We start from the raw sequence: 144,179 nt of genomic DNA, 5'->3' as shown, positions 1-144,179 counted from the left end.
GTGATTGGAACACTTCACGACAGTAATATGTCACAGACTCGTGGGTAGTCCGCATTTTGCATGTTTTGTATATGGCTCGTGTCCCATGTGGCACTTGTATTTTGGAGAGCCATCCACTGTTATGTAATTAGAGTTATGTTATGTAAGCCTTAAACGGATAGACTTGTATATGGCTCTCTTGTTGTAAACAGACATGTATTTATAGATGTGTTTCCGCTATTGATATTTGTCCACTGCACATTGATTTCATGTTATCCGCTGCATAGATGTAGCTTTGAATATCAGGTACATATTATGGGATGTGTACCATATGTTGGTTGAGCAACGAGAAGTCGTGCCACAGCAGATGGACTCATTTATGTTTGTAAAAAAATAAAATGGGTTGTAATAGTAGATGGAATCAGAGCAATTAGCTCTAGAAGTTTTTTAGGAAAAGCGGAAAAGCAGAAGCTTAGGGTTTTGTTAGAGTTTAAGTGTAACAAAAGAGCCTTAAGATTCTAAAAGCTTACAATAATGATAGGAAAAGCTTAAATGAAAATTCTTGTGTGCATTGCATGGATTTTGTAATATATCTGTCTTGAGTGGTGTTGTTTATGTGGCATAACTCTGTGCAGACAAAGCCATGCCGCCTAGACGATGCAGAGTCACACACCAGAATGTGGAAATGGGGTCAGTGAATAAAGTGGTGGTAATGCACCTCCACCTCCACCTCCACCACTTCCTTCGCCTCTTCCTCCTCCACCCATGCTTGACATGTCTCAGTTTTAGGCCTACGCCGCTCAATTCATGATGGGCTTCATGATGAGTTGGATGGCCACTATGCCTAGACAGGGCGAGCGCCATGAAACCACCGGCCATACACTGGCCAACACCTACAGACACAATCCATCTGTTTTTGATAGAGGTGCTGGACCATCGGCAGTGGACTATGCAAGTAAGAAATGGCCACTGCCATTAAGAGCCCTTGCTTCCTCTTCGCCGAAGAATCAATTTTCTAGTTGTGGATCGAGGCTCTTGGGAAAAGGGGATGCCTATGCGAGCCATGATAATGTTAGTGTTCCATAGTGCATCAAGTGTGGAAAGTTACACTTTGGGATATGTTTGTACGGATCGGGGTTGTGCTTTTGGTGTGGTAAACTAGGCCACTTCGTAAGGCGATGCCCCATACTTGCCGCAGTGAGTCAGAGCAGCCCCATCGTTGCAAAGTATAGTAGGTGTGGGAAGACACATCCTGGTGAGTGTCATTGGGAAACGCCTAGAACGTGCTTCAAGTGTGATCTAGTGGACCATTATGCTAGGAATTGCAAACAAGTCACCATTAGACTTCAAGGGTCCCAAGCGGGAAACTTTTAGTCCGGACAAGCTATACTAGTATGGGTGCACTTACTCTCACTGGGCAATATTGGAGTTGGTGCAAATACTGCCAATAGCGCCACAGGTACGATATCCTATTTTGTGGCATTGCTTGTATTTGGTTGATTGGAGTGTTAGCTACTCTTTTGCCTCTTCTACATTTGTGTAACCGTGCACGATGAGCATCGAACAACGAAATGTATGCTTGACCACTCTTGTTGGTGACGCTAAAACCTGTAGCAAATGTAGGGACAGTTGTCCAATAGTTGTAAAAGAAAAGACTCTGCCAGCAAAGCTAGCAGTGTTAGCATGGTGAGCTTTAGTTTGAGTGTTAAGCCCTAGTGTTCTGCATGATTAGCTTAAGTGTCGAGCATGTTTAGTTTTAGTGTCTAGTATAATAGACATTAGTGTTTGGCATGTAGAGCCTCAGTGTTTAACGTCTAGGGCTTTGATGTCATTTTTAAATGAATTGACTAGCAAAGTGTAAAGCGAACATATGTTTGTCGCGAGTTGGAAGTTGCATTCCGATTTCACAGCATAGAAGAGTTACAGTCTTGTGGGTCAAATTTACGAGCTACTCCGCCACTTCTCTCGGATGTTCAAACAATGAAGAGTGTCAAATGGGGTATGCTAGCGTATTTGGTTTATGTTCAAGCCAAGCTCGAGGTTGAGTTTAAGTGGAAAACATTTCGGTAGTGTTCCGCTATCCTAATTTTCTCGCTATAGTCACGAGTCTATGTGGTTGTGCATAGATTATCTCATGCTAAGCCGAGTGACAATCAATCGAAAGTATTCCTTATTGAGAATTGACAATTTGTTCGATCAACTCAAGGGAGCTTTGATTGACCTTTCAAGATGCCATTGACTCTTGGTACAAAAAAAAAAATGTGCCAAAGTCGGTGATCCTAACACAGTATGGCCATTACGAGTTTTCTGTGATACCATTCGGATTGGATAAAGCACCATTGGTAATTATGGACTTGTTGAATCAAGTATTCCATGAGTACTTAGACTTCAGTGTAGTAACGTTTACAAATGACATGTTAGTCTATTTGACTAATCGTGTTGAGCATGAAAGGCACTTAGTGATAGTGTTGGAAGTGCTTGAGGGAAGAAGGTGGTCACCAAACTCATGACACATGAGTTTTGGTTTGTAGTAAGTGTCCTTCTTGGTTAGAGTTGTGAACCAGAACAGATTCGTAGTTGATCTAGCTAAAGTAAAAGCTGTGGATGAATGGGATTAGACCAATGAACGTTAGGGAAAAATCTGAAGTTTCTAAGGTCTAGCGAATTATTATCGAAGTTTCGTCGTGGGATTATTCGCAATTGTTAGGGTCACTCACCGCCCTCACAAGGAAGAATGCCCATATGTTTGGAGTAAAGAATGTGAACCATGCTTCCAAATGTTGAAGCGAAAACTTGTAACTGCACTTGTGTTTACGCTACTCCTAGAATCAGTTAGGTATGTGGTTTACACTAATGCATCACAATAAGGGTTGGGATGCGTCCTTATGCAACAAGGTTGGGATGTGGCCTATGCATTTGGACAACTGGAAATCATGAGCACAGTCCTACTCATGATTTGGAGTTAGCAGCAGCTATCTGAGCCTTAATAACATGTTGGTACTACCTCTACAGTGAAGTGTGTGAGACCCACACTTATCACCCAAGTCTCAATGCGTTTCCGCGCTGAAAGACTAAAACATAAGGTAACGATGATGGCTTGGAGTGTTGGAAGGTCTTGATAGCAAGGTCTTCTATCGTGCAATTTCAGCCAATGTCATGACTAATGCACTAAGTAGGAAATCTCGTGATGGCGAGATTGACTCTAAGTGTACCGGGGGCTATTGGCACAACAAATTGAAATGGCGCAAATCAATGGAGTGCCTGTCTTCATTGTGTTAGACCATGATCCACGGTTCGCTTCAAAGTTTTTGGAAGGGTTGCTGAGCTTCAGTACCGCTCACCATTCGTAAACCAACAGCTAATCCAAGAGAACCGTTTAGACACTCGAGGATATGCTTAGGTTGTGCGTGTTGGACTTCATGGGACGTTGATTGCGATACCCGCCATTAGTTAAGTCTACTTGCAACAGTAGCTTCGAAGCAATTATTGGCATGGCTCTATACGAGGTTGTATGGGCGCAAATGCGGATCGCCACTTCCTTAGGATGAAGTTGGCAAGCGACAGTTAATAAGCCCTAAATTGGTGCATGATTCAGGAGAAGATTGCACGCATTCGAAAGTGGATGCTCACCGCTCAAAGTCGACAGAAAAGCTATACAGATAAGCATCGCCATATCCATGAGGTCGCAGTTGGTGACCTTGTGTACCCCAAGTGTCACCTATGCGAGGCATGTGGCATTTCGGCAACAGGGGTTAGCATAGTTCAAGGTACATAGGATTGATCCTAGTGCTAAACACGTGAACCCATAGTGTACGAGGCCGTGATGGCTCCTAGTTTCGTAGGCATTCATGACATTTTCCATACCTCTCAGTTGCAACAATGTGTTTGTAATCCCTCACATGTGATGAGCCTCTTCGTATTCACACGAACTGAGGACTAAAACCATTCTGTTAATGAAACTCTGTGGTGAAATAAAGTTGTTAAGGAAACCACATGGGAGTTTGATCATTAAATGCAGGAGTGGTTTGCCCATTAATTCGAGTTAACCCGGGTGTGATTGCTTTATCGTACCACCTTCACACATTTATTTTGCACACAACGCATACTCGCATGTGTATTCCTACTAAAATGCATGCTTGTTTGTGTATAAAATGATATAGAGTCCAAATTTCAAGGAAAAAATTTTATAAAGAGGGAGGGATGTAATGTTTGAGACACTACTAGAGTGTTTTAAGATGAAAATTTAAGTAGTTAAATGATTAGGGTTAAATAGATGTCAAGAAAATGCAAGAAAAGACTTAGATGCCGCATCCGAATGGGCACTGAACAAGGTCCGGATGGGAGCCACCGAGAGCAAACATTTTCTTTTTAGAATGGGTATCCGGAAAGCAGCCACAGAGAGGAAAATTTTGCGGTGGAGAATACGTGCGTCGGGATAGCCACTTACTCCGTTCGGACGGCATGTGATATAAAAGTGAAATGAGCGATTTTTGGCTCATTTCTTTGGAATTTTCACCCCTTTACACGATTTTCAATAAGATCCAAGCCTCCAACGTCAAATCTAAATTTGGAAACGTGATCTACGAAGGCCAATCTATGTTTCTACTGATTGGTTTGAGGTATCTTCATAAACTTTTATCCTTTGAGATTTTGGGCTAAATCCTATGATATTAGAGTTTAATCGTTGATATTCTTTAGTATTTGTGTGTTTTGGAGCTTACAAAATATTCCCCCAAGCTTGGGGTAGCATTTGGGTGAATTTTGGTAATTTTCTCAAATCCCCTAGTTTCTGGGTATTTGTCTAGATTGGGGTTTTAGTTGTCTAACCCAAAGTAAATCCTATGGGCTAGTGTTATTTATTGTTGGGTTAGTATTTATGTTAACGGGTAGTTGATTGGAACCCTAGAAATTTTATGAGTTTTCCATTGATTAGCTCTTGGGTAATTTAAGAGCTAAGTGTTGGTCTAATATTAGAAAAAATGTCAAGTATTGTGCAATTTATAGTGGCACATTGCGAGGCATAGTCTAGGAAACCTAGTCGAGCTTGTTATCTGCGCAGCTAAGGTGAGTATTCTACTCACTAGGAAAATGATACTATTCTTATGTTCTTTATAGAAATGCAAATAATATATTGTTTTTCATACCGAACCGACATTATATTAATTATCTGTTTTAGATGTTTTGAGTAGTTTCAATTATCTTGAGATATATTGTAACGCCCCGCCTTTTTACAAAAAGGCGTAAGTGAATTTTTTATTTTTTTTTTACATGACATTACAATCTCATCAGAGTTATAAATTAGCAGCGGAATATATATATATCCAACAAACTTGGAATTAAATAGCACATCATAACTTCTAATTGAAATACCTCAAAATGGATATATAAAGTGTAACTGATTAATTACACATAAGATAGTATTTGTGCCACATAAGACACATATAATTTACAAGCCAAAATAGTTAGAGTTATAATTATTGCACACCAATAGAAATATAAACATCATTTTTGAATATTAACATTGAAAATTGAAATTGACTTCTAAAATAAGACAAGTGTGTGTAAAGTGTGCAACAAAAATAACAATGCGGAAAGTAAACAACACAGATTTTTGTTGACGAAGTGGAAACTCAATCAAGAGAAAAACCACTCCGGGGCAGCCAAACCCAGGAATTCCACTATTTAGAAGACAAAGCTAGATACAAGATAGTAACACTCACATTAACCTGATGCAGTGGTCGTACCTTGCTTTCTGACGTGTAACCCAACACGAATGCTTCTCAACCAGGTCTCCTACCTGAAGGGGTCTTCAATGGAATCCTTTACCTTAGGGCCAACCCCTAAGATAGACTTCAGATGTAGCGTAGCACACTTGTAACGGCTTCAGAGGGATCTTGAACTTCTCTGAGCTTTTGTGGAATTCAATACCGAATTCTTGCAGTTCTCAATGCCCAGGGGCCTCTATTTATAGGCTGAGGTGCAGAATGGACGACTGCTGTAATATGTACGGACGCCGTCCAGACGGTGAACTTGAGCCGTCCAGACGGACAACTGTACGACAGGATTTTCCAAAAATTTCGCTGAAAATCTTTCTTGTTTAAGAGCCACGTCCGGACGGTGAGACACTAATGTCAGAATGGTCGCACGTCCGCTGCAAGTAATTTCGATATAAGGATTCGTGCGTCCGGAACAAGGGGGATGAACGTTCGGACGGCTGAACTTCAACACGCAATTTCCATATTAGTTATGCGCGTGTCCGGACCATGAAGGGCAGGCGTTCGGACGGTTGAAGTCGAATCGGCAATTTCCATATTAGTTGCATGCGCGTCCGGACCAAGTCTAACTGATGTCCGTACCGTGATATTTGAATTGCAATTCTTACCTTATGGAGATGCGCATCCGGACGGGAACCAACATCGTCCGGACGGATGTATCGATCTTCCTTTATTCTGAACTTGGAAAGAATTTGAAGCTGGTCGATCACTAAAGGTCATCCGGATGGGCTGCTGAGACGTCCGAACATATGCAAGCTGGTACAGAAGCTTCTCGATACAGTATAGGGTCTGGGCGGTATGGCACGTCGTCCGGATGGCTGGAACGGTTGATAGATGGGCGTCCAGACGGGATGGCTCGATCGTCCGGACGGCTGACATGGAACTTGAATTCTTCTGACTTGCTGGCAGAATCTTCTGACATCACTCTGAATAGTGGAATCCCTGTTTACAACATCTTTTACATACAAGTGTTTTTGTCTATACACAGAATGAGGCCAATAAAACTAACAAACTCCCCCTTTGGCCATTCTGGAAAAAAACAACTTGAGCGGTTTGGAAATACATTCCCGGTCCAAATCAAAAATTACTTCCCCTTTTTGTCACAAAGGGACAAAGGGTAAAATAGAGTAATAAAATCGAAATATAATAAAATAAAAATTACTCCTCCTAACGGTCTCAGAAAGACCCGGGTAAACAGAGTAATATAGATCCAATTGTTTAACAGAACAACATAAAAATAAACCAAAAAGTCTCAAAAAGAAACAAGAAGTAAAATAAAACAAAGGGAAACTCAAACATCCTCTGCCATAGGTGTAGTCCTAGGAGCTGCAGCCTCATCATCACTGCTATTCGGATGATGGGCTTGGAGGCACTCCTGAATGTCCAAATGGGTCTGCTCCACCCGCTTGTTGATGGACCTCACTTCCAGCTGCATAGACGTGATGGACTGCTGCATGGTGGACATAGTCACCTGCATATTGCTCATCCCCCCTTGAAGGGCAGCAAGGGCCTCCATAATTTGAGAAACATTGACCTCCGACTCAGACGGTGGGACGGAATGAGAGTATGAAGCCATGTCTGGAAAAGCAATTGGCATAGCGGCAGGCATGTCATCATCAGAATCCTCTCTCCGCAGCTGCGCATTTGACTTCATCAATGTCTGTTTGTTGATGGGCTGTTGAATCTTCATCTTGGGCTCTCCAGTAATGTTGATGCCGGACTGAAGAATGATCTGAGTGAGTAGGCAGCCAAATGGGAGACTGGTATGATGCTCATCACGAGCCTCCAACATCACAGTCATAATATGCTTGCACAGGCAGAATGACAAGCGGAGGTGAATGGCATACACAAACTGGGCCTTCTTCAAAGTCAGATCACTGTGCCTAGCAACTGGCCATAGGTTGTGTTGCACTATCTTGGATAGTATGCGATGAGAGGGAGACAATGCGCCGATCCGGATGGTTGTAGCATGCTCTTCTCCTTGTGGAACGGCATGGAAGAACTCTCGAAGCTCATTTAGGGAGGGAGGTAGCACCACCTCATTGTATGGACTGCCAAGTAAATCAAGAACAGGTACCCCAGTGAAGTGACTGATGATTTGGGGATCAACAGTGATAATGTGGCCATCAACAGTGAAGTGTAGTACCACCCCACGGTCATCATCCTGAACCACCTCCATGTTGGGATAGAACAGCCTGACCAGCCTGGTGAGAACAATCCAGGAACAAGTGTAGAGGTAGCCCCAGTGATAGGTCTGGATAGTCTCATAGATACTATCCAATGGAGGCACCATGATGTTGGCACGGACCACATTCCGCTTAGCAATGACATTGCGGTCCATGATCTTGGCTTGGACTGCACTTCTTTCTTCCTCTGTCCTCTGTCAAACCCTTTGCTAGGAACTGATTGCAGACATGATGCTGCAAAAGAGCCAACAAGAATTTTGCCAAAAACAAATAATCCAAAAAATATTCTTGTTAGGTAAAAATTGTACAGAGTAACAGCAGTTTAAAGAACTTGCATAACAATAAGATCATAAAAATCAAAATGTAGTCCTAAAAACATCAACACAAATAAACCCAATATGGCAGATCTAAGCTCTTTATAGACACAAATATTCCTAAAGAAACCAACATTCTAACAATTTAAAAAAATTGAAGAGAAAAAGGTTAAAAGAAATACCTGGAATGAGAAATAATCCCCAAAAAGACAAAGAGCAACAAAAAGTTAAAAAGCTCACAAAAATTTCGCACTAGTTGCCAAAAAGAGAGATTGTGTGGGTTATGGAGGAGAAAGCAGCGAACTGGGCCTTTTATAGTCACTGTGGGGTCCCCGTCCCGACGGTGAATTAATGCGGTCCGAACGTGCGCTGCCTCGGAAAGGAGCAGACTGGTCGCGCGCGTCTGGACAATTTAAAGTAATCTTCCGCACGATGATAGCCGCGCACGTCCGGACGTAAAACAATTCCTGTCCGGACGTCTAGGCTCCATATAGGTTTGGACTTTGAGGGAATACCTTCAACACTACCATGCTCCACCCGTCCAGAAGCCAAGAGAGACCGTCCGGACGCTCCACACTGAAACACCAGAAAAACTGAGGAAAATTTTGCAGAATCAAATTTTCTCAAGTCAGTGTCAGAACTCGCATGTATAATCAACTGATAACACAATCAGAGAACATCTCAATAACTAAACAGAGATATAAAGGAGAGTTGAGATTTCAATTAGCACAAACATTTTTCCTGATCACAGAAAATTCAAATAGACAACTCAACCTATGCAATGCGTGTGTGTGTGAAGACTTAAACCACAAGGTATGACTTTCAATGACATGACAAAGAGCAACCAGATTTCCTAGATAAGAGAGAAAATCTGCAACAGATTAGCCAAAAGTCAAACCTTATAACTTACTAGGGCCTAGCCACCCTCATCTGATACACTCCCCCTAAGATGCAGCACCTAATTGTTTTACTTGTACCATGAAGGACAAGATAAATTTTACTTGCACATAGAGGGAAAGGCATTTGCATATTCAGCACAAAAGCAGTAAATAGACAATTCAAAGCACAAAATTCATATGAATAACTGTTTGATTCTTATGGAGCTGAAACCTAGAGAGAATGCTAGAGTTTTTAGGTTCGAGGTTCAACTAGCATGTGGTCAATTTGGCCATCTTATCAAGAACCCCTTCTCTTATCCAGAATCTCTTGAAACAAAAGTCAGAGAAGGAAAGATGTACCTTTAGGGAGTCTCGGTTAGTGCACTTTTTCATCGCATGAGGAAAGAAGCTATCCTACTTTTGCATAAACAAGAAAAACACTTGGCCAATATAGTCATAAAACTCTCAAATATATCTAAGCACAGTAAATTAATGCTCACAGAATTGAGATATCAGGTGAAGATACATACAATATCTAATAGACCAAGAGAAAAAAAAATCCTGCAAATTCTCCCAATTTTTTTTTTTTTTTTTTTAAAAAAAAAAAAAAAAAAAGAAGAAAACAAACAAAACAATCAAAACATGCAATATGGAAATGACATCATATGCAAAGGCAAGATCAAACCTGTGGATGCTCGATGATGCCAATATAGAAAAACAGTCGCTCGACCTGCTTTTTCTGTCTTCCCCAAAAAATACCTGCAAAGTTTTCTAAAGAGACATAGGGGGCAAACACAACTGGTTCCTAGATTGCATATAAAGACGTATCAAGTTAAGATAAGCAATCAAACCTAATTCCATAGGATTAGGAACCAAATCCTAGGCATAAACACCCGAATCTGCTAGGTGCGTTGGTTCCCCCTAATGGGGTGACTGTCCTTCTCGACCCAAGCCTACCTTCCAGTGGGTGGTTGCTGGCAGGACTGCATCATCCACTCCTTCATGTTCTGCATCCAGATAGGAGGCTCACTGGAGGTCTAGTGCCATAATGAGCTTGGGTTTGCTCTTGTAGGTGCCACTGTGATTGGCTAGTACCAACCGCTGCTGAGGCCACTAATGCTGAGGAGCATGAGACCAAGGGGCATGATACTGATGCCTTGGTGCTTGTCCCCATGGTGCTTGGTAAGACGCCTGATGCCATGGAGTCTGATGCTGGACTACAGGTCTAGTGACATAATGAGCTTGTCTGGGTACTTCTTTCTTGGGTTTGGCCTTTTGTGCTTTCGGGAGGGAGCACTAAGGGCGAACATGCCCACTGAGACCGCATTGATGGCAAATGGGAGGTCTTCTGATGGAATGAGGCTCCTGAGTGCCTGGAACATCATCGTTGACCTTTTCCTTCTTTTTATCTTCAACAGTGGGAGGAGGCTCTGGGACTGTAGGTTTCACAAAGACAGTCTTTGAGGAAGAAGGAACATCAGAAGAGGGAGCCACATACCCGAGGTCAGTCTTGTCATTTGGGCTCTTCTGGATAGACAGCATACGAGTCAACTTCTCCTCAGTGACTCTCTCTAGCTGGAGCTGCGTCTCTAATAGCTTTTCCTCGAGCTCTTGTACTTTGAGCAGCAATGAACTCTTCTCGGTCTGCAAACTATTCAGATCATTAAGGTGATGCTTTGGCCTTCCCTCAGCTTCTCATACTCTATGTAGAGTGTCTTGTAGGCCTCCTTGAGCTCTTCCTCATTATCGCTATGCTCCGAGTAATACGAGTCTTCTTCTTCAACATGTGGGGCTACAATGGCCAGAAATTTTTTAGACTTTGGAGTTTCTTCTTCTGATCATCACTGAGAGTCACATTGTATGCTTTCCCCTTGCCCTTTTTAAGATTCCTGCAATCGGCCTGGATATGCCCAAAGCCTGAGCATTCAAAACATCGGGGTCCTCTGGGATCTTTCTTATCTTCTTCCTCTGGTTCAGCTTCTCTGGGAGATTTCTTTACTCTTTCAGAAAACTTCTTCTTGAACCGATCATCTTTTATCAGTCTTCTGAAATTTTTGGCTAACATAGCCACAGCCTTTTCTTCATCCTCAGAGTCATCTTCAGATGATGCTTCTACCTTCTTCTTGGAAGCCTTTAGAGCAATAGTCTTCAACTTCTTGACCGGGGGCAAAGACAGCTCATATGTTTGAATAGATCCCACTAGCTCTTCAATCTTCATCTCCTTAAGATCCTTGCTTTCTTCAATGGTGGTCACCTTGATTCTGAAACGCTCTGGCAAAGATCTTAGAATCTTTCGGATGAGTTTTAAATCCAAGATAGGTTTCCCAAGACTCACCATGGAGTTCCTCAGGTCACTTATCTTGGAGTAAAACTCTCCAAAGGTCTCTTCTTCCAACATCTTAATTTCTTCAAATCTTGAAATCAACATTTGAAGTTTGGCAGATTTAACAAGTTTCGTGCCTTCATATGTTGTTTTCAAGATTTTCCATACTTCTTTGGCTGATTTGCAGTTTGAAATTTTGGCGAATTCAAAAGGAGAAAGTGCTTGGCATAGAGCATGGAGGGCTTTATCATTGGAAAGTCGGGCATTTTTCAGAGGGACTGTCGTGAAGGTTGTATCCTCTGGTTTAGTCCAACCAGTTTCAACAATATTCCAACAGTCAATAGATTTTAAAAAGAACCGCATCCGAGCTTTCCAATTGCCATAGTTTGTACCATCAAAGGTAGGAACAGAATTAAGAGTTCGAGACATAGTAGCAAGTAGAAGTCAAAAAATAAATGACACTCAAGAATTTAATCTTTACGGAGTGTACCAAGCTCTGATACCAATTGAAAATTGAAATTGACTTCTAAAATAAGACAAGTGTGTGTAAAGTGTGCAACAAAAATAACAATGTGGAAAGTAAACAACACACATATTTTTGTTGACGAAGCGGAAACTCAATCAAGAGAAAAACCACTATGGGGCAGCCAAACCCCGGAATTCCACTATTCAGAAGACAAAGCTAGATACAAGATAATAACACTCACATTAACCCGATGCAGTGGTCGTACCTTGCTCTCTGACGTGTAACCCAACACGAATGCTTCCCAACTAGGTCTCCTACCTAAAGGGGTCTTCAATGGAATCCTTTACCTTAGGGCCAACCCCTAAGATAGACTTCAAATGTAGCGCAGCACACTTGTAACAGCTTCAGAGGGATCTTGAACTTCTCTGAGTTTTTGTGGAATTCAATACCGAATTCTTGCAGTTCTCAATGCCCAGGGTCCTCTATTTATAGGCTAAGGTGCAGAATGGGCGAATGCTGTAATATGTACGGACGCCGTCCGGACGGACAACTGTACGACAGGATTTTCCAAAAATTTCACTGAAAATCTTTCCTGTTTAAGAGCTGTGTCCAGACGGTGAGACACTGACGTCCGGACGGTCGCACGTCCGCTGGAAGTAATTTCCATATAATGCTTCACGCGTCCGGACCAAGGGGGATGAACGTCCAGACGGCTGAACTTCAACACGCAATTTCCATATTAGTTATGGGCGCGTCCGGACCATGAAGGGCAGGTGTCCAGACAGTTGAAGTCGAATCGGCAATTTCCATATTAGTTGCACGTGCGTCCGGACCAAGGCTGACTGACGTTCAGACCGTGATATTTGAATTGCGATTCTTGCCTTATGGAGATGCGCGTCCGGACAGTACACCAACATCGTCCAGACGGATGTATCGATCTTCCCTTATTCTGAACTTGGAAAGAATCTGAAGCTGGTCGATCATTGAAGGTCGTCCGGACGGGCTGCTGAGACGTCCGGACGTATGCAAGCTGGTACAGAAGCTTCTTGATACAGTATAGGGTCCGGACGGTGTGGCACGTCGTCCGGACGGCTGGAACAGTTGACAGATGGGCGTCCGGATGGGATGGCTCGATTGTCCAGACGGCTGACAGAGAACTTGAATTCTTCTGACTTGCAGGCAGAATCTTCTGACATCACTCTGAATAGTGGAATCCCTGTTTACAACATCTTTTCCATACAAGTGTTTTTGTCCATACACAGAATGAGGCCAATAAAACTAACAAACATAATGAACTACAACATAGTAGTTCACAAAAGGGAGGCAATTTAGCCTCAAATACTAATTTCAGGATCCATCTAAGGGTCTGGATAATCCTGATATTCCTCATCTTCATAACCTGTATTCATCATTAATACAGAGAAAACAACAATACAAAATACTTAAGTGAGTCCGCTGTTTCCCATAATATTAAATGTTGATTTATTTATGAAATGCAACACAATGTATATGACTTTATAATCACATGTATATGCAATATATAATCCATGTCACGAATCATAGACTTAAATTGAATATAGACATAATTATAAAGCAATAGTATGATAGATTTATATGCAAGGTTTAATTATCATCTTTTGCACTCCTCTCGTGATGGAACCAACGGTCTGGATTAGCGTTTTGCTGGCAGCCATCTCTCCCCCTGCTGCATAACAATTTTGTTATTAAATGACAGCCATCTCTCCCCCTGCTGCTCACCATTTTTCTCACTTAACAGTTTATTTGTTTGTTGTTGGAATCCAAAGGTCCCAGTAGACTAAAAGCCAAAGGTCTTAGCCTGTTTATTTATTTATTTAATGTTACGGGAGCTAAGGGTCCCACTGGCAGCCATCTCTCCCCCTGCTGCTCACCAGCTTTGTTTTTAACCAATTTAGTTAAAGTATAAAATATGTAAAATCACATACGCAAACAAATAAATAAAACAGTAAACACAATATTATGGAAAAATCCACCAGCTTCATCCTCAGTAAGTATAGAAATACTTATCGTTTCTACGTCAAAATATGTCCACAGAAATATTGACTGCATAATTATATACATACAGTAATAAATTAGTGTAAGTTGCTAAAAGGATATTTGTTTTTATTATTACTACTACTAATCATTATCTAATTAGATATCACAACAACTATATATTTAAATATAACAATTATGTATCAAATCACGAAGATACTATCATTTCTTTATATTCATTTATATTAAGCAAATAGATAAAATAATTTAATTGACGTTAATAATATTTTTAAATAGAAATGGACGGAACAACGGCATAAATATTGATATATATATATATAGATTGGACAAAATTACGGAATTAATAAATTAAATACCTATTAGTATTTAAAATATTTAGACAGTGTAATGGCGTTACAAAAATTTTTCATTTTTTTTTTGAATTAATATATATATATATATATATACACTAAAAACATGACTACATAACACATAATATATATATATATATATATATATATATATATATATATATATATATATATATATATATATATATATATATATATATATATATATAATTTACTATCACTAATAACACATATTTTGTTCCACAGCACCCACGTTTTATCACACACACTAATCTATGCTTTCCACACCACACAAATATCTATGCTTTCCACACCACACACCCAATTGAAACCTAATAGCATCATTTAGGATGGTCTTGCAAGTTTATTTGACCGGTTGAAGTTTATATATATATATATATATACATATTTAAAAGTAAACAAACAAAGGTGTCTTTTGTTCTTTTTTTTTTATTTTTTATTTTATTTAAGGAACGATGAAACAGACACAAGAAGAAAAGAGAATCATAAGGTAGAGGGAAGGGCTTACTGTCTTCTTCTAGATTGAATGCTAGCAAAGTGGGACAATATACCTGTTTTACAAAGGAAGCAGTGAAATAAAAGAGGTAAAGCTTTCATCATCTCTTTAATGGAAGAACCAAATTTTCTAGAGATAAAAGATGAAACTTACTTCCAAAGTTTCCCTTTTTGATCTCTTAGAAAGATTTATCCTCTCTTCTATCTTTTATTATCCTTTCTTTCTTAATAGTAGTTGAATAGGAAAGGTAGTGTGATTTTGGCTATAGAGAAAGCAAATGCAGAGATTTTGAGAGGATAAATTCTGATTTTCTGCACTGAAAAGTGTTCACAGCTGGGTTCTTATAGATTTCTCGAACCGTTAGATATATGTCAGTACATACCTGATCGATGGTTGGGCGTTAAGCGAATTTGAAGAGTTGGATTTTTGGCGAATGTTCATAGATCAAGGGCAGGGATGAAGGTACAAGTAGGCAGCAACGGTACTAATAAAGATATCTCAAATCTTAAGTAATTCATTGCTATGTACACCCCTTAAAGCTGATTTTATTTTAACTAAATTCCTTCATTGTTTCTGGGTCGTTCTTACAGATCTAAAGCAAGGCAAGTTTCAGGCCCAAAATGCGTGTGGTTTGGGCTAGGCACTAAATATGTGATTAGAAGGAGCGTTAATCATGGACCATGAAAAGACTATATTATTTTTTTTTTGAATAAAAACATGGTTTTGAAATAACCTATGTCTTCAAAAAAATTGTTATCCATTCTTAGGATTATTATTTTGAATTTCCCTAAAACAAATCATTAACGGAAAATATGATTTTTGCTAAAAATTAGCAAAAATCATTAACAACTTAATTATTATTATTATTATTATTATTATTATTATTATTATTATTATTATTATTATTATCTCCGAGTGTTACATATATCAATGATCTTTATGAGAACTTAGAGTTGATTGTAAAATATGACTTGAATATTGTTTTAGTGAGTTTTACGGCTTGCTGTTGTTGGGATTTAAATTGAGAAATTGACATATTGAATTGGTTACTGTTTTATGTGAATATTGTTTATCAAAGAGCATGATCATGAATTTGGGAGAAATACATATATTGTTTTGGAGCATATAGCATAGGGCATGAACACGACAAACTATAACAATAGGTCCAGGGTTCAAGTCTCGCGCCATTGGCAATTGAGATGTGGGGTTACACGGCCCACGGTCTCGAAAAACAATAAATGGAATGTGGGTTACATGGCCCACGGTCTTGGAAAACAAAAAACGAAAAATGGTGATAAGCGGCCCACGATCTCGAAAAACAATAAACGGAATGTGGGGTTACACGGCCCACGGTCTTAGAAAACAATAAACGGAATGTGGGATTACCCGGCTCACGGTCTCGAAAAAAAATGAACAGAACGTAGGGTTACGCTACCCATGGTCTCGGAAAACAATAAATGGAACGTGGGGTTACATGGCCCACAGTCTCAATAAACAATAAACAAAAAACAAAAAATAGCAACGGAAATCGAAAACTGGATATAGCGCATATGTATATGTTTATGGCTAGATTGCATAATTGTTTTAAAAAGCATTGAGCTGAGACGTACATAGATATTTACGCTACCAGATTAGGTAATGCAAGTGTCTTCAAGTAGGTAGGTGGATTGCCATTTGGTTCCCAGTATAGGCATACTTGTTTATTAGAGCTTCGCTCAAGTGCATGTATGACTAAGCCGATGGATCAAAGGCACTAAGCTGTAATGCACTTAAACATGGAGTTATCTATATTTGGAAATGTTGTCTTTGTATAGCTGAGCAAGAAGCCATTGTTTTGAGCTTCAATGTACTTGGATATTTATGCTTCCAGATTTGGTATTGCAAGTGTCTTCGAGTAGGTAGGCGGACTGTCATTTGTTCTTTAGCAGAGATGTGCTTGCATGCTAGAGCCTCACTCATGTGCATGCATGATCGAAATAACACATCAATGGCACGAAGCTATAATGCACTTAGACATGGAGTTGCCTATATTTGGAAATGCTGATGTCTCTGTATAACTGAGCTACTGATTATAAAAGTAATATATTGTAGATGGGTCTATATGTAGATGCTTCCAAGGAGGGATGACTGGAACTTCTTCATGTGTTCTCAGCTGCATAGTATGCTTTCAAGTGTTTCTTCAATGTCGGTATTTACTTTATCAGCTACGTTGTGTTTTTACAAAATAAATGTTTATAAAATGGGTAGCTATTATTGTAAATGTAAGGCTAAAAGAAATGCCGGTTCTTTACGAAAACTTAGTGAGTTTTTTATCCTAATGAAACCTTAGTAATTTATTGTTGAGGTGGTGAACTCATACTTTCACCTGTGAGGATGTGGTTAACCCCACAACCATGCAGATATTGATGCTTTGACTGCAAGTTCCGCGGATGTAGATGATGACCCATTTGCTTACACTACAAAAAAAAAGGTCCTTTTGAGCCGTTTTTGTTGGAGCCGTTTTGAGATAAAACAACTCTAATTAGAGCCTTTTTCCTAAAACGGCTCTAATTGGAGTCATTTCTACAAAAGCGACTCAAAATGGAGCCGTTTTTAAAAAAACGACTCAACCTTTAGTCGTTTTAAGAAAACGCCTCCAAATGGAGTCGTTTTAATAAAAACCGTACCAATTTGGGCCGTTTTGTTTAAAATGGTTGCAATTAGAGCTGTTTTTCTAAAACGGCTCAAATTCGAGGCGTTTTTTAAAATGACTCCACTTGGAGCCATTTTATATAAATGGCTCTAATTAGTACTATTTAAATAGCAAACGGCTCTAGTTTGAGTCGTTTTCTTAAAGCGGCTCCACTTTATGTTGTTTTACAGAGCTTTTTTGTTAAAACGCATCCAATTAGATCCATTTCTGTTAAAATTCCTCCAATTGGTGTCATTTTAACAAAAAAGGGCTCCAATTTAAAATGTTTTTCTTAATGGACTCCATTTATAATAACCCTAACCATATATATATACTATAGACATTAAACTAACCAAAATTTTTATAAACTCTAAACATGTACATTAGATACTATATATAGTACTAATTAATATATATAAACCAAGATATATATAGCATTATATAAATTGTATTTAGGGTTGTCAATATATCAAACTTTATTCTAATTAAGTGCTGGTTAGATCTATTATGACAAGATCATAGCTGGGATCGATAGATCATCTAATCTATCAAAGTGTTTTACTTCAATCAATACCAATAAACATCTGGTCGAACCTATGCATTATTAATCATAATAGAAATGGTCCAATTGATCATGATAGAATCATAGTTAGGATCGATAGATCATCTAATTATTTGATCAAAGTGTATTACTTCAATAAATCAAACATCCGATCAAACCTATAGCTATTGCATTAGTCTGATTAATCATGATAGAGTTCGATCGATCATACTTGACACATGCAGTGAAGGTTCGATCGAACCTCCGATAGATCCTAGTCTAGTCGTCTAATCGATCATGATAGAATAATATAATCGATTGATCATCCGATTGATCTAAGTGCATTAGTCCGATCTATGAAATGTGTGTTTAAGCTAATTGTATTTGAGTTCATAAACTAATTATTGGTATATGTATAATTTTTCAATCTCATACTAAAGCCGATCTATGAAATGTATGTTTAAGCTCGGCTCGATCATTTAAAACTCGAGCGAGTATGAACTCGAGTTCATAAACTAATGGTATAGTGTACGTATAGCGTTCTAGCTAAGTCTAATATATTCTCTCTATACACACACAATATATGTCATACAATATATGTATATACAATATATGTTATATATATATATGATATTAGTATATAGTTATAAAATATATGTTATTATATACTAAGTATATATTAATAACTAACTATTTATCTATATGTATATATATAGAGCAAAAATTTAAAATAATTGGATTTGTTTTAAGACTAAAACGGCTCTCATATTCCATCTTATCTAGTTGAAACAATCATTGATTCCACATGGTTTCAAGAATCATTTTTTAGCATTTCAAAACACAAAAGAAGGCTCAGGCAGCTTTGGTTTTTCTTTCTCCATGTCCAAGTCTTAAGAGCATCCACATATTTTGCTAGCCCCGTTGTAAATTTGGGTGACTTATAACCACTCACATCTGGCTAGGTATTTTAGCAAACAGATTGCCGAGCTGTTACAGTGCTCACCAATCAAACGTAGTTATATATATATATCATTCCCTCTGCTCTCAATTTGTTTTTTTGTTGCTATATTTTCTCCTCTACTCTCCGCTTTATTTCTTTTTCTCCTTTGAAGCATACTCTCACTCTCTACACAAATTTTTAAATATTTGATCCTTAGAACTCTTAGGTTTTTTTTTTTTTTTTTTCCGGTGTAGAATATTTTTTATCGGAGGATATTTTCAGTAGAAAATCATTATAGTTGCTAGTTATATATTTGTAACCATTTTGTGTATTATAATGTAGTAAGCTAAATATGGGCAAGAGTTGGATGACGAAGTGGAGAGGCTCGAGGGAGTATATGGAAGGGGCCAAAGTGTTCGTGAAGTAGGCAGTTACGAACTCTAGAAATAAAAATTCAATTGTGTGCCCATGCAGGAAGTGTGGCTTGAATAGGAGCCTACGGTCAAAAGAAGTATATGACCATTTGACCAGTGGAAGGGGAATTATGCCTAATTACACTGAGTGGATTTGGCATGGGGAGAAGATTATGGCTCCTGTACCTAATAGTGTACCTATTGTTAAATCTCCCAAGCCGGCTCTGGCTGCAGATAATGTACCAATACCTGATGAGTCAAGAATGATGCAGTCCATACTGCAAGATGTTTTTGGCATGCATAATATTTGGGTAAACGATGGTGAGTGTCAAGTGGAAGTGCAAAGTATACTACGTCCATGATGACAGGAACCCAGACTGGTGTTGCGTAGTAAGAACTAAACCAATAAATGTGTATGATGTTGGTGAGGGGGAAGGGAACAATGATGAAGATCTCAACTACCATGAGAGTGAGCCATTGAACTTGAACGTTAATCAGGATCCAAATGATGTTGACTACGGTGAAGACCTTCACTATGCCCGTAGCGATATACCTGCATTCTAAGTAGTACAACCGCAATAAAAGTAGCATGCATGTATGACTTTTTTTTTTTTTCAATAATCTTAAACTGATATCAAATTACATGAAATATTTTTTGTATTTTGTTGACTGATATGGTAGACAAGCCACCTCAAAGGAAGAAATTGTTTTTGTGGATCCCAATACGACTCTTTTCAAAGTCTAAACCTAATGTAGAGACATCTCAGCATGTAGGCGAGATGGAACATGAGGACCGCCAATCTTCTTCGAGTGCATTCGTGGTTGAGGAGCCCTTACAGGACAACATACGTACGTCGTCGGATACGGCTGGTGGGTTTGCAGAGTCTTTTGATGATGATCTTGATTCTACGACATTGGCACAAGAGTCTGAGAGGGAATGAGCTCCAGCACAAGAGTCCGAGAAGGAACCAGCTGCCAATACTAGCGTGTTACTGGATAGTCGACAAGTCCGTACAATAGGTATGTATGTTACACTTGATATATATATAGTCTAGGCTCCAAAGATTTTACTTGAACATGCTGCAAGAAACTTTATATTCTATTTAACTTATATACACATATAATATTTTAACTATTTTTTTTTTTTTGGATTCGTTTAATTAATACAGATACGGATAACAATTTTCACATCAGAGATGTTGGCTCTCCAATCACCTTCTGGACAATACCCACAGGCAAAAAGGTTGTCGTCAGTTTTAATGCTACGCAGCCAGTTGGCACGAGTGGCCTGAAATTTAGTCGGCTAGGAGCGAAATAAGTTCAGTGTGGGAAGTTTGTGGGGCTAAACACCCCAAACTGGAGGAAGATACCACCCCAGGTTAAGGAAGAGTTATATGGACCGCCTTAATGGTATGTAAAGCATGTTATTTATAGATTTATTGTGTTGAACACAGATTACAACATGTGCATAGTATATAATTGATTTTTTTTTTTTTTTACTAATTTGCAGCAAAAAATTTACATCATGTCTGATGCACTGATGAATGACATCAAACGGATAGTAATAAATGACTTCGGGCATAAGTGAAAAAATTTCAAGTATAGGGTGAAGAAGGCTATTAATATACAAGCCAATGATACTCGAGAGAGAATTATTGAGACGACGCCCAACATCACAGAGTTCGATGCTAAGGACATGGAGATAGCCATTGACACATGGTTGACTCTGGAAGATAAGGTAACTATATCAAGAAATGTCATTATTTTTAAAGTACATATGTCTCTAAACTTTCAACAATGCATGATACCTTATTTTTTATAACAATTGCATAGGCAAGGGCTGAGAAGAATAGACAAATATCCAAAAGTGTTAATAAGATAATTCACACATCTGGCTCGAAGAGTTACGCCGGAGTCGCAAAAGAGCTGATACATTGATTTCATTCACAAGAATATATAATTATAGGACTTCTAATTTATCAAGTGTGTGTAATAATGTGCAACAAAATATCACAATGCGGAAAATTAAGAGACATATATTTTGTTGACGAAGTGGAAACTCAATTAAGAGAAAAACCACTTCAGGGCAGCCAAACCCAGGATATCCACTATTCAGAAGACAAAGCTAGTACATAGACAGTAACACTCACATACCCGATGCAGTGGTTGTATCTAGCACTCTGACGTGTAACCCAACACGAATGCTTTCCAACCAAGTCACTTACTTGAAGGGGTCTTCAATGGAATACTTTACCTTAGGGCCAACCCCTAAGATAGACTTCAGTTCAGCACAGCAACAACACTTGGCAATAGCTTCAGAGAGGACGCTTCAGCACAATAACCCTTACAATAAACTCTCTAAGTTTCTACAGAATTCACTACCGAATTCTTACAATTAACATGCTTAGGGGCCTCTATTTATAGGCTACAAAAGACCTAAATCGGGTCTGATTAGGTTTTCCTAGGCACCGTCCGGACGGTAGACATATGGCGTCCGGAAAACTATGAGATCGGCTTTCCAAATTCCCTGAAATTCTTTCCTGAATTGAGCCGCATCCAGACGCTGTTGCCCTAGTGTTCGGACTGTTGCACTTTAGCTGCACGCATTTTCCATATTAAGGCTTTGAGCATCCGAACCATGAGGACTAACGTCCGGATGGTTGAACTGATGCACGCAATTTCCATGTATGAAGCTTGAGCATTCGGATCATGAAGACTGACGTCCGGATGATTGAACTTTGTATGAACGACTTGCCTTATCAGGGATAGCATTCGGATGGGAACACACATCGTCCAGACGGTTGCAGCTGTATTCCCATATATGTGTTTTGGAAAGAAATCTTTCAAATTGTCGAAAACTAAAAGGCGTCCGGAAGTGTTCCTGAAAAGTCCGGACGGATGCAAGCTGGAACAGTTCGAAGGTTCTCGACACAAAGGAAGGTACGGATGGACTTCTAAATTTAACAATGTGTGTGAACAGTGTGCAACAAAATATTAAATGCGGAATTTAAAGGAGACAAATATTTTGTTGACGAAGTGGAAACTCAATTAAGAGAAAAACCACTCCAGGGCAGCCAAGCCCAGGATATCTACTATTCAGAAGACAAAGCTAGATACAAAGCAGTAACACTCACATACCCCTGATGCAGTGGTCGTACCTTGCTATTTGACGTGTAACCCAACACGAACGCTTCCCAACCAGGTTCACCTACCAGAAGGGGTCTTCAATGGAATTCTTTACCTTAGGGCAAACCCCTAAGATAGACTTCATAGCTGATCAAATCACACACTTGGCAAGGCTTTAGAGGAAATATCACGTCTCTAAGCTGTAGAGAATTCACACCGAATTATATGTTGAAAGCATGCCTCAAGCCTCTTATTTATAGGCTTAGGAAACCCAAAATCGACTCAAAAATGGATTCTAAGACACGCGCGTCCGGACGGGAGCCAGGGCCGTCCGGACGGGCCAAGTTTTTCTTGTACGGAATGAAATTCTGGAATTTTCTGCAGGGCCGTCCGGACGGGCAAATCTTTTCGCCCGGACGGAGGCCGTCTGGATGCTCAAATTACAGCATTTTTTCTAAGCTTTCTAATGAAGCCTATTTCGTCCCAATCCGATATTTGAGTAAAAAGTTATGACCAAAATACCCGAGGGTGTCCGGACGGCTTGACCGAGCGTCCGAATGGTCAACTGCAACCGCCTCTCCAAGATAGCGTTGAAAGCTTCCATAACAAGGCCACGTCCGTATGGTGTTGCCCTAGCATCTGGACAGTTGCACTTTGGCTGCACAAAATTACCATAATAAGGCTTGGAGCATCTGGACCTTAAAGGCTAACGTCCGGACGGTTGAACTGGTGCACGCAATTTCCATATATGAAGCTTGATCGTTTGGACCATGAAGGCTGATGTCCGGATGGTTGAACTTGGTATGCACGTTCTTCCCTTATAGAGGACATCGTCCGGACGGGATCACACATCGTCCGGACGGTAGCAGCCGTCTTCCCATAACTGTGTCTTGAGGCAGAAACCCTATTTCTTGTCAAACATTGAATGGCGTCCGGACGGTATAACCACGTCGTCCAGACGGATGCGCTGGAACACTGGGATTTTCTCGAACTCTGAAGAGCGTCCTGACGATTTGCCATTACGTCCGGACGGATGCAATCTTGAACTGTTCGAAGCTTCTAGACACTGATGGGCGTCCGGACGGAAAGATCTCGTCTTCCGGACGGATGTTGTTGACTGATGAGCGTCCGGACGGAATACCATGTCGTCCGGACGGCTGACAGGGAACCGAAATAAATCCTTGTAAACTTCACAGAATCTTCTCGAAGAACATAGCTGAAGAGTAGACTCTGGATAAATCAGCATCCCTGTGAAAGCAGCAACATTACATAGAAGTGATTTTGTCCAATAAAATGCAGCCAACACAAAAACTAACAAACTCCCCCTTTGGCCATTGTGGGACAAAAATCACTTGACCGGTTAAAAATACAATACCGTCCAAATCAAAAATTACTCCCCCTTTTTGTCACAAAGGGACAAAGGGTAAAACAGAGTAATGAGAAAAACCACACAACAATTACACCCTCTCAATGTCTCAGAAGTACAAGGGTAAACAGAGTAATAATATCCACAGACAAAAAACTTTCTAAAATCCAAAGCAATAGGAGAATAGAGAAAAGTCTGCAAGTGGCCCAAAAGAGAGGAATAGAAATCCTCCAAGTTTCAAATCCCAAGACCTTTGGAAATTGAACATCTGACTTCAACAATAGTCAGTTTTCCAAAGGATGCATCTGTCAATCACTGTGCTGGGAGCCGCTGGATGTCGTATTCTTGGAAAACCAATCAGAAATATCTCCAAAAATACCATTAGATCCTGTTAGTTCCAAACATAATGTGGTATTTAAGACGGCTGTCAAATGGATGCCAAAGAGAAATATAAGCAATGCAACTATTCATAAGGCATAAAAGATCAGCCTAGCACACAGACAGAAAAGGGTTTTCATGCACAATATCTCAAGAAAAATATCCTAACAAATATTCCAATATTCTAAAAGCACAAAGACTTAAAAGAATAACGGAAGACATAATGAAGATCATGGGATGAGAAGAGATGTGCACAAAATGCCAAAATCTCGGGAGAAATCCACAAGAAAAACACACAAGATGCCATGATAAATCAATAAAAATGCAAAGATGTGTGTATGGCAGAGAAAGAGAAGCAAGTCTTAAACCTATAGAGATCCTTACCGGATGAGCAATTGCTAGGTCAGCATATGGCAAGACTGCTCTCGTTTTGGACGTAAGAATAAGTCTGTCCACACACTTCACACTGAAAATCTGAAACTTGAGGAAAATTTGCAGAAAAATAATTTTTCCAAAGTCAGTTTCAGAACACGCATGTATAATCCATTGATAACACAATCAGGGAGCATCTCAAAACTAAGCAGAGATATAAAAGAGAGTTGAGAGTTCAATCAGCACAAACATTTTCCTGGACATAGAAAATTCAAATAGACAACTCAACTCATGCAATGTGTGTGTGTGTGAAGACTTAACCCACAAGGTATGACTATCACAGAAATGACAAAGAGCAACCAGATTTTCTAGACAAGAGAGAAAATCTGTGATAGATTAGCCAAAAGTCAAACCTTATAACTTACTAGGGCCTAGCCACCCTCATCTGATACACTCCCCCTGAGATGCAACACCGAATTGTTTTACTTGTACCATGAAGGACAAAGTAAATTTTTACTTGCACGTAGAGGGCAAGGCATATAGCAAATTCAGCACAAAAGCAGTGAATAGACAATTTAAAGCACAAAATTCATATGAATAACTGCTTAATTCTTATGGTGCTACAATCTAGAGGGAATGCTAGAGTTTTTAGGTTCTAGGTTCAACTAGCATGTGGTCAATTTGGCCATCTTATCAAAAACATCTTCTCTTATCCAAAAATTCTTAGAAAGACAAAGTCAGAGAAGGAAAGATGTACCTTTAGGGGAGTCATGGATAGTGCACATTTTTCATCGCATGAGAAAAGAAGCTATCCTACTTTTGCATATACAGGAAAACACTTGGCAAATTATAGTCAGAAACTCTCAAATATATCTAAGCAAAGTAAATTAATACCCAAATAATTGAGATATCATGAGAAAATACATCCAATATCTGATATGCCAAAAAAATATCTTGCAAATTCTCCCTAATATTTTTTTTTTTATTTATTAAAAACAAATGCAATATGGAAAGAAAACGTCATATGCATGGCAAGATCAAACCTGATGATGCCAATACAGAAAATAACAGTTGCTCGACCTGCTTTTTCTGTCTTCCCCAAACAGTACCTGCAATGCGCTCTCAAGAGAATAGGGGGCACAACAAACTAGTTCCTAGATTGCATAGTAAGCACACAAATATAACAAGTAAATGTGCAAGCAATCAAACCTGATGCCTTAGGATTAGGAACCGAATCCTAGGCATGAACACCTTCTCTTGCTAGGTGCGTTCGTTCCCCCTCATGGGATGAATGGTCTCATCACTCTTGACCCATACCTGCTTGACTCGAGGCGGTGGCTTGCAGGTCTTGTCCATGTTGTCCATTCTCCTTAGCATACCTTGCATTAGGCTAAGCAATCCTTCATAGCCATGGCTGCCATTAGGCTTTTGCAGCTTTCTCTTGTAGCGCCTTTATTTGTTCTTCTTTGGTTTGCCACTCTGATTGGCAGGAACAAACCTTTGCTGATGCTGCGGAGCCTGAAGTGCCGTAGGAAGTAGGGTGCCTGATGTATCTTTTGTTGGCAGCTCCTTCTGAACCTTCGACTTTTGAGCCTGGAGATGTGGACAATTGGGTCGGATGTGACCGGTGATGCCGCAGTGATGGCAGATAGGCAAGCTTCTTTTGTTTGAATGTTTCTTTGTATTCTCTGCAAAATTATGGTTAGCATTCTTACAAATAACATTGCCCTTACCTTTTATATGTCTCCTATGCGGAGGGACATATTTTGATGAGGAAGAATCATCAACTTCACTTTTCCTCATAGCATCCTGCTTAATCCAAGGCCTGTGGGATTTCAACAAATAACAATTTGGCCTAATATGACCAATTTTCCCACAATTATGACAAGTAGAAACAAACTTACATTGTGTTCCTGATTCCTTAGGCTTGGGCATCACACAATCATTCAAGCAAGAATTATCCGAACAAGCAGTGTCTACTATCACAAGCTTAATACTAATGGAATCTAATTCAGAATCAGCAACATGTGAAGTAGAAGCACTCAAGTCATCAACAACTAAATCAGGCTTGTTGGAAATATCTGAATGAATACAAAGCATGCTTTTCAAATTATCACTAGAGAATTTTTCCAATTTCTTCTCATGTGAATCAATAATGTCAAATAGCATGGTATTCTCAGATCTCAAAGAGTCAATCAAAGCATGTGATTCAGACAATTGAACAATCAAAGACTTTTTTTATTGCTTCACCTTTTTAAGCTCTTTATGAAAAATTTTAGAATGTTGAGCATTCTTCAATTTATTAAAAACCTTAAAGAGCATAATATGAGAATCCTCACCAGATAACAGAGAAGAATTCATGATAAAAGGTGTAAAAAAAAAGAAGTCACAAAAGATGAGGATCACACTCAAAAAAATAAATCCTAAACAGAGTGTGCGTGCTCTGTTACCAATTGAAAAATAAATGGACTTCTAAATTTAACTGTGTGTGAATAGTGTGCAACAAAATATTAAATGCGGAATTTAAAGGAGACAAATATTTTGTTGACGAAGTGGAAACTCAATTAAGAGAAAAACCACTCCAAGGCAGCCAAACCCAGGATATCCACTATTCAGAAGACAAAGCTAGATACAAAGCAGTAACACTCACATACCCCTGATGCAGTGGTCGTACCTTGCTCTTTGACGTGTAACCCAACACGAATGCTTCCCAACAAGGTTCACCTACCTGAAGGGGTCTTCAATAGAATTCTTTACCTTAGGGCCAACCCCTAAGATAGACTTCACAGCTGATCAAATAACACACTTGGTAAGGCTTTAGAGGAAATATCACATCTCTAAGCTGTAGAGAATTCACCACCGAATTCTATGTTGAAAGCATGCCTCAAGCCTCTTATTTATAGGCTTAGGAAACTCAAAATCGACTCAAAAATGGATTCTGAGACTCGCGCGTCTGGACGGGAGCCAGGGCCATTCGGAAGGGCCAAGTTTTTCTTGTCTGGAAAGTAATTCTGGAATTTTCTGCAGGGCGTCTGGATGGTGGCCATCCAGACGCTTCTAGGGTCCGTCCGGACACTCAAATTATAGCATTTTTTCTAAGCTTTCCAATGAAGCCAATTTCGTCACAATCTGATATTTGAGTAAAAGTTACAACCAAAATACCTGAGGGTGTCCGGACGGCTTGACCGAGCGTCCGGACGGTCAACTGCAACAGCCTCTCCAAGATAGCGCTGAAAGCTTCCATAACAAGGCCGCGTCCGGACGGTGTTGCCCTAGCGTCCGGACGGTTGCACTTCGGCTGCACGAAATTACCATAATAAGGCTTGGAGCGTCCGGACCTTGAAGGCTAACGCCCGGACGGTTGAACTGGTGAACGCAATTTTCATATATGAAGCTTGATCGTCCGGACCATGAAGGCTGACATCCGGACGGTTGAACTTGGTATGCACGTTCTTACCTTATAGAGGACATCGTCCGGAAGGGATCACACATCGTCCGGACGGTAGCAGCCGTCTTCCCATAACTGTGTCTTGAGGCAGAAACCCTATTTCTTGTCAAACACTGAATGGCGTCCGGACGGTATAACCACGTCGTCCAGACGGATGCGCTGGAACACTGGGATTTTCTCGAACTCTGAAGAGTGTCTGGAAGATTTGCCATTACATTTGGACGGATGCAATCTTGAACTGTTCAAAGCTTCTAGACACTGATGGGCGTCCGGACGGAAAGATCTCGTCGTCCCGACGGATGTTGCTGACTGATGAGCGTCCGGACGGAATACCACGTCGTCCAGATAGTTGACAGGGAACCGAAATAAATCCTTGAAAACTTCACAGAATCTTCTCGAAGAACATAGCTGAAGAGTAGACTCTGGATAAAGCAGCAACCCTGTGAAAGCAGCAACATTACATAGAAGTGATTTTTCCAACATAATGCAACCAACACAAAAACTAATAGAATTCAATACCGAATTCTTGCAGTTCTCAATGCCCAGGGCCTCTATTTATAGGCTGAGGTTCAAATGGGCGATTGTTGTAAAATATATGGGCGCCGTCCGGACGGTGGACATGGGCTGTCCGGACGGTCGCATGTCCACTGCATGTAATTTCCATATGAGGCTTCGCGCGTCAGGACCATGGGGGATGGCCATCTGGACGGTTAATCTTCAACATGCAATTTCAATATTTACTGCGCGTGGGTCTGGACCATGAAAAGCAGGCGTCCGGACTGTTGAAGTCGAATCTACAATTTCCATATCTGTTGAATGTGCGTCCAAACCATGCTGATAGACGTCCGAACGGTTGAATTTGAATTGCGATTCTTGCCTTAAGGAGAAGCACGTCCGGACGGTTGCAGCAATCTTCACATATATAATTTTGGAAAGAATCAGAAGCTTGATCGAATATTGAAGGGCGTCCGGATGGGCTGCTTAGTCATCCGGACGGATGCAACCTGCAACAAAAGCTACTCGATACAGTGAAGGGTCCGGACAGAAATACACGTCGTCCGGATAGATGGACGTCCAGACGGGATGGCATGGTCGTCCAGACGGCTGACAGGGAACCGATTCTTCTGACTTCTACACAATGCAGATTTTCTGAAACACTTCTGAATAGTGGAATCCCAGTTAAAAAGCACCTTTACAAACAAGTGATTTTGTCCAACCAGAATGAAGCCAATTACAACCTAACAAAAACGACTCCAAAATTTTATTTTATTTATTTTATAATTTAGAGCCGCTTTTGTAAAAGGGCTCAAATAGGTTTGAGCCGCTTTTATTAAAGTGGCTCAAGTTAGAACTGTTTTTTAGAAAAACGGATCAATCCGAGTCTTTAATGCTAGATGTGTTGACCCGTTGTCAAAATGGTTCAAAAAAAAATGGCTCAAATTGTTTAGAGCCATTTTTAGGGCTTAAAACGACTCTAAAAAACCGGCTCAAAACACTTGTTTTTTTTTTTTGTAGTGTTAGTATGTGGGATGATATGATTGGAGCACTTCATGACAGTCATATGCCATAGACTCGCATATTTCACTCTTCACATACGGATGACAATCATTTCCGAATGGGTAGTCCTTATTTTGTATGTTTCGTATTCCATGTGACACTTGTATTTTGGAGAGCCATCCATTGTTATGTAATTAGAGTAATGTTTTGTAAGTCTTAAACAAATAGACTAGTGTATGAGACTAGTGTGTGGCTCTCTTGTTGTAAACATATATGTATTTATAGATGTGTTTCATCTATTGATATGTGTTTGCCGCACATTGATTTCATGTTAACCGCTGCATAGATGTAACTCTGAATATCAAGTACATATTGTGGGATGTGTACCATATGTTGGCTAAGCGACAAGTAGTCGTTTGATAAGTGCTGAATGTTACACATTTAAGCCCTTAATTTACATATGTTAAGTTCTTAGTTTTATTATAGCTTGATGTTCTGTTTTGTTTTTATGTTTTCTTGTATTTTACAGGTTTTGGAAGAAAATCCATCAAATTCCAAGATTATAACAAAGTCGGCAAACTCACTTTTGGAAAGATTCAACTCCAAATCAATTTTGAATTTAAGAAAAGAGAAGTCGGCAAAAATTCGTTATTTTTGGAAAGAATCCAAAATGAGCACGTCTCTGTAGTTTAATCATAACTTTCGGCTTATGTATCGTATTGCGACGAAATGGCGTTGGAAAGGTAATAAAAAATAGAACAAATTTGTCAAAAATAGGTTTTTCCTAATTTGGACATTTATTATGCCAAAATCGTCCCAAAATAAAGGACAACAAATCTGTATGAATTTGGAATCCTTTTACTATTTGGATTGGAATTTCAGAAAGGGAAAAGACTTGTACTAATCCTATTTGGACTAGGAGACCTATTTACAATTTTTCTAGGATTCTTAGGGCTTCTAGAGCTTCTCTAATACTTATAAGTAGGCTTCTAAGCTTTGAATAAAAAACACACAAGCTTTGAGGAAGAATTAGAGGCTACTTCAACAAGGATTTTGATTTTTCTTTATTCCTTTATTTATTTTCTGTATGTATATAATTTTAGCATATATTAGTTGTAACTAATACTTTAGTTAGGGCTCTATTGAAGCCTTAATTATGTCTCGTTAAGGTTTTCAATCGGCGCCTTTGCTACAATTCATATATTGATGCTTAACTTGATTATTTCCTATTTTCTAGAATTCCTCACGTGTTTGTGCTTGATCATCCTATGCATGTAGTATGGATTTGTTATTTATATCAATTAGGATGATCGATTCCTGGATATAATAAAGTAACAAAAGAACCCCATCACAGGTTCTTGGATTAATCAACATGAAGGCAACTAGAATAGATACCTTGTCCCAGCCTGAGTGTGTTTACCGATTTCCATAGACTTATGCTTTCTTGAAGAACAACTCTGTAGATACCATGCTCAATCTTTCAAGGAAGAAAAGAGTTAGAGTAGATACCATGCCTAACTCGTGGCTTAGGGAAACCAATGGCTTTAGGAGTAGATACCATGCCCTTGTGTCCGGTAAACATTAACTATCAAGTTATGATTGTAGCATTGGCATTGTGAATCTTAATTGAGTGTGATTAACGGTGGATATCAAAGCCCTACCTTACCTCCTATTATATTTCTTCAATATTTTTGTCTCTTCTCTTATTAGATCTTATTAATATTTTTATTTCTTTTCACTCCTCTCAATTATTTAGGAAATCTTTTTAAGCATAATTTACCAATCCTCGTGGGAATAATCTCGTATTTTCTTACTATACTATCATTTTGATCTTCTGCACTTGCGAGTAAAATGTACAAATATTTATTTATTTATTTAAATAGATATTTGCATAACAAGTTTTTAGCCCTGTTGCTAGGGATTGTGTTAAATTGTACTTTAAAAATTTTCCTTTTATTTTAGTTATTTTTGTTTATGTTAATCTAAAAATAATAATAATAATAATAAAATAAATTCTTACTTGTTTCTGAGTTCTTAGCTGCAGAATTTTGAGTCTGGTCATGCAATCAAGCACACTCGTCACGATTCCAATTTTCCAAGGTTGCATCTCCGGGCTGGTTGTAAGCTTTTATTTTAACTTTAATTTTTGATTTTTATTTCCCTTTTGTTCTTTTAATTTCTTTTTGTTATTTTATTCATGTGGGGAGATATTTCTACATCCCATGGACCATGTTCATATTGCTTTAATCCTTATCATCATGTTAGAGATTGTCCTGAAATGAGACAATTTTCTAACTATCATTATAAGCATATGAACACATCATTCTCTAGACCGGGGAATGACTTCTACTCTGATTCATATAACCCGGCACGGAGGCAACAATCTAATTTCTTGTGGCAAACTCAAACTCATGAAAATCATGCTCCGGCATTGCAAGAATGGCTCCAACAAGCATATCCGCTGTTCTATGATCAATCATACCCCTCTCAATCAACTCCACACCAGCAATGTCAGGCTGAGCCACACCCTCCAAATAGTTTTGACCTTAAAGAATTTGCGCTGGCTATTTTTCAGCCAAATGGAGGCAACTAATCAACAGCTGCGGTCCATCGGCAATAAAGAAGCTCATGACAAGGAGCCATCTCCGATCTTTTGGCCACAACCATACCAAGAGGAGCCATCTCTTCTGTCAGATTAAGACATTTATGATAAAATGTTGAATATTATAAGCGAGATAGAGAAAACTAATCAGACATATACCCAATTCATCACTAAGATAGACACCAAGATGGAAGCTCACGTTGAACAAATCATCAACCACATCAAAAGAGAAAGAGAAGAAGAGCTTCAAAATCAGTTGGTGGCTAATCCTAATGGATATTACATGAAGGATTGGAGTTCTTCCTATCATGAGCAAGCTATCCCCACATTGAGGGGTGAAGAAGTGGTCAAAAATCAGGACGAAGAGGGGAAAGAGGAGCAAATTGAGGTCACACAGAATCTACGTCGGGAAAAAGGCAAGGAAGTGAGCACTGAGGCTTCTTCAGCATCAACTCCTATTCACAATTTACCAAGAGGCCATGAGTGTAGTCAGTTAGGGCTATTAGACGAGCACACTGAGGTCATCGAAGTAGAAAAACTCTCTAAGTATTCTACTCATAGTATTCCAGTTCATGATTCCCTTCCGGATGAGAAACTGTTTACGAATTCTCAAAGTGATCTACCTCGATCTGTGAACATTAGGAACTACTGTTCTATAGATAGAATTCATTCTCTATGGTCCAAGAGAAGAAAAGATTGGTGCTTCAAGTTTAAACTCAAAAGCTACTATCAAAAGCACTCGAGTAGTCCAGAGCTCAAGCGCATCTGCCAGATTAGTGGTAATGAGGCCACTGCATGCACTAAAAATCCATATCGTTTAAAGAATTATGGTTTTATTTTTAATTATAGTTCATTTTATTTTGGTTAATTTTCGTTTCTACTTTCGATTTTTTGATTTTTTTAGTTTTCCTTTCCTTGGTTTTCTTTTTCTAGTTTTGTTTTTCAGAAAAAGTTTGTCTGCATTCAAGTTTGGGGGTATGCTACTAACCATACCTTGTCCAACCAGTTTTCTCATCCCCCGAGTATGATCTTTTCATTCTATCTACACATTAAGGATAATTTTCAATTCAAGTTTGGGGGTATGGGGAACACACACACACACACACTTTATCCAAATTTTTTAAATTGCATATTCATGTTATTTTGAAGACTTTGGTTGATCTAAAAATTGTGATTTGAATTTCATTGGTGAGCTTCGAATGTTGAACACATGATCATTTGAAATTGATTCTAAAGACCTACTACTTATTTTTGGCATCTAAGGATTCACTTGTTTCAATCTAAACTATGAGAAGCACATTAGCATATATATATAAAGAAGATAATAATAATAATAGAAAAACTATTTTTGAAGAATTCATTGAGTAACTGGACTTCTTGCTCATTAAGCATTGAATGTTCACATCAAAAAGTGAAAAATTCGAATTGGTTAAAGTCATGACTAAGTTAGTTCTGTAGCCTTTTTGACTCGAGTTAGTAAGCTCTTAGGGGTGTTTCCACACCTAGTGCCTTAAAGCCATCTAGTTTGGGAGCATTAGCCTAACACTCGTACTTAGGTCAATTAGAAAGCTTAAGAGAACTAAGCATTGCACAGCCTGACCAAAAAAAAAAAAAGAAAAAAAATTAACAAAAGAGGAAAGAGAAAAAAAGGAAAAAATAAAGATCTTGCTTGCTATTATGCCTTGGTTATTCAATTTGATGGGGATCCTAGTGAACTTTGAGATATTGAGTCATTGCACATTGAAATTAATTTGAAGCCTCATGATTATGTGTTAATTCACCTTACACTAAATTAAATTTGTGATGGCTCAGCTTGTCATTTGCAAGTGGTTAAACTTTGGAATTCTATTTCATTTTGAAGATGGAGATTTTCTTTCTAAACTTGCAAATGAATGAGGATCTTAATTTTGGTGATACTTAACTCTTTTGGGTAGCATGAATTTTTGCATAATGTTCGTGGGTATCATTTCGGGCAACCCCTCACGAGACTTTACTCGTCCTCTAGGGAGTCCTAGGGGTTTAAAAGGTTTATTGCATACGCTAAATGCAATCGTGTTTCCCGTAACAGAGGAGGTAGAGTAGTTATTGTTTTAGTTTTCCTTTTATTTTTAGTTTTGTGTTGCTAAGGGACAAGAAATACGTAAGTTTGGAGGTGAAAAATGTAGGACTTCTAATTTATCAAGTGTGTGCAATAGTGTGCAACAAAATATCACAATGCAAAAAATAAAGAGATAGATATTTTGTTGACGAAGTGGAAACTCAATTAAGAGAAAAACCACTCCGGGGCAGCCAAACCCAGGATATCCACTATTCAGAAGACAAAGCTAGTACATAGACAGTAACACTCACATACCCGATGTAGTGATCGTATCTAGCACTCTGACGTGTAACCCACCACGAATGCTTTCTAACCAAGTCACCTACTTGAAGGGATCTTCAATGGAATCCTTTACCTTAGGGCTGACCCCTAAGATAGACTTTAGTTTAGGACATCAACAGCACTTGGCAATGGCTTGAGAGTAAGTGGATCATCACAATAACTCTAAAAATAAACTCTCCAAGCATTATGAAATTCACTACCGAATTCTTACAAAGAACATGCCTAGGGCTTCTATTTATACACTACAGGAATCTAAATTCGCGTCTGACTTGAATTACCCAGGTAGTGTTCGGATGGTAGCTGCGGGCGTTTGGACAGACAACTGTGCGATCGGCTTTCCAAATTCACTTGATATTATTTCCTGAATAGAGCTGCGTCCAGATGGTGTTGACCTAGCGTCTGGCAGGTTGCACTTTAGCTGTAAGCAATTTCCATATCAAGGCTTTGAGCGTCCGGACCATGAAGTATGACATTCAAACGGTTGAACTGATGCACGTAATTTCCATATATAAGGCTTGAACGTCTAGACCATGAAGTCTAATGTCTGGACGGTTGAACTTCTTCTGCATGGCTTGCCTTATTAAGGATAGCGTCCGGACCAGTGCAGCTGTCTTCCCATATCTGTGTTTTGGAAATAAATCTTTCATCTTGTTGAACACTGAAAGGCGTCCGGGCGTGTTGCTGAGAAGTCTAGACGGATGCAAGCTGGAACAGTTCGAAGGTTCTCGACTCAAAGGAAGGTTTGGATGGAAAGTTCTCGTCGTCCGGACGGATGATGCTTGGACAGTTGAGCATCCAGATGGAATATCACATCATCCGAAGGGACGCAAGGGATCCGATTTCTCTGACTTGGAATCTGTGTAGAATCTTCTAGAAGAACTTTGAATAAGAAGACTCTGAAAATAACTAAATCCATGTTTAAAAGCATCATTATATGGAAGTGATTTTGTCCAATAGAAAGCAGCCAAATACAAACCAACAAACTCCCCCTTTGGCCATTTTGGGTAAAAAAACACTTGACCGGTTAAGGATACAATCTTGGTCCAAATAAAAAAAAAATACTCCCCCTTTTTGTCACAAAATGACAAAGGGTAAAATAGAGTATTCAAAAAACCACAAAAAAATTACTCCCCCTAAATATCTTAGCTGGACAAGGGTAAACAGAGTAATAAATATCCAAGAGTTATAATGTTTAACAAATTATCCATAAAAACAGAAAGATAAAATGTCTCAAAATAAATAAAAACGAAAGACAAAAATAAAAATAAAAAATTAAGCAGCCTCAGCCATAGGTGCATCATCCTCGTCAACACTACTACTGCTGGATTGATGATGGTGCTTGAGGCACTCCAAGATGTCTAGCTGGCTCTGCTCCACACAGAGGTTTATAGAGTGAACCTCCTGATGCATAGATGACATTACCTGCTACATAGATGAAACAGTCAGCTATATAGTGCTCATGCCCCCTATAGAGAAGCCAAATCCTCCAAAATCTGTTCATAATCGGCATCCTGTTGCAGAGGCGGCAAAGCAGTCTGAGTCGAAGAAGCAATGTCCGACATCTCAACACGAATAGTAGGTGGTAAAAGGTCATCATCCTGATCATCACGCCTCAGTTGTGCATTGGACTTCATTAAGGTCTGTTTGTGTAGGGGATCGTGGATCTTCATCTTCGGCTCTCTAGCTACATCAATGCCAGATTGCAAGATGATCTAAGTAAGTAGGCAGCCAAAGGGGAGAACGATATTATTCTCATCCCGAGCCTCTAGCATCACACCCATAATATGCTTGCATAGACAAAAAGGCAAGCACAGACAAATAGCATAAACAAACTGTGCCCTCTTTAGAATCAGATTACTCCACCTAACAATAGGCCAGAGATTGTGCTGGATGATCTTTGTAAGCATGCAGTGCGGGGGAGACAGAGCACTAATCTTGATGGAAGTAAATCGCTCCTTACCCTGGGGGGGCAGCATGAAAGAATTCCCGGAGCTCATCCAAGGAAGGAGGCAATACAACCTCATTATAAGGATTGGCAGAGATCTGAAGAACTAGCACTCCAATGATCTAGCTGATAACCTGAGGATCAACCATGATAATATGCCCGACAATGGTAGTAGAACAATCCTATTGTCATCATTCTGTGCCACAAGATTTGCATAAAATTCTCAGACCAGTCTGGTGAGTACAACACAGGCACAGTTTTGAGGTAGCCCCAGTGTAAGTCTGGATAATCTCGTGAATATCATCAAGGGGAGCAACCTTAAGATCAACACGAATGACAATCCTCTCTAGAATGACTGCCCTATTCATAATTCTGGCTTTAACGACTATAATATCTTCTTCTGTCCTTTGACGAACCCTGCATTGTGGACTACCAGCAGACATGATTCTACAAAATTAACCAACAAGATATGCCAACAATATTCTCAAAAATATTAGATTCTTGTTAGTTCCAAAAAAAAATCCGGCATTATAAAGGCAGAAAATGGGACTTTTCCAAAAATTACAAACAGTGAATAGCCCAATGCAGTCCAAACGAATGCTAAAACAAATAATCCCAACACAACAAATATCACAAATATGCATTTTTAATTTCAAACACATTCTCCAAGAAAAATACAATATTTTAACAATTAATAAAACATTGAAAAGAATAAAGAGAAATGAATCATTACCTGGAATGGAGAGAAATATGCACAACAAACAAAAATGACCGAGAAATCGTGAGAGAAGCTTGAGAAAATCACACCCAAAAGAGACAAAGTGAAGAGAAATCAAAAAGAGTTCCGCGGCTAGGGGAGAAAGCGATGTTTTAACCCTGTGGGGTCCCCGTCTGGTCGAATCATTAACTCGTCCAGACGCGTATTGCCACATAAGCATGCAACAGGCCACGCGCGTCCAGACGTGTAACCTGATCGTCCAGCCGTCTAAGCTGCACCTGTCCGGACTCCAGGAGAAATCGATCGGACGCTTCACACTGAAAAACAGAAATTGAAGGAAAATTTGCAGAATTTTTTTTTTCCTTAATGTCAGCTTCAGAACATGCATGTATATTCGAATGATAAGGCAGTCAGATAGCATCTCAAAAATATGCAGAGATATAAAAGAGAGTTCAGAGTTCATTCAGCACAAAAATTCCCTATAGATAGAAATTTTACATAGACTACTTAACTCATGCAATGAGTGTGTGTGTGAAGACTTTCTCAACAAGGTATGAAGTTTACTGATATGGCTTAAAACAATAGGATTTTCTATATAAGAGAGAAAATCAAGAAAAAATAGTCAAAAGTCAAACCTTATTATTTACTAGGGCCTAGCCACCCTCATCCGATACACTCCTCCTAAGATGCAGCACCTAACTGTTTTACTTGTACCATGAAGGACTAGATAAAATTTTACTTGCACCATGAAGGACAAGATATTAAGCTAACTCAGCACAGAAGTAGTGAATATAAGCAAATAACAAGGAATTCAGAAGAATAACTGCTTGTTTCTTTTTGGTGCTGCAACCTAGAGAGAATGCTAGAATTTTTAGGTTCTAGGTTCAACTAGCATATTGGTCAATTTGACCATCTTATCAAAAACATCTCTCTCATAAGAATTTCTAGAAGTAAAAGGTCAGAGAGGAAAAGGATGTACCTTAGGGGATCCTTGGATAGTGCACATTTTCATCGCATGAGAAAAGTAACTGTCGAGCATTTAGATGCATAGGAAAAACTTGGCAAAATATTTAGGCATAAACTCTCAATCATATAAAGGTAGAGTCAATTAATGAGCAATGAACTGAGATATTAGGCCAAAATACATGCAATATCTGACATGCCAAGAAAAGAAAAACATGCTATATGGATAAAAAACATTATATGACTAACATGTAAGGCAAGATCAAACTTGTGAAGGACCAAAATTACCAATATAGAAAAGCAATCACCCGACATGATTTTTCAGTTTTCCCCAAATAGTACCTGCAAAGTTCTCTTAAGAGAAATAGGGGGCAAATAACAATGGTTCCTAAATTGCAAAGCAAACAAAAGATATAACAAGTAAAAAAATCATGCAATGCAATCAAAATTGATGCTCTAGGATTAGAAACCAAACCCTAGGCATGAATATCCTCACCAACTAGGTGAGTCCATTCCCCCTAAAGGGGTGAATGTCTTCCTTCTTCCTGACCCATGCCTGGCTTCCTGTTTGTGGTTATTGGCAGGATTTCATCTAATGATCCATCCACTATATCATGCTCTGCATCCAAATAGGTAGCTCCTTGCAGTATTGATAATCCTCCACATTCTGTGGCCTTTTGAAGTGCTTGGATTTGCCATTTTACTTGGCATGAACAAATCTATGCTGAGGCCGCTGATGTTGAGGAGACTGGCACTGTGGGGCACGATGCCTTGGGACTTGATGCCATGGGGTTTGATATTCAGGAGCTTGATGTCTTGGAGCTTGATTCCATGAAGCCTGATGGGGAGCTTAATGCCTTGGAGCTTGATTCCATGGAGTCTGATACTGGGCCAAAGGTCTTGTGCCGGAATTTCCTTGTCTAGGCACCTTTTTCTTGAACTTCGCTCTCTGAGCTTTGAGAAGGGAACATTATGGTCAGACATGCCAGCTAAATTTGCAATGATGGTATGGGAGATCTTCTGATGGTAGGGAGCTTCTGAGTGACCGGAACATCTCCATTGATTTTGTCCTTCCTTTTATCCTTGACTATGGGTGGAGGCACGGGGACTGTGGGCTTAACAAAGACAGTCCTGGAGGTAGAGCAAATATCAGAAGATGAAGCTACGTACTCGAGTCCAGTCTTGTCTGTTGGGCTTTTCTGAATTGACAGCATATGAGTTAGCTTCTCATCGGTGACCCTCTCTAATTGTAACTGTTTCTCTACTAGCTTCTCTTCTAGTCCCTGTATTTTGAGTAGCAGTGAGCGTTTCTTTGTCTGTAAGCTATTCAGCTCATGAATGTGCTGCTTGCGAGCCTCTCTCAGTTTCTTGAACTCTACATAGAGGATTTTATAAGCCTCTTTGAGTTCTTCTCCATCTTCATCACTGTGCTCTGAGTAGTAAGCATCTTCCTCATCTACATGTGGAGCCACAAAGGCTAGAAATTTCTCTTTGCTCAGGAGCTTTTTCTTCTTCGGACTCACCACTGAGAGTCGCATTGTATGCCTTCCCCTTTCCCTGCTTGAGATTCCCACAGTCAGCTCGTATATGCCCAAACCCTGAGCATTCAAAACATCTTGGGCCTCTGGGATCTTTCTTCTCAGCTTTTGTAGGTTCAGACTCTCCGGGGGCCTTCTTTAGTCTTTTGGAAAATTTCTTTTTTAACCGATCATTCCTCATTAATCTTCCAAAAATTTTGGCCAGCATTGCCACAACTTTTTCTTCATCCTTAGAGTCGTCTTTAGATGAGACTTCGACTTTCTTCTTGGAAGCTTTAAGGGTAATGGTCTTCACCTTTTTGACGAAGTGCAAGGACAACTCATTAGTTTGAAGAGAACCCACCAACTCTTCAATCTTCATCTCTTCCAAGTCTTTGCTTTCTTCAATTGTAGTTACCTTGATTCTAAAATGCTCAGGCAAAGATCTTAGAATTTTACATATGAGTTTTACATCTGAAAGTATTTTCCCAAGACTCACCATTAAGGTTCTTAGGTTGCTCATTTTGGAGTAAAACTCTCCGAATGTCTCATCTTCCAACATCTTAATTTCCTCAAATCTAGAAATCAACATTTGAAGTTTGGCAGATTTAACAAGTTTGGTGCCTTCATACATTGTTTCTAAGATTTCCCATACCTCTTTTGTAGATTCTCTGTTTGAGATTTTTGCAAATTCAAAAGGTGAAAGTGTTTGACATAGAGTATGGAGGGCTTTATCATTGGTAAGTCATGAGTTTTTCTCAGTGATTGCTTTAGGAGTTGCTTCTGCTAGTTTAGTCCAACCAGTTTCAACAATTTTCCAACAGTCAATGGATTTTAAAAAGAATCCCATACGAGCTTTACAATAGCCATAGTTCGTACCATCAAAGGCAGGAACAATATCAAGATTTTGAGACATTGAAGTAAAACTAGAAGTCAAAAGGAAAGATAACACTCAAGAATTAAATCTTAAACAGAGTGTACCAAGCTCTGATACCAATTGAAAAATGTAGGACTTCTAATTTATCAAGTGTGTGCTATAGTGTGCAACAAAATATCATAATGCAGAAAATAAAGTGACAGAAATTTTGTTGACGAAGTGGAAACTCAATTGAAAAATGGAATTGACTTCTAAAATAAGACAAGTGTGTGCTTATCGTGTTAACGAAATTAAACAATGCGAAAAATAAATAACACAAGTATTTTTGTTAACAAAGTGGAAACTCAATTAAGAGAAAAACTACTCTGGGGCAGCCAAACCAAGGATATCCACTATTCAGAAGACAAGACTAGATACAAAGCAGTAACACTCACATACCCCTGATGCAGTGGTACTACCTTACTCTCTAACGTGTAACCCAACACGAACGCCTCCCAACCAGGTCTCCTACATGAAGGGGTCTTCAATGGAATCCTTTATCTTATGGCCAACCCCTAAGATAGACTTCAGTTATAGCGCTGCAACAACACACTTGCAATGGCTTGAGAGAGAACAAATCAGCTCCAATAACCTCACAAAATAACTTTCTAAGCTTTGATGGAATTCAATACTGAATTCTTGCAGTTCTCAATGCCCAGAGGCCTCAATTTATAGGCTAAGGGTTCAAATGGGCGACTGTTGTGATAAGTATGGACGCCGTCCGGATGGTGGACATTGGCCATCCGGACAGACAACTGTGCAATAGAAAATTTCAATATTTTTGCTGAAAATCTTTCCTGTTTAAGAGTTGGGTCTAGACGGTGAGGCATTGTCGTCCGGATAGTCGTACGTCCACTGCAAGTAATTTCCATATAAGGCTTTACGTGTCCGGACCATGGGGGATGGCCGTCCGGACGGTTTATCTTCAACACACAATTTCCATATCTGTTTAGCGCTTGTCCGGACCATGCTGACTGACGTCCAGATGGTTGTATTTCAATTGCGATTCTTGCCTTATGAATGAGTGCATCCGGACGGGAATCCACATCGTCCGGATGGTTGCATCAATCTTCCCTTATTTGACCTTGGAAAGAAAATCTGAAGTTGATTGATCACTGGACGTCGTCCGGACGGGCTGCTGAGACATCTAGACGGATGCAAGCCAGAACAGAAGCTTCACGATATAGTGGAGGGTTCGGACAGAAATCCACGTCGTCCGGACGAATGATACTTGGTCTGTCGGGTGTCCATACGGAATGGTACGTCGTCTGGACAGCTGGAACTGTGGACAGATGAGTGTTCGGACGGGATGGCACGTCGTTTGGACGGTTGTCAGGGACCCGATTTTTCTTGACTTGCACACAATATAGAAACTCTGGAATACTTTTGAATAGCGGAATCCCTGTTAAAAAGCATCTTTACATACAAGTGATTTTGTCCAATCCAAATGAGGCCAGTTGCAAACTAACAAACTCCCCCTTTGGCCATTCTGGGACAAAAATCACTTGACCGGTTCGGAAATACATTCCCGGTCCAAAATTAAAATTACTTCCCCTTTTTGTCACAAAGGGACAAAGGGTAAAACAGAGTAATAAAAAAAAACTGAAATAAAAATTACTCCCCCTAACGGTCTCAGATGGACCAGGGTAAACAGAGTAATATTAGTCCACAAGTTTAACATAGTAAAATATAAACCAAATGTCTCAAACAACAAAAAGACAACAAAACAAAGGAAAAACTTCAAGCATCCTCTGCCACGGGTGCATCCCTAGGCGCATCATCCACATCATCACTGCTGAAAGGATGATGATACTTGAGGTACTCCTTGAGGTCCAGCTGTTTCTGCTCCATACGTTTGTTAATGGAGTGCACCTTCAGCTGCATAGTGGTGATGGACTGCTGCATGGAGGACATAGAAACCTGCATAGTGCTCATCCCCCCTGAATGGTAGCCAGGGCCTCCATGATCTGAGAATAATTGACCTTCGGCTTACATGGCAGGACGGTCTGAGAGGATGAAGCCACATCCGGAAAACCAACAGGCATGGTAGCAGGTATGGGCATCTCATCATCAGAGTCATCCCTCCACAGCTGTGCATTGGACTTCATCAAAGTCTGCTTGCTGATGGGTTCTCCAGTAATGTTGATTCTCGACTGAAGAATGATCTGAGTGAGTAGACAGCCAAAGGGGAGACCGGTATTACCCTCATCAAGGGCCTCCAACATAACGCCTAAAATATGCTTGCACAGGCAGAAAGGCAAGCGGAGATGGATGGCATAAACGAATTGGGCCATCTTCAGAATCAGGTCACTGCTCCTGACAACTGGCCATAGGTTGTGCTGAACTATTTTGGCCAGCAAGCGATGAGAAGGAGACAATGCGCCAATCCAGATGGTGGTAGCACGCTCTTCTCCCTGTGGAACAGCATGGAAAAACTCCCTGAGATCATCCAGAGAAGGAGGGAGTACTACGTCATTATACGGGCTGCCAGGAATCTCGAGCATAGGGACTCAGATGACGTGACTGATGACCTGGGGATCAACAGTGATGATATTGCCTACAGCGGTGGACTGAAGCACCAACCCACGATCATCGTCCTGCACCACCTCTAGGTTGGCATAAAAGAATTTTTCTAGCCTGATGTACACCACACAGGCGCAGGTGTGAAGATATCCCCAATGGTATGTCTGGATAATGTCGTGGATGCTATCCAGAGGTGGCACCATGATGTCAGAGCAGACCATAGTTTTGGCTTGAAGTGCAGCCCGATCTTCCATAGTCCTCTGGCGGACCCTGCGCTGTGGACCGCCTACAGACATGATTCTGCACAACAAAACCAACAAGATTTTGCCAAAAATAATCCAAAAATATTCTTGTTAGGTGATAACAAAAATTGGGCAGAATAACAGCAGTAAAAAGGACTATTTCAAAAATATAGACAGAAATTATCACATTGTAGTCCCAAAAAGTATCACCACAAATAATCCCAATATGGCAAATATATGCATCTCATAATCTCAAAAACATTCCTAAAAAAAAATTAGAAATTCTAACAGTTTAAAAATAAATAAACTGAAAAGAAACAGACTAGAAAAATACCTGAAATGTGAGAGAGATGAAAAAAGACAAAAAGGAGCAAGATAAATCCAAAAGCTCGCAAGAAATAACTCTCAAATATCGGATTGGGACGAAATTGGCTTCATTGGAAAGCTTAGAAAAAATGCTGTAATTTGAGCATTCGGACAGACCCTACAAGTGTCCAGACAGCCTCCGTCCGGACGGAAAGATTTGCCCATCCGGACGGCCCTGGCTCCTGTCTGGACGCGCGTGCCCCATAATCCGTTTTTGACTCAAATTTGGGTTTCAAAAGCCTATAAATAAGAGGCTTGAGGCATGCTTTCAGCATAGAATTCGGTGGTGAATTCTCTACAGCTTAGAGACGTGATATTTCCTCTAAAGCCTTGCCAAGTGTGTGATTTGATCAGTTGTGAAGTCTATCTTAGGGGTTGGCCCTAAGGTAAGTGATTCCATTGAAGACCCCTTCAGGTAGGAGAACTTGGTTGGAAAGCGTTCATGTTGGGTTACACGTTAGAGAGCAAGGTACGACCACTGCATCGGTTCATGTGAGTGTTACTGCTTTGTATCTAGCTTTGTCTTCTTAATAGTGGATATCCTGTGTTTGGCTGCCCCGGAGTGGTTTTTCTCTTAATTGAGTTTCCACTTCGTCAACAAAATATTTGTCTCCTTTAAATTCCGCATTTAATATTTTGTTGCACATTGTTCACACACACTGTAAAAATTAGAAGTCCATTTAATTTTTCAAGCTAGACTGCATAAGATGTTTTATATGCACCAAGCTGGATTGTGCTTAGATACTTGTGTTTCCAAAGATTTGGAAATGTTTGTATCTTTGTATAGTTAGGCATATTGCCACTTGTTTTCTTCTTAGACGTATTTGTATGCTAGTGTTTCCCAAATAGGAATGTTTGTATACGTGTATGGTTGAGTTACTTTGAATAAAAAGTAATATGTTGTAGATGGGCTTGTATATATGCAATTCCCAGCGGCAGATTGAAACGGTCATATACATTGACAGCTACATAGTATACTTTCACATGTTCCTAAAGTATTGGTGTTTACCTTATCAGTTACAATATGTTTTCAAGGGACAGATCTTCATAACTAAAAAGGGTAACTGTTATTGTAAACGATCGATAAAACGAAATGTTGGTTTTATGCGAAAACTCAATAATTATTATACTACTGAAGTGGTGAACTCATACCTCCACCTATGTAGTTGTGGCTAACTCCACAACTGTATAGATGTTGTTCCTTTTGCTACAGGTACATCGGATGTTGATGATGACCCTGTAGCGATGTACTTGGGATATTACAACTAAAGCTCTACGTGACAGTTGTAATGTGTTGGACCATGGCATGTGTCGTTTTGTGACACGTACATGTGATAGCCATTCTTTTGAAATGTAACTAATATTTTGTTAAGCCTTAAACAGATAAACATTGTTATGGCTCTTTTGTATAATTATCAGTTTATGTTTATAGGTGTGGCTTCTGCTCTTCAGATTATGTTTTTTGCTACATATATGTTATTAGATGTTGACTCTAAATATCTGGTACATATTATGGAGTATGTACCATATGTTGGCTTTACGAGAAGTAGTCGTGCCACTATGATGACTCATTTTACATTTGTATAAAAAAAAATTTGGGTTGTCACACATCATGTCAATAGTAGCTGTTATTGTAAAGATACGGTAAGAATGAAAAGGGTTGGCTCATTGTGAAAACCAGTGTGTATTATACTGCTGAGTTGGTGAACTCAGACTTTCACCTATGCGAACGTGGCTACCACCACGATTGTGTAGATGCTGATGCTTTGTTTACAGCTACTGCATACGTCGATGAGGACCCTGTGGCGTTATACTTGAGATACTACGACTGAAGCCGAATGCGACGATTGTAGGTGTTGGACTTGAGGATAGTCCATATTTTGTATAGACAATTTGCATATGGCTTATGTTGCATGTGACATGTGTTTTGTAAAGCCATTCTTTTTATTTAATTAATATTTTAATTAAACCTTAAACAAATAGACAAATGTATGGCTCTGATGTTGTAATTAATACTTGTATGTTTTATTAGATATAGTTTCTGCTGCATATATATTTATCTCTGATGTATCAGGCACATATTATGGGTTGTGTACATTGAGTTGGCTTAACGACTAATCGTCATGCCATTGTGTATAAAAAATAAAAAATAAAAAATTGGTCGTCACACTCAAACTTAACGCAATGCTTGTATGTGTTGGACTTAAGTATAGTCCGTATTTTGTATAGACCTTTATATATGGCTTGTGTCGCATGTGATACTTATTTTGTATATCCATTCTTTAATGTTGTTAATATTTTGATTAAGCTTTAAAGAGATAGACAAATGTAAGGCTCTGATTTTGTAATTAACACTTGTTATTTTATGTGACAAGAGACAGGATAGAGGATCGTCTTAGGGAGTGCCCGCACGACGCTATTTTGAAGTGGAACCTTGTGGAGTGCTTCTATGATGGCCTGACTAAGCCTCATATACCGATGGTGGATGCCTCATGTAGAGGTACTTTATGCTGAAAAGTGAGACTGAAGCATGGACTCTTTTTGAGAATCTCGGTGAGAACGCAATACAAGATGCTTTTTGTAGTCGTAGGATTCCTACTCTTAGAGCTCCTAAGACCGAAGGTCTTTTTGAGGTGAGCAATAAAGTGGATGTGACTACCAAGGTGGACGCATTAGACCAACTCATGGCAAGGGGCATTACTCCTACCATTGCCCCTCACACGCCCATACAGCATGAGGCGTGTTCACTTTGCTCTAGCCCTTCGCACCATGCAAAAGATTGTCCTACAGTAGGATAATTTTTTGACATTTCTCACGAGCATGTGGATGCAGCCTTCTCTAGATCGACGAATGATTCTTACTCCACTTCTTATAACCTTGGATGGAGAAATTAAATTCTCGTGTTGAGCTCAAGGTACCGGAGATTCAGCTCTGCAATCTCATGGACCGCACAATCAAGCATATTCACTGTCCAACAGTCCATCTTACCATCCATCATCCATCTTTTGTCCTCCCCATCAACAATAGCAATTAGCTCCGAATCCTCATAGGAACTCTAGCTTTGAAGATAAAGTGTTGGCTGCTTTTAGCAAACTTGTGTTGGGAGTTGGTTTGCAAAAACATGTTTGCGAAACGAAAAATAAAATTCCCAAGCCAAGATCGAACTTTATGAAAAACAGGTGAAGAGCAGTGCTATTTTAAATAAGTTGCAAAGCAAAAACACTTACATGAAGAATTCAGCCACTCTTTGCTTTTTGGTCAAAACTTTGCTCCTTGCTCCTCAACAAAGAAAACTTATTTTCGAGAGCTGGCTCAAGAATATTAGTTATTAGTAAAAACTAAAGAATTGTTGCAGTCACTTATTTTACAAGAGCTACAGACATATCTATTTATAGGCTCTGAATACTGGGAGAGTGGGAGATATAAGCAATATGGAAGAAGCTTTAGAAATAGTATGGATTAATTCCCTAGCCCATGTGTAATCTGATATCCTCTTGGGCTTAGGTCTTGTCACAAGGCCCAATATCCCCTCTTGCATCTCATGCATAGTTTCTCTCTAGCCCATGTTGTTAATAAATAAAAATAATCAGCCCAACAAATAAAAAGCTTGATCGGGTTAAATTAAATCAGCTAGGTGAGGGACCTAAAGAAAAAAATAAAAAAACTAGCCAAAATAGTTCAGACCCATCAAGTCACTATTTACAATTGATTCCACTAAACAATTGTAATTACACCGTAGTTTATATTTTTTATTAAAAATATAAATCCTTTAAACTTACTTAATATTGACTTGTGATTCCTCACTGAAATCTTCCGTTAAATAATTAAAGCCAAGATACTGTCATTTAAATCTCTACCTCTGAAAAATTAGATGGACTTATAATTTTAACAAGTGTGTGTGAACAGTGTGCAACAAAATATTAAATGCGGAAATTAAAGGAGACAAATATTTTGTTGACGAAGTGGAAACTCAATTAAGAGAAAAACCACTCCGGGGCAGCCAAACCCAGGATATCCACTATTCAGAAGACAAAGCTAGTTACAAAGTAGTAGCACTCACATACCCCTGATGTAGTGGTCGTACCTTGAACTCTAATGTGTAACCCAACATGAACGCCTCCCAGTTAGGTCTCCTACCTGAAGGGGTCTTCAATGGAATCCTTTACCTTAGGGCCAACCTCTAAGATAGTCTTCAGTTTAAGAGCAGCAACAGGACACACAACAATGGTTTCAGAGAGATCAACTCAGCTCAATAGACTCACAATATAGCTCTCTAACCACTAGTGGAATTCAATACCGAATTCTTGCAGTTCTCAAGCCTAGGGGCGTCTATTTATAGGCTGATAGTTTAAATGAGCGTTTGGCTTAATAAAACTGGGTACCGTCCGGACGGTGGTCATAGGCAGTTCGGACGGACAACTGTGTGACCGAAATTTCAAAAATTTTGCTGAAAATATTTCCTATTTGAGAGTCGTGTCCAGACGGTGTTACCCTGTCATCCGGACGGTCGCACTCTTGCTGCAAGTTATTTCCATATAGAGGCTTCGTGCGTCCAGACTGGGAGGATGATTGTCTGGATGGTTGTTTTGATGCACGCAATTTCCTTATTTGATACTCACGCGTCAAGACCATGCTGACTGGTGTCTGGATGTCTAGATTTGAATTGCAATACTTGCCTTATGGATGAGCGCGTCCAGACGAGAATCCACATCGTCTAGACGGTTGCAGTAATCTTCCTATATCTATGTTTTGGAAAGAAATCGTAAAGCTTGATTGAACATTGAGAGTCGTCTGGACGTGCTGCTGAAACATCCGGAAGGATGCAAGCTGGAGCAGTTCGAAGCTTTTCGACTCAGAGGAAGGTTCGGATGGGAGTCCACGTCGTCTAGACGGATGATGCTTTAGTCTGATGTGCGTCCGGACGGCTGACTGTGCAGAATCTTCTGAAAACACTTTTGAATAGCGGATTCCCTGTTAAAAAGCTTCTTTACAAAGAAGTGATTTTATCCAATAGAATGTGGCCAATTACAAACTAACAACCTCTTTATCCTTGGGTCACTGATTTTATCCATTATTCTCGTAGTCATGAAAGACTTAAGGCATGTACATTATATTTTCATATCTCATACCAAATTCCTCTGGCCAGAGACTGAGAATAATCCAAGTCGTAAAATCTATCTCAAAGTAAAATGTCTTATCTTTTTTAATAAAGGACTTAGACTCCTTCTAAAGAAAAGCTCTATGACAATGTTAATTGTGATCACCCAATGCATCGAGAATGTTGACAATCATATTGGTCTCACCCATAAATGCACCAAAGTGATCTACAAGTCACATCTGAGTACACTATCCTCCTAGGATTTAGAATCAATATCATAAGAAGTTTTGCGAGTATGTGTTTTTCCCATCCACAGTATTTTAGTGGAAAAAGAAATCCCATGGTCTATTCAGTGCATAACACCTACACATAAACCCGAAGCCTCCAAATTCACCTAATCATGATAAATCACAAAGATTCGATGGGTAGCAATCTTCGCAAATGGTATGCTGAATTCCATTACTAATTGTTAACTATAAAATTTTAAGAGTACAAGGATTATAGAATAAGACCTTGTGTGATGACCCCGTTACTCACACCATAGACCATATTCAATGTAATCCAAGGGCCTTTCACATGCAAAATATACATAATCATTATTTAGCATGTAACATATCATATGCTTTATGCTCGCAAATAGATCCGTGAATAACAACATTTATTCATAATAAACTTATATATCAACACTACATTAGGATTTAGGGCATAAACCCCAACGACTTGAGGTAGACACTCAATTGCTAAATTCCCACTTCCAATCCATAGCTAAGCTAGAATTCCAATTTGACCAGCTAGTTAATGCACTCAAACGGAGAGAGGAATGGAAGCTTCTAGGTCAACCAGGGGGCAATCCTAAAGGACCCCACATGAATGATGAGAATGCTTCATGTAGTTCTCATCATGAGCAAGTCTAGGCCATCACCATGCTTGGGAGTGGGAGGATGGTCGAGAAAGAGCAGGAGGAAAGTAAGGATGAGCAAAATAAACCCCCAAAAAATCCAAATCCATACTCATCCACTTCCCCTCTTGTTACGGCATATAAGCCCAAAGCTCCACTTCCTCAACATCTCAGAAAGCCAACTGAGAACATGGAAGTAAAGCTCAACATCTTCAATGTCACCTAGCACCCTCCATCTGAGCATGAGTGTTTCTTCCTAGACATCATAAAAGAATTTGTGGAAGACTCACTTCCTAGCATTCTGACAAAGGGTCACTTTTAACTCACATTCATTGATCAAACCCTAGGATGTTAGTTTTGATGTTGAAAAATAAATGACTTCTAATTTGCCGTGTGTGTGTGCACAATGTGTAACAAAATATTGAAAATGCAGAATTTAAAGAAGCACAAATATTTTGTTAATGAGGTGGAAACTCAATTAAGAGAAAAAACTACTCCAGAGCAGCAAAACCTAGGAAATCCACCATCAAAAGACAAAGCTAGTACATAGACAATAACACTCACACACCCGATGCAGCAATCGTATCTAGCACTCTGACACGTAACCCAACTTGAATACCTCCCAACCAAGTCTCCTACTTGAAGGGGTCTTCTATGGATTCCTTTACCTTAGGACTTCTTCCAAAGATAGACTTCAATTATGAGCACAGCAACAGCACAATGGTAATGGCTTGAGAGCTAGCGAATCTTCACAATTTCTCCCTAAAATATACTCTCTAAGCTATGAAGAATTCAATACCGAATTCCGTGTATAATACTTGCCTAAAGGCCTCTATTTATAGGCTCAGCAGACCTAAAACAAGTCTGAAACGGATTTCTCTAGGCTGTGTCCAAACAGTAGCTGAGAGCGTCCGGGCAGACAACTATGCAACCTGCTTTCATAACGTGCTCAACGCAATTCCATTTCAGGGTCGCATCTGAACGGTGTTGCCCTATCGTCTGGACAGTTGCAATCCTGCTCCAAGTAATTACCATAATAAGGACCGTGTTCGGACGATGTTGCCCTGACGTCCGGACTATTGTAATTCTTCTCCACATTTTACCTTATCAAGGATAGCGTCCCGACGGTGTTGCCTTGTCATCCAGATGGATGTAGCTGTCTTCCCGTATATGTGTTTGTGAAGGAAATCTGATTTCTTGTCGAACTCAAAAGAACTTTCGGATGTGTTGCCATGATGTCTGGACGGATGCAAGCTTGAACTATTTGAATGTTCTAGACACCGATGGGCATCTGGAAGCATGACTAGGTCATCCGGACAAAATCTTGGGATCCAACTTCTCTTAATTGGAATCTACACATAATTTTCTTTTGAGCATCTTGAACCACTTTTCTGAAATGAAGACTTTGAAATAAACGACATCCCTGATTATGTAGCAACATTACATAATAGTGATTTTGTCAAACAGAATGCAGTCAATCACAAACTAACAAACTCCCCCTTTGGCCATTCTGGGACAAAAATACTTGACCGGTCTAAAAATACATTCCCAATCCAAAACAAAAAAATACTCCCCCTTTTTATCTCAAAAGGACAAAGGGTAAAAAAAAAAAAAAAAATAGAAAAAACCAGTTAAAAATTATTCCCCCATAATGTTTCAACTAGACAAGGGTAAACAGAGTAAATAAAACCCAGAGTTAGAAAAGTTACAAATATCCAAAACAGGAAAATAATAAAATTGTCTCAAAATAAATCAACAATACACCAAAAATAATAAAAATCAATCCTCGTCTTCAAGGGACGGAAGACGGTGCATGAGACACTCCTGGATGTCAAGCTGGCACTACTCTAGTCATGCGTTGGTAGAACGAACCTCCGGTTGAATATAACTCATACCCCCTGACTAGAATCCAAAGCAGCCAGAATATGAGCAAATCCTACATCATTCTGTGGAGGCGAAAGAATAGTTTGAGAAGAGGAAGCTCCAGTAGGTATCTCAAACTGAACAGGAGGAGGCTGAGGAGCTTCATCTTGACCTTCATGCCTCAGCTGGGCATTTGACTTCATGAGAGTCTGACTGCCAAGGGGTTCCTGTACTCTAATCTTCGGCTCTGCAGAGATGTCCAGCTCAGACTGAAGAATGATCTTTGTGACCAAGCATGCAAAAGGGATCCCTATAGAGTGATCCTCTCTCATCTCCAGCATACGGTTGAGGATGTGCTTACATAAGCAAAAAGGTATCCTCATCACTATAGCATATAGAAATTGAGCCCTCTTCAAGATAAGCTCACTCCTGCGAATAGTGGGCTAGAGATTGTGCTGAACAATCTTTGCAAGTAGACGGTGTGAGGGAGAAAAGGCACCGATTCTGATGTGAGCTTGTGCTCGCTCCTCGCCTTGTGGATGAGCACAAAAGAAATCCCTAAGTTGCTCCAAGGTAGGAGGCTCTGAAACCTCATTGAAAGGATTTGCTGATATGTAAAGTGTTAGTATTTTGGCCTCATTCAGTGTTTGGACAAAATCACTTGTGATTCTATTATTCAGAAATGCTTCAGAGCCAGAAGATTTTCAGTTCCCTGTCAGCCGTCCGGATGATCGAGCCATCCCGTCCGGACGACCATCTACCTGTTCCATCGGTCCGGACAACATGCCATACCGTCCGGACGACGTGTCTCTCCGTCCGGACCCTCCACTGTGTGGAGAAGGTTCTATCCAGCTTACATCCGTCCGGACGTTTCAGCAGAACGTCCGGACGCCTCTCAGTACTCGATCACTGTTCCAACCATCCGGACGATGTGGTATCTTGTCTGGACGCCCATCTCCATAAGGCAAGAATCGCAATTCAAATATCACCATCCGGACGTCTGACAGCTGTGGTCCAGACGCGCGTTCATCAAAAAAGGAAATTGCTGATTCGACTTCAACCGTCCGAACGACTGTCTATCATGGTCTGGACGCGCGCATTGTAGATATGGAAATTGCGTGTTGAAGAATAGCCGTCCTGACGCTCATCCCCCATGGTCCGGACGCGCGAAGCCTTATAAGGAAATTACTTGCAGTGGATGTGCGACCGTCCAGACGATGTGCCATTCCGTTCGGACAAGGCTCTTAAACAGGAAAGATTTCCTCGCAAAATTTTTGGAAAATCTTGTTGCACAGCTGTCCGTCCGGACTGCGCCTCGGTATATTTTGCCTGACGCTAATTTAAGCCCCCAGCCTATAAATAGAGGTCCCTGGGCATTGAGAATTGCAAGAATTCGGTATTGAATTCCACAACTGCTCAGAGACGTGATATTTCCTCTGAAGCCCTATCAAGTGTGTTGTTGTTGTGCTACCGCTGAAGTCTATCTTAGAGGTCGGCTCTAAGATAAAGGATTCCATTGAAGACCCCTTTAGGTAGGAGAACCTGGTTGGGAAGCGTTGGTGTTGGGTTACACGTCAGAGATCAAGATACGGCCACTGCATAGGGTATATGTGAGTGTTACTGTCTTGTATGCCCCGGAGTGTTATTCTGAATAGTGGAATTCCTGAGTTTGGCTGCCCCGGAGTGGATTTTCTCTTAATTGAGTTTCCACTTCGTCAACAAAAATATGTGTGTCATTTATTTTCCACTGTGCTTTAATTTTTGTTGACACTTATGCACACACTTTATTTTTAGAAGTCAATTTCGTTTTTCAATTGGTATCAGAGCTTGGTACACTCTGAGAAGATTAATTTCTTGAGTGCTATTCTGACTTCTATTTTGTCTATGTTGAGTGTGGATAAAATTGCTTCTATTTCACACGATATGTCTAGTCATAAGACCATGTTCATTAAACCTATCATGTCTCATACTCAATCTGTTTGTGAGGGCAAAGGGGATAAACAATCTATACCTACTTGTCATCACTGTGGTATTGTTGGTCATATTTGTCCAAACTGTTTCCAAATTAGGTCTCATAAACCGTGGAAGAAAACCCTTATCCCTAAGAAAGATGAACCAGGTTTTGAAGACGAAGTTAAAATGTTAAGTGATCAAGTTAAACTCATTAGTGAGAAGTTAGCATACCTCACCCCTAATGAGCAAAGATTTGTCCTGGTTAATAATCAAAAAACTTCCAAACAAGTCTGGGTCAAAAAGGAAGATAATCTGTGTTTAGTTTCTCATACTGCACTGAAAATTCTTGATACTTGTTTGTGGTATTTGGATAGTAGTTGTTCTAAACACATGACAGGTGATAAGACTTTGCCAAAAGAAGTTCAAACGGGCAGAGGTGGGCGACTCACATACGAAGATGGGAGTCAATCCACAGTCATTGGTAAAGGGATCATCGACATTCCAGGCCTTGGAACATCTCAAGAAGCTCTGTATGTAGAAGGGCTTAAGGCTCAGCATCAGCCAGTTTTGTGATAATGACTTGGTGGTGCAATTCTCCAAGAAGGAATGCAATATATTTGACAGCAGTGGTAGGTGGCAGGTGGCTCATGGGCGGAGAAAGAACTGCTGAAAATTGTTACGACCTTCCTGGTTTGACTGCAGATCCTCAAATTTTCTGCAACAAAGCAACCATAGATGACAATGAGTTATGGCACCAGAGGTTAGGGCATCTCAATTTCTCCGATATGTTGAAAATTGCAGGCAAAGATGTTGTTAAAGGCTTGCCCAAAATGGAGAAGACTGGAAAAGGAATCTGTGGTCCTTGGCAACTAGGGAAACAGACTCGAGCAGCCCTAAGAAGACCTCAGGTATTCTAACTTCCAAAAACTTGGAATTACTGCACATGGATCTCATGGGTCCCACTAGAACTGCTAGTCTAGGTGGGAAAAGATATATTCTGGTTATTGTTGATGACTTCTCTCGATATACATGGGCTATTCCTATTCGGGAAAAATCTGATGCTTTTGATACAGCTCAACATTTGTTCAAGAAGATTCAAGTTGAGCAAAATTGCCAGATTATGAGAATCCGCAGTGATCATGGAAGAGAATTTGAAAATTCCAAGTTCAAAGAATTCTGTCGCTCATATGGAATCAAGCAGGAATTTTCTTTTCCTATCACTCCTCAGCAGAATGGAGTTGTTGAAAGGAAAAACAGGATAATTCAGGAGATGGCTTGTGTGATGATCCACTCAAAAAATCTTGCTCAACACTTCTGGGGAGAAGCTGTAAACACTGGTTGTCATATCATCAACAGGGTCTACCTTAGGCCTAAAACAAACAAGACTCCCTACGAAATCTGGCGAGGTAAGAAACCCACAGTGAAGTATTTTAAAACTTTTGGAAGTAAATGTTATATACTTCGTGACAGGGAAAATCTGGGGAAATTTGATACCAAGAGTGATGAAGGTATATTCTTGGGATATTCCATAAACAGTCGTGCATACAGAGTCTTCAACAAAAGAACAGAGACTATGATGGAATCGATAAATGTAGTAGTTGATGATGAAGAAGTTCAGAGACCTATTAGCAGGGAGGAAAAACAGCTCGATTCAGCTGAGCCTTCAGCAGCCCCAACTGATATCATTAATCCTTCTTCAAAGGAGTCTCCAAATGAATCTCACTCTTCTCCCACGACTTCGGATTCCACCCTACTACTTCCGAAGATGAGGATACTCCTGCTAATCCTCCTAAGTGATCATGGGTGAAGCATAATCATCCTCTTCAGTAGTTGCTTGGGAACATAGATGAAGGGCATTGGCTGAGAAGTAGAGTCATTCAGGCCACCAGTGAAGTAGCCAATCAAGTCTCTTACAGCTGCTATCTAGCTCAGACAGAACCCAAGAAAGTTGATGAAGCCCTATAGGATGAAGGCTGGGTCTCTGAAATGCATGATGAGCTCCATCAGTTCACCAGAAATGATGTCTGGACCTTGGTTCCCCGTCCTGCAGAATAGAATATTATTGGGACCAAATGGATCTTCAAGAATAAAACAGATGAACATGGTACTGTGGTTCGAAATAAAGCTCGTCTTCTTGCACAAGGATATACTCAGATAGAGGGAATAGACTTTGATGAAACATTTGCTCTAGGTTAGAGTCTATCAGAATTATTCTCTCTATTGCTTGTCATCTTGACTTCAAGTTATATCAGATGGATGTAAAGAGTGCCTTTTTAAATGGAGTTCTGCAAGAAGAAGTTTATGTAGAACAGCCAAAGGGCTTTCAAGACCCTCATCATCCCTATCATGTGTACAAGCTGAAAAAGGCACTATATGGGCTTAAGCAGGCTCCTCGGGCATGGTATGAGCGTCTCACCACTTATCTCCTGGCCAAGGGATTCACAAGGGGACAAGCTGATCGAACTCTGTTTATCAGGCAACAAGGTACTCACAAACTCATCGCTCAAATTTATGTTGATGACATTATTTTTGGAGCTACTTTAGACTTTCTTGCCCATGAGTTCTCTGAGGAAATGAAGCAGGAATTTGAGATGAGCATGAGTGGTGAGCTGAACTACTTCCTTGGCCTTCAAGTTAAGCAAACTGCTAAAGGCATCTTCATTTCTCAGTCTAAATATGCTAGGGATCTGGTCAAACGATTTCGGTTGGATGGAAAAAGTGGTGCTCGCACTCCCATGAGCACCAGTGTCAAGATCAGTAGTGATCTTGCAGGTAAATCTGTTGATCCATCTCTTTACAGGAGTATGATATGGAGCCTTCTAAATCTTACAGCCAGTCGGCCATACATTGCTTTCAGTGTCGGTGTTTGTGCTCGTTTCCAAGCAAATCCTAAGGAATCTCACCTCACTACAGTCAAGCGTATCATCAGGTATGTAAATGATACCCTCTCTTATGGCATATGGTATTATAGAGAAACAAATCTTGTTGTTGCAGGATACTCTGATGTAGATTGGGCTGGAAATGCTGATGATAGAAAAAGTACCTCTGGAGGGTGCTTCTATGTGGGGAACAATCTTGTAGCTTGGATGAGCAAGAAACAAGCATCTATTTCTCTCTCCACTGCTGAGGCTGAGTATATTGCTGCGGGTAGTTGTTGTACCCAATTACTGTGGATGAAGACACTACTGGGGGACTACGGATTCTCTCAAGATACTATGATTATCAACTATGATAATAGTAGTGCTATCAATATCTCAAAGAATCCCGTTCAGCACTCTCGGACGAAGCACATCGACATCAAACATCACTTTTTACGTGATCTTGTGGAATCTAAGGTAGTTTCTCTCTCATTCATCCCCACCGAGAATCAATTGGCTGACATTCTTACCAAACCTCTAGATGGTAGCAGGTTTGAGTCTCTTCGAAAAGCCATTGGTGTTTGTGCCATGTCCTAGTCATGATATTCCATGTATCCTCTGATAGCATGATGTTGAAAAAAAGAAGAAGAAAGGAGGAGTCTTCGTAGCAGGGTAAGTCTTTTACAGGGTATGTCAGCCATTTCATGTATTTTTTTGTTTTCTAGTTTGTTGAAGCATTGATGTATTATGTTTACATGTGGGTGAAAACATTAGTCGAACACATACAAAAGTCTTTCCTGCCACTGTCATCATCCTGTACCACCTCTAGGTTCCCATAAAATTCTCTCACCAGCTTGCGAAGCACAATGCAAGCACAACTGTAGAGGTATCCCAGTGATATGTCTAGATAATAGCAGCAACAATATCCAGAGGTGCCACCAAGACATCTGCTTGGACCACATTCTCTCTGGGATAGCTTGCCTATTCTCTATTTTGGCCCTAGTAGCAATTTTGTCCTTTGACGGACTCTACGCTGAGAACTGCTAGCAGACATGGTTCTTTAAAGAATAACCCAAAAGGTTGCCAAAACTAATCCCAATGAAATTTTATTAGTCCAAAAATTTCAGCATTATAACGGCAGTAATTTGGACTTCCAAAAAATTACATACACAATAAATATCCCAAAACAATCCAAATAATTGATAGAACAAATATCCAAATCTACAGTAGAGAAAATAATCAATGTCATGCAATATTTATCTCAAACATATTCCAAAATATATCTTAAGAATCTAACAGTTAAAAAGAACTGAAAAGAATGCAAAAGATAGAGCAAAATAGGAGAGAAAAAGCACAAAATGACAAAAGAGGACGAAAAACTCATGAGAAGGCATGAGAAATCCGCACAAAAAGCCAAAAACTAAAGAGAGAAAACGTGAAAAAGGGCTTGTGCAGCGGTAGGAGAGAAAGAGATGCGGAATTAAACCTGTAGGGTATCCGTCCTGACTACCACTACCAAATCAGCACTCGGCAGAACCGCGCACATCTGGACATGTCACTTAACCATCCGGACAACTAAACCGCACACATTCAGACTCTTCACACTGAAAATATGAAACTGGAGGAAAATTTGCAGAAAAAGATTGTTCCCTAAAGTTATCTTCAGAACAATCATTGTATGATCAACTGGTAAACCAGTCAAATAGCATTTCAAAAATATATAGAGATATAATTGAGAGTTAAGAAATTAATCATGTTGGTTTTTAATTGGCCGCATTCTGTTTGACAAAATCACTTCTTTGTAAAGATGCTTTTTAATAGTGATTCCGCTATTCAGAAGTGTTTCTAGACGATTCTGCACAGTTTGCAAGTCAGAAATTTTGATTACCTACCAGCCATCCGGACAACGTGTCATACCGTTCGGACACACATCAATCTAAATATAGCCTATAAATAGAGGCCCCTAGGCTTGAGAACAGCAAGAATTCGGTATTGAATTCCACTAGTGCTTAGAGAACCATATTGTGAGAATATTGAGCTAAGTCGATCTCTCTGAAGCAGTTGCTGTGTGTGTTGTTGCTGCGCTTAAACTGAAGTCTATCTTAGAGGTTGGCCCTAAGGTAAAGGATTCCATTGAAGACCCATTCAGGTAGGAGACCTGGTTGGGAGGCGTTCGTGTTGGGTTACACGTTAGAGAGCAAGGTACGACCACTGCATCGGGGTATTTGAGTGTTACTACTTTGTATCTAGTCTTCTGAATAGTGGATATCCTGGGTTTGGCTTGCCCGGAGTGGTTTTTCTCATCTTGAGTTTCCACTTCGTGAATAAAAATCTTGTGTTATTTATTTCTGCATTATTTTGTTAACATATTGTGCACACACACACTTGCTTTATTTAGAAGTCAATTTCAATTTTTCAATTGGTATCAGAGATTGGTACACTCTGTCAAGATTCAATTCTTGAGTGTTATTTTTGACTTCTATCTGTTAACATGTCTCAAACTCTTAATACTGTTCCTGCCTTTGACGGTACGAACTACGGCTATTGGAACTGGTTGGACTAAACCAGCGGATACAGCACTCGAACTAGTCCCTCAGAAGAATGCACAACTTTCAAATGATAAAGCCCTCCATGCTCTATGTCAAACACTTTCACAGTCTGAATTTGCAAAAATTTCAAACTGTGAATCTACTCAAGAAGCATGGTAAATCTTGGAAACAACATATGAAGGCACTAAACTTGTAAAATCTGCCAAACTTCAAATGCTGATTTCCAGATTTGAGGAAATTAAGATGTTGGAAGAAGAGACATTTGGAGAGTTTTACTCCAAGATGAGTGACTTGAGAAACTCCATGGTAAGTCTTGGGAAGCCTGTCTCGGATGTAAAACTCATCCGAAAGATTCTAAGATTTTTGCCTGAGCATTTTAGGATGAAGGTGACTACTATTGAAGAAAGCAAAGATCTTGAAGAAATGAAGATTGAAGAGTTGGTGGGATCTCTTCAAACTTATGAGGTCAAGAAACTGAAGACCATTGCCCTGAAGGCTTCCATGAAAAGGCTAGAAGCCTCATCTCGAGATGACTCTAAGGAGGAAGAAAAAGCTGTGGCTATGCTGGACAAAAATTTCAGAAGCCTAATGAGAGATGACCGATTCAAGAAGAAGTTTTCTGAAAAGATGAAGAAAGCTCCTAGAGAATTTGAACCAGAAGAAGAAGAAAAGAAGGATCCTAGAGGTCCAAGATGTTTTGAATGCTCAAAATTTGGGCACATACGGGCTGATTGTGGGAACCTCAAGAAGGGTAAAGGGAAGGCTTACAATGTGACTCTTAGTGATGAGTTAGAAGAAGCTCCTGAGTCTGAAAAATTTCTAACCTTTGTGGCTCTACTTGTTGAAGAAGAGGACTCTTATTACTCGGAGCATAGTGATAATGGGGATGAAGTCAAGGAGGCATACAAAACTCTCTATGTAGACTACGAAAAGCTGAGGGTAGGACGTAAGTTGTACCTTCAAGATCTAAACAGTTTACAGACTGAGAAGAGTTCGTTGCTGCTCAGAATTTAAGAGCTCGAGGAAAAGCTACTAGAGACACAGCTCCAATTAGAAAGAGTCACTGATGAAATACTGACTCGCATGCTGTCCATTCAGAAGAGCCCAACTGACAAGACTGGTCTCAGGTGATGAGTTCCAAATATTGTGTATTTGGACCCTTGATTTACATTAGTTAGACCTTTAGCCTTGTTATTTTCTGATGCTTTGGTTAGTTTTTGTGTTTTGTAGGTCAAAAAGTGAGAAATGGCAAAATTCATGTGGAATTGCTTGGAAAATTCGGAAGTTCTGAAGAACTCAATCAATCGAACTTAAATTCGATCGATCGAATTTCGCCCGAAGTCGATCGATCGAATATTAATCGATCGATCGAAATTTCCCAGAACTTACTTTTGTAGAAGCGCGCCAGAACACCCAATAAGGAGCTTCTCCATGACAAAAAACAGTTCGCCCTCTGATTTTCGCAGCAGAACACGCTGGTTTTGTGTTCTTGGTTGTCTCTAGCAAGAGAGGAACCCTAGAGGGGGCTAGAGGAGTCATTTTATATGGGTTTCTAGCCCTAATTTCCTTCTATAAAAGCCATAGCCATGCCTCCTTGTTGGAGAGTTCAGAGAACAGTAGATAGGTTTTAATTTCATGCATTTTGTAGTCTATTCCAGTAGCTTTTGTTCTTAGACACTTTCTTTTTGTAAAGCTTTCCTTTTATTTCGATGGTTGTTCTTCATTTTCTTGTGGTGTTCTTAGTCATGGAAGGCTAGTAACCTCAACTAAGGTTGAGGATGAAACCTTTCCATTGATGACACTCACACTCTTGTTATAATACTTGCACAATTGATGATATATCATATTTGTTATTCAAGTTCCATTCATTTAAATGCTTTATCTTTTGCAATGAATGTGGTTGTTGGTAGATATAGGACATTTAATGTGTTTCAACCGATGGATACATTGTTTTATCAGTTTGAATGATGATATCCATTGTGATTTGTTCATTGAATGGATACATTGGATGATTTGATTTCAACTGGGTACACTTTGTGATTTATCTTTGAGTTGGATTCATTTAATGGTTCTAGAGTATGTGGTTGAGAAACTTGAATGACACCCTAAGCTTAATGTTCTTTGGGTGTTCAAGTGGAAACCAAGAGTGTGAGTTGTTGGATTTGGTTTGGTAGATTCCTTAGCCTTAGTTCCTTTTAATTTGCATATTTCATTTCATCTCTTTAATTTAGTCTTTTACTCTTGAATCAATCCTCAAACTTTTGGAACAAGGTTAAAATGAGGTTGATTAAACAAGACACCAACATTTGACCATTTCCCTGTGGATTCGACCTCGCACTTGCACACACTATATTGCAAATGATTCGTGCGCTTGCGAGTACTCATTAAAATACACATCAAGTTTTTGGCACCGTTGCCTGGGAAATTAGTTCAAAAATTGGTTTTTGTTTGATTGATTTTGTTTTTCTACTAGTTAGATAGATTTTTGTTTCATTTTTCTGTTGTTTAGCTTCTGTTTTGCATTCTAAGTTCTTTCTTTGTTTCTCCCGGATCTGTTCTGCAGCTTCTGCAACTTACTGGGTGCCTTGAAGAATCGATCGATCGAGTTAGCATCTGCCTAATATAAAGTCAATCGAGCGAAAATATATTCGATCGATCGAAATATACTTCGATCAAACGAATTTCTGCACAGCAGCAGCTCAGAAAAAGGTGAGTATCTCTGTTCCAGTACTTTTTTTAGTTCATTTTGTTCATAATTTGTTTCTGTTTAATAGTATTTTGCTGTTTGTTTAATTTTCTTTTAGTTCAAATTCGGTGTAGTTTGTGTTTCATATTACCCTCAATTTGTTTTATTTTGTTCTAACAAAAAAAAAAAAGGAGTTTCTGTTCTGCTTTTATTCCTATTTCTGTTTCTGCAAAATTTCAAAGATTTGATCGATCTACTAAAATTTTGATCGATCGAATTTTCGATTGATCGAGTTTATATTCGATCGATCGAATTTTCGATTGATCGAGTTTATATTCGATCGATCGACCTCAATTTAGAAGGCAGCTCCTGGATAAGATCAGTAGCAGAAATTTTTACCAAAAATTCTTTTTGGTCCCAATTTGTAAGTATTCTTATTTTTACTTTTGCTGCTATCTTTGTGTAAATTGTATGCATTTTTGTTAGTCTTTACCTTTTTATCTTAGTTGTGTTATTTTTCTTATAATTTTTTTAAAAAAAGGAAAACATTTTTGCTAGTGTGGGTCTACTTAGCTCTCTAAGGGCAATGACAAGGTGAATTCTAGCAAGGAAAGGTCTTGGGATTTAAGTGTGTCCAATGTGACCCCCTTCACCTACCTGGGAACTAGCCTAGATTGTGCTTTGGAGAACTTTGTTCCCCATTAGCAAATTCTTTTCTTTATTTTTGTTTGTCTTTTGGTTAAACATTTGTGTATGCTTGGTGTATGCTTGGTAGAAGATCATTGAACCTAGACTTGACATTTTTAGATCTCGAAATTGAAAGAACTCTTAGGAGAAGTCTTAGAAATTCTGTTGAGATGGGAGATAACATGCATGCGAATGAGAATGAGAGGAATCGGGGAGAAAACGTCGATCATACTAGGACACTTAGGGATTTGTTTGCACCCGTTGCAACAAATTCTCCATCATGTATAGTGTTACCCCCAACCAATGCCACTCACTTTGACCTCAAGCCTCATGTCATCCAACTCCTACCCGCATTCCATGGCTTGGACCTCGAAAATCCTTATAGCCATGTGAAGAAATTCAAAGACATCTGTGCCACCTTCAAATTTCAAAATTTTTCTGAAGAGTCTGTGCATCTTAGGCTTTTTCCTTTCTCACTCCATGATAGAGCCAAGGCATGGTTGGATTCAAACATGCCTGGTTCCATCACTTCTTGGGAGAACTTGCTAAACAAGTTTTACAACAAATTCTATCCCATGTCCAAAGTCAATGAGTGTAGGAAGGAGATAAGCTCATTTACTCAAGAAGAAGATGAGAAATTTTTCTGAGAGTTGGGAGAGATTTCAAGATATGCTGATTAAGTGCCCTCCACATGGATACAAGAAGTGGAGACTCGTGCAATTTTTCTATCAAGGATTAACTCAATCCAACCGTAGCATGATCGAGTTGATGAACAGAGGCGCATTTCTGAGTTTGACGGGAGAGGAGGCGTATAGGACCTTAGATCAGTTATCCGACAATTCCCAACAGAAGAAGGGAGGCATCTACGAGGTTAAGGAGGATATAGAATTAAAAATGAAGATAGATGCCCTCACCAAAAAGGTCGAATCCCTAGTTGTTAGCAAATCCATGAATGCTGCCAATCCATTCCATGTTGACTGCTGTTCTATCTGTGGTAGTCCCATGCACCTAGCACAGACTTGCCCATCATTGCCAGCTTTTGTGGAGTCACCAATGGAGCAACTGAACGCTTTCAACTATTATCGGAAACAATCCAGTGGACCTTTCTCCGAATCATACAATCCAGGGTGGCGGAACCACCCTAACTTTTCTTGGTAGCAGAACCAGCCTATGACTCAAGGGGGAGTTCCTCACCAATCCCATACTCAATACCCCCCTGGATTTCATCAGTCGGTTCACCATCAAAGCCGTCCACCCCAGCCAGCACCATCATACCAAGCCCCTACTCAAGCCCTGCCTCTTCTTCACAGTCTTCATTGGAAGACACTCTTAAGGATTTCATCAGCTTACAGGCCAATCCATCAATGACGTGAAGAATGCTACCATGGTGAACACTCAAGCTATTGCCAAGATGGAGACCCAGATCAGGCAAATTGCTAGTCACCTGGGGGAGAGAGGGAAGGGAAAGCTCCCTAGTCAGCCTGTGCCAAATCCAAAGTTGCAGTTCGATGAGGGAATTTCATCAAATGTAGTGCATGGGCTGGAGCATGTGCAAGCCGTTGTCACACTGAGGTCAGGGAAACAAGTATACAACCAAGTGGTTCACCCTGAGGAGAACCCTGTTGCACAAGAAGGACAAGGAAGTAGGAGCGTAGAGAAGAGAGATGCCGAGCCATCTACATTAGCTCCAACCATAGAAACTCCTCCTAGGTCGTTCATACCTAAGGCACCATTCCCTGATAGACTTCTCGCGCCAAAGAAGGGAGGAAAGTTCGAGAACATTCTGGAGGTGTTCAAACAAGTGCAGATCAACATCCCGTTCTTGGATGCCATCCAGCAAGTGCTGTCTTACGCTAAGTTCTTGAAAGATTTGGTAACTGTAAAGCAGAAAACCAATGTCTCGAAAAAAGTTTGCTTGACCGAGCAAGTCAGCTCAATCCTCCAGTGTAGGTTGCCTATCAAGTATAAGGACCCCGGATGTCCTACTATTTCCTGCACAATAGGCATCAGCCACATTGAGAAGGCACTGCTAGACCTTGGAGCCAGTGTCAATCTCCTACCCTATTCAGTTTACCTGCAATTGGGTTTAGAAGAATTGAAGCCCACCTCCATGACACTGCAGCTGGCTGACCGGTCAGTTAAGATACCACGAGAAATAGTGGAGGATGTTTTGATTAAGGTGGACAAGTTTTATTTCCCCGTGGATTTTATAGTGCTAGATACTGAGCCGGTACAGAATGTTGGAGTTCAAATACCAGTGATCCTCGGGAGACCATTCTTAGCTACGGCTAACGCCTTGATCAACTGTAGAACGGGGGTAATGAAGATCTCCTTTGGCAATATGACAGTGGAGCTGAACATCTTTGACATCAGCAAGAGGCCGAGGGAATGTGATGAGATCAGAAGTGCCTGCTTGATTTAGGAGATCATAGAGGAAGAATCAAGCACCAAAGACCCCCTGGAGGCATGCTTTGCTCAGTTCGGTGAGGATCTGGACTTGGATGAGTTACTTGAGCAAGCAAATGCCATTTTAGAGTTTGCTCCTCTGGTGAGCAAGGAAGAAGAGGAGGCAACAATACCTGAGCCTCCTAAGAAGGAACTTAAGCCCCTGCAAGACAATCTTAAGTATAAGTTCCTAGGTCCAGCCGAAACTTTGCCTGTAATCATAGCTTCAGATCTACGTGCTTCTCGGGAGGAGAAATTGTTAGACGTGTTGAGAGAGCATAAGGAAGCTATAGGCTGGACCATAGAAGATATTAAGGGAATCAGCCCTTCGGTGGTTATGCACAAGATACATCTGGAGGACACCAAACCATCGAGGGAGCCACAGAGAAGGCTCAACCCGACCATGCAGGAAGTCGTCAGAGGAGAAGTAATCAAGTTGTTGGATGCAGGAGTCATCTACCCAACCTCTGACAGCAAATGGGTGAGCCCCATTCATGTAGTGCCCAAGCAAGCTGGAGTAACGGTCGGGCAGAACAAGGAAGGCGAGTTGGTCCCAACTCGAGTATAGTCTGGATGGAGAGTCTGCATCGACTACCAGCTGAACACCGCCACCAGGAAAGATCACTTTCCTCTTCTATTCATTGATCAAATGTTTGAGGGTTGGCCGGGCACGAGTATTACTATTTTTTGGATGGTTATTCTGGATATAACCAGGTACCTGTGGACCCCGAAGACCAAGAGAAGATGACCTTCACTTGTCTGTTCGGGACGTTCGCTTACCGACACATGCCCTTTGGCTTATGCAATGCACCCGCTACTTTTCAGCAGTGCATGATCAGCATCTTTTCTGACATGGTGGAGCGTTTCCTAGAGGTTTTTATGGACGACTTCTCGGTTTTTGGGTCATCTTTTGAGGAGTGTTTGCACCACCTCACATAGTCTTGGTGAGGTGTAAAGAGAAGAACCTGGTACTCAATTGGGAGAAGTGCCATTTTATGGTACAGCAAGGAATTGTGCTCGGGCACGTCATCTCTCGTCGGGGGATAGAGGTAGACAAAGCGAAGGTAGACCTAATATCCAACCTTCCGCCCCCACGGACGATAAAAGAGGTTCGCTCTTTTTTGGGCCATGCAAGATTTTATCGGCGATTCATCCAAGACTTCAGCAAGATCGCCCTGCCTTTGTGCAAACTGTTGGTGAAGGAGGCCCCTTTGATTTTTGACGAGGACTGCAAGAAGGCATTTAGGGCCTTGAAGGCAATTCTGACGTCCACACCCATCATTCGGCCCCTGAGCTGGGGTACACCTTTTGAGATCATGTGTGACGCGTTCGATTATGCCGTTGGAGCTGTGTTGGGGCAGCGCATTGACAAACTTCCCCACGTCATTTATTATGCAAGTCGAACTCTGAACGACGCCCAGCTGAATTATTCGGCCACTGAGAATGAGTTGCTTGCAGTCGTATTTGCTCTGGACAAGTTTCGATCCTACCTACTAGGATCGAAAGTCATCATCTACTCGGATCACGCGGCATTGAAGTATCTTTTCTCCAAAAAAGGATGCTAAATCTCGCCTCATCCGGTGGATTTTGCTCTTACAAGAGTTCGACATTGAGATTCGGGACAAGAAGGGCTCCGAAAACGTGGTGGCTGATCATCTCTCGAGGATTACTGTGGACTTCACGGAAGAAGCCGTCCCCATTTCTGAGACCTTCCCCGATGAGCAGTTGATTCATATAGCTCATACTCACTCACCATGGTTTGCTGACATAGTGAACTATCTTGTCACCGGTCAAATGCCTTTGCATTGGGGGCGGCAAGATAAGTCCAAATTCATGTCCGTGGTGAAGAATTTTTTTTGGGACAATCCTTACTTGTTCAAGTATTGTCCCGATCAGATCATTAAGAGATGCATTCCCGAGCCTGACCAATCCAGTGTCATCTCCTTCTGTCATGATCATGCCTGTGGAGGCCACTTCAGTGCAAAGAAGACCGCTGCAAAGATTTTGCAGTGCGGTTTTTACTGGCCTACCATCTTTCAAGACGCTCACACATATTGTGTTTCATGCAAGCGCTGTCAGAAGCTAGGGAGTATTTCACGCCGAAATATGATGCCCCTCAACCCCATTCTTATTGTCGAGATCTTTGATGTGTGGGGCATCGATTTCGTGGGACCTTTCCCAACCTCCTTCGGCTATCTATACATTCTGGTTGCAGTGGACTACGTGTCCAAATGGGTGGAGGCGGTTGCCTGCAAGACCAATGACCACAGAGTTGTGGTTCAGTTTTTAAAAGACATTATATTTGCTCGTTTTGGTACTCCTCAAGCAATTATTAGTGATGGTGGAAAGCATTTCTCCAACCGGGCCTTCGAGCAGCTGATGAAGAAATATTGCATCACGCACAAGGTTGCCACTCCCTATCACCCTCAGACGAGTGGACAAGTGGAGGTTTCAAATAGAGAGTTCAAGAGGATTTTAGAGAAGACGGTGAACCCGTCAAGGAAAGATTGGTCTCTCCGGTTGAACGATGCATTATGGGCGTACCGGACAGCTTTCAAGACATCGATTGGCATGTCACCTTACCGTATAGTGTACTGGAAAGCATGCCATCTGCCTATGGAGTTGGAGCACAGAGCCTACTGGGCCATTAAGTAGCTGAATTTTGATCTCACAAAGGCTGGCTCACAGAGGAAGCTCCAACTCAATGAATTGTAAGAGCTGAGGAACAATGCTTATGATTGTGCTAGGATGTACAAAGCATGGGTGAAGAAGGTTCACAACTAGAACATATTGAGGCGATTCTTTGAGCCCGGTCAGAAAGTCCTTCTTTACAATTCACGTCTGCATCTGTTTCCAGGGAAGCTCCGATCTCGATGGACAGGCCCTTTCATAGTTCGATCAGTGTTTTCTTATGGGGCTATTGAGATTGAGGATCCAAAAAATGGCAGCACGTTCAAGGTGAACGGGCAACGACTGAAGCCATTTTTGGAGTTACAGAGCTCGGAGGTTGAGATGATCCTTTTAGAGAATCCGAGTTACTCGGGGTAATTGTCGTCAGGATGGAAAGTCTGGCTGAAGACTAAAAACTTAGCGCTTGTGGGAGGCAACCCTCATCATTTTTCCTTATCATTTGATTTTATTTCTTGTGTTTTAGTTGTGATTTTTAGGACAGTGTCTGCCGTTCAAGTTTGGGGGAGCGCTTCTCTTGCAGTGTGCCCAGCTTGCATCACCATTTCGGTATTGTATCTCTAGCCACATTGGGGACAATGTGTCATTCTAGTTTGGGGGTGGGGTAGACATTTCTGTCTGTTTGCATTTAATGTTTGCTTTGTTAATACTTGTTAATATATATACCTTATTGTTAGTTGAGCATGGTTACATCTTACTATGGTTTGCATCTCATTGGTTTGTTTAACATGTTGAATTTTGCATATCATTAAAATCTAAGATCTTTTGACTCATCTTTGGATTAGAGAGACTTGACATGTTTAAATTGTTTATCACAAGCACATTAGCATTGTTTCTGTGGGGTATGAGATTTGAATTAAAAATAATGTATCTTGAGATTTGTAGGATGACTTGTTGATGAAACCTTGGCTTATTGTTATATATATATATATAAAATCTGCTTAGAATAATATCACCAATTTCACTTCTCATTGAGTAACCGGGCTCCTTGCCTCATTAAGCATTGGGTGTTCGCGTAAAAAGATGAGAATTTCAGCTTAGATGTTTGTTTGGCTAGTTTGACTTCGTAGCCTTTTTGACTTGAGTAATTAAGCCCTTAGGGATGTTTTTACATCTAATGCCCTAAAACCATCTGGTTTTGGAGTCATTGGCCCAACACTCGTTACATGGGTCAATTAGAAAGCTTAATGGAGTCAAGCATTGCACAGCCGACATAAAAATAATAAATAAATAATAATAAATGTAAGATAAGCCTTGGTTATTTGATGAAAGTCCTGCGAATTTTTGGATATATATGCTTTGAGGAAAATCGAAACCCCATGACTCTATGTTATTCACACCTTACACTTTTGAACATGTGTTGTCTCAATATCCATCTATGAGTTGATCGATTTTTGATAACATGATAATATGATATTCATTTTCCTAAAAATACTCATGATGTGTGAACCATGTGTTTAAATGATGATTTTTGCTCAATTGATAATTCAGTACTTCAATGTTTGTGGGTATCATTTCTGGCAAACCCTCACGAGACTTCATTCGTCCACTAGGTAGTCCTAGGGGTTTAAAAGGCTTGTTGCATACGCTAAATGCAATCGTTTCTCCCACGAAAGAGGACTTATGTTTCATTCTTTGATTTTGTTTTCCATTTTGTTTTTGCTAAGGGACTAGCAAAATGTAAGTTTGGGGGTATTTGATGAGTTCCAAATATTGTGTATTTGGACCCCTTGATTTACATTAGTTAGACCTTTAGCCTTGTTATTTTCTGATGCTTTGGTTAGTTTTTGTGTTTTGTAGGTCAATAAGTGAGAAATGGCAAAATTCATGTGGAATTACTTGGAAAATTCGGAAGTTCTGAAGAACTCGATCGATCGAACTTAAATTCGATCAATCGGATTTTGCCCGAAGTCGATCGATCGAAATTTCCCAGAACTTACTTTTGCAGAAGCGCGCCAGAACACCCAATCAGGAGCTTCTCCATGACAAAAAGTAGTTCTCCCTCTGATTTTCGCAGCAGAACACGCTGGTTTCGTGTTCTTGGTTATCTCTAGCAAGAGAGGAACCCTAGAGAAGGCTAGAGGAGTCATTAACATGGGTTTCTAGCCCTAATTTCCTTCTATAAAAGCCATAGCCATGCTTCCTTGTTGGAGAGTTCAGAGAATAGTAGATAGGTTTTAATTTCGTGCATTTTGTAGTGTATTCCAATAGCTTTTGTTCTTAGACACTTTCTTTTTGTAAAGCTTTCCATTTATTTCCATGCTTGTTCTTCATTTTCTTGTGGTGTTCTTAGTCATGGAAGGCTAGTAACCTCAACTAAGGTTGTGGATGAAACCTTTCCATTGATGACACTCACACTCTTGTTATAATACTTGCACATTTGATGATATATCATATTTGTTATTCAAGTTTAATTCATTTAAATGTTTTATCTTTTGCAATGAATGTGGTTGTTGGTAGATATAGGACATTTAATGTATTTCAACCGATGGATACATTGTTTTATCGGTTTGAATGATGATATCCATTGTGATTTGTTCATTGAATTGATACATTGGATGATTTTATTTCAAATGGGTACTCTTTGTGATTTATCTTTGAGTTGGATTCATTTAATGGTTCTAGAGTATGTGGTTGAGAAACTTGAATGACACCCTAAGCTTAATGTTCTTTGGGTGTTCAAGTGGAAACCAAGAGTGTGAGTTGTTGGATTTGATTTGGTAGATTCCTTAGCCTTAGTTCCTTTTAATTTGCATATTTCATTTCATCTCTTTAATTTGCATATTTCTTTTACCTGTAAAATACAAGAAAACACAAAAACAACACAAAACATCAAACTATAACAAAACTAAGAGCTTAACATATGTAAATTAAGAGGCTTGAATGTGTAACATTCAACACTTATCAGAGAGATGATCCGGATGACGATGATGTGCCCCCGCCTCCTCCTATTCCTGTAGGTGTACCTAGCGTGGCTTCCTCTTCCCAGACTGCATCGCCACCATAGCAAAATGTTAGCTATCTATGGGGGCATGAGTTCCATGCAGCTGTCTATGTCTTCCATGCAGCAGTCCATCTCTTCCATGTAGTAGGAGGTTCACTCCATCAACCTCTGGGTAGAGCAAAACCATCTAGACCTCCGGGAGTGCCTCAAGTTCCACCACCTGTCCAGTAGTGATGACAAAGATGATGCGCCGATGGCCGAGGATGCTTGAGCTTCTTTTTGTTTTGTAGTTCTCTTATCTGTTTTTGAGACATTTGTGTTATACTTTGCTACTTTTGTTAAACTCTTGGATTATATTACTCTGTTTACCCTGGTCCTTCTAAGACCTTTAGGGGGAGTCATTTTTGTTGTGGTTGATTTTTATTACTCTATTTTACCCATTGTCCCGTTGTGACAAAAAGGGGGAGTAATTTTTGTTTTTTGACCGAGATTGTATTTCTAACCGGTCAGTGTTTTTTGTCCCAGAATGGCCAAAGTGGGAGTTTGTTGGTTTGTAATTGGCCGCATTCTATTGGACAAAATCACTTCTTTTTAAGGATGCTTTTTAACAGGGATTCCGCTAGTCAAAAGTGTTTCTAGAAAATTCTGCATAGTTTGCATGTCAGAAATTTTGGTTCCCTGCCAGCCGTCCGGACGACGTGTCATACCGTCAGGACGCCCAGCTATCCAAAGCATCAGCCATCCGGACGACTTGTCATACCATCTGAACACACATCAGACTAAAGCATCATCCGTCCGGACGACGTGGATTCCCGTCCGGACCTTCCTCTGTGTCGAGAAGCTTCGAACTGGTCCAGCTTGCATCCGTCCGGACGATTCAGCAGCCTGTCCGGACGACCCTCAGTGTTCGATCAAGCCTTAGGATTTTTTTCCATAAACAGATATGGGAAGATTTTCTGCAACCGTCCGGATGACTTGGATTCCTGTCCAGACGCGCTCATCCATAAGGCAAGTATCGCAATTCAAATCCAGACGTCCGGATGCCAGTCAACATGGTCCAAAAGCGCGTATATCAAATATGGAAATTGCGTGCATCATATCAACCGTCCGAACGACCATCAACATGGACCGAACGCGCAAAGCCTCTATATGGAAATAACTTGCAGCGAATGTGCGATAGTCTAGACGACAGGGCATCACCGTCTGGACAAGGCTCTCAAACAAGAAAGATTTTTAGCAAAATTTTGGAATTTTGGTAGCACAATTGTCCGTCTGGACGGCCTATGACCACCGTCCGGACGGCACCCAGTTTTATCAAGCTGGACGTTCAATTGAACTGTTATCCTATAAATAAAGATCCCTAGGCTTGAGAACAACAAGAATTCGGTATTGAATTCCACTAGTGCTTAGAGACCTAAAATGTGAGATTATTGAGCTAAGTTGATCTCTCTGAAGCCGTTGTTGTGTGTGCTGTTGCTGCGCTTAAACTGAAGTCTATCTTAGGGTTTGGCCTTAAGGTAAAGGATTCCATTGAAGACCCCTTAAGGTAGAAGACCTGGTTGGGAGGTGTTCGTCTTCGGTTACACGTTTGAGAGCAAGGTACGACCACTGCATCAGAGGTATGTGAGTGTTACTACTTTGTATCTAATCTTGTCTTCTGAATAGTGGATATCTTGGGTTTGGCTTGCCCGGAGTGGTTTCTCTCATCTTGAGTTTCCACTTCGTTAACAAAAATCTTATGTTATTTATTTCCCCATTATTTTGTTAACACATTGTGCACACACACACTTGCTTTATTTAGTAGTCAAATTCAATATTTCAAATCAGCACAAATTTCCCTGCAGATAGAAAATTTAAATAGATTACTAAACTCATCCAATGCGTGTGTGTATGATAGCTTTGTTAATAAGGTATGACGTTCACTAATATGACTTAAAGCAACTGAATTTTTCAAACAAGAGAGAAAATCAATGATAGATCAGTCAAAAGTCAAACCTTATTTTACTAGGCCCTAGCCACCCTCATATGATACACTCCTCTTAAGTTGTAGTACTTTTCTTTTACTTAATCCTTTAGTGACCGTCTATTTCTGCAATGATTTTGTCACTGACTATTTCTTTAGGGACAAGTTTAAGAACAAATTTATAGTACAATAAGCAATGGATCTTTTTATTTATCCATATTTATATTTTTGAATGCTTTTTATCACTTGGTGCTGCAATCTAGAAAGAATGCCAAAATTTATAGGTTCTAGGTTCAACAAGCGAGTAGTTCAATTTGGCCATCTTATCAAAAAAAGTTGTAGCACCCCAGATTTTAAGACATAAAATATAATGTCTTAAATTAGATTTAAGACTTAATAATAAGGCAAAAGAATAAATATGAATATTTATGAAAATAAATATTCATTGATTAAAAAATGTTTATAGTTTCAATTCAATAAAAGTTCAAACGGACCTTAAATTTTGGAATGACGGAAACAGGGTCAAACGAACTCTGTTTTGGTTCATTCAAAAATTGGGATGCTCGCTTCGAAGTCCTCTAGCTACCCTTTGAATTTTATAATTTTTGAACTTTGTTAAGGATGCGAAAACACATACAAAACATAGTATCTCTGTTGTAGACGAAAATTTATCTATAACATTATTTAATATTTTCCTTTGGTTGGATAACTCATCACCACAAGTGCTGCCCTCCAACTTACTGAAATTATTACTGAAAATAATTTATTGACTTCTTAAACAAACCAAGTGTTTGTTTGTGTGCAAACAAATATCTTAAATGCGGAATTTAAATGAGACAAGATATTTGTTGCGAAGTGGAAACTCTATGAAGAGAAAAAAACCACTCCGGGACAGCCAAATCCAGGAAATCCACTATCCAAAAACAAAGCTAGTTACAACACACTCGTACTCACATAACCCTATGCAGTAGTCATACCTTTAACTCTGCATGTAACCCAACACAAACGCTTCCCAACCAAATCTTCCACCAGAAGGGGTTTTTTATGGATTCCTTTACCTTAGGGCCGACCCCTAAGATAGACTTCACACAAACAACGAGCACACACCGGCAACGGCTTGAGAGCTAGCGGATCTTCGATTCTCCTTAAACACCCGCTCAAAGCACTATGGAATTCACCACAGAATTCTGTACAAAACACAGATCTAGAGCCCCCTATTTATAGGCTTCAAGAGACCTTGAAAACTGCTGAAAATCGGACTCTGTTTGTCGACCGTCCGGACGGAAGTTTGCCCCGTCCGGACGGGTTTTTGCGATATCCTTCAGATGCCGCGCATATCTTATCCTTTTCAGGTGTGCGTTCGGACAGCTTGACCGATAGTCCGGACGGTCTTCACTATCGTCCGGACAAGATGCTGAGTCGTCCGGATGGAATACTGATACTTCCCAAACAGTGTTGATTTCTGAGAACAGACTTCTTGTAGAATACTAATTGACCAAGCGTCCGGACGGTGTGGCTCTGACGTCTAGGCGTCTTCAATGTTTATCTGTAGGGCACTGCACGGCATCCGGACTTCTTCAAAGGCCCGTCCAGACGGTTGCACAGAAACCGCCTGATTTGTCTTTTTTTTTTTTGCAAAGGACTCTTCATGGATAACTTCTAGAAGCTAATGATCAATAGATGTCTGAATATATGAAGATTCTGATTTAAAAACCGTTGTTCGAATACATGAAGATTGAACAACTGATTGTCTTGCTAAAATGTAACCATTACATAAAGTATTTTTGTCAACCAGAATGTTGCCAACATAAAAAACTAAAAAACTCCCCCTTTGGCCATTCTGGGACAAAAAAACACTTGATTGGTTTGGAAATAAATTCCCAGTCCAAAACAAAAAATACTCCCCCTTTTTGTTTCAAAAGGACAAATGATAAATAGAGTATAAGAGAAAAACCATAACCAAAATCAATAAGAAGAGAAAAGAACAAGGTTAGGTCTTCAATGAGAAATTAGGACACACACATGTATCTAAACCTATGAAAACAGTCAGATAGCTGGTCAAAAATACGCAAGCATATAGAAAAGAGTTAAGTAATCAATGAGCGTAAATTTCCTGCAAACAGAACTTTTTCAATAGTAAACTTAACTAATGCAATGCGTTTGTGTGTAAAGGCTTTCTCAATAAGATAAGAAGTTTACTGATATTAGTTAAATCACCCGAATTTTCTAAATAAGAGAGAAAATCAATGTTAGATCAATCAAAAGTTAAACCTTATTTTACTAAGGCCTAGCCACCCTCATCTAATACACTCCCCCTAAACTGCAGCACAATTTCTTTTACATCATCCTTTAGTGACAGTCTATTTCGGCAATGATGTGATCACTGACTGTTTCTTCAAGGACAAGATCAAGAACAGATTTATAGCATAAGTAGTGGATCTTTTTATTAATCCATTTTTATTCAAATTTAAATGCTTTTTATCACTTGGAGCTGCAGCCTCGAAAGAATGCCAGAATTTATGGGTTCTAGGTTCAACTAGTGAGTTGGTTAGTTTGACAATCTTAGCAAAAAAAACTCTCTCGTTAGAATTTCCAAAAGCTAAAAGTCAGAGAGAAAAAAATACCTTAGGGGAGCCTTGGATAGTGCACATTTTTCATCGCATGAGAAAAGCAACTATCTAGTAAAGATGCAGCAAGAAAACTCAGCACATATCAAATTTAGAATCTTAACCATATGAATGTATATTCTATCAAGGCACAGAGAACTGTCAAAACAGATAAATATACATGAGATAGCTGAAAACTTTTAGAAGAAACCTTGCCAAATCCCCCCCCCCCCCTTTTTTTGTTGAAAATAAAAGTAGAAAGAAAAACATGCTACACAGGAAAAGAAAAATCTAGTCCAAGCATGTAAGGTAAGGGCAAACCTGACCTCAGAGAGAGAAGTTTACCTATACCAAGAGAGAAAAGCAGCCACCAGACGTGCTTCTCTGTCATCCCTGTGAAATACCTGCAAAATTTTCTCAAGATAACAAGAGAAACAATAAGGATAGAAAAATGGTTCCATAACAAATATGCAAAGCATGAACAAGATATGACAATATAAAAGATGCAATGCAAGTGTACCTGACATGCTCTAGGATTTGGGAACCACAATTCTAGGCATGTGTGACCTCACCTTCTAAATGGGTCTGCTCCCCCTAAGGAAGTGAGTGTGCCTACCCTGTCCTCCATCCTTCGGCTGCAGTTCCATATATCTGATCAAGCTCCTCATAAATCTGCCAGCAATGGGTAATTCTTCATAGGATGGATCCTTTTTAGGCTTCTGCGGCTTTTCGTCATGATGCTAATATTTGTTCTTCTTTGGCAACCAGGCCTGCTTTACAGGAGCAAACCTCTGCTATTGTCACTGATACCTTGGAGCTGGATATCTTGTATAAGGTCCAATCTTTCTAGGTGGGTATTTCTGAGGCTGAGGACCCTTGGGTCTGACATGGCTATTAACTCCACATTGGTGACATATGGGAGTTTTGTGCACTGGTGGAGAATACCTTGATAGTTTCCTCTGAGCCTGATGCTCTCTAGGAGGTCTGGTGCTAGTAGAATCTTTCTTTGGTAACTCCTTTTTAACTTTAGACCTCTGAACAAGTACGTGGGGGCACTTGGGTCGGATGTGACCGCTCAACCCACAGTGATGGCAAATAGGGATAAACTTTTGAGTGGGTTCTCTCCTATGTGGAGGAACATATTTTGTCTTGGAATGTTCTTCAACATCTTTTCCTTCTTTGGAGCATTCTTCTTATTCCAAAGTTCTTGGGAATTTTAACTGACCACAATTTGGTCTAATATGTCCCACCATCCCACAATGATGACATGTAGGTAGGCTTCTCTCTGTAGAATGCTTAGACTTTGCAGGAGTAGTATTATCATTCCCACAAGAAATCATAATAGCCTTTCCTTTATCATTCCGAGGCTCGGAACCTGAGGGCTTCATAAACACAGTTCTGGAAGTAGAAGCAATGTTGGTGGAATCAATAGCAACGTACCCGAGACCAGTTTTGTTAAATGAGCACTCCTGACCTGTCTGCATCTGAGCTATCTTGTTGTCTGAGAACTTCTCCAACTGTAACTATGCATCCATCAGTTTATCTTCCATGCCTGTGATCTTTTGAAGTAACATGTCTCTTTCTGTTTTCATGGTGTTCAGCTTTATCACCTTCTTCTGGTTAGACTTTCTCAGCTTCATGAGTTCCATGTACATGACACAATATTCCTCTTTTAGTGCTTCGTCACCATACTCAGAGTAGTAAAGATCATACAGGTTTTCACATGGAGCCACACGTGTTAGACAATCCTCAAAAGATTCTTCTTCTTTCTCAGACTCATCGCCGAGAGTTGCAATGTAGGCCTTTCCCTTAGCTTGCTTAAGATTTGGACATTCAGTTCTCATGTGCCCAAAGCCGGAGCACTCACAACATCTCTGACCTTTTGGATCTTCTTCTAGCTTGGCTTCACTGGGAGTTTCCCTCAGTCCTTCAATGAATTTATCAGTTTTCATCAATTTATTGATCCTGTTGGCGATTAGGGCTAATTCTTCTTCATTGTCTGAGTCTTCATCTGATGAGACTTTGCTTTTAGTTGCCTTGAAAGCCATCCCCTTTGCTTTCTTGATTGGGGGTAGGGAGTACTCATAAGTTTGAAGAGATCCCACCAACTCGTCAATCTTCGTAGAGCCTAAGTCCTTGCTTTCTTCAATGGAAGTCACTTTAATCCTAAAACGCTCCGGCAAAGACCTTAAAATCTTTTTGATGAGTTTTGCATCAGAGACCTTCTTCCCGAGACTCACCATCGAGTTTCTCAAGTCGTTGATCCTGGTGTAAAATTCATCGAATGTCTCATTCTCAATCATCTTAATTTCTTCAAATCTAGAAATCAACATTTGGAGCTTGGCAGATTTAACAAGTTTGGTGCCCTCATATGTTGTTTCTAAGATTTACCATGCTTCTTTAGCGGATTCACAATTTGAAATTCTTGCGAATTCAGATGGGGAAAGCGCTTGACATAGAGCATGGAGGGCTTTATCATTGGAAAGTCGTGCACTATTTTGAGCAACAGATAGTTCGGCAGTTGTAGCCTCTGGCTTAATCCAACCAGTTTCTACAATTTGCCAAACATCAATAGATTTTAAAAAGAAGCACATACGAGCTTTCCAATACCCATAATTTGTGCCATTAAAGGCAGGAATGCAATGAAGAGATTGAGACATTATATGGAAAAAATTGAAGTCAAAAAGATCACACTCAAGAAATAAATCTTAAATAGAGTGTACCAAGCTTTGATACCAATTGAAAATAATTTATTGATTTCTTAAACTAACCAAGTGTGTGTTTGTGTGCAAACAAATATCTTAAATGCGGAATTTAAATGAGACAAGATATTTGTTACAAAGTGGAAACTCTATGAAGGGAAAAAAAACCCACCCCGGGGCAGCCAAACCCAGGAAATCCACTATCCAAAAACAAAGCTAGTTACAAGACACTCGTACTCACATAACCCTATGCAGTAGTCATACCTTTAACTCTAACGTGTAACCCAACACAAATGCTTCCCAACCAGATCTTCCACCTGAAGGGGTTTTTGATGGATTCCTTTACCTTAGAGCTGACCCCTAAGATAGACTTCACACAAAAAATGAGCACACACCGGCAACAGCTTGAGAGCTAGCGGATCTTTGATTCTCCCTAAACACCCTCTCAAAGCACTATGGAATTAACCACTGAATTCTAAACAAAACCCAGACCTAGAGCACCCTATTTATAGGCTTCAAGAAACCTTGAAAAATGATGAAAATCAGACTCTGTCTGTCGACCGTCCGGAAGGAAGTTTGCCTCATCCGGTTGGGTTTCTGCGATATCCTTCAAAAACCGCACATATCTTATCCTTATCAGGTGTGTGTCCGGACGGTCTCATTGAAATCCATTCCACGTTCGAACGGAATTCTGGAGTTATCAGAATTACTGTATATCGTCCGGACGTGTTGACGAGTTGTTTGGACGACTTGCAGATAATGAACATCGTCCGGACGTGATGCTAAGTCATCCGGACAGAATACTGAAACTTCCCAAACAGTGTCAATTTTTGAGAACAGACTTCTTGTAGAATACTGATTGATCGAGTGTTCGGACGGTGTGGCTCTGATGTTCGGACGTCTTCAATGTTTATCTGTAGGACACTGCAGGGCGTCCAAACACCTTCAAAGGCCCGTCCGGACGATTGCACAGGAACTAGCTGATTTGTCTTGGTTTTTGCAAAGGACTCTTCGTGGATAACTTCTAGAAGCTTGTGAACAATAGATGTCTGAATTTATGAAGATTCTGATTTAAAAACCGTTGTTCGAATACATGAAGATTGAACAACCGACTGTCCTGTTAAAATGCAACCATTACATAAAGTGTTTTTGTTAACCAGAATGTTGCCAACATAAAATGCTAACAATTACCAACCAACTAGTGCTGGAATTTTAGTGGAAAGCATAGTCCATATGGTTGGTAATTTGATTATTTTAGTGTAAAGGCATGGAAAGGAAGGTGATAGGAATCTTCCCTTGATATCTGAATTTTCCAGCAACCCTCTAGCACTTATGCATGAATTTCTTTCATTTCCTTGATTTTCTAAGACTCCTATAAATATGAGACAAGCCTTGCCTTTCATTCTACCTTATGACAAGTGAAAGGAGAAGCTCACTTCTTGTTCCTACACTCATCCCCTCTCTCCTTCTTCCTTTTTATTTTCTGCATCTCCCTCAAACTCTCCCTCTCTATTGCAGCAACGAAATTGAGTTACAGAAGCTTTTCCCCTTCCTTGTTTCTCTTTTAAATCCCGCAACACCTTCCCTTTTGATTCCAACAGAAAAAGCTCCCCCACTCTACTCTTCTTGCTCAGCCAGTATCCAGAAAATAGAAAGAAAACCAGAAACTTTGGCTGATCGGAACTGAGTCATAATGAACTCGGATTGAGTCGAACCAAAAAGAGAAAGTGTTTGTCTTTAAGTCTTCTATCAACCCAAAAATATTTACGTCAATTGGAGTAGGTTTGACCACTGAGAAGTAGGTCAGAGTAAGCTGCCCTTCATTTGGACGGATATCCTGAAATCAAAAGACTTTTGTTTCAGAAATTGTTTGGTAAGTTTTCTATGTGTTCAAGTGTTCCATAAGTGATTTATAAGATGTATTTTATGTTAAGTTACTACCTAAAATATAGATCACATAAGAAATAAGGTTAAAAAGAAAAGAATTCAAGAAAATGACCTAAAAGAACACATATATCTCTCTTTGATCGCATTTATACTTCCATTTATATTTCATTGTCCTCATGACTTCATGAGTTGATTGTATTTATATTTCCTTTTATATTTCAATGTCCTCATGACTTTCATGAGTTGATTGTATTTATATTCGCTTTTATACTTCATTGTCCTCATGACTTTCATGAGTTGATCGTACTTATATTTTCTTTTACATTTCATGTCCTCATGACTTTCATGAGTTGATCGTATTTATATTTCATTTTCCTCATGACTTTTATGAGTTGATTGTATTTACACTTATTGTCTTTATGATATACTCTAATCCTTCAAGTTCATTTTTGGTGGTATTGGTCATATAGCCTCGTCATCAAATCATGAACCAAGGTCTCAAATATAATAAAGTAATGGATAATAATATATATAAAGAGATGAGGGTCCATAAACAATGTTTTGTTTGATAGATAATTGATATACATAATATTGTGTGGATGGATTTATATGCAGAAAAAAGAGCTAAGGAACTATACCAAGGAGTGTAAGTATGGATGTACTTACTGAGGAATGATTCTATGTTTCATTAGTACTGTGTGGCGTGTGTTCATTGCATGTCGTTGTTCATGCATTGCATGTTGTGTCCAATTAATAAAATGGTTGACGAAATAGCCATCAACAAGTTGATGTAGTACCAAGTGGAAGGAAGGCTAATCAGTGGACCCAGGGGGTTCAGAGTGACCCAGGGGTGTCTGAAGTTCTAATATATAACTAATGCTGGGACCGGTAGGATGCCAGTAAAAATAGGTAAGACTTTAAGTGGGAGGCAAAGGAAGTGAACGGGTTCAGATAACCTAGAACGAGAGGTCTGAAGAAAGATGATCATAAAACACAAACTAAATGGTTACTACGATGCATATTCATACAACCTTTGCATTTGCGTCCTTTATGAACTGTTATTAGTTTGATGGTAACTTAGATATGAAAATGGATGACTCACTTGTTTGTCTATGTAATTATGATAATGTCATATTTGCATAGTTATTGATGCAGATTTGGAAGATGAGGGCATGGACCCATAAGCCAGTTCTAATGGTTTTTGAAACCATTACCGAAGTAATATGTGCTAGCTTAGAAATTGCTAGTAATATTTATGTGTGTTTTATTTCATGGCTTGTAATAATTATAACGATGTTTTGTTTGGCATATTTTTATGTTGTATGTTTATGTGCCGTTTGTGGCACTTATTTTTAATGCACCTAGTGTGCAAATGGCGTGTAATGATAACCTAGCAACTTTTAATTAATGTATCGAGGTATTTCAGTCAGCTCTAATGTGTTATGGTATCAATTCCTAAGTCTTTAGAAGAAAAAAAAATAAATATTCCACTACGAGAGTTATCTCTGATGTAGTAACGTCACGTGGGAACCAGAGATTTCTGCTTACGAATTTGCAGGTTCAAATTTGGGGTGTTACAGTATGGTATCAGAGCGGTTTGCTCTGTGGTCCAGTGAATAGTCAGTGTCATACTGTAACTTGGGTAAGTTACAGTATGGTAGCAGAACGGTTAGCTCTGAGACCCAATGAATCTTTAGTGTCTTAAGGTGACCTTCGGAAGTTACAGTTTAGTGCCAGAACAGTTTTGCTCTGAGAATTGTCAGTCATGACCTTAGAAGAAGTCTAGAGGTAACACAAGAGCTTTAGTTAATAAAAGCTTTATAGATATTATAATAGACTTGGTACAAATTTTCATGATTGATAAGATTGTGAACTATTGTTTATAGTTAAAAATTTTTTGAAGTATGATTATCTATGCTTTTATGAATATATGCACTAGATGATTTTTAAGAATGACCATATGTTTCCCTGCTATCCATATTAAGAAACATATTGGAATGCTATGCATATTAGAAAACATATTGGTATGATTTGCATATTAAGAAATATATTAGTATGATTTACATATTAGGAAACATATTGATATGATTTGCATGATGGAAATATATTGGTTTGATACCATGCGAAACAAAGCTTATATTACAAGATAAAGGGAGATGAAACCATTTTGATTAAAGAATGATTTTGAAACAAGAAAAATGTTTGAAGTATGAACTTTCAACATTGTTTCAATATTTACAAACGATGTTTAGATGGGAAGAAAATGTCTAGAAAATAAAAGTTGTATGAAAATGATATATCTATATTATATACATGTTTCTGTTTTATTGTCTAAAAGCAACGGAGACACTTCTATTGAAAATGAGGGAGTTAAACTCTTGTTCCAGAATGAGAATACTCATTCATGTATTATTACTATGTTTTCCAAAGTTTTTGAACAATGAAATTTCTGTATGGAAAGCAAAGGTTTAATACATTAAAAGATTTTTGAAAATATGTACTAAGGAAATACATGTTGGAATGGTATGATGGTAGTGTCCACTTGATAGAAAGGCACATAATACCACCTTAGATTATAAATAAGCATCTGTAATTTATGTATATATGACTCTCAAGTTTAAGATCTGTAGTTCTATAGATGTTGAGAATAGAATATATATTCTTTTATCAAAGTTACAAGTTTAGATGTTTTTAGTGCAGAAAGACTCCCACCCAGATGTCAATCTCAGTGTTAGATGAATGGAAACCTGAGGTATGGAATTAAAAATACTTTCATAATTAGGATGATTAACATCTAGTATTATTTTAAGGTATAGTCATTGTTAGTATTTGGGCCTTATTCTGTGTTTGGACAAAATCACTTATGTGTAATGATGCGATTAATAGGGATTCCACTATCAGAGTGATGTCAGAAGATTCTGCCGGCAAGTCAGAAGAATTTCAAGTTCCCTGTCAGCCGTCCAGACGATGTGTCATCCCGTCTGGACGCCCATTTGTCTACTGTTCCATCCGTCTGGACAATGTGTCATTCCGTTCGGACATCAGACAGACAAGCAACATCTGTCCGGACAACGTGTTTCTTCCGTCCGGACACCTACATCGTATCGAAAAGCTTTTATGCCAGTTTGCTCCGTCCGGACGTTTCAGCAGCACGTCCGAACGCCTATCAGTTCTCAAACGGTTCACTGATTCTTTCCAAGTTTCAAGAAAGGAAAGATCAATCAACCGTCCAGACGATGTGGTATCCCGTCCGGACGCGTATCTCCGTAAGGCGAGAACTGCAGTTCAAAATGAATCGTCCGGACATCTGACAGCTGTGGTCCGGACGCTGGTGCATCGTATATGGTAACTGCCGATTCGACTTCAACCGTCCGGACGTCTCCCCCTCATGGTCCAGACGCACGCGAATCAGATATGGAAATTGCGTGTTGAAGTTTAGCCGTCCGGACGCTCCTGCCCCATGGTCCGGAAGCGCGAAGCCTGTTATGGAAATTACTTGCAGCAGACGTGCGTCCGTCCGGACGATCGAGCCATCCTATCCGGACGATGTTCTTATACAGGAAAGATTTCTCCGCGAAAATTTTGGAAAATCCTATAGCACAGTTGTCCGTCCAGACGGCCATGGTTCACCATCCGGACGGCTCCCAGGTATATTTTGTCTGACGCCCATTCTGACCCTCAGCCTATAAATAGGGGCCCTTGGGCACTTAGAGCTGCAAGAATTTGGTGTGAATTCCATTAGAGTTCAGAGACGTGATATCTCCTCTGAAGCCTTTTTTCAAGTGTGCTGTGCTGTAAACCGAAGTCTATCTTAGAGGTCGGCTCTAAGGTAAGGAGTTTCATTGAAGACCCCTTCAGGTAGGTGAACCTGGTTGGGAAGTGTTCGTGTTGGGTTACACGTCAGAGATCAAGGTACAACCACTGCATCGGTACATGTAAGTGTCACTGTCTTATATCTAGCTTTGTCTTCTGAATAGTGGAATTCCTGGGTTTGGCTGCCCCAGAGTGGTTTTTCTCTTAACTGAGTTTCCACTTCGTCAACAAAAATCTTTGTGTCATTTACTTTCCGCTGTGCTTTAATTTTTGTTGAAACTTGTTGCACTCACTTTCCTTTTAGAAGTCATTTTAATTTTTCAATTGGTATCAGAGCTTGGTACACTCTGAGAAGATTAATTTCTTGAGTGTTTTTATATTTGACTTCTATCTTTATTATGTCTCAAACTCTTAATTATGTTCCTGCCTTTGATGGCTCGAACTTTAGCTATTGGAAGGCACGTATGCGTTTCTTTTTGAAATCTATTTACTGTTAGGGTATTGTTGAGACTGGTTGGACTAAACTAGAGGATACAACACCTAAACTAGTCCCTCAAAAGAATGCTCGTCTTTCAAATGACAAAGCCCTCCATGCTCTATGCCAAGCACTTTCTCCATCTGAATTCGCCAAAATTTCAAATTGCAAATCAGCCAAAGCAGCATGGCAAATTTTGGAAACAACATATGAAGGCACAAAACTTGTAAAATCTGCCAAACTTCAGATGTTGATTTCAAAATTTAAAGAAATTAAGATGTTAGAGGAAGAGACATTTGGAGAGTTTTACTCCAAAATAAGTGACCTAAGGAACTCCATGGTGAGTCTTGGGAAACCTATCTCGGATGTAAAACTCATCCAAAAAATTCTTAGATCTTTGCCCAAGCGTTTCAGGATCAAGGTAACAACTATTGAAGAAAGCAAGGATCTTGAAGAGATGAAGATTGAAGAGCTGGTTGGATCTCTTCAAATATACGAGCTGTCTCTGCCCTCGGTCAAGAAATTAAAGACCATTGCTCTTAAGGCTTCCAAAAAGAAGGTAGAAGCCTCCTCTTAAGAAGAATTTGAGGATGAAGAAAAGGCTGTGGCGATGCTAGCCAAAAATTTCAGAAGACTAATGAAAGATGATCGGTTCAAGAAGAAGTTTTCTGAAAAAGCTAAGAAACCTTTCAGAGAAGCTGAACCAGAGGATGACGAGAAGAAAGATCCCAGAGGACCCTGATGTTTTGAATGCTCAGGCTATGGGCATATCCGGGCCAATTGCGGGAATCTCAAGAAGGGCAAGGGGAAGGCTTACAATGTGACTCTCAGTGATGAGCTCGAAGAAGATGCTCCAGAGTCTGACAAATTTCTGGCTTTTGTGGCCCCTTATATTGAAGAAGACAACTCAAATTATTCAGGACATAATGAGAATGAGGTAGAGCTCAAGGAAGCATACAAAACTCTCTACAAAGAGTTTGAGAAGCCGAGGGAAGGCCGAAAGCAGCAAGTTAATGATCTGAACAGTCTGCATACTGAGAAGAGTTCATTGCTGCTCAAGATACAGGAGCTCGAGGAAAAGCTACTTGAGACACAGCTCCAGCTAGAGAGAGTCACTGATGAGAAGCTGACTCGTATACTGTCCATCCAGAAGAGCCCACATGACAAGATTGGTCTCGGGTATGTAGCTTCCTCTTCTGATATTCCTTCTTAGTCAAAGACTGTGTTTGTGCCTCCTACAGTCCCAGAGCTTCCTCTAGTTATTGAAGATAAACAGAAGGAAAAGGTCAATGATGATGTTCTAGGCACTCAACAACCTCATTCCATCAGAAGACCTCCTATTTGCCAACACTGCGGTCTCAATGGGCATATACGGCCTCAGTGCTCCCTCTTGAAAGCACAAAAGGCCAAAGCCAAGAAAAAAGTGCCTAGATAAGCTCAGTATGGCACTGTACCTGCAGCTCAGCATCAGACTCCTTGGCATCAGACATCTTATCAAGCACCATGGGGACAAGAACCAAGACATCAGTTCCAAGCCCCTTGGTTTCATGCTCCTCAGCGTCAGCGGCCCCATTAGCGGTTGTACCGGCCAATCAGAGTGGCACTTACAAGAGCAAACCCAGGCAATTGAGAAGGCCTCAAGAGCAATACACAGGTGAGCCTCCTATTTGGATGCAAAACATGATGGAGTGGATGATACAGTCTTGTCAGCAACCAACCACTGGAAGGCAGACTTGGGCTGAGAAGGACAGTTACCCCAGGAGGGGGAACCGACGCACCTAGCAGGTTCGGGTGTTCATGCCTAGGATTCTGTTCCTAATCCTATGGAATCAGGTTTGATTGCTCATTGTATTTGTTATATTATATGCAATCTAGGAACAAGTTATGTTTGCCCCCTTGTGTTTTCTTGAGAAAACTTTGCAGGTATTTTTGGGGAAGACAAAAAAAGCAGGTCGAGCGACTGTTTTTCTGTAATGGCATCATTGAGCGTACTCAGGTTTGATCGTGCCTTAGCATATGATGTCTTTTCCATATTGCTTGTTGTTTTGTTTTTTTTTTTCAATAAATAAAAAAAAAAAAATTTGGGGAAAATTTGCAGGATTTTCTTTTCTCTTGGCTTATTAGATATTGCATGTATTCTTACCTAATATCTAAATTCACTGTGCATTGATTAAATATGCTTAGATATAATTGAGAGTTTTGACAATATTGGCCAAGTGTTTTTCCTGTTTATGCAAAAGTAGGATAGCTTCTTTCCTCATGCAATGAAGAAGTGCACTATCACGGGCCCCCCCCTTAAAGGTACATCTTTCCTTCTTTGACTCTTTGCTTTTGGAAATTTTGGATAAAAGAAGAAGTCCTTGATAAGATGGCCAAATTGACCACAGGCTAGTTGAACCTAGCATCAATAAACTCTGGCACTCCCTACAGTTTGCAGTTCTATAAGATTCGAGTAGTATTTCATAAAAAGTTTTATGCTTTAAATCTGTTTAATCACTGCTTATGTGCTTAAATTCACCTTGCCCTCTATGAGCAAGTAAAATTTTATCTTGTCCTATATGGTACAAGTAAACCAAAATATGTGCTGTATCTTAGGGGGAGTGTATCAGATGAGGGTGTCTATGCCCTAGCAAGTAATAAGGTTTGACTTTTGGCTAATCTGTCTTTGATTTTCTCATGTCTAGAAAATCTAGTTGCTATTTGTCATATCTTGGAAAGTCTTACCTAATGGGAAAAGAGTCTCCACACACACACGCATTGCTTGAGTTGAGTTGCCTATTTGATTTTTATATGATCAGGAAAAATTATTTGTGCTAATTGAAATCTCAACTTCCTTTTATATCTCTGTTTATTTTTGAGATGCGTTCTGATTGTGTTATTAGTTGATTATGTATGCGTATTCTGACACTGACTTAAGAAAATTTGATCTCTGTAAATTCTTCTCAGTTTTTCTGGTGTTTCAGTGTGGAGCGTCCAGACGGTATTCCTTGGAGTCCGGACGGGTGCAGCATGGTAGTCCGGACGGTATTCTCTGGAAGTCCGGACATGTACAGTGCCTCGTTGTCCGGATAGGTCTTGTTGTACGTCCGGACTCATATGCGCTGTCACCATAGTTCAGACGGGTAATTTATTTCGTCCGGACGATCATGACTGTTACGCACGTTCCCGAGACTCACGAGTCTGGACGTCTTGAAAACTCCGTCCGGACGGGTCACCCATAGAGGCTATAAATTGCCCAGAATCGGCCATTCTCTCCCTCATACCCCACCAAATCCATCTTTTGGCTTTTTAATCATGTCTCCCATCAGTTCCCAGCTCCGGGTCCATCAGAGGACAGAAGCAGAACAAAATGAAATACAAGCGAAGATTATGGACCGAACTATCATTGCTGAACAGAATGTGGTCCGTGTAGATATCATGGTGCCTCCGCTGAACAGTATCCATTAGACTATCCGGCATTATAAGTGTACCTACCTCTATACTTGTGCCTGCGTCGTCCTCACCAGGCTGGTCCGACTTTTTTATGCAAACTTGGAGGTTCTCAGGATGATGAGCTTGGGATGGTATTGCAGTCCACTGTTGACGGACACATAATCATTGTTGATCCCCAGATCATCAACCAGTTTATCGAGGTACCTGTTCTCAATCTACTTGCCAGTCCATTCAACAAAGTGGTGCTTCCTCCCTTTATGGATGAGCTCCGAGAGTTTTTCCATGCTGTTCCATAGGGTGAGGAGCATTAGACCTCCATCAAGATTGGTGCTCTAGGTCCAGCTCATCGTATGTTGGCCAAAATTATTCTGCACAATCTGTGGCCGGTTACCAGGCGCAATAATCTGATATTGAAGAAGGCCCAGTTTGTTTATGCTGTTCACTTTCGCTTTTCTTTCTGTCTCTGCAATCATATTCTGGGAGTCATGCTCCAGGCTCGTGATGAGGGCACTGCCGGTCTTCCTTTTGGCTGCCTCCTTACTCAGATCATCCTGCAGTCCTGTATCAATGTAGATGGAGAGCCTAGGATGAAGATGAAACAGCCCCTCAGCAAATAGACTTTGCTGAAGTCAAATGCGCAGCTGCGAAGAGAGGATTCTGATGAGGATATGCCTGCTGCGATGCATGTTCCTTTTCTGGATGTAGCTTCATCCTCTCACACTGTCCCGCCTTTTGAACCAGAGGTCAATGTTTCTCAGATTATGGAGGCTCTTGCTGCTCTTCAAGGGGGGATGAGCAATATGTAGGTGTCGATGTCCTCCATGCAGCAGTCCGTGTCCTCCATGCAGCTGGAAATGCTGTCCATCAGCAAGAGGGTGGAGTAGACCCACTTGGACCTTCAAGAGTGTCTCCAAGTCCATCATCCAGAGAGCAGTGATGATGAGGCTGCTGCACCAAAGGCTGCACGTCGGACTCCCAGAACTACACCTCTGGCAGAGGATGTTTGATTCCCTCATGTTTCTTTGTTGACATTTTATTGTTTTTTTAAGACAATTTGTGTTTATTATAACTCTTGGATTTATATTACTCTGTTTCCCGGGTCATTCTGAGACAGTTAGGGGGAGTAATTTTTATTTAAGTTGGTTGTTTTATTACTCTGTTTACCCATTGTCCCTTTGTGACAAAAAGGGGGAGTAATTTTTGTTTTAGACCGGGAATGTATTTCCAAACCGGTCAAGTGATTTTTGTCCCAGAATGGCCAAAGGTGGAGTTTGTTATTATTTTGGCCTTATTCTGTGTTTGGACAAAATCACTTATGTGTAATGATGCGATTAATAGGGATTCCACTTTCAGAGTGATGTCAAATGATTCTGCCTGCAAGTCAGAAGAATTTCAAGTTCCCTGTCATCCGTCCGGACGATATGTCATCCCGTCCGGACGCCCATCTATCTACTGTTCCATCCATCCAGACGACGTGTCATTCCGTCCGGACATCAGACAGACAAGTATCATCTGTCCGGACGACGTGTTTCTTCCGTCCGGACACCTACATCGTATCGAGAAGCTTCTGTACCAGTTTGCTCCGTCCGAAAGTTTCAGCAACACGTCCAGACGCCTATTAGTTCTCGAACGGTTCACTGATTCTTTTCAAGTTTCAAGAAAGGAAAGATCAATTAACCCTCCGGATGATGTGGTATCCCGTCCGGACGCGTATCTTCGTAAGGCAAGAATCGCAGTTCAAAATGAACAGTCCGGACATCTGACAGCTGTGTTCCGGACGCTAGTGCATCGTATATGGTAACTGCCGATTCGACTTCAACCGTCCAGGCGTCTCCCCCTCATGGTCCGGACGCACGTGCATCAGATATGGAAATTGCGTGTTGAAGTTTAACCGTCTAGACACTCCTGCCCCATGGTCCAGACGCGTGAAGCCTGTTATGGAAATTACTTGCAGCGGACGTGCGTAATTCAGTGTGAATTCAGTGTGAATTCCATTAGAGCTCAAAGATGTGATATCTCCTCTGAAGCCGTTTTTCAAGTGTGTTGTGCTGTAAACCGAAGTCTATCTTAGAGGTCGGCTCTAAGGTAAGGAGTTCCATCGAAGACCCTTTCAAGTAGGTGAACTTGGTTGGGAAGCGTTCGTGTTGGGTTACACGTCAGAGATGAAGGTACGACCACTGCATCGGTACATGTGCGTGTTACTGTCTTGTATCTAGCTTTGTCTTCTGAATAGTAGAATTCTTAGGTTTGGCTGCCCCGGAGTGGTTTTTCTCTTAACTGAGTTTCCACTTCTTCAACAAAAATCTTTGTGTCATTTACTTTCCGCTGTGCTTTAATTTTTGTTGACACTTGTTGCACACACTTTACTTTTAGAAGTCATTTCAATTTTTCCGTCATGAAACGATACATTGTGGAGATATAAATTATGGAATTTTTGGTGCTTATAACTTGGCAGATTCAACGATATTAAGATGATAAATTGATTAAGCACCTTATTGATATGCTTAGAAATGATGTTTTTCCTATGTCCATGATAAGGATAACCTTAGAGTCAAAGGACAAATATTGAGGTTCTGATGCATATCCGATTAACCTTAGAAGGTAACAAAAATATACTTCATGGATTGTTGACTAATGATTAGTTGAGAGGTAAGCATTTAACATACCCAATCAAGATTAATAGTGTCTTTTGAAGATAAGTATATAAATTGCAAATGGTTGGTTCACATGTATTTTGGACATATATATATATATATATATATATATATGTTATTAAGAAAAACCAGTTAATTAAATGATTTAGTGATACTTGGAAAAGATAAATCCATCTTTGATGAATTGTTGAAGTGTTCTAGAGACTAAGTTATTAATATAAGAAAATGAATCGTGAAATCATTTAGAACAACTCTCTTAGGGAATCCTTACCTTGGGGATAGATAATTTAGCTATCAGATTTGATGATTGATTAAATGCATAGTTAAATTGGATTGATATTAAGGATCTAATCTAATGGTTTTCAAGGATGATAGTATTTGTCCAGGATAAAGGAAAGATCAAGGTACTACATAAAATTTCAAGGAACTCAGTAGACTTGCAAAGATGATCATTTCCACACCATTCATAGAGAGTTTGGTATGCTTAGACCTACAGGTATTACACAATACTGTAGTTATTTATTTATTTATTTAATTTTTTGTAAATAAATTGCTAAACTGAATAAAATACCTCGTTTAAGTTTCTGGGCGGAAAACCCTAAGATTTTGGACTTCGATCAAGAGATTCTCGTGTTGTTCTCGAAGACGATTTGTGTTCTGCTCCAGTTCAGTATATCTCTTCCACAGGCCATTCGTATATGAATCTACAAGTTTCTTGAGCTCTCTATTTTCTTGCAGAAGAACTCTGTTCCTTTGCCTAAAATCCATGACCAATCGCTGCAAAACCAAAATTTGATTTTGAAGCGATTGAATCTCATTCCATCGAACCTACAGACGTTGAGCCATATTTGAAACAGAAGCAGCACCCTGAATACAGAATGCCATAGAGTCATTAATGGCTTCAACATCAGACCGATCCACCAATAACTTTCCATCTCATGGAGTAATGATGCCTCTAGCCACTGATGCAGCAGTTGCATCATCTAGCATCACAAAGTCAGTAATCATGAGATGACGTCTTGGAGATGGGAATGATGGGCACCAGATCTCTGGTTGTACATTAGGCACATCATTCAGATCAAAATTGTTTTGCGAAGCAGAAGAAGAAGCCATTTTGGGAAAAACGAAATAAATGAAGCTATTCTTCAAGGAACCTGAAGGAGAAATGAAAGTAATAGAGCTGTACTTCGAAGAATCTGAATAGGAAAGGAAAGAGAAATTCAGTTGACAAGGCGCGGTCTAAAAATTGTCATTCTGAGCACAACCGCCACTACCACTGACAAACAGTCCTCGATTTGCGAGTCCTATCTCTTTTTCAATTTTCACCTTTTCACCTTCTTTATTTTCAAATTCACTCAACAACTTTTCCGGATTTCTCGCCGCACTTTTCGCGCCTCGCAGACGTGGAGGAGCATTCTGAGAAAGGTATGGAGAAATCATGATCCATTGTCGGCACCACTCGCACCATTTCCCTCTCGAATCTCCTCTATAAATTCACTCCTCTTCTCCCGTGCAAAGCACCCTTTTCAGTTCTCAATCCTACAAACTCTAATAGCCAATTTTTCTTCTAGTTTGAGCCTATCATCACTTCTTGAGAAGAAAGATGTAGTATCAAAACGAAATTTGAAGTCTGAAGGCAAGATAAATGCAACATCACAACTTGATTCACAAACAACGAAGCAAGACTATTCTTGATCTTGTCATCTAGAAGCAAGATTATTCTTGATCATGCTTCTAAGACGAAGTATCTTTCTCATCCTCCTCGTCATCATGAACTTTTCTGGCATCTACTCTTAATCCAGTGATGGCGATCTGTGACATAAGAGAGAGAGCACAACGAATATGGGTGTCTCACTCATATCATTTCTTGATTGCTTGCCTCACCTTCCTCACTTTCCTGGATTCCATGTTTCCATTTAGAAAGCTTTCCCTCCAGTTTATCGTTAGATGTTTTACACCTTCACTAAGAAAACATCTTCACAAGGGAAAATGTTATACAAAAATAATAATAATAATAATTATTATTGTTATTATATTTTCTACAATGAGATAAATAAATGCAACCGCTTTAGTAATTTCAGTACTAGTTCAATTACTAATATAAATGCATTCTTTTCTGCAATCTACATACTAGTTTGATCTGTAATACTTATTGTTATAATAAGCTTAAAATTTCTACATATAATAGTTTGTCATACTGTGACGTATGCTCGTTTGTTATGTTTCATGTTTTATAATTAGATGTTGCACTTAAAATCTGTATCACTAGACTTAAGATTTAGGAATCTAAATCTTCCCTTAATGTAAACTTTATGCGAAGAATAGTTTACGAATTTCGGGGACGAAATTCTGTCAAGGGGGGAGGAATGTAGCGCCCCAGATTTTAAGACATAAAATATAATGTCTTAACTTAGATTTAGGACCTAATAATAAGGCAAAAGAATAAATATGAATATTTATGAAAATAAATATTCATTGATTAAAAAACGTTTATATTTTCAATTCAATAAAAGTTCAAACGAACCTTAAATTTTGGAATGACGGAAACAGGGTCAAACGAACTCTGTTTTGGTTGATTCAAAAATTGGGACACTCGTTTCGAAGTCCTCTTGCTACTCTATGAATTTCATAATTTTTAGACTTTGTTAAGGATGCGAAAATGCCTGCAAAACATAGCACCTCTGTTTTGGACGAAAATTTATGTATTGCATTATTTAATATTTTCCTTTGGTTGGACAACTCATCACCCACTTCCTCTGATTTATGTACTCATCACCACAAGTGCTGCCCTCCCACCTACTGAAATCATTACCTACCAACTAGTGCTGGAATTTTAGTGGAAAGCATAGTCCATGTGGTTGGCAATTTGATTATTTAAGTGTAAAGGCATGGAAAGGAAGGTGATAGGAATCTTCCCTTGATATCTGAATTTTCCAGCAACCCTCTAGCACTTATGCATGAATTTATTTCATTTCCTTGATGTTCTAAGACTCCTATAAATATGAGACAAGCCTTGCCTTTCATTCTACCTTATGACAAGTGAAAGGAGAAGCTCACTTCTAGTTCCTGCATTCATCCCCTCTCTTCTTCTTCCATTTTATTTTCTGCATCTCCCTCAAACTCTCCCTCTCTATTGCAGCAAAGAAATTGAGCTACAGAAGCTTTTCCCCTTCCTTGTCTCTCTTTTAAATCCAGCAACACCTTCCCTTTTGATTCCAACAGAAAAAGCTCCCCCTCTCTACTCTTCTTGCTCGGCCAATACCCAGAAAATAGAAAGAAAACCAAAAACTTTGGCTGACTGGAACTGAGTCATAATTAACTCGAATTGAGTCAAACCAAAAAGAAAAAAGTGTATGCTTTAAGTCTTCTATCTACCCTCAAAATTTCACATCAATCGGAGTTCGTTTGACCATCGAGAAGTGGGTCGGAGTAAGCTGCCCTCCATTTGGACGGAAATCCTGAAATCAAATAGATGATAAAAGGACTTTTGTTCAGAAATTGTTTGGTAAGTTTTCTTTGTGTTCAAGTGTTCCATAAGTGATTTATAAGATGTATTTTATTTTAAGTTACTACCTAAAATACAGATCACATAAGAAATAAGGTTAAAAAGTAAAGAATTCAAGAAAATGACCTAAAAGAACACATATACCTCTCTTTGATCGCATTTATACTTCCATTTATAATTCATTGTCCTCATGACTTCATGAGTTGATTGTATTTATATTTCCTTTTATATTTCAATGTCCTCATGACTTTCATGAGTTGATTGTATTTATATTTGCTTTTATATTTCATTGTCCTCATGACTTTCATGAGTTGATCGTATTTATATTTTCTTTTACATTTCATGTCCTTATGACTTTTATGAATTGATCGTATTTATATTTTCTTTTACATTTCATGTCCTTATGACTTTCATGAGTTGATCGTATTTATATTTCCTTTTTATATTTCATTTTCCTCGTGACTTTCATGAGTTGATTGTATTTACACTTATTGTCTTTATGATATATTTTAATCCTTCAAGTTCATATTTGGTGGTATTGGTCATATAGTCTCGTCATCAAATCATGAACCAAGGTTTTAAGATTGTTATAAGTGATTGTCTCAAACATAATAAAGTGATGGATAATAATATATATAAAGAGATGAGGGTTTATAAACAATGTTTTGTTTGATAGATAATTGATATACATATTATTGTGTGGATGGATTTATATGCAGAAAAAAAAAAGCTAAGGAACTATACCAAGGAGTGTAAGTATGGATGTACTTACTGAGGAATGATTCTATGTTTCATTAGTACTGTATGGCATATTGTGTCCAATTAATAAAATGGCTGAGAAAATAGCCATCAACAAGCTAATGTAGTAGCAAGTGGAAGAAAGGCTAATCAGTGGGCCTAAGGAGTTTAGAGTGACCCAGGGGTGTCCGAAGTTCTAATATATAACTAATGCAGGGACCGATAGGATTCTAGTAAAAACAGGTAAGATTTTCAGTGGGAGGCAAAGGACATGAACAGGTTCAGATAACCTAGAACGAGAGGTCTAAAGAAAGATGATCATAAAACAAAAGACTAAATGGTTACTACGATGCATATTCATACAATCTTTGCATTTGCATCCTTTATGAACTGTTATTAGTTTGATGGTAACTTAGATATGAAAATGGATGACTCACTTGTTTGTCTATGTAATTATGATAACGTCATATTTGAATAGTTACTGATGCAGATCCGAAAGATGAGGGCATGGACCCATATGCCAGTTCTAATGGTTTTTGAAACCATTACCGAAGTAATATGTGCTAGCTTAGAAAATGCTAGTCATATTTATGTGTGCTTTATTTCATGGCTTGTAATAATTATAACGATGTTTTGTTTGGCATATTTTTATGTTGTATGTTTATGTGCCATTTGTTGCACTTATTTTTAATGCACCTAGTGTGCAAATGGCGTGTAATGATAACCTAAGCAACTTTTAATTAATGTATCGAGGTATTTCAGTCAGCTCTAACGTGTTATACTATCAATTCCTAAGTCTTGAGAAGAAAAAATTGTATATATTCCGCTGCGAGAGTTATCTTTGATGTAGTAACGTCACGTGGGAACCGGAGGTTTCTACTTACGAATTTGCAGGTTCGAATTCAGGGCATTACAAAAATTTCTCCTATAAGAATCTTCAAAAGCGAAAGGTTAGAGAGAAAAAAAAAATGTACCTTAGGGGAGCTTTGGATAGTGAACAATTTTCATCGCATGAGAAAAGTAACTATTTAGCATTAGGAAGCACAGGAAAACTTAGCAGATATCAGGTGTAAACTCCCAATCATATATAAGCGTAGGCAATCAATGCATAATGAATTGAGATATCAGGCAAAAACACATGCAATAGCTGAAAAGCTATCGAAGAAAAAACACATGCTTCAATGGTAAAGAAACAAAACCAAACCTAGCATGTATGGTAAAATCAAACCTGTCCTCAAGGAGAGAGGTTCAGAATTACCAGGACAGAAAGGCAACTGCCCGACATGCCTTCTCTATCATCATCAAATAGTACCTGCAGAAGATTCTCAAGAACAACGAGAGAAATAGGGGAATAAAACAATAATGGTTCCTAGATTGCAAGGCAAACAAAAATATGTCAAATGAGAAAATTTTGCAATGTAATCAAACCTAATGCTCTAGGAATAGGAACCAAATCCTTGGCATGTGTACCCACACCATCTAGGTGAGTCAACTCCCCCTTAAGGGGTGAACATCTTCATTTTTTCTAACCCATGCTTGTCTTCCCTGTGGTGGTTGTTGATAAGACTTCATCTGATGATCCATCCACTTTATCAAGCTCTACATCAACCTTGGCAGCTCTTTATCGAATTGATCACTCTCAGGATTCTGCGGCTTCTTCATGTGGTGCCTCGATTTGTTTGTCTGATTGGCAGGTACAAATCTTTGCAGTTGCCGCTGATGCTGAGGAGCTTGATGTCTGGGGCCTGATGCCATCGAACCTGATGCCGTGTCAAAGGTCTAGTGCTAAATGTAGGTTGTCTTGGCAACTCGTTCTTGATCTTCGATCTTTAAGAAGTGAGCAATGGGGTCGGATGTGACCACTTAGACCACAGTGGTGGCATATAGGAGGCCTTCTAACAATAGGAGGCTTTTGAGTAGCCTTAGCACTAGCCAAAACATCTCCACCAATTACTTCCTTTCCTTTATATAGGTAAACAGATGGAGGCTCGGAGATTGTGGGCTTGACAAATGTTGTGAGTTTTAAATATACTCACAAGCGCACGACTCATTTGTAATATAGTGTGTGTGCAAGTGCGAGGAAATCCATAGGGAATTGTATTGCGAAAATTAATTTCTATTTAAACTAATCTTATTTTAACCTAGTTCCAATTTTTGGGGTTTTTATGAATAAAAGAAAATAAAATAAGATAAAGTAAAACAAAAGAAAATATATTAAGGTTTTAGAATCCACACCCACCAAATTGTAGCAACATATTCTCATGTTCATCAATATATATCCGAAGTTCTCATCATACAAATCTTATATATGTTCTACTTTGCTTCAAAAATTAATTAAATCATTCAATGAATCTGTTCTTTGTACAAATCACAAAAGATATCTAGGTTAAACCAAATCATCAAATGTATCTATAGAACGAAACACAATGAATATCCAACGTTTTGATAAATAAAAACCCAAGCAATCAATTAAATGAAACTATCCTAAATCATCACATGTATCCGGAAATCACAATAGATATCTAAGAATCATCTCAATAATTGACTTGAAGTAAAACAATTAGAAATAAAAAATGCATAAAATCGGATAGTATAAACTTACATGGAAATGTTTTTGCTAATCAATGGTGAGGCTTCATCCTCAACCTTAGATGAGAATTTAGCTACAAATGATTAAAAAAAGAAAAAAAAAATCGAACAAACTTGTAATGAACACATAAAAATAAAAGAAACTAAGGAAATGGAGAAGATAGAAAGACATAAATTAAACTAAATTACAAAAGAAATAAAAGAGCTAAAAACATGTTCTTGAAAAAATGATATGTATATACAATGTTCTCAATGACCTAAGTGGTGCCCATCATCGGGTTTTGATAGCAAAACATTAGGTTAAGCCCCATATTTTCAAAATGGCACCTCTACCCCTCAAAACCCTAATAGGAGAAAAGAATGCTAGGGTTTTGGGCCATATTTTCAAAATGGTGCCTCTACCCCTCAAAACCCTAATAAGAGAAAAAGAATTTTAGAGTTTGGAGTGTCTGTAGCCACCAGGAGCAAAGAAATTTGCATCTGCCATGTCAGCCTTGATAGTTGCTCGAGCGACTTATGGATTGCTTGAGCGACATCATGCTGATGCCCTCTAGCAACTTATAGGTCACTCGAGTGACATCGTGCTGATGCGCTCGAGCAACCTATAGGTGCTTTAGCTTCTTGTTTCCAAAGTATTGCTGCCACATCAGCCCTAACACCGTTGCTAAAATGGCTCTGACAACTTCTTTTCCTGCTTCTTTTCAAATTCCACAACAATGCTGCAATTTTATCTCAATGTCCTGTAAAGCACTGAAACACCAAAACTAACCAAAAAAGTTAGAAAATAACAAAGCTAAAGGTTTAACAATTGTAAATTAACTGGTCGAAATATACAATATTTGGCACTCATCAACAAATACAGTCTTAGAAGTAGAGGAGATATTAGAGGAAGAAGCTGCATACCCGAGTCTGGTCTTGTCTGTTGGGTACTTCTAGATTGACAATGTATGGGTCAGCTTCTCATTAGTGACCCTCTCCAATTGTGGCTGTGTCTACAATAACTTCTCCTTTAGATCTTGAATCTTGAGCAACAAGGAACTCTTTTTAGCCTGCAAACTGTTCAGCTCATGGATGTGTTGTTTGCGAGTTTCCCTCAACTTTAAGAACTCTACATAGAGGACTTTATAGGCCTCTTTGAGTTCTTCCATGTCTTCATCACTGTGCCCAGAGTAGTAGGATTGAGAATCCTCCTGATCTTCATGTGGACTCACAAAGGCTAGAAATTTCTGATCTTAAGCAGGAGTTTCTTCTTCTATTGACTCATCATCGAGAGTCCCATTGTAGGCCTTCCCTTTGCCCTGCTTGAGATTCCGATAGTCAGCCCAAATATGCCCAAAACTTGAGCATTCAAAACATCTGGGACCTCTTGGGTCCTTCTTAGCTTCTTCAGGCTCAGATTCTCTAGGGTCATTCTTCAGTCTTTCAAAGAATTTCTTCTTGAATTTGTCATTCTTCATTAGCCTCCAAAAATTCTTGGCCAGCATTTCCATTACATCTTCTTCATTATCAGAGTTTACCTTAGATGAGACTTCGGCTTTCTTCTTGGATGCCTTGAGGGCAATAGTCTTTACCTTCTTGATTGGAGGCAGGTAAAGCTCATATGTTTGAAGAGATCCCAGCAACTCTTCAATCTTCATCTCTTTTAGATCCTTACTTTCTTCAATGGTAGCCACCTTTATTCTAAAATGCTGAGGCAAAGATCTTATAATTTTTCAGATGAGCTTTACATCCAAGACAGACTTCCCAAGACTCACCATCGAGTTTCTAAGGTTGCTCATCTTAGTGTAAAACTCCCAGAGTGTCCCATCTTCAAGCATCTTAATCTCTTAAAATCTAGAAATCAACATTTGGAGCTTCGTAGATTTAACAAGTTTTGTTCCCTTATATGCTGTTTCTAAGATTTGCCATGCTTCTCGAGCAGTTTCGCAGTTTGAAATTCTTGTGAATTCAGATGGTGAAAAAGCTTGACATAGAGCATGGAGGGCTTTATTGTTAGCAAGTCGTGCGTTTTTTTTAGAAACTAGTTCGAGATTTGTCTCCTCTGGCTTAGTCCAACTAGCTTCGACAATCTTCCAACAATCAATGGATTTTAAAAAGAAACGCATACGAGCTTCCGAATAGCCATTGTTTTTGCCATCAAAGGTAGGAACAGTATTAAGATTTTGAGACATAGCAAAATAAAATAGAAGTTGAAAGGATTACACTCAAGAAATAAATATAAACAAAGTGTACCAAGCTTTAATACCAATTGAAAAATAAATGACTTCTAGTTTACCATGTGTGTGTGCAAAATGTGTAACAAAATATTGTAAATGCGGAATTTAAAGAACACAAATATTTTGTTAATGGAGTAGAAACTCAATTAAAAGAAAAAACGACTACGAGGCAGCCAAACCTAGGAAATCGACCATCAGAACACAAAGCTAGTACAGAGACCGTAACACTCACATACCCGATGCAGCGATCATATCTAGCACTCTAACACGTAACTCAACGTGAATGCTTCCCAACCAAGTCTCCTACTTGAAGGGGTCTTCTATGGATTCGTTTACCTTAGGGCTCCTTCCTAAGATAGACTTCAATTATGAGCACAGCAACAGTACAACGCCAACGGCTTGAGAGCTAGCGGATCTTCACAATTGAGTGTATGCTTAAATGAACATGTGTGTGTAAGTGTGAAGGGTGGACATAAGTGTGTGAAATAAAGTAAAATATGTATTGAAAATTATTGGACTTCTAATATAAACAAGTGTGTCCAATAGTGTGCAACAAAATATCAAAATGCAGAATTAAATGAGACATATATTTTGTTGACGAAGTGGAAACTCAGTTAAGAGAAAAACCACTTTGGGGCAGCCAAACCCAGGATACCCACTATTCAGAAGACAAAGCTAGTTATAAAGCAGTAGCACTCACATACCCTTATGCAGTGGTCATACCTTAAACTCTAACCTGTAACCTAATACGAATGCCACCCAACCAGGTCTCCTACCCGAAGGGGTCTTCAATGGAATCCTTGAACTTAAGGCCAACCTCTAAGATAGACTTTAGTTTCAGCACAACAGCAGCACTTTGCAACGGCTTGAGAGTGAGCACATTAGCACTGTAACTCTAAAATATCACTCTCTAAGCACTATGGAATACGCCACCAAATTCTTACTGTTCCCAAGCCTAGGGACCTCTATTTATAGGCTGCAAGTTCAAATGAGCATCTGGCTTGATAAACCTAGGCGCCGTTCTGATGGTAGACATAAGGCGTCCAGACAGACAACTGTACGATCGGCTTTCCAAAATTTCGCTGAAATTCTTTCGTGATTTGAGTCGTGTCTGGACAGTGTTGGCCTATCGTCCGGACGGTCGCACTTCAACTGCACTCAATTTCCATATTAAGGCTTTGCGCTTCCGGACCAAAGGAATGGTCGTCCGGACAGTTGATTTGATGCACACAATTTCCATATATGTAGCTCCATGTCTGAACCACGAATGCTGTTGTCCGAATGTTTGAATTTTGAATGCGCAACTTACCTTATGGATAAGCACGTCCGAATGGGAATCCACATCATCCGGACAGTTGCAGCGATCTTCCCATATCTGTGTTTTGGAAAGAAATCTCATAGCTGGTCGAACACTGAGTGTCGTTTGGACATGCTGCTGAAACGTCTGTACGGATGGAAGTTGGAACAGTTTGAAGCTTCTTGACACAGACGAAGGTCTGGATGAAAAGTTCTCGTCGTCTGGATAGATGATGCTTTGGACAATTAGGTGCCCGGACGATATACCATGTCGTCGGGACGGCTGCAAGGGAACCGAATTTAACTATCTTGAAATCCGCATAGAGCCTTATTGAAGAGCATAACAGAAGTGTAGACTCTGGATAGAGCAGCTTCCCTGTACAAAAGCATCATTGTTTATGTTACTAACTGATTAGTGTCCAGGTGTTTCGCCGTTCGAATGATAAACTCGGGATTCGACTTTTGCTGAGCTGTAGACTTTACAGTCTTTTTGGAGTCCAAAAATTCCTTCTTGATGCTTGTGACACTGATCTTGTCATAATAAGGCCCTTTCCATATGAGAGAAATAAACTCTGAATATTTGAAGACTCTGAACTGATACGGCATCCCTGTGAAATCAGTAACAGTACATGATAGTGATCTTGTCCAATAGAATGCATCCAACAAAAAAACTAACAAACTCCCCCTTTGGCCATTCTGGGACAAAAATCACTTGACCGGTTAAAAATACAATCCCGGTCCAAATCAAAAATATACTCCCCCTTTTGGTCTCAAAGGGACAAAGGGTAAACAAAGTATAGAAAGACCACAGTAATAAAATACTCCCCCTTGATGTCTCAACAGGACAAGGGTAAAAAGAGTATATAAAATCCACAGATAAAAATGTTATATAATCCAAAACAAAAGGAAAATAGAGAAGAGTCTGCAGGTGGCCCAAAAGAGAGGAACAAAAATCCTCCAAGTACTAAATCCTGTTGATTGACTAAAATCAAGTAGCGGAGAGAAACCCATACAAAAGGCTGGATTTGTACTACTTCGGCTTCTAGCTCTGGAAGACGGGAACCATGGACTAAAAAACCTTGAATCTCTTGATTTTGCAAAGCCTAAAACTAGTTATCCACAGATTGACATCCTCTAAGCAACTGGTCTGCAAGTCTGAGGGAATGCTACGGAAGGCTCTACATGAGCTAGGGGAAGAGCTCATGTGCACAGAATGCCAAAATCTCGGGAGAAATCCATGAGAAAAACACACAACATGACTTGATAAAAATGCAGAGATGTGTGTATGGCAGAGAAAGAGATGCAGATCTTAAACCTGTAGAGATCTCGTCCGGACATGTCACTTAACCGTCCAGACGACTACTGCTGGGGCAGCGTATGGCAAGACTACTCTTGTCCGGACGTAAGAATAGGTCCATCCGGACGCTTCACACTGAAAATCTGAAACTTGAGGAAAATTTGCAAAAAAATATTTTTCCCTAAAGTTAGCTTCAGAACACGCATATGTAATCAACTGAATAGGCAATCAAATAACATTGCAAAAATATGCAAAGATATGAATGAGAGTTAAGTATTAAATAAGCACAAATTTCCCTGTAGATAGAAATTTTAAATAGATTACTTAACTCGTGCAATGCGTGTGTTTGTGTGTGTGTGTGAAAACTTTCTCAATAAGGTATGAAATTCACTGATATGACAAAAAGTAACTAGATTTTCCAAACAAGAGAGAAAATCAATGAAAGATCAGCAAAAAGTCAAACCTTATAAGGTACTAGGGCCTAGCCACCCTCATCTGATACACTCCCCCCAAGATGCAACACCTAATTGTTTTTCTTGTACCGTGAAAGACAAAGTAAATTTTACTTGTACCATGAAGGACAAGGTATATTGCTAATTCAGCACAGAAGCAGTGAATATAAGCATATAGCACCGAAATCTTAAGAATAACCGCTTGAATCTTTTGGTGCAGCAACCTAGAAAGAATGCCAAAATTTTTATGTTCTAAGTTCAACTAACAAGTTGGTCAATTTGACCATCTTATCAAAAACATCTCTTATTTAGAATTTCCAAAAGCTAAAAGTTAGAGAGGAAAAGATGTACCTTAGGGGAGTCTTGGATAGTGCACATTTTCATCGCATGAGGAAAGTAAATATCTATCATTAAGATGCAACATGAAAACTTAGCAGATACCATGCATAAACTCTCAATCATATACAAGCATATTTAATCAATGTACAATGAACCGAGATATCAGGCAAAAACATATGCAATATCTGAAAACCTATCAAAAGAAAAAATAAAAATTCCGCATCTTCTCCCCAAATTTTTTTTGTTGAAAACCAATAAACAGAAAAACAACAAAGACATGCTTATGGAAAAGGAAATGGCATCTAATCCCAACATGTAAGGTAAAACCAAACCTGCACTCATGGAGAGAGGTTTAGAAATACCAAGACAGAAAAGCAGCCACCCGACGTGCTTTTAATTGTCATCCCCAAAAATATATCAACAGAAGTTTCTCAAGATAACAAGAGAAAATATGGGGACAGAATAAATGGTTCCTCAAACAGAATGCAAAGCATGAATAAGTTATGTCATGATAAACAATGCAATACAAACATACCTGACATGCACTAGGATTTAGGAACCAAAATCCTAGGCATGGGAGACCTCACCTACTAGGTGAGTCCACTCCCCCTCAAGGGGTGAATGATCTCATCCTTCCTTACTCATACCTTTTCTACTTGTGAGGCAGGGGTGTGAGCCATGTCCCAATTGATCAGTCTAACTAGGACATTCTTCATCATGTTGACAAGCCCTTCATTGGTCTGATTCTTCTTAGGCTTGTGAGGATTGACTTTGAAGCATTCGGTTTTGATGTGGCCATACTTACCATAGTGATGGCATGAGGGAGAATCCTTTTAAGGATAATGCCGCTGTCTTTTGCTCGGTTTTCCTGATCCAAGGCTGCTGGTGTCGGATCTGAGGACAGTGTGGCCTGATGTGTCCAGAGACACCACAATGATAGCAGGTATGCTGACTTTGTTTGCTGAAATGCTTCTTGAAAGGCTCTGCAAATTTAAGATTAGCATTTTCACAAATAATAAAGTCCTTACCACTTTGAGATATATGCCTCCTATGGGGCGGAACATATTTATCTGAAGAGGTTTTTTCAATAAAACCTTTTCTGGAATCCTCCTGCTTCTTCCAAGGTCTGTGGGATTTTAACAGATAACACTTTGGTCTAATATGACCAACCTTCCCAAAATGATGACTAATAGGAACAAACTTACCTTGTGTTCATGAATCCTTGGAGTTACGCTTCACACAGTTATTTAAGCAAGAATTTTCAGAAGAGGCTGCATCTACTATCACAGGCTTAATGTCAACAGAATCTAATTCAGAATCAGAAGCATGTGAAGTAAGAGTACTTAAATTAGCAATCAAACCAGGCTTGTTCGAAATATTTGAATGGATACACAGTATGCTTTTAAAATTATCACTTGAGAATTTTTTCAAGAGATTTTCAGATTCCTTTAATTTATTCTCAAGTGTATCAATAATGTCAAATAGCATGGTATTCTCAGATTTCAAATAGTCAATCTAAAAAATAAATGGACTTCTAATTTATACAAGTGTGTGTGAATAGTGTGCAAGAAAATATTAAATGCGGAATTAAAGAAGACAAATATTTTGTTGGCAAAATGGAAACTCAATCAAGAGAAAAACCACTCCGGGGCAGCAAAACCCAGGAAATCCGCTATTCAGAAGACATAGCTAGACACAAGATAGTAACACTCACATATACCCGATGCAGTGGTCATACCTTGCTCTCTGACGTGTAACCCAACATGAACGCTTCCCAACCAGGTCTCCTACCTGAAGGGGTCTTCAGTGGAATCCTTTACCTTAGGGCCAACCCCTAAGATAGACTTCAGATGTAGCGCAGCAACAGCACACTTGAAATAGCTTCAGGGAAAATATCACGTTTCTGAGCAGTTGTGGAATTCAATACCGAATTCTTTCAGTTCTCAATGCCAGGGGCCTCTATTTATAGGTCGGGAGCTTAAATGAGTGTCAGGCAAAATATAGCTGGTCGCCGTCCGGACGGTGGACATGGGCCGTCCGGACAGACAACTGTGCGACAGGATTTTCTGAAAATTTCGCTGAGAAATCTTTCCTGTTTAAGAGACGCGTCCGGATGGGATGGCACATCGTTCGGACGGTTGCACGTCCGCTTCAAGTAATTTCCTTATAAGGCTTTGCGCGTCCAGACCGTGGAGGATGAGCGTCCGGACGGCTGAACTTCAACACGCATTTTCCATATCTGCTATGAGCGCGTCCGGACCATGAGAAGCAGTCGTCCGGACGGTTAAAGTCGAATCGGCAATTTCCATATTAGTTGAACGCGCGTCCGGACCAAGACTAACAGACGTCCGGACGGGGATATTTTAATTGCGATTCTTACCTTACATAGATGCACGTCCGGACGGGATACCACATTGTCCGGACGGTCGAACGATCTTTCCTTTATCGAAACTTGGAAAGAATCTGAGACTGGTCGAGTACCGAGAGGCGTCTGGACGTGCTGCTGAAACGTTCGGACGGATACAAGCTAGATAGAACCTTCTCAACACAGTGGAGGGTCCAGATGGAAGTGCACGTCGTCCGGACGGATGATGCTTGGTCTGATTGGCGTTCGGACGGTATGGCACGTTGTCCGGACTGATGGAACAATTGTCAGATGAGCGTCCGGACGGGATGGATCAATCGTCCGGACGGCTGATAGGGAACCGAAATCTTTGCAGTGCAAAGTCCTCTGAGAGAACTTTGAATAGTGAAATCCCTGTTTACAGCATCTTTTCACATACAAGTGATTTTGTCCAAAACACAGAATGAGGACAAAATACTAACAAACTCCCCCTTTGGCCATTCCGGGACAAAAATCTCTTGACCGGTTAAAATACAATCCCGGTCCAATTCAAAAATTACTCCCCCTTTTTTGTCACAAAGGGACAAAGGATAAAATAGAGTAATGAGGAAAACCACACAACAATTACTCCCCCTTAATGTCTTAGAAGGACAAGGGTAAACGGAGTAATAATATCCATAGACAAAAAATGTTCAAAAATCCAAAACAATAGGAAAGTAGAGAAACGTCTGCAAATGGCCCAAAAAGAGGAATAAAAATCCTCCACGTACCAAATCCTGTTGATCCACTGAAATCAAGTAACAAAGAGCAAACCGTATAAAAAGCTTGATTTGTACTACTTTGGCTTCTAGCTCCGGAAGCTGGGAGCCATGGACTGAAAAACCTTTAGTCGTTTGATTTTGCTAAGCCTGAACCTAGTTATCCGCAGATTAACATCCTCTAAACAACTGGACTACAAGATAAACGATAAGATTCACCACTGAACCTCTAACTGATGCAGATCTGAGGGAGATGCTACGGAAGGCTATGCATGAGCTAGGGGAAAAAGCTCATCTCAAATCCCAAGACCTTTGGAAATTGAACATCCGACTTCAACAACAGTCAGTTTTCCAATTGGATATCTGTTAGATATTGTGCTGGGAGTTGCTGGACAACATATTCCTGAAAGGATTTAACAGAAATCTATCCAAAAATAACACCACAACGAAATATTAGTTCCTGTTAGTTCCAAAAAGAATGTTGTTTTATGACAACTTGCAATTTGGAAGCGTATGAATTACAAAAGCAAATATAGCAATCCAAATAGCATGGATATAACAATATCCACCCAACACACAGACAAAGTAGGTTTTTATGCACAATATCTCAAGAAAATATCCCAATCAACAAATATTCCAATATTCTAAAAGCACAAAAACTTAAAAGAATAATAGAAGACACAATGAAAATCATGGGATGAGAAGAGATGTGCAAAGAATGCCAAAATCTTGGGAGAAATCCACGAGAAAACCACTCAACATGATATGATAAATCAATAAAAATGCAAAGATGTGTGTATGGCAGAGAAAGAGAAGCAAGTCTTAAACCTATAGAGATCCTATCCGGATGTGCAACTGCTAGGTCAGCATATGGCAAGACTGCTCTCGTCTGGATGAAGAATAGGTCCGTCCATATGCTTCACACTTGAAAATCTGAAACTTGAGGAAAAAATGCAGAAAAATATTTTTCCCAAAGGTTAGCTTCTGAACACGTATGTATAATCAATTGATAAAATGAGAGTTAAGTATTCAATAAGCACAAATTTCCCTGCAGATAGAAATTTTAAATAGATTACTCAACTCATGCAATGCGTGTGTGTGTGGAGACTTTCTCAATAAGGTATGAAATTCACTGATATGACAAAAAGCAACAAGATTTTTCAAACAAGAGAGAAAATCAATGAAAGATCAGCCAAACGTCAAACCTTATCTTACCTAGCCACCCCCATCTGATACACTCCCCCTAAGATGCAGCACCAAATTGTTTTACTTGTACCATGAAGGACAAAGTAAAATTTTTACTTGAACGTAGAGGGCAAAACATATAGCAAATTCAGCACATAAGCAGTGAATATACAATTTAAAAGCGCATAATGCATATGATTTACTGCTTGATTCTTATGGTGCTGCAACCTAGAGAGTGCCAGAATTTTTAGGCTCTAGGTTCAACTAGCATGTGGTCAATTTGACCATCTTAATCAAAGACCTCTTCTCTTATCAAGAATTTCTAGAAGCAAAAAGTCATAAAAGGAAAAGATGTACCTTAGGGGAGTCTTAGATAGTGCACATTTTCATCGCATGAGGAAAGTAGCTATCTATCATTAAGATGCAACAGGAAAACTTAGTAGATATCATGCATAAACTCTCAATCATATATAAGTATATTTAATCAATGCACAATGAACTGAGATATCAGGCAAAAACACATGCAATATCTGAAAAGCTATCAATAGAAAGAAATAAAGTTCCGCATCTTCTCCCCAATTTTTTATTTTTTGAAAAATGAGACAGAAAAAAAAACAAAGACATGCTTATGGAAAAGGAAATGACATCTAATCCCAGCATATAAGGTAAAACCAAACTTGTCCTCATGGAGAGAGGTTTAGAAATCCCAAGACAGAAAAGCAGCCGCCCGACTTGCTTTAACTGTCAACCCTAAAAAAAAATATCTGCAGATGTTTCTCAAGAAAACTAGAGAAAATATGGGGATAGAATAAAAAGGTTCCTCAAATAGAATGCAAGGCATGAATAAGATATGACATGATAAACGATGTAATGCAAACATACCTGACATGCACTAGGATTTAGGAACCAAAATCCTAGGCATGGGAAGACTTCACCTTTATTAGGTGAGTCCACTCCCCCTCAAGGGGTGAATGGTCTCATCCTTCTTCACCCATACCTGCTTGACTCGTGGCGGTAGCTTGCAGGTCTTGCCCATGTTGTCCATTCTCCTTAGCATACCTTGCATCAGGCTCAGAAACCCTTCATAGTCATGGTAGCTAATGAGCTTTTGCGGCTTTCTCTTGTAGCGCCTTGATTTGTTCTTCTTTGATTTGCCACTCTGATAGGCAGGAACAAACTGCTGCTGATGTCGTGGAGCCTGAAGCGCCGTAGGAGGTAGAGTGCCTGATGTAGCTCTAATTGGCAGCTTCCTCTGAACCTTCAACTTCTGGAGTTGTGGGCATTTGGATCGGATGTGACCGGTGATGCCACAGTGATGACAGGTAGGCAAGCTTCTTTTCTTTGAATGCTTCTTTGTATTCTCTGCAAAATTATGATTAGCATTCTTACAAATAACATTGCCTTTACCTTTTATATGTCTCCTATGTGGAGGGACATATTTTGCTGAGGAAGAATCATCAGCTTCACTTTTCCTCATAGCATCCTGCTTAATCCAAGGCCTGTGGGATTTCAACAAATAACAATTTGGCCTAATATGACCAATTTTCCCACAATTATGACAAGTAGGAACAAACTTACCTCGTGTTCCTGATTCCTTGGGCTTGGGCATCAGACAATTATTCAAGCAAGAATTATCCAAACAAGCAGTATCTACTATCACAGGCTTAATAATAATGGAATCTAATTCAGAATCAGAAGCATGTGAAGTTGAAGCACTCAAATCATTAACAATTAAACCAGGCTTGTTAGGAACATCTAAATGAATACAAAGCTTGCTCTTCAAATTATCACTTGAGAATTTTTTCAAGAGATCATCAGATTCTTTTAATTTATTCTCAAGTCTATCAATAATGTTAAACAGCATGGTATTTTCATATCTCAAAGAGTCAATCAAAGCATGTGATTCAGACAATTGCATAATTAATGACTCTTTTTCTCGCTTCACTTTTTTAAGCTCTTTATATGAAATTTTAAAATGTTGAGCATTCTTCAATTTATTAAAAACCTTAAAGAGCTTAATATCAGAATCCTCATTAGATAACTGAGAAGAATTGATGATAAAATGTGTAATCAAAAAATAGAAGTCACAAAGAGATGAGGATTACACTCAGGAAATAAATCCTAAACAGAGTGTGTACTTGCTCTGATACCAAGGGATTTTCAGATTCCTTTAATTTATTCTCAAGTGTATCAATATTGTCAAATAGCATGGTATTCTCATATTTCAAAGAGCCAATCTAAAAAATAAATGGACTTCTAATTTATACAAGTGTGTGTGAGCAGTGTGCAACAAAATATTAAATGCGGAATTAAAGGAGACAAATATTTTGTTGACGAAGTGGAAACTCAGTCAAGAGAAAAACCACTCCTGGGCAGACAAACCCAGGAATTCCACTATTCAGAAAATATAGCTAGATACAAGATAGTAACACTCACATATACCTGATGCAGTCGTTGTACGTTGCTCTCTGACGTGTAACCCAACACGAACGTTTCCCAATCAGGTCTCCTATCTGAAGGGGTCTTCAATGGAATCCTTTACCTTAGGGCCAACCCCTAAGATAGACTTCAGATGTAGCGCAGCAACATCACACTTGAAATAGCTTCAGAGGAAATATCACGTCTCTGAGCAGTTGTGGAATTCAATACCGAATTCTTCCAGTTCTCAATGTCCAGGGGCCTCTATTTATAGGCTGGGAGCTCAAATGAGCGTCAGGCAAAATATAGCTGGGCGCCGTCTGGATGGTGGACATGGGACGTCCAGACGAAAAACTGTGCGACAGGATTTTCCAAAAATTTCACTGAGAAATCTTCCCTGTTTAAGAACCGCGTCCAGACGGGATGGCACATCATCCGGACGGTCGCACGTCCACTGTAAGTAATTTCCTTATAAGGCTTCGCGGGTTCGGACCATGGGGGATGAGCGTCTGGACGGCTGAACTTCAACACGTATTTTCCATATCTGCTATGCGCGTGTCCGGACCATGAGAAGCAGTCATCCGGACGGTTGAAGTTGAATCGGCAATTTCCATATTAGTTGCACGCGCATCCGGACCAAAACTGACAAACGTCCGGACGGGGATATTTTAATTGCGATTCTTGCCCTACGTAGATGCGTGTCCGGAGGGGATACCACATCGTCCGGACGGTCGAACGATCTTTCCTTTATCGAAACTTGGAAAGAATCTGAGATTGGTCGAGTACCGAGAGGCGTCCGGACGTGCTGTTGAAACGTCCAGACGAATGCAAGCTGGATAGAACCTTCTCAACATAGTGGAGGGTCCGGACGGAAGTGCAAGTCGTCCGGATGGATGGAACAGTTGTCAGATGAGTGTCCGGACGAGATAGCTCGATCGTCTGGATGGCTGACACGGAACCAAAATCTTCACAGTGCAAAGTCTTATGAGAGAGTTCTGAATAGTTAAATCCCCGTTTACAACATCTTTTCACATACAAGTGATTTTTTCCAAAACACAGAATGAGGCCAAAATACTAACACAATCAAAGCATGTGATTTAGATAACTGAACAATCAAAGACTCTTTTTTTTGCTTCACCTTTTTGAGCTCTTTTGGAGAAACAATTTTATCAAATTTAGCAAAAACTTCAGAGAGCTCAATATCATAATTTTCTTCAGATAACTGAGAGAAATCCTTGATAAAAGGTGTAATAAAAAAATAGAAGTCACAAAGAGATGAGGATCACACTCAGAAATTAAATCCTTTAAACAGAGTGTACCTGCTCTAATACCAATTGAAAATTATTGGACTTCTAATATAAACAAGTTTGTGCAACAAAATATCAAATGCGGAATTAAAGGAGACAGATATTTTGTTGACGAAGTGGAAACTCAATTAGGAGAAAAACCACTCCGGGGCAGCGAAACCCAGGATATCCAATATTCAAAAGACAAAGCTAGTTATAAAGCAGTAGCACTCACATACCCTTATGCAATGGTCGTACCTTGAACTACGTATAACCCAACACGAACGCCTCCCAACCAGGTCTCCTACCTGAAGGGGTCTTCAATGGAATCATTTACCTTAGGGCCAACCCCTAAGATAGACTTCAGTTTTAGCACTTGGTAACGGCTTGAGAGTGTGCAGATTAGCACAGTAACTCTAAAATATCACTCTCTAAGCACCATGGAATTCGCCACCGAATTCTTACTGTTCTCAAGCCTAAGGACCTCTATTTATAGGCTGCAGGTTCAAATGAGCATCTGGCTTCATAAACCTAGGTGTCGTCCATCTGGTAGACATAAGGCATCCGGATGGACAACTGTGCGATCGGCTTTCCAAAATTTCCCTGAAATTCTTTCCTGATTTGAGCCACATTCAGACGGTGTTGTCCTGTAGTCCGGATGGTCGCACTTCAACTGCACGCAATTTCCATATTAAGGCTTCGCCCGTTCGGACCAAGGGAATGGTTGTTTGGACGGTTGATTTGATGCACGCAATTTCCATGTATGTAGCTCGCGTGTCTGGAACATGAATGCTGTCGTCCGGACGTCTGAATTTTGAATGTGCAACTTGCCTTATGGATGAGCGTGTCCTGATGGGAATCCACATCATCCGGACGGTTGCAGCGATCTTCCCATATCTATGTTTTGGAAAGAAATCTCATAGCTGGTCGAACACTGGGTGTCGTCCGTACGTGCTGCAGAAAAGTCCTGACGGATGCAAGCTGGAACAGTTCGAAGCTTCTTGACATAAAGGAAGGTCCAGACAGAAAGTTCTCGTCGTTTGAACGGATGATACTTTGGACAGTTGGGCGTTCGAACGGTATATCACGTCGTCCAAACAGCTGAAAGGGAACCGAATTTAACTGTCTTGAAATCTGCACAGAGTCTTGTTGAAGAGCATAACAAAGGTGTAGACTCTGGATAAAGCAGCTTCCTTGTACAAAAGCATCATTGTTTATGTTACTGACTGAATAGTGTCCAGGCGTTTTGCCGTTCAGATGATAAACTCGGGATTCGACTTTTGCTGAGCTGTAGACTTTGTAGAGTCTTCTTGGAGTCCAAAAATTCCTTCTTGATGCTTGTGACACTGATCTTGTCATAATAAGGCCCTTTCCGTATGAGAGAAATAAACTCTAAATATTTGAAGACATTGAACCGATACGGCATCCCTATGAAGTCAGTAACAGTACATGATAGTGATTTTGTCGAATAGAATGCAGCCAACACAAAAACTAACATGTATGTTTCTTTGTGCACTATATGTGTATTGGTTAAACAAATGCCTTTCTTATGTTAGTGCAAAACTATATATATATATATATATATATATATATATATATATATATATATATATGCCTAACTAGGTGACACTTGTATAGTTAAACATAAACATCTGCTAAGTGCTACATATGTGTGTCTAAAAGTATTTTTAGAGGAAGGTACATCTAATGGAAATGAAAATAACTTTTGTAGCACTGTTATGCCGCCTAATCATTTTTATGTTAATCAATACATCGATATTTTATGGTGTCCATTTTTATAAATGGAATTAATTTATGGAATAAAATAAGGATGAGGTTATATTTAAATCTGTAGCCGTTGTAATGGAAAAATAACCTCTAATAATGAACATTCTCATAATGCTTTTCACTAATTTAGTATTATTACATGATTGCAATTATGCAGCTTTTGAGAATAACCTTTGGAGTAGAAATAGTAAGTATCTCTATACTTACTGAGGACGAAGCTGGTGGATTTTTTCTATGATATTGTGTCTACTGCTTTATTTACTTGTTTGTGCATGTGACTTTGCGTATTTTAGGATTTTAATAATCTGTTTAATAACAAGCTGTGGATCTAGATCCATAGTGGTATGAATGTAGAAGTACCGAAAAAAAGAATAATAAATACAAAAACTAGTGTACCTAGGTCACTAGGGAAGACCTAGGTTTCCAAGAGCCTAGGCTCCAAAAGATTATAATAAAAGTTAAAGTGAGGAAGCCCAGGCTTCAAATAAGACGTTAACCGTGCCTAGGCCAACAAAGGAGTAGAAAAAAGGCAATACCTAAAACTCTGCATTTAAAACTGTCATATTACTGCTTTATGATTATGTTTATATTCAATTTATGTCTATGATTCGTGACCATAGATTATATATGGCGTATACATGCGATTATAAAGCCATATTACATTGTGTTGAATTTATTAAATAAAACAGCATTCATATTATTATGGGAAACAACAGACTCACCTAGGTATTTTCTATTGTTGTTTTCTCTATGTATCATGTGTTAATTCAGGTTATAAAGAGGAAGAATATCAAGACTATCCAGACCCTTAGATGGATCCTGATACTGATATTTGAGGCTAAACTGCCTCCCTTTTTTTGGAACTACTATGACGTAGTTCATTAACCTAGTTTCAGAGACAATATTTATATTTCTGTTGTTATGTAATTATTAAGCCCTAGATATTTTTACTTGTATAATTATATGCGCCCTGTGAGGCATGACTACTACCTTTTGTATGATTATGCTGACATACTTTATATAACTATTTTGAGGTATTTCAGTTAGAAGCTCTGAAGTGTTATTTAATTCCAAGTCTGTATTATATAAATATATATTCTGTTGCCAATATTTAACTTTGAGGAGATCGTAATGTCATATGAAAATTCAAAAAATTTCACTTACGCTTTTTGTAAAAGCGGGGTGTTACACTAAGCTATGAAGAATTCAATATCGAATTCTGTGTATAATACTTGCCTAGAGGCCTCTATTTATAGGCTCAGCAGACCTAAAACAAGTCTGAAATGGATTTCTCTAGGCGACGTCCGAACAGTAGCTGAGAGCGTCCAGACGAACAACTATGCAACTGACTTTCCATAACTCGCTCCACACGATTTCATATCAGGGTTGCGTCTGAATGGTGTTCCCTTATCATCTGGATGGTTGCACTTCTGCTGCACGTAATTACCATACTGAAAAATTATGGGACTTCTAATTTTAACAAGTGTGTGTGAACAGTGTGCAACAAAATATTAATGCGGAATTAAAGGAGACAAATATTTTGTTGACGAAGTGGAAACTCAATTAAGAGAAAAACCACTCCGGGGCAGCCAAACCTAGGATATCCACAATTAAGAAGACAAAGCTAGTTACAAAGTAATAGCACTCACATACCCCTGATGCAGTGGTCGTACCTTGAACTCTGACGTGTAACCCAACACGAACACCTCCCAACCAGGTCTCCTACCTGAAGAGGTCTTCAATGGAATCCTTTACCTTAGAGCCGTCCCCTAAGATAGACTTCACAGCTGATCAAATCACACACTGGCAAAGCTAGAGAGCTAGCAGATCTTCAATATCTCCCTAAACACCCTCTCTAAGCTATAAAGAATTCACCACCGAATTCTGTGTTGAAAGCATGCCTCAAGCCTCTTATTTATAGGCTTTGGAACCCAAAATCAAGTAAAAAATGGAGTCTGATGCACGCGGGTCAGGACGGGAGCCAGGGCAGTCCGGACGGGCAACGTTTTCCTTGTCTGAAAAGTAATTCTGGAATTTTCTGCAGGGCCGTCCGGGCGCAAAATGTTCCCTCCGGATGGGTTCTGTCCGGATGAGTATAATAGCCGTCTGGATCCTCAATTTACAACATTTTTTCTAAGCTTTCCAACGACGCCAATTTCATCCCAATCCGATATTTGAGAAAAAAGTTATGACAAAAATACCAGAGGGTGTCCAGACGGTCAACTTCAACCGCCTTTCCAAAGTAGAACAGAAAGCTTCCATAACAAGGCCGCGTCCGGATGGTGTTGCCCTAGCGTCTGGACGGTTGAACTAGTGCACGCAATTTCCATATATGAAGCTTGATCATCCAGACCATGGAGACTAACGTCCGGACGGTTGAACTTTGTATGCATGTCTTGCCTTATAGAAAACATCATCCAGACGGTCGCAGCCATCTTCCCATAACTGTGTCTTGAGGTGGAAACCCTAATGCTTGTCAAACACTGAATGGCGTCCGGACGGTATAGCCACGACTTCCGGACGGATGCGCTGAAACATTGGGATCTTCTCAAAATCTGAAGAGCGTCCGGATGATTTGCCATTACGTTCGGACGGATGCAACCTTGAATTATTCGAAGCTTCTAGACACTGATGGGCGTCTGGACAAAAAGATCTCGTCGTCCGGACGGATGATGCTTTGACAGAAGGGCGTCCGGACTGGAATCCACGTCGTTTGGGCTGATGATGCTTTGGACAGTTGGGCATCCGAACTGGATGACACGTCGTCCGGACGGCTGACTGGGAACCGAATTTTCTGACTTGCAAACTGTGCAGAATCTGCTGGAAGCACTTCTGAATAGCAAAATCCCTGTTAAACAACATCATTACAATGAAATGATTTTGTCCAACAGAATGTGAGCAATTACAAACCAACACATACTAAGGACCTAAGGACCGCGTCCGGACGATGTTGCCTTTTTGTCCGGACGGATGCAGCTATCCTCCCGTATATTTGTTTGTGAAGGAAATCTAATTTCTCATCGAACTCTAAAGAACTTCCGAACGTGTTGCCGTGACGTTCGGACGGATGCAAGCTTGAACTGTTCAAATCTTCTAGACACTGATGGGCATCCGGACGTATGACTGGGGCATCCGGACAAATTCTTGGGATCCAACTTCTCTGAGTTGGAATCTGCACAAAATCTTCTTTTGAGCATCTTGAACCACTTTTCTAAAATGAAGACTTTGAAATAAATGACATCCCTGATTATGTAGCAACATTACATAATAGTGATTTTGTCAAACAGAATGCAGCCAATCACAAACTAACAAAAGTGTTTTCCTGCAGACGTTAAACTTAGCGCTTGTGGGAGGCAACTCACTCCATTTTTGTCTTTTTCTTTTTGCTTATTGTAGTTTAATTTAATTTAATTTAATTTTATTTTATTTTATTTTATTTTGTTCTTTTACTAACACTTCTCCTATTGTATTTCATGATGTCTATTTCTATTACTTGGCAGGAGTAGTGCTTTTGTTTTTTTTTTTTTTTTAGGACAGATGCTCTTACATCAAAGTATGAGGGAGTGCGTTCGCCCCATCAAAGTTTGGGGGTAGGGAAAAATATTTTGTTGTCATGTTGTACATATTTTGAATTCCTAATCACGCTATTTTTGAGAATTGTGTTGAACTTTAACTATGATTTTCATTTCATTGGCGCACTTAAAAATGTTTAACACATGTTCATTTGATTAGAGTATCTAAGTCATGTCACTTATATTTGGGAAATGAGATTTCACATGTTTCATTTGAATTTGGCACGAGCACACTAGAATATAGTTTGTAAGGTATGAGTGAAGCTGAGTGAAGCTGGGTGACTTGTTAGATGAATAACCTTGGCATGCTATGGTAATCCTGATAAAAGTAATTGGACCTCTTGCCTCATTAAGCATTGAGTGTTCACATCAAAAGGTTTGAAGTTTTGATTGGTTGATTATATGTATAAGTTTAACGCATAGCGTATTTGACTCGAGTTAGTAGACTGTAGGGGTGTTTTACACCTTATGCCCTAAAGCCATCTGATTTGGGAGGCATCAGCTTAACAGTCAATATATGGGTAAATTAGAAAGCTTATGGGAGCTCAGCATTGCCTTGCCTAATAAAAAAAACATTAAAAAAGAAAAAAATATATAATATCATCATTTCTTTAATGCTTTTATTGCTATGCCTTGGTTATTTCATCCGATAGGGACCCCAGTGAATTTTAAGCTATTGAATCATTCACAGTTGAATTAATTTGAAGACTCCTAATTGTGTGTTAGTTCACTTTACCCAAATTTATAAGTGATTAGACTTTGGAATTCCTAATAGTGTTGAAGATAAAGTATATCTTTTTAAGCTTGCTAATGAATTAAAACCATTGTTTTTGCAAAATTTCAGTCTTTTGGATAACGTGATTTTGCATAATGTTTGTGGGTAGCATTTCTGTTAAACTCTTACGAGACCTCACTTGTCCACTAGATATGCCTAGGGGTATAAAAGGCTTGTTGCATACACTTAATGCAATCATGTTTCCTATGAAAGAGGAAGTAGTGTAGTTGTTGCATTTTATTTCATTTTATTTTTCAGTTTAGTATTGCTAAGAGACTAGCAATATGTAAGTTTGGGGGTGTTACAAGTGTTGAATGTTGCACATCAAACCCCATAACTCACATATGATGGCACTTTAGTTTCAGTGTAATATAAAGTTTTGTGTTGTTTTATGTTTTAAACATTCTGAGGTGTCTAAAGAAAACACAAGTAAATTCTTCAGCTTTGAGCTTTAAAAGCAAATCTAGCATTCTGCATGGCAAAACTCTTAAGCGCACCTCAAAAAGCTCGAGCACACAATGGAATGAGCTCTAGAGCTTAAAGTCTGGAGCACACATCCATGCGAGTGTGCGTAGGAAGGCACCAGCATAGTGAGCTCTAACGTAATACATTATGCTTGAGCGCAGCAGGATGCGCTCGAGCGCACCAACAAAAGGTTCAAGCGCATTCGTGGTAGCAAAATAGACAACGAAGCAGAAACCGGAAAAGGAGTTATTTTTTTGACTTCTACTTGGATTAGATGTTCTGAAAGGCACAACTCAGTGTAAGATTTCACTTGTACTCTATAAATGCACCACACACTTGTCCAAATCATGGAGACGATAGTACATAGTAGAATGAAATAGCATATTAATGCTTAGGTTTTAGAGAAGAGTGTAGCAGAGTTCCATCAGCTTCTTTGGATGAATTTCTCTCTCACAAAGACAATTTCTCTCTGATACCAATTGAAAAATTGAAATTGACTTCTAAGTGTGTGTGCACAAAGTGTTAACAAAATAATAACAGTGCGGAATATAAATAACACAGGAATTTTTGTTAATGAAGTGGAAAACTCAATATGAGAAAAACCACTCCGGGGCAGCCAAACCCAGGATATCCACTATTCAGAAAACAAGACTAGTTACAAAGTAGTAGCACTCACATACCCCTGATGCAGTGGTCGTACCTTGCACTCTAACGTGTAACCCAACACGAATGCCTCCCAACCAGCTCTCCTTCCTGAAGGGGTCTTCAATGGAATCCTTTACCTTAGAGCCAACCCAAAGATAGACTCCAAATTAAGCGCAGCAATAGCACACACAGCAACGACTTTAGAGAAATCAACTCAGCTGAATAATCTCACAATATTGCTCTCTAAGCACTAATGAAATTCAATACCAAATTTTTGCTGTTCTCAAGCCTAGGGACCTCTATTTATAGGCTGATGGTTCAATTGAGCATCTGGCTTGATAAAAACTAGGCGCCGTCCGGATGGTAGTCATGGGCCGTCCGAACAAACAATTGTACAATCGACTTCTCAAGAATTTCGCTGAAATTCTTTCCTGTTACTAAGCCACATCCGGACGGTGGTGCCCTATTGTCCGGACGGTCGTACTTCCGCTACAAGTAATTTACATCTAAAGGCTTCACGTGTTCGGACCAGGGGAATGGTCGTCCAAATGGTTGGTTTGATGTATGGAATTTCCATATCTGATGTACGCACGTCCGGACCATGCTGACTGGCGTCCGGACGTCTGAATTTTGAATACAATACTTGCCTTATGGATAAGCACGTCTGGACGGGAATCCACATCATCCGGACGTTCAGCGAGCTTCCCATAACTGTGTTTTGGAAAGAAACCCTGAAGCTTGTCGAACATTGAGAGTTGTCTAGACGGGCTGCTGAAACGTCCAGACGGAAGCAAGCTGGAGCAGTTCGAAACTTCTCGACACAAGGGAAGGTCTGAACGGAAAGTTCTGGTCGTCCGGACGGATGATACTTTGGAGATGGGAGTCCGGACGGTATGAAACGTCGTCCGGACGGCTGGCTCTTTGGACAGATGGGCGTCTGGACGGTATGACACGGTTGTCCAGACGGCTGACAGGGAATTGAATTTTCTGACTTGTAAATTGTACAGAATCTTCTAGAAGCACTTCTGAATAGCGGAATCCCTGTTAAAAAGCATCTTTACAAAGAAGTGATTTTGTCCAATAGAATGTGGCCAATTACAAACTAACATTGTCCATTCTCCCAAATTTAACAACGAAGAAATCATATACTAATGTTTGTTAGCAACAAAAATATGAGGTTTTTGTTACGTGAGTCATGCCAACATCCCTTACCTGGGGTAGAATTCTAATTTCATAAGAGTTCATTGTACGTTCTTATAAAATATATAAGATGTTTTGAACTAGTTTGTGTAAAACAATGCGATCAAATTTTTTGTTAAAATGACTAAAGGTAGATGATAAGCATCAAATGTTGCACATTCAAGCCCCTTAACTTGCATATGTTAATTCTTTAGCATTGTTATTTGTTTGGTTTTGTGTTGTTTTATTGTTTTCGGGTTTTAAACAAACATGCAATGAATTCCTTTGATTTTGGGCTGAAAGCACACTTTGAGAAGACCTAGAAGATATGGTTAAGCTTAGCCAATCATAACAGAAGACCTATATGATATGGTTAAGTTTAATTAAATCAAGGGAAGGATTAAATCAGAATTTCTTCAATAAGAGTCAAAATCGGATTGGATTCAAATTTGGATTCTGAACATGCCTCAGTGTTTACACCATAACTTTCTAGTCAAATCTCGGATTGGAATGAAATTAGCGGCGTTAGAAAGCTAATAAAAAATGAAACAAATATGTCAAAAACATTGTTTTCCTAGTTCGGATGTTTACTATGTCAACATTGCCCCGCAATAAAAGACCATAAATCTGGACGAAGTTTGAATCCTTTTTCTACTTGGATTGAATTTTCATTCTCATACTTGGTCTAAGAGATTAAGTTCCGATTTTTCTTGGATTCCTAGGGCTTTTAGGCCTCTCCTAGTCTATATAGATAGACCCCTAAGCTTCCAGAGAATGTGTGCTTAGCTTTAGATGGAAAATTGTTCGTGGAGGCTAGGCAAGTTGAAGAGGAGAACATAGCAGGAGGCCATCCCAACACCACAATGAGCGATTAAATTCATAATAAGGTGTTCATGTAGCCATTTATAAATAAAAATGGTTTAATTGTATTTTAATTTGGGATTTTCTATATGCATTATGGTTGTATAACTGTGAGAATTGGTCTTAATGTTTATATTCAATCAATTCATACATCACCCAAACAATACCCAAAGTTTGGGAAATTTTTGCAAGCTCCAAATAGCACAAAACCTAGAGAATAATCAAGATTAAACTCACATTTTACAATATTTAACAAAAAATCTCTGAAATACGAGTTTAACGATTTACCTCAAAATGATCGGTAAAAATGTAGATCCTCATGCGTAGATAACGTTTTTGAAGTTAGATTTGAGGTATGGGGCTTAGGCTTTAGTAGATCTAGGGTTCTCCTTGAAAAACCCTTAGAGAAAATGAGAAAACCTTGAGAATCTTTTCGAACTCCTTGAGAAAGAGGCTAATGCCTCTTTTATTAAAAAGCCATGCGCATCACATGATGAGCATTTTTTTTTAAGAAGGGTCGTGGCGGCCCTTCCTTTTTTCTTTTTGAATTGAGACGTGCGCCTCTCTTCTTTCTTTCTTTTTTCTTAATTCTTTTCTATTTTCTTTTTCTTTTTCTATTTCTTTTCTTTTCTTTCTTCTTTTCCATTTTATTTTCTTTTCTTTTCAACTTTCTTTTATATTTTCTTTTCTTTGGAGTTTAAAAATATTATCTGCATTTTTAATGACACTAAATTAACTGAACCAATTAATTATTCAAATTTTATACTTTAATTATTAAATAATGTCCCGGACATTACACTAGGGATCAAGCCTTTGCAAGATCACCGTAATAGAATGATAGGCCTATCTCATGCTACATACATAGATAAGGTCCTAGCAAGGTTTAGCATGCTAGACTCCAAGAAATCATCTTACTAAGGATCAGTGTCCAAAGACATCTCAAGAGGAAGTGCAAATGAGGGATGTTCCTTATGCTTTAGCTGTAGGAAGCCTTATGTATGCTATGCTTTGCACTAGACTTGATATATGTTTTGCAGTTGGCATGGTCAGCAGATATCAGTCAAACCCTAGACCAACACATTGGGTAGTAGTAAAGCATATACTCAAGTATCTATGAAGAACTAGGGATTATATGCTTGTCTACCATTTTGAGAATTTGACAACAACTAGTTATAGAGAATTTGATTTTCTGTCAGATCGTGATTAACATAAATCTACCTATCACGACCCATTTTTTTTTTAAAACATAAATGAGTCCTCATAACTAAAATATGGTACGCATCCCATAATATGTACCTGATATTCAAAGTCACAACTATGCAGCGGATAACACATTCATAATATTATCAACATAGCGGAAAACACATCTATAAACATAATTGTTTACAACAAAAAGAGCCATACATAAGTCTTTCTGTTTAAGGCTTAAACTTAACTTTAGCTACATCATAAAAGAATCGCTTTACAAAAGATTAAGTGACACGTGTCACAAGCCATAAACAAAATCAACAAAAGAAATGGACAAACTGTAGTCCATCACATTACAATTGTCGCATTGAGCTTCAATCGCAATATCCCAAGTATTGTGCTACGGGGTCATCATCTACATCCGCTAAACCTGTAGCCAAAGCATCAATGTATGCACCATTATAGGGTTAATGACATCCGTACAGGTGAAAGTATGTGATACTCCGTATTTTAAGATATTGAGTAAAATATCCTAAAATACGATTTAAGGCCTAATAATAGGAATAACATACATATGAATATTTGGGGAATAAATATTCATCAAGATAGGTATAAATATTTAAAAGATTAAATATTTATTAGAAATATGTGTATAAGTATATAAGAGTTAAATGAATTAGAATTAAACTAGGTTTAATTTGATCGATCGATTATAAGATCGATCAAGCGATTGTTTAATGTCTTAAAATCGATCGTGCGATTAAGGAATTGAACCCTTATTAGAAGCCGAAATCGATCGAGCGATTTAGTTATATAAGTGCTGAAACGGGTGAAAATTTGGCTAAGTATAATAGATCGATCGATTATTTTATAGTGTAAAAAGTAGATCAATCGACCTACTGTTCAAGTAGATCGATCTACATAAAAATGGATCGATCGACTAACTGTTCAATTAGATCGATCGATTATTTCATAGTGTAAAAATGCGATCGATCGACTTTCTGCAGAAAATAGATTCATGCACCGAATCTCCGAAAATCTAATTTTTAATACCAAATCTCCCCAAATCTTCTCCCCAGCCATTAGATGCGACCGTTTTGGAGCAATCTTGGCCGTCCATTTCACTATAAAAGGAACGCAATCCATTCCTTCATTTACACATCTCATTTCTCTCAATTCTCTCCCAAAACTCTCTCAATTTCTCTCCCAATCTCTCTCAAATTCTGTCTCTCTCTCTCTTGGGTCAGTCCAACAAAGGAGAAGAAGAAATTAGGAGGATCCTAGCTGTAAGTCTCTTTCTCTCAAGCTCTCTTTCTCTCTTTCTCTCCCTCTCTATTTCTCTATATCTCTCACGGGTCACCTACTGTGAAGGAAGAAGAAGAAGAAGAAGAAGAAAAAAAAAAAAATAAGAAGAGAAGAAGAAGAGAAAAAAAAAAAGAAAGAAAAGAAAAAGGATATTTAGTTTTTAATTAAAGTTTTGTTTTAATATTGAGTTATTTACTAAGTAATCTAATGTTTTTAAGATGTGTTTTAAACAGAGTATTTCAAATGGAGTATTGAAATATAAAAATACGCCATTATGATGGCCGAGTGAAAAATACATTATTTTACAAAAGCGCCGTTCTGCCGCCCAAATATTTTAAAGTATTTTAAGCGTTATTAACATTAATACTGTTATTCTACTCAAATTTTATAAGAATTATTTATGCCGTACCACTTGTGTACTTTAAAAAAGTAAAACCCATTAATTATATTAATGGAGTCACAATGTCGATTTGATACAAAAGTGGATAAGCTTTTATAATGCCGTTTTACTTAAAGGGTATTATGGATGTTAATTAATAAATGCCGTAATAATAAATTATGTGGCAATTAACCTATTTTACGCCGTTATAATGTCTAAGCGACATTAGAAATTGGGATGAGTGATTTATAATTCAAAAGTGATTACATGTTAAAATAGGTTCTTTGTATCTTACTAATATATTATCAAATATATATAACTATGCAGTCATTATTCTTGTGGATCTCTCTTTGTAACAGAGAACTGTAAGTATTTATTACTTATTGAGGGTGATGCCGAATTTCCATAATATTGTGGTTTTTGTTTTATTTAATTGTTTGCGCTTGTGGATTTTGCATATTTTGATATTTTAATTATAAAAGAGTTGGGAGTGACGTCTGCCAATGGATCAGGGAGTGACGTCTGCCTGAGCCAAAAATATTAATAAATAAAAGAGTAGGGAGTTACGTCTGCCTATGGAACAAGGAGTGACGTCTGCCTGTGCCAAAAAGATAATAAATTGTTAGAGGAGTGACGTCTCCTTAGAACTCGCTAAACGGGAGTGACGTCTCCTATCATCCGCTAAACGGGAGTAACATCTCCTATAACACGTTAGACAAGAGTTACGTCTCCTAGACTCTATTAAATGGAATTACGTTTCCTTGAATCTATGTGTTAGAGCTACGTCTCTATAAGATTGAATGCAAGAAGTTCATGATATATTTTATAGTAAGACTGTGCATATAAAACTTTCATTACTTTATAATATTGCATTGTGTTGCATTTACTTAAATAAATCAATAATCATATCATTATTGAAAACAGTGGACTCAATTTAGTGTTTTTGTGTTGTTGTTTTCTTTCTGTATTATGTGTCAAATCAAGTTATGAAGAAGAAGAATATCAGGACTATCCAGAAACTTAGGTGGATCTTGACACTAGTATTTGAGGCTAGGCCGCCTCCTTTTTTGGGAACTACCATGATGTAGTTCACTAACTTAGTCCTATAGACAATATTTATATTTATGTTGTTATGCAACTCTAGTTATCTTGGTTTGTATTACTATATATGCCTTGTGAGGCATGACTACTATATTTGTATGACTATGATGACTTACTTATTATATCTATCTTGAGGTATTTCAGTAGAAGCTCTGAAGTGTTACTTAATCCCCAAGTCTGTGTTATCATTAAAAAGTATATTCTGCTGCTAATTTATAACTATGATGATGTCGTAATGTCACGTGAAAATTAAAATTTTCACTTACGCCTTTTTGTAAAAGGCGGGGTGTTACAAAGTATGAGTTCACCACCTCAATACATAATACCAAGGTCTCAGTAGTATAATACACATTGGCTTTCACAATTAGCCAACCTTTTCAATTTTACTATATGTTTACAATAATGACTAGCTATGAAATGATAGATTTATAAACGGTTTCTTAGCTGATAAAGTAAACCAAGATAATCGGTTCACACATAATACATATAAATAATTCATGTGACTCAGATATTCACAGACACAAGCTTTCTGTACCTTTGGGGAAATGCAAACATACGTGAGCATCTAAGTGATAATTGACGCTATGTCTTGGCCTTATGCCCATATGAGTCATCCATACTTTTGGGGAATCCTGATATACGCACACACCCAAACATGTATCGTAAATGAGTAGTTGACATAACATCTCGACCCTGTATACATGCGTTTCTTCCATACTTTAGGGGCGTACATGCATATATACATTCCAAAACCTTACATCAATATGATTCAAACAACACAACAAATTCATTCAATGTCATACTTTGGTCGCGCATGCATACATGACATTTCGGACCTTTGGGGAATTCATGTATTACGTAGACTCCAAATTCATGTCATCTCATAGAATGCAATACAAACTAGTCAAATATCACTATACATATGTTCTCCATCCCATACCAGGAAACATTGGCATACCAATACGTCTAGCACAATCAATCATGTCCAATCAATTCATACATCACAATGCTATGCAAGCCATTTGGCCTGGGGGTGGTTTCCGCCCCAAAAATTATAACAATAATATTATTAACTTCTAATTATTCTACTCAAACCTTACTACATGAGCCATTCGCTTGGCCTTTTTATCCTAGGGAGATATTCAGTCAAACTGTTGGTTTGTAATTGGCCGCATTCTGTTGGACAAAATCACTTCATTGTAATGATGCTTTTTAACAGGGATTCCCCTATTCAGAAGTGTTTCCAAAAGATTCTGCACAGTTTGCAAGTTAGAAAATTTGGTTCCCTGCCAGCCGTCCGGACGACGTGTCATACCGTTTGGACGCCCAGATGTCCAATGCATCAGCCGTCCGGTCAACATGTCATACCGTCTGGATGCACATTAGACTAAAGCATCATCTGTCTGGAAGACGTGGATTCCCATCCGGACCTTCCTCTGTGACGAGAAGCTTTGAATTGGTCCAGCTTGCATCCGTCCGTACGATTCAGCAGCCCGTCCAGACGACCCTCAGTGTTTGATCAAGCCTCAGGATTTCTTTCCAAAACACAGATATGGGAAGATTGCTACAACCGTCCGGACGACGTGGATTCCCGTCCGGATGCGCTCATCCATAAGGCAAGTATCGTAATTCAAATCTAGACATCCGGACACCAGTCAGTATGGTCCGGACGCGCGTGCATCAGATATGGAAATTGCGTGCATTAGATCAACCTTACGGACGAGCATCAGCATGGTCTGGACGGGCGAAGCCTCTATATGGAAATTACTTGCAGCGAATGTGCGACCGTCCGGACACGGTTCTCAAACAAGAAAGATCTTCAGCGAAATTTTTGGAATTTTGGCCGCACAGTTGTCTGTCCGGATGGCCTATGACCACCGTCTGTATGGTGCCCAGTTTTGTCAAGCCAAACGCTCATTTGAACTATCAGCCTATAAATAGAGGCCCCTTGGCTTGAGAACAACATGAATTCGGTATTGAATTCCACTAATGCTTAAAGAGTTATATTGTGAGGTTATTGAGTTGAGTTGATCTTTCTGTAGTCGTTGATGTGTGTGCTGAAAAATTGAAATGACTTCTAAAAGTATTGTGTGCATAAGTGTCAACAAAAATTAAAGTACAGCAGAAAGTAAATGACACAGATATTTTTGTTGACGAAGTGGAAACTCAGTTAAGAGAAAAACCACTCCGGGGCAGCCAAACCCAGGAATTCCACTATTCAGAAGACGAAGCTAGATACAAGACAGTAAGACTCACATGTACCGATGCGGTGGTCGTACCTTGATCTTTGACGTGTAACCCAACACGAACGCTTCCCAACCAGGTTCACCTACCTGAAAGGGTCTTCAATGGAACTCCTTACCTTAGAGCCGACCTCTAAGATAGACTTCGGTTTGCAGCATAGCACATTTAAAAAAACGGCTTCAGAGGAGATATCACGTCTCTGAGCTCTAATGGAATTCACACCGAATTCTTGTAGCTCTAAGTGCCCAAAGACCCCTATTTATAGGTTGGGGGTCAGAATGAGCATCAGGCAAATTTTACGTGGGAGCCGTCCGGACGGACAACTGTACGAAAGGATTTTCGAAGATTTTGCGGAGAAATCTTTCCTGTATAAGAACATCGTCCGGACGGGATGGCTTGATCGTCCAAACGGACGCACATCCACTGCAATTAATTTCCATAATAGGCTTCGCGCGTCCGGACCATGAGGCAGGAGTGTCTGGACGGCTAAACTTCAACATGCAATTTCCATATCTGATGCGCGGGCGTCCGGACCAAGAGAGGGAGACGTCCGGACGGTTGAAGTCGAATCGGCAGTTACCATATACGATGTACCAGCGTCCAAACCATAGCTGTCAAATGTCCGGATGGTTCATTTTGAACTGCGATTCTTGCCTTACGGAGATATGCGTCCGGACGGTATACCACATCGTTTGGACGGTTGATTGATCTTCCCTTTCTTGAAACTTGGAAAGAATCAGTGATCCGTTCGAGAACCGATAGGCGTCCGGACGTGCTGCTGAAACGTCCGGACGGAGCAAGTTTGCATAGAAGCTTCTCGATATGAAGTAGGTGTCCGGACGGAAGAAGCACGTCGTCCGAACAGGTGATGCTTGTCTGTCAGATGTCTGGATGGAGTGACACGTTGTCTTGACGGATGGAACAGTAGACAGATGGGCGTCCGGACGGGATGACACATCGTCCGGACGGCTGACAGGGAAATTTGTAATTCTTCTTACTTCACTCTGAAAAGTGGCATCCCTGTTTGTCGCATCATTTACACATAAGTGATTTTGTCCAAACACAGAATAAGGCCAAAATACTAACAAACTCCCCCTTTCGCCATTCTGGGACAGAAATCACTTGACCGGTTGGGAAATACATTCCCGGTCCAAAATAAAAATTACTCCCCCTTTTTGTCACAAAGGGACAAAGGGTAAACAGAGTAATAAACCAACCAACTGAAATAAAAATTACTCCCCCTAACGGTCTCAGAATGACCCGGGAAACGCAGTAATATAAGTTCAACAGTTTATCAAAAACAAAGACTGAACAAAAATGCTGACGAAACCTTCTTTGAGGGAGAGAAATCAACAAAGTTAAAGCCTTCACATGGAAAGTAGCACACACACGTATTTCTATCTGAAAAACTAGTCATAGAGCAAGTCAGTATTATGAGAGCATGGAGGTGATAGACAAGTATAACACAGACAAAAGTTACCCTGCCTAAAAAAAAATGAAGATGGCCTGCTCAACTCATGTAAAGCGTGTGTGTGTGAAGACTCGTATCCAAAAGGTTTGCATTTTACAAAAACGACAAGAACCACCAGATTTTCTAGACAAGAGAGAAAATCAGAGACAGATTGGTCAAAGGTCAAACCTTATAATTTACTAGGGCCTAGTCACCCTCATCTAATACACTCCCCCTAAGTGACAGTACATATTTTGCTTTACTTGTACCATGAAGGACAAGGTAAAAAATTTTACTTGCTCATAGAGGGCAAGGTACATTTAAGCACATAAGCAGTGATTAAACATTTTAAAGCACAAAACTTCATATGGATTACTGCTTGTAACTTATGATACTGCAAACTGTAGGGAGTGCCAAAATTTATAGGTGCTAGGTTCAACTAGCCTGAGGTCAATTTTGGCCATCCAAGCAAAAATCTCTTCTCTTATCAAAAACTCTAGGAGCAACGAGTTAGAGAACGAAAAATACGCACCTTCGGGGAGTCTAGGATAGTGCATGAGGTCATCACATGAGATAAGTTACTATCAAACAGAACAATGAGCAGGAAAAACTTTTGCACATGTCAGACTAATTCTCTTACCCACATGTAAGCATGATATATCAATGCTCAACAAACTAGTAAAACAGAGAGAATACACGAAATAGCTGACATACCTTGTGAAAGACTTAACCTGCTACAAAAACTCCACGCCCCCCCCCCCCCTTTTTTTTTAAATACAACATCATGCTATTAGAGGACAAAGAGTTCATCCTAGCATGGAAACATCATGTCTAGGACATGGCACAAACACCAATGGCTTTCTGAAGAGACTCAAACCTGCTACCATCTAGAGGTTTGGTAAGAATGTCAGCCAATTGATTTTCAGTGGGGATGAATGAGAGAGATACTACCTTGGATTCCACAAGATCACGTAAGAAGTGATGCCTGATGTCGATGTACTTGGTCTGAGAGTGCTGAACGGGGTTCTTAGAAATATTAATAGCACTAGTATTATCACAGTTGATAATCATAGTATCTTGAGAGAATCCGTAGTCCCCTAGCAATGTCTTCATCCACAGTAATTGGGTACAGCAGCTACTCGCAGCGATATACTCAGCCTCAGCAGTGGAGAGAGATATGGAGGTTTGTTTCCTGCTCATCCAAGCTACAAGATTGTTCCTCACATAGAAACATCCTCCTGAGGTTCTCTTTCGATCATCAGCATTTCCAGCCCAATCTGCATCAGAGTATCCTGCAACAACAAGATTTGTTTCTCTAGAATACCAAATGCCATAAGAAAGGGTATCATTTACATACCTGATGATACGCTTTACTGGAGTGATGTGAGATTCCTTAGGATTGGCTTGAAAGTGAGCACAAACTCCTACACTAAAGGCAATGTCTGGTCGGCTGGCTGTAAGATACAGGAGGCTCCCTATCATGCTCCTGTAAAGGGATGGGTCAACTGATTTTCCTGCAAGATCACTGCTAATCTTGACACTGGTGCTCATGGGTGTGCGAGCATGACTCTTTCCATCCAATCCGTTTGACCAGATCCTTGGCATACTTAGATTGAGAGATGAAGATTCCCTCAGCAGTTTGCTTGACTTGAAGGCCAAGAAAGTAGTTCAGCTCACCAATCATGCTCATTTCAAATTCCTGCTTCATTTATTCAGAGAACTCATGTGCAAGAGAGTCTAAAGTAGCTCCAAAAATGATTTCATCAACATATATTTGAGCAATCAGTTTATGAGTACCTTGAGCTCTAATGAACAAGGCTCGATCAGCTTGCCCTCTTGCAAAACCTTTGCTTAAGAGATAAGTAGTGAGACGCTCATACCATGCTCGAGGTGCCTGTTTAAGCCCATAGAGAGCCTTCTTCAGCTTGTACACATGATGGGGATGATGAGGATCTTGAAAACCCTTCGACTGTTCTACATAGACTTCTTCTTGAAGAACACCGTTCAGAAATGCACTCTTTACATCCATCTGGTATAGCTTGAAATCAAGCTGACAGGCAACAGAAAGAAGAATTCGAATGGATTCTAACCTGGTGACTGGGGCAAACATTTCATCAAAATCTACTCCCTCTATCTGAGTATATCCCTGTACAACAAGACGGGCCTTATTTCTAACCACAGTACCATGCTCATCAGTTTTATTTTTGAAGATCCACTTGGTTCCTTTGATATTCTGTTCTACAGGATGGGGAACCAAGGTCTAGACATCATTCCTAGTAAACTGATGGAGCTCATCATGCATTGCAGATACCCATCCTTCATCTTGTAGGGCTTCATCTACTTTCTTGGGTTCTGTCTGAGTAAGATAGCAGCTGTAGGAGACTTGATTAGCTACTCCATTGGCAGGCTGAATGACTCTACTTCTCAATCTGCGCCCTTCATCTAAATTCCCAAGAAGCTGCTGAGGAGATGATTATGCCTCACTCGTTATTGCCTAGGAGGATTAGCTGGAATATCCTCATCTTCGGAAGTAATGGGAGTGGAGCCCGAAGTGGTAGGAGAAGATTCATTTAGAGATTCTTTTGACGAGGGCTCAATAATATCAGTTGGAGCTGCTGAAGAATCAACTGAATCAATCTGTTTTTCTTCCCCGTTGATAGATCTCTGAACTTCTTCATCATCAACAATCAAATTTATTGATTCCCATAGTTTCTGTTCTTTTGTTGAAGACCTGGTAAGCCCGATTGTTTGTGGAATATCCTAAGAAGATGCCTTCATCACTCTTGGTATCAAATTTCCCCAAATTTTCCCTGTCACGAAGTATATAACATTTACTCCCAAAAATTTTAAAATACTTCACTGTGGGTTTCTTACCTTGCCAAATTTCATAGGGAGTCTTATTTGTTTCAGGCCTAAGGTAGACCCTGTTGATGATATGACAGGCAGTGTTTATAGCTTCTCCCCAGAAGTGTTGAGCAAGATTCTTTGAGTGGATCATCACACAAGCCATCTCCTGAATTACCCTGTTCTTCCTTTCAACAACTCCATTCTGCTGAGGAGTAATAGGTGAGGAAAATTCTTGTTTGATTCCATAAGAGAGACGGAATTCTTCAAACTTGGAATTTTTGAACTCTCTTCCATGATCACTGCGGATTCTCACAATCTGGCAATTTTGCTCAAACTGGATTTTCTTGAACAAATGCTGAGCTACATCAAAAGCATCAGATTTTTCTCGAATAGGAATGGCCCAAGTAAATCGAGAGAAATCATCTACAACAACCAGAATATATCTTTTCCCACCTAGACTAGCAGTCCTAGTGGGACCCATGAGATCCATGTGCAATAATTCTAGATTTCTGGAAGTACGAATATCTGAGATCTTCTTATGAGCAGCTTGAGTCTGTTTCCCTAGCTGACAAGCCCCACAAACTCCCTTTTCAGTCTTCTCCATTTTGGGCAGGCCATTAACAACATCTTTGTCAGCTGTTCTTTCTCCTCCCATGAGCCATCTCCCATTGCTGTCAAATATATTACATTCCTTCTTGGAGAATTGCACCACCAAATCATTATCAAAGAACTGGCTGATGCTGAGGAGATTCGCCTTGAGCCCTTCAATATGCAAGGCTTCTTGAGATGTTCCGAGTTTGGGATGTCAATGATCCCTTTACCGATGACTCTGGATTGGCTCCCATCTCCATAGGTGATTCGTCCTCCTTTGCCCATCTGAACTTCTTTGAGCAGAGTCTTATCACCTGTCATGTGTTTAGAACAGCCACTATCCAAATACCACAAACAAGTATCAAGAATTTTTAGTGCAGTATGAGAAACCAAGCACAAATTATCTTCCTTTTTGACCCAGACTTGTTTGGAAGTTTTCCTATGTTTTCTAACTAGGACAGACTTTTGCATTAGGGGTGAGGTATGCTAACTTCTCACTAATGAGACTAACCTGGTTACTTAACATGCTGATTTGTTCTTCAAGACTTGGTTCTTCTTTTTTAGGGATAAGACTTTTGTTCCAAGGTTGTTGAAACCTAATTTGAAAACAATCTGGGCGAATATGTCCACTAATACCACAATGATGACATGTAGGTATATATTGATTAGCCCCTTTATCCTTACTGACAGAATGAGTAAGATTATGAGATATGACAGGCTTAGTAAACATGGTTCTATGCACATACATATCATGAGAAATAGAAGCAACATTGTCTATACTCAATTTAGACATGGTAGAAGTCAAAGAAAATATAACACTCAAGAATTTAATCTTCTCAGAGTGTACCAAGCTCTGATACCAATTGAAAAATTGAAATGACTTCTAAAAGTAAAGTGTGTGCATAAGTGTCAACAAAAATTAAAGAACAGCAGAAAGTAAATGACACAGATATTTTTGTTGACAAAGTGAAAAATCAGTTAAGAGAAAAACCACTCCGGGGCAGCCAAACCCAGGAATTCCACTATTCAGAAGACGAAGCTAGATACAAGACAGTAACACTCACATGTACAGATGCAGTGGTCGTACCTTGATCTCTGACGTGTAACCCAACACGACCGCTTCCCAACCAGGTTCACCTACCTGAAGGGGTCTTCAATGGAACTCCTTACCTTAGAGTCGACCTTTAAGATAGACTTCGGTTTGCAGTACAGCACACTTAAAAAAATGGCTTCAGAGGAGATATCACGTCTCTGAGCTCTAATGGAATTCACACCAAATTCTTACAGCTCTAAGTGCCCAATGACCCCTATTTAAAGGCTGGGGGTCAGAATGAGCATCAGGCAAATTTTACCTGGGAGTCGTCCGGACGGTGGACCATGGCCGTCCGGACGGACAACTGTGCGACAGGATTTTCCAAGATTTTGCGGAGAAATCTTTCCTGTATAAGAACATCGTTCGGACGGGATGGCTCGATCGTCCGGACGGACGCACGTCCGCTGCAAGTAATTTCCATAACAGGCTTCGCGCGTCCGGACCATGAGGCAGGAGTGTCCGAACGGGTAAACTTCAACACGCAATTTCCATATCTGATGCGTGGGCGTCCGAACCAAGAGAGGGAGACATTCGGACGGTTGAAGTCGAATCGGCAATTACCATATACGATGCACGAGCGTCTGGACCACAGCTGTCAGATGTTCAGACGGTTCATTTTGAACTGCGATTCTTGCCTTACGGAGATATGCGTCCGGACGGTATACCACATCGTCCGGACGATTGATTGATCTTCCCTTTCTTGAAACTTGGAAAGAATCAGTGATCCGTTCGAGAACCGATAGGCGTCCGGACGTGCTGCTGAAATGTCTGGACGGAGCAAGTTTGCACAGAAGCTTCTCGATACGAAGTATGTGTCCGGACGGAAGAAGCACGTCGTCCGGACAGGTGATGCTTGTCTGTCTGATGTCCGGACGGAGTGACACGTCGTCTGGACGGATGGAACAGTAGACAGATGGGCGTCCGGACGGGATGACACATCGTCCGAACGGCTGGCAGGGAAATTTGTAATTCTTCTTACTTCACTCTGAAAAGTGGAATCCTTGTTTTCCGCATCATTTACACATAAGTGATTTTGTCCAAACACAGAATAAGGCCAAAATACTAACATGTGCGGTTGCTACACTTAAACTGAAGTCTATCTTAAGGGTTGGCCCTAAGGTAAAGGATTCCATTGAAGACCCCTTCAGGTAGGAGACCTGGTTGGGAGACATTCGTGTTGGTTTACATCAGGGATAAGTGAGTGTTACTACTTTGTATCTAGTCTTGTCTTCTAAATAGTGGATATCCTGGGTTTGGCTGCCCCAGAGTGGTTTTTCTCATCTTGAGTTTCCACTTCGTTAACAAAAATTCTTGTGTTATTTATTTTCCTCATTGTTGTTGTTGTTAACACTTTGAGCACACACTTACTTTACATTAGAAGTCAATTTCATTTTTCAATTGGTATTAGAGCTTGGTACACTCTGAGAAGATTAAATTCTTTCGTGTTATTTTTGACTTCTCTTATTAATATGTCTCAAACTCTTAATACTGTTCCTTCTTTCAACGGCACGAACTATGGCTATTGGAAAGCTCGCATGTGGTTCTTTTTAAAATCTATTGACTGTTGGAATATTGTTGAAACTGGTTGGACTAAACCAGAGGATACAACGCTTGACAAAGACTTTCTAATGACAAAGACCTCCATGCTCTATGTCAAGCATTTTCACCATCTGAATTTGCAAAAATTTCAAACAGTGAATCTTCTCAAGAAGCGTGGCAAATCTTGGAAACAACATATGAAGGAACTAAGCTTGTAAAATCTGAGAAACTTCAAATGTTGATTTCCAAATTTGAAGAAATTAAGATGTTAGAAGAAGAGACATTTGGAGAGTTTTAATCCAAGATGAGTGACCTGAGAAACTCCATGGTGAGTCTCGGGAAGCCTATCTCAGATGTAAAACTCATTTGAAAGATTATAAGATAATTGCCTGAGCGTTTCAGGATCAAGGTAACTACTAATAAAGAGAGCAAAGATCTTGAAGAAATGAAGATTGAAGAGTTGGTGGGATCTCTTCAAACTTATGAGCTGTCCTTGCCCCCGGTCAAAAACCTGAAGAGCATTGCCCTGAAGGCTTCCAAGAAAAAGGTAGAAGCCTCATTTGGAGATGTCTCTGAAGAGGAAGAGAAAGCGGTGGCTATGTTAAGCAAAAATTTCAGAAGACTAATGAGAGATGACCAATTCAAGAAGAAGATTTCTGAAAAGATAAAGAAAGCTCCCAAAGAAGTTGAACTTGAGGAAGAAGAAAAGAAGGATCCTAGAGGTCCAATATGTTTTGAATGCTCAGGATTGGGGCACATACGGGCTGATTGTGGGAACCTCAGGAAGGGCAAGGGGAAGGCTTACAATGTGACTCTCAGTGATAAGTCAGAAGAAGAAGTTCCCGAGTCTGAAAAATTTCTAGCCTTTGTGGCTCCACTTGTTGAAGAAGAGGACTCTTATTACTTGGAGCATAGTGATAATTGGGATGAACTCAAGGAGGCATACAAAACTCTCTATGTAGTACGAAAAGCTGAGGGAAGGACGTAAGCAGCACCTTCATGATCTGAACAACTTCCAGACTGAGAAGAGTTCATTGCTGCTTAGAATTCAAGAACTCGAGGAAAAGCTACTAGAGACGCAGCTCCAATTAGAATGAGTCACTGATGAAAAGCTGACTCGCATGTTGTCCATTTAGAAGAGCCCAACCGACAAGACTGGTCTCGGGTATGTAGCTCATCCCACTGACACTCCTTTTACTTCCAAGACTGTATTTGTCAAACCTGCAGTCCCAGAGCTTCCCCCCATTGCTGAAGATAAAGGGAAGGACAAGATTAATGATGATGTTCCAGGCACTCAGAAGCCTCATTTCATCAGAAGATCTCCTATATGCCACCATTGCGGTCTGAGTGGGCCTGTCCGACCCTAGTGCTCCCTCCTTAAAGCACAAAAAGAGAAGGCCAAGAAAGAAGGGCCCAAACCAGCTAATCATGGCATTAAACCTTTGACCCAGCATCAGAGTCCATGGTGTCAGGGACCTTACCAAGCTCCATGGAGACTAGCACCAAGGCATCAAGCTCCTCAATATCAAGCTCCTTGGTCTCATGCACCTTGGCACCAAGTATCTCAGCATCAGCGACCTCAGCAGCGATTTGTACCTGCCAATCACAGTTGTAAATCCAAGATCAAATCCAAGCACTTGAAAAGGTCGCATAAGGTGGAAGATGATCAATACCACAGTGAGCCACCTATTTGGATGCAGAGCATGATAGAATGGATGGGTTAACAGATGAAGTCCTGCCAGTAATCACCCACTGGAAGGCAGGCTTGGGTCAAGAAGAAGAATAACTCCATGAAGGGGAATGGACGCATCTAGCAGGAGAAGGTGTTCATGCCTAGGATTTGGTTCCTAATCCTAAGGCATTGGGTTTGATTGCTTAACTTTTACTTGTTATATTTGGTATGCAATCTAGGAACCAGATTTGTTTTGCCCCCTATTCTCTTGAGAGAGCATTGCAGGTACTTGTGGGGAAGACAGAAAAAGCAGATCGAGCGACTGTTTTTCTGTATTGGCATCGTCTAGCTTACATAGGTTTGATCTTGCTTTGCATATGATGTTATTTCCAGATTGCATTTTTTTTATTAAAACAAAAAAAAATTGGGGAGAAATTGCAGGAAATTTTTCCTTTTTATTGGCACATCAGATATTGCATGTGTTTTCACCTTATATCTCAATCCATTATTCATTAATCTACTTTACTTAGATATGATTGAGAGTTTATGACTATATCTGCCAAGTGATTTTCCTGTATATGCAATAGTTGGATAGCTTCTTTCCTCATGCAATGAAAATGTACACTATTCAAGACTCCCCTAAAGGTACATATTTTCTTCTCTAACTTTTTGTTTCTAGAAATTCTGAACAAGAGAAGCGGTTTTTGATAAGATGGCCAAATTGACCAAAGGCTAGATGAACCTAAAACCTAAAAATTCTGGGATTCTCTCTAGGTTGCAGCATCAAAAGAATCAACCAGTTACCATCATGATTTATGTATTATGTATGCATATTTTATGCTTATGTGCTAAATTGCTTTCCCTACATAGTGCAAGTAAAATATTTACCTTGTCCTTCATGGTACAAGTAAAACAATTGGATGCTGCATCTTAGAGGGAGTGTATCAGATGAGGGTGGGTAGGCCCTAGTAATTTATAAGGTTTGACTTTTGATTAATCTTTCACTGATTTTCTCTCTTGTTCAAAAAATCTGGTTGCTCTCTGTCATATTGGTGATAGTCATACCTTATGGGAAAAGTCTTCACACACACACACATTGCATGAGTAGAGTTGCCTTTTTAAATTTTTTTTGTCTGTGGGAAAATCTTTGTGCTAATTGAAATTTGAACTCTCTCTTATATCTCTGCTTAGTTTTGAGATGCTATTTGATTGTGTTATTAGTTGATTATACATATGTGTTCTGCAGCTTAGAAAAATTAATTTCTGCAAATTTTCCTCAGTTTTCTGCATTTTCAGTGCGGAGCGTCCGGACGGCCTCTCTTTACGTCCGGACGGGTGTAGATCAGACGGTCGGACGGTACTTGGTAAGGTTAGACGTCTGGAAGCACGCGACCTATCCGCATGTTTCCGAGGCAGCGCGCGTCCGAACAGTGTTAATATGCCGTCCGGATGGAGACCCCATAGGCTCTATAAAAGCGCTTGGCCACCGCATTCTCACCCTACCCCACCAAAAATCTCTCTTTAGGCTTATGGGAAGTGATTTCTCGTGAGTTTTTGGCATTATCTCGCCCTTTCTTGTCTTTTTGTGCATTACTCCCTCATTCCAGGTATTTGTCTAGCCTTTTTCTCTTCAGTTTATTTTTAAACTGTTTGATTTTGATTAATTAGGGAATGTTGTTGAGATTTTCCAATGCATATTTGTCATATCTGAAAATAGAAATTGAATTCTAAAAATAATGTGTGTGCACAAGTGTCAACAAAAATTAAGCACAGGGGAAAATAAAAGACACACAGATTTTTGTTGACAAAGTGGAAACTCAATCAAGAGAAAAACCACTCCGGGGTAGCCAAACCCAGGAATTCCACTATTCAGAAGACAAAGCTAGATACAAGATAGTAACACTCACATTAACCCAATCTAGTGGTCGTACCTTGCTCTCTGACGTGTAACCTAACACGAACGCTTCCCAACCAGGTCTCCTACCTGAAGGGGTCTTCAATGGAATCCTTTACCTTAGGGCTAACCCCTAAGATAGACTTCAGATGTAGTGCAGTACACTTGTAACAGCTTCAGAGGGATGTTGAACTTCTCTGAGCTCTTGTAGAATTCAATACCGAATTCTTGCAGTTCTCAATGCCTAGGGGCCTCTATTTATAGGCTAAGGTGCAGAATGGGCGACTGCAGTAATATGTACGGATGCCGTCTGGACGGTGAACCTGGGCCGTCTGGACGGACAACAGTACGACAGGATTTTTTGAAAATTTCACTAAAAATCTTTCCTGTTTAAGAGCCGCGTTCGGATGGTGTGACACTGACGTCCGAACGGTTGAATGTCCGCTGCAAGTAACTTCCATATAAGGCTTTCGCGCGTCCAGACCAAGGGGATGAACATCCGGACGGCTGAACTTCAACACGCAATTTCCATATCTGCTATGCGCGCGTCCGGACCATGAGTGGCAGACGTCCGGATGGTTGAAGTCAAATCTACAATTTCCTTAACAGATGAGCACGCGTCCGGACCAATGCTGACTGACGTCTGGACTGTGGTATTTGAATTGCGATTCTTGCCTTATTTATGAGCGCGTCCGGACGGGAAACCACATCGTCTGGACGGTGTATCAATCTTCCCTTATTATGAACTTGGAAAGAATCTGAAGCTGATTGATTACTGATGGACATCCGGACGGGCTACTGAGATGTTCGGACGGATGCAAGATGGAACAGAAGCTTCTCGATACAGTGACATAAAAATACGTCGTCCGGACAGATGATGCTTGTCTGTCTGGCGTCAAGACAGGATGACACGTCGTCCAGATTGACGTCCGGACAAGATGACACGTCGTCTGGACGGCTGACAGGGAATCTGAAATCTTCTATCTTTTTCGCAGTGCAAAGTCTTCTGAAAAAGCTCTGAAATGTGGAATCCCTGTTTATAACATCTTTACACATAAGTGATTTTTTCCAAACAGAATGAGGCCAAAATACTAACAAACTCCCCCTTTGGCCATTCTGGGACAAAAATCACTTGACCAGTTTGGAAATACATTCCCGGTCCAAAAATAAAAATTACTCCCCCTTTTTGTCACAAAGGGACAAAGGGTAAACCGGAGTAATAAAAAGCCAACTATAATAAAAATTACTCCCTATAACGGTCTCAGAAGGACCTGGGTAAATAGAGTAATATTAGTTTAACAGTTTTACAGACAAAAAACGTTCTAAAATCCTAATCGATAGGAAACTAGAGAAAAGTTAGCAAATGGCCCAAAAGAGAGGAACAGAATCCTCCAAGTATCAAATCCTACTGATCCACTGAAATCAAGTAACGGGGAGAAATCCGTATAAAAGGCTGGATTTGTACTACTTCGGCTTCTAGCTCAGGAAGCCAGGAACCATGGACTGAAAGATCTTCAATCTCTTGATTTTGCAAAGCTTGAACCAGGTTATCCACAGATTGAGATCCTCTAAGCAACTGGTCTGCAAGATAATTGAGGAGATTCACCATTGAACCTCTGACTGATGCAGATCTGAGGGAATACTACTGAAGGCTCTGCATGAGCTGGGGGAAAAAGCTCATCTTAATCCTGAGACCTTTGGAATTTGAACATCCAACTTCAACAATAGTCAGTTTTCCAAAGGATCCAACTGTCAAACATTGTGCTGGGAGCCACTGGATATCATATTCCTGAATCAAATCCAACCAAAAATATCTCTAGAAATACCATTAGATGCTGTTAGTTCCAAAAATAATGTGGTATTTAACACGGCTATCAAATGGATGCCAAAGAGAAATATAGGCAATGCAGCTACTCATAAGGCATAAATATATCATGATCAGCCCAACACACACACATAGAAGGTTTTTATGCACAATATCTCAAGAAAATTTCCCAATCAACAAATATTCCAATATTCTAAAAGCACAAAAACTTAAAAAAATAACGGAAGACACAATGAAGATCATGGGATGAGAAGAGATGTGCAAAGAATGCCAAAATCTCGGGAGAAATCAACGAGAAAAACACACAATATGATATGATAAATCAATAAAAATGCAAAGATGTGTGTGTGGCAGAGAAAGAGAAGCAAGTCTTAAACCTATAGAGATCCTGTCCGGATGTGCAACTGCTAGGTCAGCATATGGCAAAACTGCTCTCGCCTGGATGAAGAATAGGTCCGTCCAAATGCTTCAAACTTGAAAATCTGAAACTTGAGGAAAGTATGCAGAAAAATATTTTTCCCAAAAGTTAGCTTCAAAACACGCATGTATAATCAACTGATAAAGCAGTCAAATAGCATTGCAAAAATATGCAAAGATATAAATGAGAGGTAAGTATTCAATAAGCACAAATTTCCCTACAGATAGACATTTTAAATAGATTACTCAACTCATGCAATGCGTGTGTGTGTATGAAGACTTTCTCAATAAGGTATGAAATTCACTGATATGACAAAAAGCAACCAAATTTTCCAAACAAGAGAGAAAATCAATGAAAGATCAGCCAAAAGTCAAACCTTATCTTACTAAGGCCTAGCCACCCTCATCTGATATACTCCCCCTAAGATGAAACACCTAATTGTTTTACTTGTACCATGAAGGACAAAGTAAAATTTTTACTTGCACGTAGAGGGCAAGGCATATAGCAAATTCAGCATATAAGCAGTGAGTTTACAATTTAAAAGCGCATAATGCATATGATTTACTGCTTGATTCTTATAGTGCTGCAACCTAGAGAGTGCCAGAATTTTTAGGCTCTAGGTTCAACTAGCATGTGGTCAATTTGACCATCTTAGTCAAAGACCTCTTCTCTTATCTAGAATTCTAGAAGCAAAAAGTTAGAGAAGGAAAAGATGAACCTTAGATAGTGCACATTTTCATCGCATGAGGAAAGTAACTATCTATCATTAAGATGCAATAGGAAAATTTACCAGATATCATGCGTAAACTCTTAATCATATATAAGCATATTTAATCAATGCATAATGAACTGAGATATCAGGCAAAAACACATGCAATATCTGAAAAGCTATCAAAAGAAAGAAATATCTTCTCCCCAATTTTTTTTTTTTTGGGTTGAAAAATGAGACAGAAAAAAAACAACAAAGACATGCTTATGGAAAAGGAAATGACATCTAATCCTAGCATGTAAGGTAAAACCAAAGATTTCCTCATGGAGAGAGGTTTAGAAATACCAAGACAGAAAAGCAACCGCCCAACGTGCTTTAATTGTCATCCCCAAAAAAATATCTGCAAATGTTTCTCAAGAAAACCAGAGAAAATATGGAGATAGAATAAAAGGTTCCTCAAATAGAATGCAAGGCATGAATAAGATATGACATGATAAACGATGCAATGCAAACATACCTGACATGCACTAGGATTTAGGAACCAAAATCCTAGAAATGGGAAGACTTCACCTTTACTAGGTGAGTCCACTCCCCCTCAAGGGGTGAATGGTCTCATCCTTCTTGACCCATACCTGCTTGACTCGTGGCGGTAGCTTGCAGGTCTTGCCCATGTTGTCCATTCTCCTTAGCATACCTTGCATCAGGCTGAGAAACCCTTCATAGTCATGGTAGCTAATGGGCTTCTGCGGCTTTCTCTTGTAGCGCCTTGATTTGTTCTTCTTTGATTTGCCATTTTGATAGGCAGGAACAAACTGTTGCTGATGCCGTGGAGCCTGAAGCGCCGTAGGAGGTAGAGTGCTTGATGTAGCTCTAGTTGGTAGCTTCCTCTGAACCTTCAACTTCTAGAGTTGTGGGCATTTGGTTCGGATGTGACCAGTGATGCCGCAGTGATGACAGGTAGGCAAGCTTCTTTTGTTTGAATGCTTCTTTGTATTCTCTGCAAAATTATGATTAGCATTCTTACAAATAACATTGCCTTTACCTTTTATATGTCTCCTATGCAGAGGGACATATCTTGCTGAGGAAGAATCATTAACTTCACAATTTGGCCTAATATGACCAATTTTCCCACAATTATGACAAGTAGGAACAAACTTACCTCGTGTTCCAGATTCCTTGGGCTTGGGCATCACACAATTATTCAAGCAAGAATTATCCAAACAAGCAGTGTCTACTATCACAGGCTTAATAATAATGGAATCTAATTCAGAATCAGAAGCATGTGAAGTAGAAGCACTCAAATCATTAACTATTAAACCAGGCTTGTTAGGAACATCTGAATGAATACAAAGCATGCTCTTCAAATTATCACTTGAGAATTTTTTCAAGAGATCATCAGATTCTTTTAATTTATTCTCAAGTGTATCAATAATGTTAAACATCATGGTATTTTCAGATCTCAAAGAGTCAATCAAAGCATGTGATTCAAACAATTTCATAATTAATGACTCTTTTTCTTGCTTCACCTTTTTAAGCTCTTTATGTGAAATTTTAGAATGTTGAGCATTCTTCAATTTATTAAAAACCTTAAAGAGCTTAATATCAGAATTCTCATTAGATAACTGAGAAGAATTCATGATAAAAGGTGTAATAAAAAAATAGAAGTCACAAAGAGATGAGGATCACACTCAGGAAATAAATCCTAAACAGAGTGTACCTGCTCTGATACCAATTGAAAATTAAAATTGACCACTCGCAATAGAACGAATCCTTGTAGGATAAGGCTATAGAGAGGGTGTCGAACCTCAAGGACTGCGTATGTGTTGTTATCAAGCTTTTTGAGATTAAAAGTAACTCAATTTAAAATATGTTTGATTTGATTTTGTTTTTTTAAAAATAAATACATAAAAGTAAAGACAAAAATTTAAAGATAGTAAGGATGAGATAAAGAACATGGGATTGATTTCACCACTCACCGCATAACAATGGTCAATAATAAATTAACAAGGAAAATTCATACAATGCATGATATTGGGCTCGTGTCACTCGAGTAGTCAAGAAATTACCTCAAAAGAATAAGTATAATCCATCTTTGGTTGGCACGGACCGTCCACCTAACCACTAAGATGCGGTACGTCCCGTCTTCCCTAGGCATGGACTAGCTACATCTTTAATAGGATATACACACAATCAATGGAATAGTATAACCCATCTTCGGTTGGTACGAACTGTCTACCTAAATTACACTAAACTAGGGTGTAGTACAATCCGTCTTTCCTAGGCATGGCCTATCTAATCCTCTTGATCATATATCAATTAAAACCGTTGTATACCAATCATTCACATAATCACAGAAAATATCAAGGATTAAGTTCAATCAATATAAAAGACTTTCTAAGACAAGATAAGAAATTCATAATGATTGAATATAAACATTAAAATCAATTCTCACAGTTATACAACCATCATGCATAGAGAAAATTCCAAATTAAAATACAATTAAACCATTGTTACTTGGAAAGGGCTACATCAACACCCTATTAGGAATTTAGCTGCTCATCATGGTGTTGGGATGGCCTCCTGCCATGTTCTTCTCCTCTTCAACTTGTCAGGCCTCCAAGAAAAATTTTCTGTCTAAATCTAAGTATAAGCCCAAGCACCAAGCACCAAGCACCAAGCACACATTCTCTTGAAGCTTAGGGGTCTATTTATAGGGAGCACACAAGTCCTAGAAGCCCTTGGAATTCCAAAAAAATCAACTCTTGAGTCTTCTTGTCCAAGTATTGAAACTTCAATCCAAGTAGGAAAAGGATTCCAAATTCGGCAAGAATTGCGTTCTTTTATTTCAAGGCAATTTTAGCATAGTAAAGGTTCGAATTAGACAAAAGCTATTTTGGATATATTGTTGAATATTTTATTAGCTTTCCAACGCCATCAATTTCATTGCAATCCGATATCTGACGCAAAAGTTATTATCCAAACACTAAGACATATGCAGAATCCAAATTTGAATCCAATCCGATTTTGACTCTTAGTGGAGAAATTCCGATTTAATCCATCACTTGATTTGATTAAACTTAACCACATCATATAGGTATTCTATTATGATTGGTTAAGCTTAAACATATCTTCTAGGTCTTCTCAAAGTGTGCTTTCAGCCCAAAATTAATGGAATTAATTGCATCTTTATTTAAAACCTGAAAACATTAAAACAACACAAAATCAAACAAATAACAATGCTAAGGAATTAACATATATAAGTTAAGGGGCTTGAATGTGCAACATTCGACGCTTATCACGCGTCCGGACCATGAAAGGCAGACGTTCGGACGATTGAAGTCGAATCGACAATTTCCTTAACAGATGAGCGCGCGTCCGCACCAATGCTGACTGAGGTCCGGACTATGGTATTTGAATTGATTCTTGCCTTATTTCTGAGCGCGTCTGGACGGGAAACCACAACGTCCAGACGGCCTTATTCTGAACTTGGAAAGAATTTGAAGCTGATTGATCACTGATGGACGTCTGGATGGGCTGCTGGGATGTCCGAATGGATGCAAGCTGGAACGGAAGCTTCTCGATACAGTGAAGGGTCCGGATGGAAAAATATGTCATCCGGACAGATGATGCTTGTCTGTCTGGCATCCGGACGGGATGACACGTCGTCCGGACGGCTGACAGGGAATCTAAAATCTTCTATCTTTTTCACAGTGCAGAGTCTTCTGAAAATGCTCTGAAAAGTGTAATCCCTGTTTACAACATCTTTACACATAAGTGATTTTGTCCAAACAGAATGAGGCCAAAATACTAACAATATATGTTGTTATTATGGACTATCATTTTTGGAAAAATCTCTTTTACAACTGTCATAGTGCCGGATTTTCGATGTGCACTAACAAGATTACTTCTTTTGGATTATTATTCTTGGCAAATCTTGTTGGTCTCTTTTGCAGAACCATGTCAGCAGGCAGTCCACAACGCAGAGTTCGCCAGAGGATAGAGAGAGATAAGGCAGCTCTCAAAGCCAAAATTATGGACCACCCAGTCATTGCCGAACGGAATGTGGTCCGTTCTGATATTATGGTGGCCCCTCTGGATAGTATCCATGACACTATCCAGACCTATCATTGGGGATATCTTCACACCTACGCCTGTGTGGTGTACACCAGGCTGGTTCGACTTTTCTATGCCAACCTCGAGGTGGTGCAGGACGATGACCGCGGGTTATGCTTCAGTCCACTGTTCTTGGGCATTCTATCATTGTTAATCC

The sequence above is a fragment of the Alnus glutinosa genome, chromosome 9, assembly GCF_958979055.1.
Source record: "Alnus glutinosa chromosome 9, dhAlnGlut1.1, whole genome shotgun sequence".
In the NCBI taxonomy this organism is placed as follows: Eukaryota; Viridiplantae; Streptophyta; class Magnoliopsida; order Fagales; family Betulaceae; genus Alnus; species Alnus glutinosa.
This window is presented reverse-complemented; position numbering follows the sequence as displayed.